General features: G+C 46.2%; 8 protein-coding genes across 13 annotated transcripts in view; 6 read left to right on the top strand and 2 right to left on the bottom strand.

Moving 5' to 3' along the window:
* Window positions 1-6,248: 6,248 nt before the first annotated feature.
* On the top strand, window positions 6,249-11,705 carry SLAMF8 (SLAM family member 8). The gene is made up of 4 exons (XM_025172887.2): window positions 6,249-6,570; window positions 7,323-7,631; window positions 9,077-9,193; window positions 10,934-11,705. The coding sequence occupies exons 1-4, from the start codon at window positions 6,255-6,257 to the stop codon at window positions 10,981-10,983; spliced, it is 792 nt and encodes a 263-aa protein (XP_025028655.2). The 5' UTR covers window positions 6,249-6,254; the 3' UTR covers window positions 10,984-11,705.
* Window positions 11,706-11,717: 12 nt separating this feature from the next.
* On the bottom strand, window positions 11,718-29,781 carry LOC103063756 (NACHT, LRR and PYD domains-containing protein 12-like). 2 transcript variants are annotated; one of them, XM_025172889.2, is made up of 10 exons: window positions 29,617-29,781; window positions 26,971-27,040; window positions 24,969-25,135; window positions 24,089-24,266; window positions 21,983-22,048; window positions 19,398-21,141; window positions 17,907-17,993; window positions 16,458-16,628; window positions 15,110-15,277; window positions 11,718-14,530 (listed from the first exon to the last, which is right to left on the bottom strand). In XM_025172889.2, the coding sequence occupies exons 2-10, from the start codon at window positions 27,002-27,004 to the stop codon at window positions 14,452-14,454; spliced, it is 2,694 nt and encodes an 897-aa protein (XP_025028657.1). In that variant the 5' UTR covers window positions 27,005-27,040; window positions 29,617-29,781; the 3' UTR covers window positions 11,718-14,451. The 2 variants fall into 2 exon arrangements, with proteins under 2 accessions (XP_025028657.1, XP_007437819.1); XM_007437757.4 differs by lacking the exon at window positions 29,617-29,781 and adding an exon at window positions 29,222-29,587.
* A 763-nt stretch (window positions 29,782-30,544) lies between these two features.
* Window positions 30,545-51,982, bottom strand: SYVN1 (synoviolin 1). 3 transcript variants are annotated; one of them, XM_007437752.4, is made up of 17 exons: window positions 51,832-51,982; window positions 46,586-46,742; window positions 46,025-46,117; window positions 43,915-44,067; window positions 43,599-43,647; window positions 42,301-42,404; window positions 41,020-41,146; window positions 40,725-40,824; window positions 40,513-40,578; window positions 39,719-39,835; window positions 38,990-39,153; window positions 38,489-38,641; window positions 38,295-38,414; window positions 37,075-37,261; window positions 35,584-35,720; window positions 34,362-34,520; window positions 30,545-30,998 (listed from the first exon to the last, which is right to left on the bottom strand). In XM_007437752.4, the coding sequence occupies exons 2-16, from the start codon at window positions 46,715-46,717 to the stop codon at window positions 34,369-34,371; spliced, it is 1,854 nt and encodes a 617-aa protein (XP_007437814.1). In that variant the 5' UTR covers window positions 46,718-46,742; window positions 51,832-51,982; the 3' UTR covers window positions 30,545-30,998; window positions 34,362-34,368. The 3 variants fall into 3 exon arrangements, with proteins under 3 accessions (XP_007437814.1, XP_025028654.1, XP_007437813.1); XM_025172886.2 differs by having other exon boundaries at window positions 30,545-31,046; XM_007437751.4 differs by lacking the exon at window positions 30,545-30,998 and having other exon boundaries at window positions 32,348-34,520.
* Window positions 51,983-53,298: 1,316 nt separating this feature from the next.
* On the top strand, window positions 53,299-61,606 carry SPDYC (speedy/RINGO cell cycle regulator family member C). Of its 2 annotated transcripts, XM_007437756.4 has the most exons (7): window positions 53,299-53,364; window positions 54,988-55,247; window positions 56,136-56,194; window positions 57,338-57,423; window positions 58,014-58,185; window positions 59,086-59,368; window positions 60,729-61,606. In XM_007437756.4, the coding sequence occupies exons 2-7, from the start codon at window positions 55,031-55,033 to the stop codon at window positions 60,788-60,790; spliced, it is 879 nt and encodes a 292-aa protein (XP_007437818.3). In that variant the 5' UTR covers window positions 53,299-53,364; window positions 54,988-55,030; the 3' UTR covers window positions 60,791-61,606. The 2 variants fall into 2 exon arrangements, with proteins under 2 accessions (XP_007437818.3, XP_087993537.1); XM_088137411.1 differs by lacking the exon at window positions 53,299-53,364 and having other exon boundaries at window positions 54,759-55,247.
* Window positions 61,607-63,616: 2,010 nt separating this feature from the next.
* On the top strand, window positions 63,617-95,315 carry CAPN1 (calpain 1). Of its 2 annotated transcripts, XM_015889756.3 has the most exons (23): window positions 63,621-63,904; window positions 69,554-69,628; window positions 73,251-73,547; window positions 76,821-76,890; window positions 79,116-79,234; window positions 79,758-79,891; window positions 80,091-80,259; window positions 80,568-80,651; window positions 81,073-81,158; window positions 81,877-81,951; window positions 82,286-82,446; window positions 83,733-83,908; window positions 84,008-84,019; window positions 84,904-85,115; window positions 86,616-86,655; window positions 87,671-87,736; window positions 88,471-88,528; window positions 88,807-88,871; window positions 89,834-89,902; window positions 91,245-91,323; window positions 91,916-92,032; window positions 92,591-92,649; window positions 93,407-95,315. In XM_015889756.3, exons 3-23 carry the CDS (start codon window positions 73,281-73,283, stop codon window positions 93,431-93,433), a joined length of 2,145 nt encoding a protein of 714 aa, XP_015745242.1. In that variant the 5' UTR covers window positions 63,621-63,904; window positions 69,554-69,628; window positions 73,251-73,280; the 3' UTR covers window positions 93,434-95,315. The 2 variants fall into 2 exon arrangements, with proteins under 2 accessions (XP_087993536.1, XP_015745242.1); XM_088137410.1 differs by lacking the exon at window positions 69,554-69,628 and having other exon boundaries at window positions 63,617-63,904.
* A 1,448-nt stretch (window positions 95,316-96,763) lies between these two features.
* Window positions 96,764-98,883, top strand: LOC103062162 (mucosal pentraxin-like). Its single transcript, XM_007437750.4, has 2 exons — window positions 96,764-97,918; window positions 98,076-98,883. The coding sequence occupies exons 1-2, from the start codon at window positions 97,759-97,761 to the stop codon at window positions 98,678-98,680; spliced, it is 765 nt and encodes a 254-aa protein (XP_007437812.1). The 5' UTR covers window positions 96,764-97,758; the 3' UTR covers window positions 98,681-98,883.
* Window positions 98,884-102,639: 3,756 nt separating this feature from the next.
* POLA2 (DNA polymerase alpha 2, accessory subunit) lies at window positions 102,640-124,051 on the top strand. The gene is made up of 18 exons (XM_088137412.1): window positions 102,640-102,776; window positions 103,843-103,967; window positions 105,214-105,299; window positions 105,821-105,878; window positions 106,613-106,719; window positions 107,317-107,498; window positions 108,620-108,708; window positions 110,135-110,290; window positions 111,010-111,072; window positions 111,440-111,482; window positions 112,398-112,522; window positions 113,151-113,189; window positions 114,008-114,081; window positions 114,325-114,430; window positions 119,261-119,367; window positions 121,235-121,294; window positions 122,304-122,430; window positions 123,535-124,051. The coding sequence occupies exons 1-18, from the start codon at window positions 102,680-102,682 to the stop codon at window positions 123,679-123,681; spliced, it is 1,791 nt and encodes a 596-aa protein (XP_087993538.1). The 5' UTR covers window positions 102,640-102,679; the 3' UTR covers window positions 123,682-124,051.
* An 8,337-nt stretch (window positions 124,052-132,388) lies between these two features.
* Window positions 132,389-138,244, top strand: part of CDC42EP2 (CDC42 effector protein 2) — an 11,298-nt gene continuing 5,442 nt past the window's right edge. Inside the window, exon 1 of the mRNA XM_088137413.1 lies at window positions 132,389-132,476. The gene's annotated coding sequence lies outside the window, so the exon portion shown is untranslated. The remainder of the gene's footprint in view (window positions 132,477-138,244) is intronic.

The raw sequence follows: 138,244 nt of genomic DNA on the forward strand, positions 1-138,244 counted from the left end.
AGCACCACCCTTCAATACAAGAAGATCACCCCCCGATTTAAACTCAACCCCCTTCTGATTTTTGTTTCCCCATCGCCCTGCTCGCAGCCTGCCCTTTTGAGCCTCTCTGGGCGGCACATGAGGACTAGAAACTTGGCTGAACCCCGCTTTTCAAGGGTGCTAGGGGAGGAGCACCACCATTTCCCACCGCCGGTCTCTCCAAACTTCCCTCAAGCCAGGGGAAGCAACTGCCACCCACGTGCCCTTGGAGGAAGCCACCTGGGGTGGGCACAGTGTTTCTCAACCTTGGCAACTTGAAGATAGGTGGACTTCAGCTCCCAGAATTCCCCAGCCAGCTGAAGTCCACCCATCTTCAGGTTGCCAAGGTTGAGAAACTCTGCTTTAGCAGCTCGCCAAGTCCACCCATCTTCAGGTTGCCAAGGTTGAGAAACTCTGCTTTAGCAGCTCGCCAAGAATGAAACATGCCAGCCTTACCCGGTGCCAGGCACAGAAGGAAGAACCGCAGGGCCCAGGTTCCACTCATGTTGCACGCCAGTCTTGGCAGGGTCAGAAGTGGAGTGGGGAGAGCCCGGGGCAGCCGAGCTTTTCATCCCACGGGCCTGGCCCCGCCCTCCCCTTTTGGATGCCTGTGGGGTGAATAGAAAAGCCGCCCCGCCACAAAAGCGGGTGAATTGGCACGGCCGCCGCCCGCCCGGTTTCCCTTCCACTCACGTTCTTACTCAGCCAAGTGACAAGCAAGCGGGTGTCCTTTCACCATGGGTGCCCCGGGGCACAGAGGGTGCCGCATGGAAAGGGAATGGTTTCATTTCGGCTTTGCTTTTGTCTCCAAAGAACGGGACAGTCAGGGCAGAAGAGATCTTAGAGGTCATCCAGACTGTCCCCGGTCAATACACTGGGCTGAAACCTCTGGAAGGAGAATGCGTCTCCCGCTCTTCCTCAACTTGGCACAGGGGACCCCAGTTCCCCTGGTCTCCAGCCAGCCTCGTTGCCTCCTACCTCCCCCAGGCAAGGCTACCTCTAGTCAACCACACCTATTGGGTGGCCCCTTTGCTTGGGTGGTGGGGCCCTTGCAGGGGGAGCAGGAGGAGGGGGAGTGCGGTGTGCTGGTCAAGGGGCAAGATGTGGGCCAGGGAGACCCTGGTTGTAGTCTCCCCTCAGCCATGGAGGCTCGGTGAGGGACTTGGGGCCAGTCCCTCTCTCTCTGGCTAGCCTACCTCATTGGGATGGTGTGTATAGATAAAATGAAGGACGGCCCCACTAAGATGACTTGAACTTGAGGAGAAGGAGAAGGAGAGGATGAGGAGAAGGAGAAGGAGAAGGAGAAGGAGAGGAAGAGGAGGGGGAGAAGGGGAAGGGGAAGGAGAAGGGGAGAAGAAAGAAAAGAACACAAAGAAGTGAAAGCAGAAGAAGAGGTGGATGAGGGAGAAGGGGCAGGAGAAGAAGAGGAGAGGAAGAGGAAAAGGAAAAGAGAAGAGGTGGGGACCACTGTGGGCACCTGCTTGGGGGCTGGCTGGTGGGCTTAACCATGGACCTTCTCCTTCCCAAACTCCCCAGAGCCACATTTCAGCCTCAGCAGAGAGAGGATATGACTGTTTTTGTGTCAAAAACGGGCAGGAAATGATCTTTGCCACCCGCCGTAGAACCAGCAATTAATTCCCTGGCTTGTCACAACCCGGTGAGGATGACGATTCCCCACGGAGGGGTGGGGAGGGCTGAGATGCCAGCAGAAAAAGAAACCGTTTCTCCCGGAGGAGACCTGTCTAACCATTTTCTTCTTCATCACCTCTCCCCGAAGGCCACCCTTTTTCCCGGCGCAGAAATTTGCCGGAAACGTCTCGGTTGCAGCCTGGGTGGCAGCTTTTCGTGGGGCTGCAAAAATCTTTCTAAATGACCGTTCTCTGGTGTCTCCTTTTCTTTTTTTCAATTTCATTTTAAAATCTGACGACATTTTACCATTGCTCATCTTAAAAGTTAACCAGACTCCAAGCCACTCACATTTGGAACATACAGCACAGAGGACCCAGAAGAAAAAAAAATAAAATAAAATGATGTCTTTTTGGGGGGAGGGAAGAAGGATTCCCCAGAAAGTTGAAGGAAGGAACCAGAGGCACATGGGTTGATAGATTGACCAGAGATGTGCCAATGTCATTGTTGACTCTTAGTGACCACCTAGATGGATTTTCTCCATGATGATCTGACCCCCACCTGGTCCTTCAGGTCTTCCAATGGTGCCCCCATCGCCCCTAACTGAGTCCATCCCCCTTCCTGTTGGTTCTCTTCTTCTCTTTCCGTCCACCTTTCCCAGCATCAGAGCCTTCTCCAGAGATCTGGGTCTTCACATCATGTGTCCAAAGTAGGATCATTCGAACCTGGCCATTTCTCAAGTGTTTCTCAACCTTGGCAGCTTGAAGATGTGTGGACTTCAACTCCCAGAATTCCCCAGAGTTCTGGTTGCCGGTCCTCCTCTTCTTCTCTTTCCTTCCACCTTTCCCAGCATCAGAGCCTTCTCCCCAGAGCTGGGTCTTCTCATCATGCGTCCGAAGTAGGAACATTTGGGCCTGGTTGTTCAAGCCTGGGATGAGAACTCTGGGTTGATTTCCAATATTCATCTGTTTTCTTGGCTGTTCCTGGTGTTCTCAGGAGTTTTATCCAACACCAAACTTCAAGCCCATCAATACTCTTATTTATTTTATTTATTTAATCCACGTGTAAAGCCACCCACCTCAGCAAAAGGGACTTTGGGCAGCGGACAATAAAAAACAGAATGAAAACAATCCTAAACCCAAAAGTGAAAATACAGAGCAGCACAGTCAGCAGCGCTCATCCAGCCGGGAGACAGGTCCTTTTTCCTTATCCTGCTACGTCCGAGTCCGCAATCAGTTTGGAGAAATAAACTAAAAATAAAAGAAATAGAAATAGAAATAGAAATAAAGCCTTGGAGAGACACCATGACAAGGAAGCAGCTTTTGAGAAAAGAAAAGATGGTACTTTTGATGACTGATAGATGATAGAGATAGACAGACAGACAGACAGAATATATATAAATGGGACACAAATCAAATGTACAACACAGAAATTTGTGTGTTAGTTGTTTCTTTCAATTTGGGTTAGTTGTTGTACTTACTGTGGTGTTGGTTTTGGCTCAGTTGTGACCTATTATTATATTCATCACTACCTTTTATTATCTTTATTAAAGTCACTGGCCTAAATCTCCAGGCTGTTTAGCTGGCTTTAGCAGAATGGCTGTATTCTTTATTTCTCAAGGGGAGGTGATGATGGTCTGTGGATTTAGCTTAACATGGAACCTTATACAGGTAGTCCACGACTTACAACCATTCATTTCGCATCCGTTCAAAGTTACAGTGCTGGAAAAAGTGACTTACGACCGCTCCTTGCACTTACGACCGTTGCAGCATCCCCGCGGTCGCATGATTGTGATTCAGGCGCTTGGCAACCATCGTGCATTTATGATGGTTGCAGCATCCTGGGGTCACGTGATCATCATTTGCGACCTTCCCAGCCAGCTTCTAACAAGCAAAATCAATGGGGAACCGCGTGATTCGCTTAACGACCACGTGATTTGCTTAACTGTGTGACTCATTCAATGACCACCTCAAAAATGTTGTAAAATCAGGTGTGGTCATGTGATGCCTCGCTTAACAACTGCACTGCTTAATTATGAATTTTCCGGTCCCTATTTTGGTCGTAAGTCGAGGACTACCTGTACCTTCAATTAATCATTAAAACAGAAACATGGGGAGGGGGTTTCTTAACTTCAGCTTTCAGCTCAAAATGTGTTGGTATACAAACAATCTGATGAAATACATTCAATGCAGCCCCTTGTGCCTTTCTCTAACACAAGCTTTCTTCCGGTGCAATATTGTTATGAACCAGCCTGCAGAAAAACAGGTATTTTATTCAGTTTCTACTTGTCTTTCACATGTGTGAATGCAGGTACCCTGCGCTTGGGTGGAATACAGGGGTGAAAAGATTTAAAAGAAGAAGCTGGGGGGGGAGGAAAGGGAGGTTAACACCTTCTTCCCCCTCCTCCAAGATCCAACGTTCTCTTTCCCATAGATGCCTTTGTGCAGCTAAGATAGACTGCTCCTGACCAAGGCAGTTCCACAAAGAATTCCCACTGAGCACCAACCCCCTCCTCTGAATACAAACAGTTTTTACTGGACCCTCCTGCCGCCCTCTTTCTGTTTTCTCCTTCCTTGCCGGCCGTACGCGACGGATTCACATGGGGTAAACTGTATTACACAGCAGGCACCCCGCCAAAAGGAAGTGACTTAGCAAACTGCAGAAAGCTGGTGGTGGTGCTAGATTTTCCTGTTCCAACCTGACCGTGCTCCCTAGCCAGGGTGAAGATCTGAATTCGGTTTCAAGTTAACCGTTAAGAGTGGCCGAAATTTGGCACAAGGGGAGCTTTGGATGAGAATCGTCCAAGTGATATTCAGATGTAAAAGACCTAAGAAGATTTTGACCTTCACAAAGCCCAAATCGGGGGGGGGGGGCGGGGGGCTTTGAAGTTTACACAATTTGCACATTTGCAGGTCTGTTTACACGTGTGCAGGTACCTGGAGAACCATCGCTCTAAACCTGTCCGAGCAGATCAGAACAGATTTATTGACTGTCATCGATCAAAATGGCATACAGTAGAACAAACACCCAAACTCATAAAATATTACCAGGTAAAATCGATGACTAATTGGACAGTCTTTCAAATCTAATTGACCCCCCCCCCCCGGCTTCCGTTCCGCTCTTACCGTTGAACAAAATTTTGCAAGCTTCTTTCCTGGTTTTTTGGAGATGTACGTGCTCCGGAGAAGAATGCATTCTGTTCCTTAGGACAGCCAGCGTAATTACCCACCGCGTTAAGATATTTTGGAGGTAAACCTTGGGAAAGTAGTAGAGAAAGATGGGGCATACGCCAGAATTTGGTACCTCCCATCCACCATGTGGTTTTCTTTTTCTCTCTCTTTTTTTTTTTCCAGCAGACAATTTCGTTCTGAGCCGGTTGAAAGCATGAGATCCACAACATTGCGGAAGGAATCACCAGCCCAGTGTTAGAATATACCCATTTTTTCTCCTTTCTTGTTTTCCCCACCCTTGTCGAACCCTCAACCATTTATATTTTCTCCCGACAGAATTCCAGACCCTTTTAACTTTGTTTGCTGTAATTTGGGCTGATTTCCTTTTTTTTTTTAACCCAGGGTCCTAATCCTGCTAGATTGCTCTTTCCTACCAGGCAAGAATCTTTCTGATCTTTAAATCTCAGTATTCTTGGTGCAGAAAAAGGGTGCTTTCCTGGAACTGCTGGATTCCCCTTTCCTCAAATTACCATGCTGGCCAAAACAATGATCAGAATTAGAGTGTTTCTTTGCAGCTCTGCCTCTGTCGTTTTGGCTGTTCTTCAGTTCTGCTTTCACCAGCAGGCGTCAGAGACATTGTGAGAGTCCCTAATCCTTCCTTGAACTATAAAAGGGGATTTCCTGTGGAATAGTCAGGCGCAACCCATCCATCATGGGTTTTACTTTCTCCTTTGCTAATTTCTTTTCTGCTCCTGCTGCCTTCCCGAACAGGGCTGGGATGGCTTGGATCCTCCTTGTTTGGATGATAGCTTCAGGTAGGAGGAATCTTTGCTTCTTTAAAAATCACCAAAACAGTGGGGAGAGGAGGAAGGTGGAATGGCCTGCCCCACGACTTATGGGTATGTTTTAGGGATTCCAGCGGACTGCGCCTTGATTGACTCCAGGGAGGATCTGTAGCTCTTCCAAGCTCTGTTGTCCATCTTACCTGTAGTCTTCCCCTTTAACCTTGACAAGCTTACTTTTTTCCAGACCATAGTCTATCAAGATCATTCTGAAACGGTACCCCGTATTTATGGAATATGGCTTTATAGAAATGAGAGCTAGATAGTGCTAGAAAGCTATGTCCACACGTTTGAATTAAAGCATCCCTGTCAGATGGATGTCTGGCAATGCTTCCAACGAGGGGGGAGCCCACTGTCGGTGTGACCCATCTTCACCTACTTAAAAAATCTCTACGTGGTCACCTTTTTTCATGGTGGAACCTACTCACCTCCTTCAATCTCTCTTTATTTCTTCCTACCTTTCTCTGCACTCCTTCTACTTCGCTGGACTTGTCTGAGCCCAGAGTTCCCACCAAGCAGAACAGAACAGAATAGAATTACACGTACCTTGACGTGAATATATATTTTTTCTGTTTCTCTTGTAGCACTACTCTTGTCTATGGCCTACACACCAGAGCAGGTCGTAGGAGTTGCAGGGAGCTCTGTTTTCTTGAAAGCAACCCCCCCTCCCAACTTTCACGTCCGGGAAACCATCTGGCGTTCCCTGATGCCTTCAGAAGAGTTGGTGGCCACCTTGTACAAGGGAAGAGCGGAGATCCAGTATCAGTCCCGCTTCTACGGAAGGACTCGACTCCACGATAACTTCACCTTAGAGATCCATCCCGTGGATTTGGAAGATGCCGGGGTCTTCTCCGTTCTCCTGGTGGACACCACAGGAAAGATGAAGCAACAGGCGTTTGGCCTGAAGGTTTACGGTACGGTGAGCTGTCCAAAAAAAGCACATGTCGGATCACCTGTTTACGCATCTATTTTTATTTCTGGTTTTAAACAAGGGTCTGCTTTTTCTCTTCTCCCCCTTCTCAAATCTACAGCCGGGGTTAATCCCATTGCTGTTAATATTATGTAGATGATTTACTCCATTCTTCATTGATCTAACAATTACAGTTCTCTGGACTGATCGGAAGCTTGAAGCTTCTTAAAAGGTCTCCGCTTTCTTAACTAGTGGGAAAATGTAAGAGCTGCATTCATATCCTATGCAAAGGTTGCTTGAAGTTAACCTTGGTTAGTTTTTGAGGAGGTCTGTGTGTGAAATAACAGCCTGTGCTTGGTGAGTTTCGACTTGGGGTGTCAAATCAAGCCTAAAGACTTCCAAACAGAGGTCACAGATGCCTTTTCCTGACAGCCAGGCTGCTTGGCATCAAATCAGATCACCAAAATGATGAAAATATCTGGAAGAAGGGGGCATCTTTTCCTGGCATCAAAAAGACATTAATACAGAGTCAGGGGTGAATCATGTCATCCTTCAAGTCTTTTTCTGTGGATTAACAGAGTCAGGAATTTCTGCCCCTTGCATTGCACTGCATTTTTTAATTTTATTTTTTAATTTAATGTTATTACTTTAGATTTCTAGGACAAACGCCACCTAGAAATGGGAGCCGGTGATGGAAATAAACATTATCCCCTCCCCAGGTTGCCACCTTCCCTGATTTCTCCTCTCTTCTCCCAGATACGGTTTCTACGCCAGTTATCCGGGTGTTTACCGAAGAAAGGGACGTCAATAGCTCCTCCGAATCCTGTACGCTGTTTCTGACCTGCTTTGCGGCGAGCAGGACTAACGTCACTTACGACTGGGCCGGGCTGGGGGGCCAGAGCGGGCCAAGGCCGAAGCACTGGCTGATGGAGGAGGGCCGAGTGCTACGGATCAAGCTGGACCCCGAGCGAGACCTTCAGGCAAGCTACACCTGCACGGCTTTTAACGCAGTTAGCCGTAAATCAGCGGCCATCGACCTCCGGGACACCTGCCAACGAGGTTCAGGTACGTGTCGGATACGGGGGGCACCCTGAAGCATCGTTCCTCAGCGGGCACCTTCACAAGGTCCTGGGGCTGCTCCTTCTCCATGCCCTAGAAGACCCCGCTCTCAGCCACGCACAGGGACCCCCCGCGCTTCCCCGAATCTCAGCGATTGCAGAAGAGTTTTTCTTTCAATCCCTGTGGATTTGTTTCTTGCAAGCACACGCCTTGAGCATTTTAGGTGCTCTCAGAGGGAGAGAAGGGGAAGAATGCCTTTTGGAAAGAGTTCCTCTGAGCACATGCAAAGGGCCTCTCCTGGCCTTCCCAGCAAGGCGTCCGGCCTCTTAAGCAAGGAGCGATGGGTGGCAACCCACCTTTGCAGATCTGTGGTGTAACCTTGCAAACCCATCCCTCTTTTTTAAAGTTTTAATCCTTTGCACACCTCAACAGGGATAAATCCCTTGCTGAACGTGGTGGGGTTCATGTCCACGCCCAAGCGTGCAAAAGCATGCCCGAAGGCAGTGCACCAAACTTTTCCAGCAGTTCTTATTCAACTGATGTCTGGAATTTCTTTCACAGCAGGAGGAATTTGGGGTGAAATTCTCCAGGGCTTTCACGACACAAATTTTGCTCCTATGGATACAGTGACCGACAGCCGTTTATTTCAAGAAAGCGGGCCTTTTGATTTATTTTTCCAAACCTCGCATTCGTCCTTTATTTTGGTCATTTTGCTTTTACCGTACAAAGAGTACGGCTTAATCCACAGTCGGGTTGCAAAAATTCTTTTTAACACTTGCTTCTTATACTGTAACTTTGTAGCTTGTTACGCTTTTTAGATATTTTTATTAGACTGGGTGTTTTTGTAAAGTTTTTCCTGGTTTGGCTCTTGAATTTCCCTTTGTAAAGCAAAGTTAAAAACATAAACAATTACATTTTTTTATCCTTATGAACCTCTTTCAGATATTTACCCCTTTTTTGGGTTGGTCCTCTATTTTTCCCAAGAAAATATGGTCACCGTAGCCATGGAGCTTTTTCGGATTGGGAAATCCGAAATATGACCAAATATGGTCAAAAGGTCATGGAACTTTTTCGGATTGGGAAGTGTAGGAAGGCTGTGGAGGGATGGAAAAGGAGGTCCAAGAAAACAACAGTGTTTGGAATCAACCGTCTCTGCCTTATAGTCCGCTCAGAGAAATTGGAGAAATTCAAAAGAAATTCTCAAGCTCCCCGAGCGTGAAGCAGAAAAACAGAAGCCTCCTTTCCCAGGTGCGAATGCGAGGTTTGGAAAAATAAATCGAAAGGCCCGCTTTCTTGAAATAAATGGCTGTCGGTCACTGTATCCATAGGAGCAAAATTTGTGCCGTGAAAGCCTCCAAGGCCTGAGAAACTGCAAGAAAAAAAATTGGACCCACCCAAAACAGTCATTCCAAGCTGAGCTTCCTTAACTGTTCATGTTCTGTTTCTTCCAGAAGGTAAGACAGAGACGGGACTGAGGTTCAGGGATGTCCTCTTGATCGTAATCCCGGTGGCCTCCTTCTTCTTCTTGCTGGCAGCCCTTTTGTGCGTGTGCTACAAACAGCGCTCCGGTAGGTTGCTTTCTATGACGAGATTCCCCTTGTGACAATCCTAGGTTTCTTTTAACCATGGTTTGTTGAAAGAAGCATGACCACAAACCAAACGAATAAGGGCTCAGCTTAAAGCAGGGAGTAAAGCAGGATTGCTTCAAAAGTTGGGTCGGAATGGGTGTCTACCTCAGTTGGGCATCTCCAGAGGACTACAAATCCCATCCAGCAGCCTGTCTAGTATCCAGAACATGGAAGGGCTGGCCTAATTTTAGAAATTTTTCAGAACCCAAACTCCTACTTCTTCATTCATTCATTCATTCATTCACTCACTCATCACAGCTTTATCGCAACTTATTTATTGATCATATATGTATAAGCCGCCCATCTCACACAGTGACTCTTATTTACAACCCTTTAACTTTGTCGTTATTGCTGCTCTATCAGTTTTATTTATTTATTATCAGTTCTATTTATTAATAGGATTTTTTATAGGGTTTTTCCCCCACAAATTTGTTCTATGCATCTCCCGTCGCGTTTAACCTTTATCTTATTAATATTATATCATGGATGTTTTAAAGTTTTGGAAGATCTTGTAAGCCGTATTGCTTGCAACAGCTTTCAAATTTAGTAAATCGATACATCTCTGGTTATGACGAATTGTAAAAATGCGCACGCATGCATCTTTGTCCACATTTTAAAAAAATAAATAAATACAGAAATGGGCCAAACATCAAGCTAACATTGGAAGGGCACTAAAAAATTGAAGCCTGTTCTTATTCAGTAGCGAGAGAAGAAACTCATTATTTTAGTTTTTAATGTGTTCAAATAAATTCTACCAACCAACTTCCTGGAAGGATTCTACAAAAATGTATAATTAATGTATAAATGTTTAATGCTCCTGTATGTTAATATCTTTTCTACCTTGGAAGATATTATTATTTATGCATGCATTTGGTTCTTATTGTATTTTTATACCATTTTTATTGTACTTTAATTAATATTTATTTGCTGCTGTTATTGGAAACCTCCCAGAGTCACTTCCTCGTGAGTTGGGTGGTGACCAAATTTGAAATATAAATAAATAACAGAAAAAGAAAAACAAAATGAAACTTTTGGCTAAAGCCTCAGTGGGAAGAGAAAGAGAGCAAGAAAATAAATATGAAACTCAGGAAACTAAAATTAAAACTCAGAGAGAGAAACTTCAGCTTCACAGCTTAGGGAATAAGAAATATATTATTCAGACATGGAAAAGATACTATCTGGGATGGGGAGAGCCCCCGAAAAGAGAAAAGCCTCTGAAAGGGACTTCAATCCTCCCCATTTCACATGAGAGAATTGTTTAAACCAGGGTTTCTCAACCTTGGCAACTTGAAGATGTGTGGACTTCAACTCCCAGAATTCCCCAGCCAGCCCTGCTGGCTGGGGAATTCTGGGAGTTGAAGTCCACACATCTCCAAGTTGCCAAGGTTGAGAAACCCTGGTTTCAGTTGCCTCCATAAAGCAGAATACAATGTGCATAGATTAAAGACATCCATAAAACCAGTAATTTAAATCTTTAATCCCATATCTATTGACATTTTCAGCTGATATCACTCTTCCTAGATGAAAGGGTGGGGTTGAACCAGCATCCTAAAATTTAAAGGGGGGAGTCCAATTGGATTTTGGGGGGCCAGCTATTCCAAATTTGGGGAGAAAGCCCCAATTCCGTGCCCTCTGAAAGGGCATCCTTAAATTTAATCTAAATGTGATGTGTCTTTACAGGAAAGAAAATGTCGTACGCGGTTCCGGGAAATGAACCGATCCCTCTTTAGCTAATGGGAAACGTTGACCTTGGATCTGTGGCTCCGGCGGAGAACGTGGAGGGGGTTTTGTGGGAACGTGCAACGTGTAAAACTGGGAAGAAGTTGCGTTTTGAGGAAGGAATGTCCCTTCTACTCACCCTTGGGGCATTTTGAAGAACGTTACGGATGACGATGATGATGAAGATGAAGATGATTTGCTTGGAATTCTGCTGAGAAGGACTTTCTGAAAGTTGAAAGTCACTGTCCAGCTGTGTGAACTACAATTCCCAGAGTTCCCCAGCCAGCACAGCCACTGCCAAGAATTCTGGGAGCTGGAGAGTGCCCTCCAGGTCTGCGAACTACAAATCCCAGAGTTCCCCAGCCAGCACAGCCGTTGTTGCGAATTCTGGGAGTTGGAGATTGCCCTCCAGGTTTCTGTGGTACAACTCCCAGAGTCCCCCAGCCAGCACGGCCACAGCTGAGAATTCTGGGAGTTGAAGTCCAGTGTCTGAAGAACTTCCCAGGCTGTGCTTAAGCATAAACCTCGTTTACAAACTACAACAGCTGGATTCAACACACACACTAAGCCCAAGCAGATCCAAGCTAGCAGGTTGAGTGAAACCAGCTTGGATGTGCAAAGGAAACCAAGATGAATGTGAAGAAAGGAGTTTGCTTCGGGAACAAATCATGTTCTTCAAAATCTAGAACAGTGCTTCTCAACCTTGGGAACTTTAAGATGTGTGGACTTCAACTCCCAGAATTCCCCAGCCAGCCTGGCTGGCTGGGGAATTCTGGGAGTTGAAGTCCACACATCTTAAAGTTCCCAAGGTTGAGAAACACTGATCTAGAACCTCTTTTATCTGCTCCCCTTGTACAGAAGCAAATGAAATATTCCTCTCCCCAAAACGAAATGCCTTGGCATGCAATCCTTTCGAGGCAGCTGATTCGCTAAAGATTGTTCCCCTGAAAGTACAGACCACACAACAATTTAATTTCTGGGCAAAAACTCTAGCAATTCCCATTTTGTTTGAATCAGTGGCAAGGCGAACGCATTGCTATTTTTAAAGGGAATAAAAATGGAAGCTACCCTCTTTCTAGCAAATTGGGGAAATTACTTTAAAGTCCCCGGCCTCGGGACTTTTACAGGAGGAAACTGAGGGATGTCGTATCACCAGCATATGTTCAGTTTCACTTTTGGGTTCTGCAATATTAATGTTTCTCTCCAAAGGTAGAAGAAAACTGTTTTTTTACAAAAGCCTCATTTTCTTGTGCAAAATAGCACCATCTCCTGGCTTTAATTAAGGGATCCTTGGTTATGTTTTGTGAACAAATGCTTAAAAAAAAAAAAAAAAAACGAGAGAGAGAAAGTGTCCTTATCTTTAGGTACCCCTGATTATCTGACCACAAAATAGGAGTTGAAACAGGATGCTTCTAACATTCTCTTTTCAGCATCTTTGCTAGCAAAGCTATTTAACAAAAACCATCTTCTGGCTGGTAGCTCTCGATACAGGTAGTCCTCACTTAATGACTGTTGTTTAGCAACTGTTCAAAGTTACGACGGTGCTAAAAAAAGTGACATATGACCGGTGCCAGAAGTTATGACCATTGCAGTGCCCCCATGTTCACACGATCACATCCAGGTGCTTGGCAGCCAGCTCACACTTATGACGGTTGCAGCGTCCCAGGGTCACGTGATTGCCATCTGTGACCTTCCCTGCCGGCTTCCACCAAGCAAAGTCAATGGGGAACCATGTGATTCGCTTTACAACCGTATGGTTCATTAAAGACCACATGATTCGTTTAACAGCTGCGGCAAAATAAGTTGTAAAATCGGGTCCGGTCACATGATGAATCACTTTACGACCGCACCGCTTAGCAACCTAAATTCCGGTCCCAATTGTGGTTGTTAAGTGAGGACTACCTGTATACAAATCGGGCTGAGAAGAGGGTGAGGATTGGGAGAGGAGCGGGACCAAGGATTGAACATGATCCTGGAGATTATAAAGACTCTAGAAAGAGTTCTGGAACTGTACTTTATTGATGGAGGGTATAATAACTGGAATTCCTGGTGCGGTTTTGCTATTGTGATGGTTGTTTTAGCCTGGGGTGTCTGTGTTGCTCAAGGTTTTTAACTGTTTTTATTGCTTTGGGCTTTGTCTACTGCAGTGGGTGGCTATAACAAATTTCAACAAAATAATAACAGTAGCAAGAACAACAACTCCATTTCATTGTTACAGAGTAAAATAACAATTTTGAGAAGCTGATCAAGTTTCTCTCTTCCTCGCCTTATGCCAAAGAGAATCAAAGTGGGGCAATCTTGAGTTTCTTCCTCACCCTCTTCTGTTTTTCAGGGCTAGGCTGATATTTAAAAAACCGCTCTTGCATTTCTTCTTCAAATTATCTTTGCACTCCTCTACGGTACAGAAAGCTAAGTCCCCAAAGAACTAACCCAGGGCCGTATTGTGCAAATTCAGCTACGATTTCTTCTTTCGTTGACCTGGGTCAACATATTGTGTGAATGCAACTAGCCAGGAAAACAGGTGCTCCCTGCATCTCACGTATACAAGACCAAAACTGAAAGGCTGGAAGGAAAGTGAAATTCTGTCTCACCGTGGGAATTGGCGCCGATTCTCTGATCAGCAAACCAACTTGCATTCAGAATGGTGTTCCTATTTCTATTATTGATTACGGTTTATCATTTCTTACCAAGATTTCTACACTGCCCCATTCTAGAGTCTCTTGGAAGCGGTTGAGGAAAAAAGGCAAGGCATTAAAAACAAACCAAAAACCATTTAGATATAAGAGGCAAAAATATCCTACCATGAAAGTGACATTCATAGGGGCAGGCCCCAACTAACCCCCCCTCCCAATACCTTATCAAATAGCCATGTTTTAATCACCCTGAGAAAACCCAACAAGGAGGAACGGGTCCAGAGGTGTGAAGGTGAGCTATTCCATAAAAGCGGGGCCACCACAGAGAAGGTCCTATTATGGAGTCCCCTTGACAGTGAGATCCTCCACAGCTTCTTCTTTCTGATCTCACTGGATGGACAGAGTGATTTTGGAGCAGGGGGACATGAAGATATCCAGGGCCTAAACCACGTCAGTCTTTCAAGGTGATAACCAGTACTTCAAATTTTACTCAGAAGGTGATTGGTGGCCAACGTGGTCCCCCTAAAGAGAGGTGTTATATGGGCAAAATTTAGAGGCACCCATAACTATCCAGGTAGCCAGGCAATTGTACCAGCTTTAGCATCTGGATGGGTCCCCAAAAGTCAAGATGGCAGGTGGGATCAAACCCCTGACCCATTTTTATCTGAGTGTGACGTGCAATGCATAAGATGGAGCAGAGCTTCCACACACAGTTGCACCCCCTTCTTGAACTTTTGGACCCCCTCCTGCAGATGCCCTTCTTCAAAGGCAGGTAGGACAAGTTCAAGATGTTCCTTCAAAAGAAGAAATACAGTAAGGAGCTGAAAACAGGGACTGGAGAGGACTTCAGGACCTTAAATCTCGCTGGCTTGCCATGTTTTTCAGCTGTTCCTCCATCTGCGGGCTGATATCAGTCAAGTTCAACCTAGGAAGAGAACCGGAAGAGGAAATACAACATGCGATGAAGCTGATGGGCAGGTCTTTAGAGAAAGAGAAGAGGAGAAATAGAAAATAGCGGCTCGGAGGTTTGGAGGTTTAGGCCAGGGTTTCTCAACCTTGGCAATTTTAAGACGTGTGGACTTCAACTCCCAGAATTCCCCAGCCAGCCAGGCAAAGGTTGGCCTGCTACTTATATTTTTTTCTTCCTTTTTTGCTATATCTTTTCCAACTCAACAACTCAAAAAGCCTCCACAGCCCCATGGATTTCAGATCACTCCAGCAATACTATTTAAGTGCCCAAAGAATTATGACAGAAATACAGACAGAAAAGTGACAATCCTTCACCCCAGATGTTCTTGGCCACTCACTCACCCACATTTCTGAAACGCCAAGAATGGCTTCCTTCCTTGAAGACTGCTCCATTTTATTTTCTACACCGTACCTGATGTCTTCAGCAACACACAAGTCAAGACCCCATCAGCCCCACCTCCCAGGCCCAGGAATCTTGAGGACTAGCGCCTTGGGAGACCTTTATCGGTAGGTGGACTTTTTCCCACGCTCCTACCTGATCTCTTGAAGAGAATGACGCTCTTGGATGAGCTGACGAAGCTCGGGAACACATCTATCCGTGAGTGGATTGCTACTCAGATTTAGGCTGACCAGGCTGGTGTTTCCAGCGAGAGCAGAACGCAACAGCTTGCAAGAAGCCTCTGATAAGCCATTTTCCTGGATCCTGCAGAAGAGGAATCACAGATCAAGTTCTTGCTAAACTTTCGCAGCGTGAAAAGAGTCTTATTCAAGCCCAGGCCTCCTTGGAAAACTTCCCAGCAGGGCCTTTTCATCACTGGCACCACCATTTTGGATTTGTTTCTCCATAAAATCCCAACTAACATAGTTTTAGGACTGTGCAGCCCCAGGAAACACAAGCCTATGCTTCTCATTTTTTAAAATCCCCAAATAATTGTCCGCTTCCCTTTTTTCCCCACGTCACATCCCTGAACGTCCATTGACAAAATCGGGGCATTCTTTTTCACTCTATAATGCTGGAATGTATATATGATTTTCTTTATCAAATACTGTTTTCCTGGGAAGAAAGAATCTTTGTATTTAGGATCTCAGAATAAGGAAAAGTCAAGCTCCTTGTGACTGTGGAATGCAATACATAGAATGCAATTCATACATTTTGAAAATAAAGACAGGGCTTCATCAAATCAAAATCTTTTTAAGATCGTAGATCGGAAAAAGGGAAATTAAAATATAAATGACAGAACATAATTAAAATTAGTGGCTTCTTATTCACCTGGGGACTATCCCAAATGCACTGGAATGTGCGTGATATCATTAAAGCTTAATTAAATTCTAGTTTCATTAAAAGCTCTGAGTTCTATTAAGAGGAAAATCTCTGTTCTTCAGTCTTTTCTCCTGACTTCTATTTTTGTTAACATGGATACTTTATGCTCAGAAATTCTCTGGTTTTAAAGTTTTTTAAACCCTCTGTACTTTGTTATTTTAACATGAAAGTTTTTGATTCAGGAATCCTCTGATTTTAATGATTTTAGAGACATCTGATTTATTTTTAGTCTTTCAATTGTACTTCCTTTATGGAAGAGTTCAATGTCGTAATTATTTGCTCATTGTCTCACCTTTGTGGGCTTAATTTGCCAATTAATAGAAACATTTCGAAAAGACGAAGACCTGATAAATCACACACTCAAAAAAACAGTTTAGAATTTTTTTAAAAAAATGAACATTTAGAGACATCCAAGTTACTTAGAAACTAGAATCTGCTAGGTTTCAGGTGAGAGATGACTGAATGAAGGAAATAAGGAATGTGCTGAATAAATAAATAAAAAAATAAGCTTGTCTGAACATTCAGGGCAAACCCAAAGCAGTGTGATTTGATTGATACTTACATTAATTTCTGAATCTTGCAGTCTGGATTTTGGAACACCTTTAGTAACACTGACAAACCGTCATCTCTTAACTTGGTTTTGCTCAGATCAAGATTTAAGACGCTCTTATTTTCTGAGAGGGCTGAACAGAGAACTTCACAGCAGTTTCTCGTGAGCCTGTTCCATGCCAAGCTGAAGAAAATACGGAATTAATTACGTACAATAATATTTATGCACTTTATGAATCTCGCCTTCTTTTCTAAAAAGGAAGTTTCTAGTCCACATGTCCCATACAGCACAAATATATCTAAGCACCTGAGCATGGAATGTATTTAGTTTCGCCTGATGTTCCTAACCATGATTTATTATAATGCTTCCAGCAGCTTTCCAGATATGTTGCTATATTCTAGATCTGTGCCAATGGGATCATAGTAAGCCTGCACCATTTATCTGTCTGCTTTAGGGAAAAATGCTTGCTTTGATGTATTTTTCTAAGGTTATTTAAAGATAAACTCTTGGCAGAAATAGTGACTGGATTAGACCTATATTGGGTGGCCAAACTATCTTTTTAACTGCCTTTTAATTTTTAGAGAGTTCCGCACACTTATGGCTGGACTGGGCTATTTTTTAAAGCAGAAAATCCTTTCTTTCTTTGGCACTTCTTGGAATGACATGTGACCGTGAACCACTATAGAATTGCTTGGCCATTCCAGGAAGTGCCAAGGACAAAGTGTCTAGCCCAAAAGGAGCCTAACAATCTAGCACACTGGATTTTCGAAAAGTTAAAGGAAGGTGGAAGAATGCTCTGAGTTCCCACATAACATTTTGAAAAGTACAATTCAACCCACACAGTGGATTTTTTATTCCCTACAGAGGAATGGACGCCAGCCAACCTTCAACCAGCTAGCACGCATTCTGCCATGGATCTATCCGGAGCAAAATATCCATCAGGCATTTTTTAAGGTTTCCAATTCCCAGACAGCATATCCAAGAATTAGATCCAATGTTTTTCAGTTCACCATTTAACCAAACAAACAAAAACGTAAAATACAGCAGGCCGAAGTCAATTTCATTTCTATTATTATTACCGTTGGTTGCCCAGTCAGCCAGATGTTTAGACTGGATCTGGCATTTTTATCCATCGATCGAGTCCTTCCCAAGGACTAGGGATAGGCAGATGTTGTTTGATGGTATTAAAGGTATTGTGGCAGGATATAAGCTGTTCCCAGTAAAGCTGTCTTTTGCAATTGACTGGTGGTGATTTTGTCAATATATTATTATTATTATTATTATTATTATTATTATTATTATTATTATTTACACAGTCAGCCAGATGTTCAGACTGGATTTAGCATTTTTATCCACCTATTGAGTCATTGTCATCATCATTGCTACTACTACTACTAGTATTAAATATGCTGTTACACCAACTCCGAACACACATTTCTGAGGAGCAGACCATTACATTACCTAAGGCTCTTGAGCTGACATTGAGGATGCTTTAATGCAGAAACGAGATGTTTCACCGCTGAGTCTTTCAGGTAATTATCTTGAAGGCTGCGAGGAAAAAGCAGAGAAATTATCCAGACAAGAAACGAAAAGGGGCCCATCGAGCTTTTTGAAGATGTAATATCTCAATTTCTGATTCCTTTCTGATAGGCCCTGGATATCTAGGAGAGAAATTCTCCGAGAAGGGACACCCTTGAAGTCAATTATTTTTTTTCCTTTGATCCCCCTGCACATTGCCGCAGTCATTTCACCGAAACTTCATCATAGCTTTTATATGTTGCTTTTCCATGAAAAAAGATCAATCAAACCAGTATCTGCAGGGAGGTCAAAAAAGTCAAGATGGCACCCATGGCCACATGATTAAAAGGGGTGGGACTTTGATTGTGATTGCCAGCTTGACTGCCTTGGCCCCCTCCCTGAAGACACACCTGGAAACCAGATTTACTATAAAAAGGAGGAAAAATAAATATATAAGATAGAGAGAAAAGGGGATTTTCATGTTCTCGGACCCAGATACATTCAGCTTAGGTATCTCTGAACAGGGCCTGGTGTTGATTTATTTGTTTTGGCCCAGAGAATCCCCAACTTGAAAACTGGCGTGAAATTTCGCAGAACTGTCCGTTTTTAAAACGAAAAATACACATTAGGCAGCTGAACCAATCAGGGCCTGCCTCTGAGGGTGCAAAGCCAATGACGGCGCTGGGGCAGTACTGAGCCCGCCCCCTCGCCATTCCAGAGCACCCATTGGCTGCGTGGCCCCAAAGGAAGCATCTGATTGGATCCGATGCTTCTTGTTTATATTTTAGGGAATCTTTTTCTATAAAACCACAATGTTCCTATTACATCTGCCTGGCTAGCTAATGCAAGTGAAGGAGGAAAAGATAGAAAAGTGGGGGGTTTTCCCCCACTAAAAGCGGGTGAGAGGTAGAAAATTCCTTTCCTGCATCCCCGCTAAAAGTGTGAATTCTCCGGATGACAATTTTAGACGATTTGGTTAAAACAATACAACTTCTACAGGTGTGCAAAAGTATTGAAATGTTTCATCCAGCAAACTTTTAATTTTAATTTCCTTTTTGTTCCCTTTGTTTTTCTTCTTCGTTTGTTTTCGTTCCCTTTTATGTTGTCCTTTCCTTTTCCCTTCCTTTCTCAAAAACGTGTTTATAAACTTAAAAAACGTTTCATTTGAAAAGGACATCTTTGGATTCAGGCTTAGATAATTGCCCTGGGTGCAGGGACCGGGCTGACCCCCGACTGGGGGATCGCCTACCCCCATTGAGTCTCCATTTCAACTTTGAAGGTTGAGTTTAAGTTTCTGAGTGCCAGAAATATATTGGAGCAAAATGGAGAACGTTAGTGGAGAGCATTTCCCTTTCATCTGGAAAAGTGGGAATGCTTAAGGCAAGTTGGAGAAGGCTGCTAGGTCTTCCTACGTTGACATCATCCCGCAATTACCTCAAGTCTTGTATGACGTGCAAGTGTGGGGACAACTTCTCCAATCCCTCGTTCTGGATGTAGCAGGAATTGAGGTTCAGAAGCTCCACGGTTTGACAGTGGCTTAGGACATAGGCGAGGATGGTGCAATCAACGGACATGAGGTAGAGATCAGAGAAGTCCACGCGAGCCGAATCGCCCATGAGTTGCTGCACAAGTTGGCCATTCTGTGCCTCGAAAAGGATATTGAAAAAATTCATGGCTTTTCTCTTCCCGCTCTGAGTCGTATCCCTCAAGAGCGCTTTCCAATTCTTCTTTTTGAGCCAACCGATGACTCTTTCACTAGCCACGGCTGAGAATTTCCCCAGAATTTCTTCCAAGGGTGCCCTGGTGTTCTGATGGGACAGTCCGGACAAGAAGCGAAAGAAAATGTCATAATCGCCAGTTCGGTTGCTTTGGGCTAACCCGATGGTGTTTGAAAAATGACTGTCTTTGAAATCCAAGTAATGAAAGAGGGCAGCAAAAAACTCTTGAATGGTGAGGTGAAGAAAGGAATAGGTGACCTGGAGAGAAGAGATGCCAGCTTGGACGTCTTCCACCACAAAGGCTGTGAAGAGCGAAGGCCACGTTCTTGGCGCCACTTGGAAGGCCTCCAGGTCATGTTCATCGAAGACAAGCATGCCAGTTCTCAAACAATGATCAGCCAAAAAGCCAAGCTGAACCAGCAACTCCTCAACGGAAGGACCTCCAGTGAAGTCTCCACTATGATGGTCCATCATGTGCTTCATGTAACTTACAAAGAGTTGAGTTACGGTTTGAGGGAGAGGATGGCGTTGACCGGAATTGGAGGTAAAATAAGCTTGAAGGGCCGTGCAAGTAATCCAGCAGTAGGAAGGGTTGTAGCAAAGGGTGTAAAGAACTTGGCTATCCCTCACGTGGGTCAAGGCCTTTTGGGCGATCTTCACATCCCCAAAGAAGTTGTGGAAATATTGTTCTCGGTCTTGAGCAAGGAAGCCCACAATGCTGGCTACCCTGTGGAAGACCGCCATCTCTAAATGGGCGAGTTTGGTCGGACGGCTGGTCAGGAGGATTGAACATCCCTTCAGAAGTGTTTCCTTGAGCAAGCTTGCCACAATGACATTGACTGGTTTCACATCTCCTGGAAGGACGCAGAATTCTGGAGATTGGTCATTGCAGAGATCTAAAACGCTCTTGCTCTCATCCAGACCATCAAAAATGAAGAGGAGTTTCTCGGGGTCCTGAAGAATTGCCCCAAGGTGGCTGTGTAATTGGGGATACTCCGTTTGGAGTAGGGCTTCCAGGCTGGTCTGCTTCAGAGAATTGAGGTCTCGGAATTTGAAGAAGAAAACAAAGGTGAATTTTTGGTAGTGTTTCCCTGTGGCCCAGTCATACACAAATTTTTGAACAAAGGTGGTCTTCCCCACTCCAGCTACTCCGCTCACCATCACGGAGTGGGGCGTACGGTGTGACCGACTGCACCAACGGAAAAGCCGGTCGGGGGTGATCCGTTCCAGGTCGGCCTGGACTTTGTGGCGTAGGCGATATTCATTCACTTCTCCAACAGCCGCTAAGGCTTCATGTTCACACATTTTCTTTCTCCTGAAGTGGGCATCTGAGACCACCTTTAGCTCCACGTAGTAGTTTTGGATGGGGAAACGTCGTCCCTCAAACTGAGCTCCTCTGGTACTTCTGCTCAGGGTTTCTGTCTGGGCATGGAGGCTCTCTTTGAGTTTTTCCTGAGAACCTGATCAGAGCAAAGCAAAAGAAAACGAGGTTTTAGGAGAGACATCCATGGGGCATTTTAAATTCTGGATGAAATAAAGTGGAGATGGGGGTTTAGCCTGTCAAAGAGATGGGGAACTTTTTTTGGTCTAGCACATGGGAATTCTACCGAAATCCACACCAAGCTGTTGCTAATTAACTCTGATCATTTCCATCCTGTTCACTTTGCCTGGGCAAAGGTGGGAAGAGATGGGGAATTGATTGGTCTGAAGTTCATTTTATACTGGATTCAGACAGGCTGAGAGTCAGCAGACCGGTTTGGAAACGGTCAGTATTCGAGGCAACCCAGGTGGACATTTTGGGTTTTAGCTTACTTCTGCTCCACGTAGCATAGCCCAGTGTTTCTCAAACTTGGCAACTTTAAGGCTCTGTGGACTTCAACTCCCAGAATTCCCCAGCCAGCATGCTGGCAGGAGAATTCTGGGCGTTGAAGTCCACAGATCTTAAAGCTGCCAAGGTTGAGAAACACTGACATAGGTGGCCACAGATTATGGGAGATGTTCAAAGCATCTGAAAGGAGCAGGTGGCCTATGTCATGGCCTATCCCTGTGACATGATCAGATAAATCTTAAATGCTGCATCTTTCAGGAAAACAGAAGGAGTTGGGTACATTACAGATGTACCTCCTCTTCCCATGGGAACCCTTTCATAAGCCATGAGGACCATAATGCAGAATGAGGAGCTGTTCTATGCAGAAAACTCTATGGTAACTTCTTTTATTTTCTGATTTTCACCACCTTCGGTGTTCAGCTGGAATTTGGAAGCGAATTATCTGTCTTTTGCCTTTAATCTTCCTCTAGTACCTTTTAGTTCTTGATCAAGAAGGTGTCCATCCCTGTTCAGAAGAACCTCCTCTAAAAGTTCTTGACCTTTGAAGGAGAAAAAAACAACAACAGTTGAGAATGAAACTCAGCAGAATTTCACCCATCCACTCCCTTTCTGGGATCCTGTATTTTGTTCTACTTTATTGAATTTTCAGGGATTAGCTCTCACCCTTCAGAGGTATTCAGAACAGTTCGCATAAGAATAATTATAGAGGAGTGTTGTCCAAACTTGGCCACTTTAAGATGAGCGGACTTCAACTCCCAGAATTCTTGGGTGGCTGGGGAATTCTGGGAGTTGAAGTCCACTCATCTTAAAGTGGCCAAGTTTGAACAACACTGCTATAGAGTATATGAAAGAAAAAGTAACACATTATATAGGATTCTTTTTAAATTAAAAAAAAATGAAATGTTTACTATTTTGTATTTTTCCCCCTTTTTTTATCGAGCTATGATTACAAACATTATCAGGTAACTGAATGAACATAAATCCAAGATGCACAGAGAAAAAAGCTATAGAAAATACCAAAAAAGGAAAAAACCAACCCACTAAAAAGTAAATAAAGAGTAAATAAAGGCTGGCTGGGGAATTCTGGGAGTTGTCCACTCATCTTAAAATGGCCAAGTTTGGACAACACTGGTCTATTGCTATTGAAATAAACCATAAAACCCTTCCAAATTTGATAATGAGACCTCAGAGGCAGGGAGCCTATTTTTTTTCCTTTTTTAATTGATTTCAATTTGCTTTATTTATTTATTTTAATTTTATTTATATCTCAAATTTGCCACCACCCATCTCGTTAAAAAACGACTCTGAGCGGTTTACAGAAAAGACAGTAATCATTCAACAGCATAGGGGGGCTCAAAATCAAATTCAATTACGTCTAGGCTACTGCAATGCCCTCTGCATGGGGCTGCCCTGGAAGACCATTTGGACCCTTTATTGGGTCCAGAACACAGTGGCGTGGACAAGGGTGGGCAGGTCATGATAGGCCAACATCACCCCTCTGCTTTGTGAACTGCAGAGGTTCACAGTAGGCATCTGAGTGCAATTCAACATGTTGGTTACCACCCTTGATGGCATATTGGAGAGACCGCCTCTCTTCTGTGGTTTCTGGCCAACCTACTCCAACTCCCATCAATTACACAATGTCACCTGGGGGAGACCTTCTCTGTCAATCTGCCCTCCCCCCACCCCAAAATTTCAACAGCTCCCATCCTATGTAAGCCCTTGAAACCTGGCTGTTCCCCCAGGCCTTGGGTCGGAGTGGGTGACGGACCCCTTGTGTGATGTTTGGGATCTATTAGACCAGGGTGGGTGGTTTCTCCTCTAGACTTTTAGGCCATGTCTATCGTGGCTTTTTTCCTGTTGTATTTTGTAAGCTACCCAGAGTCAGACTGGGTTGGCCTTTTAATTAAACAATTAAATCATCTCAGCAGAATATACTCAATGGAGGCCTGCAAGGAGATGGTGATAGAAGACTGGCTGGGCTTGAATCCAAGTGTGTTTTGTAGGTACACCTACAAATCTGACCTTCAAGGAGTTTTCCCTTAGATTTAAACAAAATTGAGACAACTATAATTTCTACCCCTTATCTCTGGTTTTTACTTCTATGGTCTTCATTTCTTTCCTGCCCATCTGTCCTAGGGCACCCCTTTATGTACCCAAACATGGCTATCAACTCTTTGTTCCAGAGTCGAATATCCTAAATGCCTTCAGCCTGTCCTTGTAGGACACAGCGTCAAGTCCCTGTATCATTTTTGGTGCCTTTCTCTGGACCTTTTCTAACCTCCCAGTCTGGTCTCCAGCATTAGACGCAACATTCCTGGCACGGTCTTACCCGGGCTGAGCGGAGAGGAATAATTCAAGGCCTCCTCCTTTTTCTCTTAGCCAAAACCCAGAACAATCCAGATGTTCCATGTTCCACTTTGGCTGGAACTTCTGCCAGACCTCCAAGCTACAAAGGATTCGTTTTGTGCCCGTTCCCGGTAGATAGGTTCTTTGATCCAGGGATGCCAAAGCCCTGGGGAATGCCTTGCCAGTTTCATCTGCCTAAGGGTAGCCGGAGCAAAGAAACAGTGTCTCACCATGGCATGAGAGTTCTTCCACCATCCTGTTGAGGTTGGGATGGGACCATTTGCTCCTTAGGCTATAGAGACACTTCCAGAATCCAACTGCTACCTCTTTGGTCTTTCTAAACAAGTCCTCAACCATCTTTTTGGCACCCTTGGTTGAATCTGTAGACTTCTCCAGCTGGGCATACATCTATGGTGCCAATGAAAAAAAAGGGGGGGGGATTCAAAGTTTAAGCATGATCCGATGCCACAGATCCCAGATGAGCGAGCTGTCTCTGAGACAGGAGCCCATTTCTAAAACGTTCTTCTTGAGGCTCCCCAAAACACCCAGCAACTCATTTCAAGTCATACAGCAGCTAAAAATGGAGGTTCTCGGACCTTCCTACGGCTCCTAACCGTTTATAGCAAAGGGTTTGCCCTTTTCAGGTCTAAGTCCATATTTCGACTTGGCCTCAACATTTAGGTAGGGCCAGGATGAAAATGTTAGACTTAATTAAATGTACAGTGAAAACTAAGTAACATTCAATGAAAAAATATGCTTATTTGCCTGTCCCATTAAAAGATACAGTTTGGCAGCAACTTCAAAAGGGGTGCTGGGGCGGGCAACGTTTTTGCCCATCTTTGGAACGGTGCAATATGCAAACAAGCCAACAGAGGGCACACCTTCTGCTGCTCTTCCCATTCCTGTCCTTTGCAATGGCTAATCAGGGCCAACAGAGGGCAGAATTTTTGTGTCATTTGCAAGACAAGGATTCAGGCGGATCCAGTGGAGGCAGGAGGATCAACCCCAACCCCCAAAATTAAGAACAGTTCTCCTATTCTGCATTGCCCACCCCCTAAATCCTCAGGATGTTCACCCTTCACTTTCTGATGAATGGCGAACCATTGGCACCTGAGCTTCTTGTGATGTGATGACCCTCCCTGTGATCAGCTCCTGGAGCACCAAGGTGATATCGTTTTCAATGACGTAGATCAAGTCTTGGGAAAAGTACTGAGTTAGGGTCATGAGCTGGCCTGAGGCAAAGGCGTCCAGCTGTTCACCAAAGGCTTGGACTGCACCTGGGAAAAGCAAAGAAGGCTGTGACACAGGAAGATCGGCAAGATGCGGTCTGGAGGTGGGGGACATTTGACTCATGACGTCACTGCAGATCCACTGGGTCTCTTAAGGGGGAGAAAGAGGTGGTGGACCAGAAGGAAACAGGTGGATCCTGGTGGAGGAGGAGGATAAGCAGACAGGGAAGAAGGAGCAAGAGTTGTGAACAGGAAGGAGGAGAAGAAGAAGAGGAGGAAGAAGAAGAAGAAGAAGAAGAGGAAGGGGATGGGGAAGAAGAAGAGGAGGAGGAGGACATAGTGAGGAAGAGGACAAATCTATTTGGGAAAATACAGCAGCTAAAGCAGCTGCAGAAACCAGGGCTGTTGTTTCTCTTGTAGCCAGAACAACTTTATAGAGCCGGCACATCGCTCAGCCATCAGAAGGGCAGGAGGAGGGATTCTCGCAACAGACCTGCCTTGCCAACCCAGACTGGATCATCCCAAGGTTCCTCCTCCACCATGCATCCTAGATTGTCTACCTGGGAGGTCTTGTGCAGGAATAAGAAGGAAAATTTAATGATATGTGGGAAGGACCTCGGGAGACAGGGCGAAGAGATGCTGCCAAGGGAACGGTCAGATAAGAGAGGACATAGCCCTCAGCTGCATAACGGATGGAGAAAGAGGCTCAGAAGGGGCCCTCCCTAGTTTCTTGGGCTGTAAAAAAGACAGGGGGAGAAGTGTACTTTCAGATTTCTGAGATTCTGTTAATGTAGCTTTCCAATAAAGCAGAATTAGCTCATCTGGTTGCGATTCCTCTCTGGTTAACCCCGTGCGGCCGACAGAAAACACCACTTTTATTCTGAAACACCAAAAGTTGACTTCGGCCAGCTCATCCACAGGCTAGCAATAGGAGGAAAATGAGGTTGTGAACTCATCCCAGGGAAATATTTAGTAGGATATCCTTGGATTGGGTCACGTGGGTGAGCCAAGGACCACTTGCCACCGCAAAGACCTGGAGCTTTTTGAAGGGAGGAGGATGAAGAATCCCAAGACCCTTCAGATACTTTTTCTCTTGCTCATTGTCCACCCCAAGCCACGTGAGTAGAGATATCCATTCCACCACTTGGAGAAAAGTTTAAAAACACCCTGCTGGGAATCGATGTCTAATCCAGCAGACGTTACAACAGCAATCTAAAAACAACCCCCCTCCTGTGGTTTTTCATGAGCTTTCATCTATCTTCAATTCTTTGATCCCCAGAGTAGAGTCAGAGAAGTTAATCAGTCCGTTTTTGCTAGTGAACTCTTTCATATATTTTTTATATATTTTATAAATTATATATTTTATCTGTAACTTTTATATTGATTCGGAAAGTGCACGTACAGGGCTAGAAAGCGCAAGTGTCTTCTTATGCTCTAAGGCCTAGAAGGCAGGTGTCCCTTCAGTGCACATTGCTGGATTTATTCTGAAAAACCAGAATAAAAAAGCACCTTTTGCCTGAATCTAGACAAAGCGAGTCCAGACTAGAAATGGATGAATTTGCTGTCTCTGTTACAATCAGCTTGTCTCCTACAAATGCTGTAAGACACTTATATGCTGACTTTCTAATGGTTTACAAGATTTACCTTTAAAAAAACAATCTTCTTCTTCTTCTTCTTCTTCTTCTTCTTATTATTATTATTATTTATTGGATTTCTCCCCTGCCCATCTCCCCCACAATAGGGGACTCTGGGTGACTTACAAAAATTCTAACTAAAAACTGTTAAAATACAAATGCACTGAACAAACTTACTAATAATTAATACAGGAAGCTTTTCTCTTTTTTCCAAACTCATCTCACACGTACACACACACAGACACTTACCATCTAAATTAGTAGTTCTGCTGCTAGAAATCATTTTGGGAATGATCAGCTGAAATCACTGAGTAAAACCCTAAAAAGAGAGAGAAAATCAGAACAACTCACTGCCCGTCTTGAAAAAAACCCAAATGTAGGCTTATTAGAATGCATTACCATTTATTCAGTTTATTCGACATTTATGAGAATTTCTCAATCCCCAGCTGAAAAACTGAAAATGATTTAGAAATAGAAAACCTTACCCTCTGGATCTTTAGCAAGATTTACACACCTAATTATTTATTTGGAGATATAAATTTGGAGATATATATTCCTGGATCAGAAGGGCCTCCGCACGGTCACTCATGCCCTGGTCACCTCCGGGTTGGACTACTGTAATGTGCTCTACATGGGGCTACCCTTGAAGAGTATCTGGAAGCTACAGCTGGTACAGAATGCAGCAGCACGGACAGTTCTTAATGCCCCTAGGAGGGCACGTATAACACCCCTGTTGCGTGAGCTGCATTGGTTGCCAGTTTGTTTCCGGGCCCAATTCAAGGTGTTGGTCATCACCTTTAAAGCCCTTCATAGCATGGGACCAGGTTATCTGAGGAACCGCCTCACCCCGGTCATCTCAGCCCGCCCCACTCGGTCCAGCAGAAGGGGCAGGTCTGCTGTAGCGCCCTGTCAAGGAATTTCGATTGGTGGGGTCTAGGCAGAGGGCCTTTTCTGCTGCAGCGCCCGCCCTATGGAACATCTTGCCGCCTGAGATCCGGGGTGCCCCTCCCTCATGGCCTTCAGGAAAGGGATCAAATCCTGGCTCTGCCAGAAGGCCTGGGGGCCAGAGGGGGCCCCGCACCTGTGGAGATGGCTGGTGGGGTGAGGGGTTGTCCCCCCCCCCCAGCATCTTACAGGTTTTTTAGGGCCAAATTATAGGAGGTTTTTAGGCCATTTTTAATATATGTTTTTAAACTATTTATAGATTATGTCCATGTCTGGAGAGTCCTGTGTTTTTTCTTCTTTTTTATTATTGTGAGCCGCCCAGAGTCACCCATTGGGGGAGATGGGCGGCATACAAATTTGAAAATAAATAAATAAATAAATGGGACCTTGAAAATAAGAACCCTTGTTTCAACTCCTCCAGACAAGCAGAAGAGAATCTTGTAACATATAACTTTCAAAGTTTCATTCAAGAACAGGATATATCAATATTCATGCTTCTGTTGTTCACAGAATTTTTATTTTCCCCTCTCTAAGTTAGAGGCACATAATTCATGTCCCACCCAGGGAAATAAAATTCAAAGCTTGCTTTAAAGAAAATGTACAGGTAAACAGTTCTGTTATGGCTCTGGGCTTACAAATACCAAAAAAAGAAAAGAAAGAAAAAAATGATTTTGTGGTTATTAAAGTACAAATGTAATTTGAAACGGTACGCTAAATGGAGAGGCAAAACCGAATAGTTGAATTCACATAATATTCCAAGACAACCCTCTGAACTAGAAACTAACCCCATCTGAGCCTGTTTGAGTACCTCCCCAACTCTATAATTCTATGAAATATCTTTGCTGAGAAACAAGGCTCATACAGGTAACTATGTACACACCTTTGGACTTTTATTCTTCTTCCGCAAGAAGGAAAAATGGCCAGAACGTGATAAGACAGGTGTGGCCCTGGAAAGGCCATGCACACACAGCCATGATCATTTTGGTGGCAATCCTAGTCTAATTAAAAAAAACCTCACCAGTTTAGGACCAGACAGCCTAAATTTAAAACCCATTTACCCTAAAGCTTGCTGCATGATTCATATGTGATAGGAGAAATACACATCGGCTTCCCATCGTCTCTCTCCCTGAATTCCCTTATAACCAACTTGGTGGCCGATGTGAACTCATTTTTCCCCTCTTTTTCCTTAAACTTTAAAAACAAAACACTTTTTTTTTTAACTCTTTCCCTCTTGGGAAGATGGGAAAAGGGAACGAGATGAACTGAGGCTGACTTTCTTCTTGTAAGAAGAAAACATTAAGAAGAAAAAAAATCTTCTTTTAAGAAGAAAAAAGGTCTGAATCGCTCAAACGTAGACCTACATCATATGGTCTGAGCTGATACTATTTATTTATTTTTCTAATTTATAGGGCCGCCCATCTCATATATATGACTCTGGGTGGCTTACAGATAAAACAATGTAAAAAAAACAAACGGTACAATTTAAAACAATAACAACAATCCTCGAGCATATAAACATTGTCACAAAAATTCATAAACGTCACAAAGTAATTACCTCCACCAACAGCATTCAATACAGCATTCCGTACATTTATACAGCGTGGAAAAAGATCTTCAGCATTTCTCACGCATGTCCATGCACGCTTTTAGCACATTACGAAAAATACGTGATCCAGGCGCGACTGGATTCAAATTGTCGGTGTGGATTTGTGCTCCGTGGGAACAAGCTGCTTTCAAACCAGATCTCCCAGCTGAGCCCCTCCACTGGCTTTTTTGATGCCCCCAACCTAGTGCAAAAGTAACTTGCATGGTTCAATCGGGCACGCTCTCCCATTGCTGGCCCGTCCTTGGAGAATAGAAACAAGGAGGACTGAATGGTGCAAGCGTGCAAAGCAGTTTCTCGGTCCAAGTTCCCCGAGAAGGTGGCAAGTGATCCAGAACAATTCTTACCCCAGTTGGCTTGTCGAAAGCTGCCTCATTGGTTTCCCTGCCAGGGAAGAACCTGGACTGCTTCGTAGGGCAGAAAATCACCGCTAAAGAGATCAACTGGAACGAAGTTGCTTTTTCAGAACCAGGAACTTTCCTTTTCATTTATTTACATTAAGCGGATATGTTGCACTTCGAGCCAAAAGAGCCCTCTGCCGGCAATTGAAAGAAGACAGATCACATCTCCAAATTCCTTTAACTTCCCCTAGGAGTGCATTACACATTTCCACTCCCTGGGCACACATGGAAAACAGCCCCCTCCCCAAGACGCTCAGCTCGCGCATTTCCAGAGAAATGCATTCCCCCTCCGCTAAGAAGGTAGCGATGCTTTAAAAAGGAGCCCACGGTGGCACCGCTCTGGGGCCTGTGAAGTTAGTTAGTTGATCAGACAAACTTGGGGGAATCCAGGTTTAAGTCCAGCCTCAGGTCATGGAAACTTAGGCCAACCTAACTCACGGGGTGGTTGTGGTGGGGAAAAAGGGATGCAATGGACACATTCTAGGTGGTTCATCTAATAAACATCTGGATTGGGGGGGCAACATGCTTTTAAAAATTGTTCGTAGTGTATTAAGCACATCTACCTGCAAAACTAGCCAAGATTGGAATCATCAGCTGCTCTTCCTCTGACATCCATCTTAGTAGCCATGATGTTTTCTGTCCGTGTTTTTTTCTCTCAATGCCAAGGGGTAGCTGGCAGAATCTTGCCCTTTGCACAATGCTAGGTTGCTGTCGCTGTTATGTTGCCTCTGATATGCCCTTAATTTAGTATCGCTTGGTGGACCTAGCAAGGACTAAAGAGAATTATTGCATTGAACACATTATTTAAATTCAGATCCTTCCTTCTGTGATGTCTTGGGACGGCTCGAGAACATTACAGATTGGAGGCCATGCAAACTTTAAAGCAAGTTTTTTATTTGCAGTATTTACACAAATTCAGGCTACTAAAAATTATACAGTATTTACAATCTCTCTCTCTCTCTCCCAAAAATTAGCCTATACTTCTTTCACCTCCATGTGTAATATGGAGTTGAACAGAAACCAGAGAGGAACGATAGACGCTTTCTTCCCCAAACAATTGCATTCGCTCCTTTTGGAAAAAGAAAGCATTCTTTGAAACTTTTAGAAGAAAAAAGATCCAGGTTTGCTTTGGAACTAAAAGTGACTTCTTTATTGGGGGTGATTCTTCCCCCACCAAAATACTACTTTTCTTGGACAGATAGGAGATTCGAGCATGAAGAGATCGTTCTCAAACGGCTTCTGTGAGACTGCTTTCCGAGAAATACAGGAAGACTCGACTTGGCGTAGACACTTCGTTTTGCTTGGAGAAGGGAAGAACGTAGCTGACTCTGTTCACCGGGAACAAAGAGGGCATAAAATCATTTCCCTTCTGGGGGCTAGAGAAGGAGAAATATAAAGGTTTCTAAACAGGCAATTCTTCTCTGTACTTCTGGGGCATTTCCCCCCCAAATTTGCATCTTGCCAGTTTATGTCCAATGCACTTACATCTTGCATGGGACAATTTAGGGCAGTGCTTCTCAAACTTTTTCCTCCATTACCCAAAACCCTAATTTTGAATGGTCACTGAACGAATGTCATAACTTGAGGACTACCTGTGTTATAAAAACAGTATCATTGATCTTTATGTCATTTCAACAAATTACCATTGGTAATTTCATCCATTTTCATTGATAGAAATACTTTGGAAGATTTTCAAATCTATTTTAGTATACATGGCAATCTTTAAGTTAATTTAAATGTCCCTGTTGTGATTGGGTAATGGGTTTGTGTGTCATTACCCAAAGAAAAAGCACTTTAACCCAATTTTGGATAATTTATCCAGGTTTGGGAAGCACTGGTTTAGGGAATGGTCTCCTTTTACTCTGTTTTGAATTGCTGCCTCAGTGTTCAAAGGGGCTGGGGACACACCGGCAAGATGCAGAAATCAAGACCAGCAATCTTCTGCCTCCATCATCTCCCTCCTGAGCAATTTGGTTGGTTGTCAATCTCGGCTTAGAGGCTGCTTCTCCCAAAATGTTCTTGCTTGAATAGCCATGCCTGCACAAGGTAGCCAGCTAGACAGACGGGGTGGGAAATGGGACGTGTTGTTTGCACAGCAAAGTTTGGGCCGAGAACGGGTTTCTGCAATGACCCAAGAGCCAGCAAAGAATGGGAATCAGCAAAGCCCAGTCTTTGCAGAGGACGGAAAGAAGGGGGGGAGGCAGATGGAAGTTGTAGTCATACTGCCCGCCCCCCCCACAATGTCCCAGCACTATTAAGATGGTTCAAGGGTAATCTGGCAGTTCTTGTTCAGTTGAAACGGGGTGGGCGTCCATCTTGTGCCAAATTTCTAAGCCTCCTGGCTTTGCAGTTAACATTCAAAATGCAGAATGGATTCTTAAATATATGCTGGTTAAATACACCAAGATTTAGGTTAACCTAACACTCTCCAGTTTAGACTCCTGTTTTGGAGTAGAAAATAAAAACACACCCACCCACCGCTGAATTAACTGCTTCTTGTATTCTTCACAGTTTCTACCCTTTGCTGTTAACGTTCCTGTGTCGCCCTGAGAGAGGCGGATCAATTTCATCCCTCCTGCCCACGGTGTGAATTCGTCCCCACTCGATTCCGGTGGCAGACACAGAATGGGACTCCCAACATTTTTTGGAAACCCGGACAGATGAGTTGAACAGAAGCTTTGAGCACAGTCTTTTATTGACATCAATACTTTCAGCCAGCCCTGTTCTGCCTCCAGATCTAGCCAATAACAATACTGATCATTGACCCATCTTAAAACAATAGTGCTTCAGGAAAAAAAAATACTCCACAGCCCCAAAATGCAAATGTTTGGCTGATCTGTTGTGGGGGGGGAGGAGGGGGGGATGTCTAGCATTTCAAAAAAGTCAGTATCTTAGAAGCGATGCAGAGGAAAAGCAGGCTTTAGGAAAGCAGGCTTTAGGGAAAATGGGGGGAAATGCTAAGTCTGCTGAATGAAGGGGTTTCGCTGGGAAGGGTTAGAGCCTCATTCAGAAGTCGTTTCCCCATGATAATGGGGAACAGGACACACATCACCAAACACCTGTAGTGTGAAAATCGCCAAGTCCGGGGGAAACTGCCCTGTTCCTGGGACTCGGGGACCCCTACATATGTCACGAGGCTCAATTTGCCTGTCTAGAATTCCTACAGAGATTTCAAAGGAAAAAAAATTGTCCTGGAAGGTGGATCTCTATTCTACCCTTCCAAAAACCTTTCATGGATGAAACGCAAAGGACAGCAACTCATCAGAAGAGGGGGCCGAAGCGCGGCTGCAGGGCTCAGGGACACCCCCCCCCATGGACACCTGGTGATAGCTGTGTTCTCAAAGAGGTTTGCTTCCAGCACCTCATCAGAAAATTGGCCTCCCTGCAAAAATGGGAAGGGGCTCTTTCTGTCCAGAAACCAAAACTAAACAAAACGCAACGCCAAGACAGCGCAGGAGCCGAGAGACGCAGAAGTGCTGCAGAGAAAGAAGAGGGCTCTCAGAACAGCAAAACTGGAAACGGTGAGTAGAGCCAACTCTTTCCAACTGACGGGATGTAAACCTGCTGGAAGAACACTCTCAGCTCTCTCCAGATTTGTGTGGTTCCCCCTGGCCCTCAAACCTCTCCTTGCCAGCCAGAGTAGATATCCAGAGTTACAACGCAGGGTTACAAACCCCACCGCTACAGTCAGAAGCAGTGAAAATCTTATTCCAGACTCCCACCCTTCCTGGACCCCCAAGAGCAGCGAGGCAGCGTAAGAGTTCTTCCTCGGTCCTGTGTCTTTGGGAATCCCCCCCCCCTTTTTTAAGAGCCAAAGAAAGAAGCAGAGAAAAAGATTTAAGTCACGGGTTTACTGTGAAGCCTCCAAGAGAGGCTTCGATCTGCCAGAACATTAATTCGTTCATTCAAACGCCCCCACTCCCACCCGCCCCATCCCAGGCTGGCTGCACAGGAAGGGGAGAGTGGAAAGCATCTCCGGAGGGAAGAGAACAGGACTAAGGCTTGGCAGGACAAAAGTGATCGAGAGATGTCCACTGGGCTGTTTCCCCTACAAAAATAGAAGCTCTTCTTTCAGCTCGTTATCCCTGCAAAATGACACGGTTGCTTTCCGTAGGACGGACTAGCAAAAACTTTACACGTGCGCACCCACACGCACACGCACGTCCTGCCTAGGAAAGGAGACCAAAGCGTTGTGTGGGAGAAGCTACCCTCTGCCTAATTGACAGGGGAGCTCTCAAAACTAGGAACTACCTCCACTTTTAGACCGTGCATCCCTCCCTCCCAAATGAGAGAGAGAGACTCTCCCCACCCCGGCTGTCTCTAGGCTAACGCTCCATCCAGTCGAGACACCAACGCAAGAGATTTGAAACAAGCCGCATCCCTATTCTGGTGCAACGGGGCAGGTCGGCCTGGCCTGTATTGCAGAAGACACTGCTAATTCCTCTTAATGGTAGAAGCCTAGGCAAACTCGCCCTGCCCATTGTTCCCACCGCCCCCACCACAGTCCTGTAGAACTGCAGCCCCCATCTCCCGAGGTAAGACATCCAGGTCTTCTTCCTTGTGCCCCTCTGCATTCTGCTGCCGCAGTGAGGGGGGGAGGCTTGGTTCTTCTCGTTTCCATTTGGTTTGGGGGGGAGGGAAGGGAAAGAAGTCCATTAGGCAAGTAACCCCAGGCAGGGAGCACGGCTCACCGGGGTCTCAGTGAGAGGAAGAAGGCAGTTCTAGTTTTTGAAGCCGGCGTCTGCGCAGCTCGGCTGCGTTGGGCTCTTCTGGGGAGGAGGCCTCCCCATCCTGGCTGGGGCTGGATGGCTCTGTTGGACCCTCTGCTTTGTCTGCCGCTGGAGACGTATCTGGAAACACCAAGGAAAGAACGATAATCCGACAGAGTTTTTGAAAATGGGGCTCTTCCAAAGCAGTTCCTCATTTCCATCCTCCTTCTGAGTTTGGTTGTGCTGGTTAAAATTACTTTTGGCACCACAACACTGGCCTTCTGTCATCTAATACCTGCTGTGAACTCTGCTTGAGGACATGGAAATAAAAAACAGATATATTCTCTTTGGCTTTGGCTTTTCCCACAGGGCCATCCTTCAGCCAGCGCAAGAAATTCCATGGAGGGGCCCCCGTTTTAATTACTCCCTCCAGAATCCTCGAAGGAGCTTCTGCACGAATCTGATCGATATATTATAGCATCCACAGCAGAGAGGAATGGGGCTCCAGCCCAAAGGGTGCTCAGAGAGCCTGCCTGTTGAAACAGACAAGGCCGGGCAGGAGGGAACAAAATCAAAGAAGCAACGAATCTTTGTTATACGGCAGCTTTGCGGACAGCCAGGAAACCCACTGTGAGTCTAGTCCTCAAGATGCTTTGAAGGGGCAGATTTAAAACCCTTCTGACATCCGTCAAGGCCAGGGTCATGCTTGGCCCATCCAGCATAGATAATCCATGCAACGCGCAGGAAAGATTTAGCTTCAGATGACAGATGGCAGCGTCTGGTGCACTCCTTAGCCAGAAAGGTTCCTGCAGTTCCAAGGCCGCGGAACCAACATGGAAGCCCCAGTCCTGCCTATTTCAGACCTCCATGAAATTCCTAGCAACTGCCTAGCCAAGAGAGGTAACCCATTCCTTGCCTTGGTTTTAGCTGCCCCAAATCTTTCGCTCAATTGTGAGGCTGAAAGAGAGAATGAAAGACCCAAGCAGAATGTCTACTGCAGTGTTTCTCAACCTTGGCAACTTTGAGATGTGTGGACTTCAACTCCCAGAATTCTGGGAGTTGAAGTCCACACTTCTTCAAGTTGCCAAGGTTGAGAAACACTGGTCTACTGGGTGCAACGTTTGAGGCCTCTAAGATGCTACTCCAGACACATCCCTCTCCAAGTCACCCCTCTTGCCACCTGCCTGAGTCGAGGTGATGTTACCTGGCGAAGAGGTGCTGTCAGCAGGCTGGAAAGTCGTGGGGGTGAGTTCAGTGGAATTCGACTCAGGGCTAGGGGTCTCGGGAGAGGGCGCCGAAGTGGCTGGAGCACTGGGGGGTGTTGGGGCGGCTCGCGGCGTCCTGCACAAGAGAGACAGCGATCCAGTGGGAAGAACACAAGAACCGGCTAAAGAATTCCTTCTCCCTCACAAACGGCCTGGGCACCATACCGGCTTGTCAGGGCTCCCTGGGTGGCCAACAACAATGAACAGACAGACATATATAATAAAGAGAGCTAGTCTGGCGTAGTGGTTAAAGGCATCACGCTAGAGACCAGGAGAGTGTGAGTTCTAGTCCTGCCTTAGGCACAACACCAGCCGGGTGACTTTGGGCCAGTCTCTCTCTCTCAGCCCTAGGAAGGAGGGCACAGCCTTTCTGAAAGGAACGATGCCAAGGAAAATGCAAGGACTTCTCCAGGCAGTTGTAGGAGGGAGGGAGGGAGGGAGGGAGAATCATGAAACACAAAACATAGTTAAAAGACTGTGGAGTCCTTGGGGTTCTCTGAGCTTGGTTGTTTTCTTGCAAACGTTTCAGTGCTGCTGAAGATGTTACCTAGCTGGGTAACGAAACATTTGCAAGAAAACAACCAAGCTCAGAGAACCCCAAGGACTCCACAGTTCACCCCTGAGCTACACATATTCTCTTCTGATTGTTAAAAGAACCATAATACAAGAGCTGAGGCACCGTAACAGGCTCACAACACAGCTACACCTGTCACGGACTGAACTAACATCCTGGCTCAGGTCTTTATGGCCTTCTAGATGGCCAGGAGGGTTGGGGCCCTCAGTTCTTGGAGGCTGCTCCCTAGGGCAGATGCTACAACAGAGAAGGCACGTCTCCTAGGTCCCCCCAGATGACACTGTTTCATAGCAGAATCTGGAGCGTGCCTATCTGGTCAGATCTGGTGGAGTGGGGGATTAAAGGAATAAAGGGAATAAACCCAGTAGGCTAGCAAAGTTCAAACATGTCCCTCAATGACAAAACTCCACCCACCTCTAATTGGAATCTCAGTGGGAACCAGGGGAAAGTTTGGATATATCAACAGAACTTTGGGGATTTCTTAAAAACTGGCAGTGACAGAATGAAAAACCTCAGGAGGCAGACCCATAAGTAGAGGGGCACTGTAAATAAAGCACGTGCTCTCGTTTTGGCTAAAGTTTCTACTCTCAGAGAAGAGCCTCCATTCCAGTTCTTAAACTGTTGGCAGGCTTAGAAAGGTAAAAGGCAGATCTTCGAGGAACCGTTTAAAGCAGTGTTTCTCAACCTTGGCAACTTGAAGACGTGTGGACTACAACTCCCAGAATCCCCCACCAGCATGCCCTGATCCCAAGTTACACCCATTTAAAAAGCTCTCCCCAGACACCCTAGAACTTTTTTTCCCACATCTCATTCAGTTTTCAACTTGGGCTATGGGGGAAGGCGCCCCGGTGCTCACCCGATCGTCGCCAGCACGGTGAGGTACTGGTTGATTTGCAGCATCGCCGCATCGAGGAGGGTGTGAATGTTTTGGAGGCACTGCAGTCGGGCTTCCAAGTGTTGCCGTTCGTGGCCTTCCATGGCCCGCAGCTCCTCCTCCGTCAGCCCTGCAAACCCTGAAGGTGGAACTGGCATTGGAGGGAACCCTACAGCAGAGAGAGGAGAGGAAGGGGAACGTGGGAGAGGAAGACTCACTCGAAAAGGAACCTGAGAACAGGAAAGGCACCCCACGGCCCCATTAGCTGTCTTTCCCTCCAAACCACAAAGGGGCTATTTCCGGACACCTTCCTCCCACCATGCTTCCCAGGCTTTTCTTAGTTTTTTCCCCTCTGTATGCAGTTTAGGGGGTTCACACAGCTCCCTAATCCTTCTCTTGACCCTGTTAAGCATTTTGAGAGAGAGGCGGTTCGGTGCCAAAGTTAAGGTCCTACAAACTGGGAGACTGGGAGTTCCAGGCCTTCCTTGGGCACAAAAGTGAGTCGGGTGACTTTGGGTCACTCTCTCTCTCAGCCCAACCCCCGTCGCAGAGCTGCTGTGGTGGGAAAAGGAGGAGGCAGAAACTTGGGGCATGCCTGCTGCCTTGAGCGAATCGAAAGAAAGGCAGGATAAAAACCTATTAAATAAACACATACCTACATATTAAGGAAGCAGCAATTGTCCCTGTTGCATTTCAAAGGCGTGCCCATCACTGAGACCCACAAGGCCCCACGCCTAGTGAGCAAAAGCTAAAAGTTTCTCAGAGCTGCAGAAAACCTGCTTGTCTTCCTCCCCCGAACCTACATACTATTCCATCTGCTACCAGAGGCTCCGAACTGCAAATACAGGTAGTCCCCCGGTTAAGGATGCCAACCCCTAGTTAAGAACGGAGCCTACTGTAGCAAAATTCGAGTTAAATACCCAATGGTTTGAGTTCATTACACAATACTACTTAGGCAGTATTATACAATAATATTGTTCTGGCTTACATACAAATTTGACTTAGGGAAAGGAACTTGCTCTTAAACTGGGGACTCCCTGTATCAGCTGCGTACTTTTTAGCCCCTCCACCGGGAACCACAGAGTTGGAAGTGCCCATCAAGGCCATCACGGAAGATACAAATCACTGGAAAACATCCACTGATCCCTCAGCCCATTGTGGGAAAACACCCGTGGAGGACACACAGGTACTCTTGAACATACCAAAGAGAGGGGGGAACGGCATGCCCATCCAAGGGGGAGGGAAGGGGAAACCCGGCACGGTCCCTGCGGAGGCTTCGGTGTCTGACGTAGATGCGGAATCCCCGCTGGGCCTTGTGGCGCCTGTTGGGAAACAGAGCCCAGTTAAGACCCCTTGGTGGCTAACTAGCGGAACAGCCGGCTGTGGGGTGTCTCACCTGCCAGTTGGGCTCCTGGTGGGGAGGAAGCAGCAGCGGAGGCACCGTCGGTATTGTTGGGGGGCTGGACCCCTGGCACTGGAGGGAAGGGAGCCATGGGAGGCCAAAGTGGGAACATCCCGGGAGGAAATGGAGGCAGGAGGCCTTGGGGGACTGCAGAAAGAAAAGAGGGTCATCAGCACTGCTTCCAAGAGTACCAGACTACGCCAGCCAGCAAGATTTTAAACCTGCCTTTATTTAAAGCATCTTCAGCCCGCTTTTTGTTTCAGAAAAGCCCGTCCCCATAACTCTGGCAAGACAGTAAATGTAGCTGAAAATGTGCCCAAGATTCCACGTCTTATGTCCAGCTCCACAAACAAAGGCCAGGTTGGTGGGCATCCAACTGAGCCAGCTAATTTGGGAGGGTGGCAACGGCGTGGTCTTTGGGAAGCTCCTGCTGGGAGCACAACCGAATACTTGCTCAAGACGTCCACAGCACAGTGGCTTGCAAAGCGGACTTACAGTTCGCTGGCTGGGGGATCAGCGGGGCCTGGGGCTGGGGCGGATGCTGCCCTCCCTCCTGCTGCTCGGGAGGCGGCTGGGACTGCGTGGGCAGGGAGGCGCGGAGGACATCCATCCGGCACGTGGGACAGGTCTGCTGGCGCTGGAACCAGGATCGGAGGCAGCTGAAGAAGAGGAGAGTCTTTTGCAGTTCTACTGGGTAAATCTAAGCTTCCTTCCAATTCTCTCTCTCTCACGCGCACACACACACACAGACATGTGCTTCATACACAAGGGACAGAAAAAATGTGAAAGTTTCGATTTTGGCCAAAGTGTGAACTTCTCTTCTCACCTAAGGCGACAGAACTCAGTTAACCAGAACCAGTTTGTTCCAAAGAAGCCAAATTTAAACCCAGGGGACGGGAGCAGCTTCCTTTACAACTAACCTCAATTCAAATGAAATGAAGGCCTGTGTTCGGATTTATTTATCAAACGCCTATCTACCCCACTGCAATCCAAAAAGACTCCAAAGGAATACTGCAGCTCAAACCTTCACAAGGGTGATTAGCAGAAGCCGGGGGTTTTGAACCCGTCTTCCTCCCTGACCTGAGCCAAACAGGAAAGAGAGAGGGAGGGTCTCCCTCCAACCCAAGGCGGGCTGCATCTTGCTCCTGCAGACAACTCCACGCTTTCAGATCAACCCAGATTCACCCATGCTACTGGATTAAAAAAAAAACACCTTCCCCACACCTGGTGTGGAATATGTGATTGCACGGCAGACGTTTCGCACCCATCACCATCTCCTCCCGGCAGATAATGCAAACGTTATCCATGGCCTGCAGCTCTTCTGGAGTGGCATCAGGGTACCTGAGGAAAACAACGTCAGAAGCCAAAGTTTCTTCCCTATCCCAGCCGGGTCCAAAGCTGAGATCATGAACTCAGCAGCTGTGAACAGCATAAAGCAGTGTTTTTCAACCATGGCAAATTTAAGATAGGTGGACTTCAACTCCCAGAATTCCCCAGCCAGCCATGAACATTCAGGAGGAGCCTGGTAGCCCCTTTTCAGATGAACACATTTTATTCAAAGTTTATTTTTTAAGCTTTGCTTATGCCTTTGGAAAAAAAAACATGTTGGTTTGAAAAGGGGTTATGGGACCCCTTCTAATTTTTAGGCCGAGGAACATATTCTATTTTGACTGGTCTGCTCCGAAAAGGAAAATTAATTTATAGGGAATAGGACTGCTCCCCATATACTTAAGCAGTTTTTCCTTCGGTAAGATTTAAAATTCAGGGACTTGGGGGGGCTCCATCCAAGGCTTTGGGGGAGACATAGCTTAGGAAATCTTGGCTGTTGTAAAAGGTGAGTAACATCTGGGGGGGTAGTTCCCCTTCCATCCAGCCACTTTTTCAGCTGGGCCAAACTGCCCATCTCATTCCTTTCTGTTAACCTGCTGGATGCGCTGGAGAATGATACGCCCAACATAATATATGAAAGAGCCCCCCTTCCTGCCTCTCGCGCACTCCTGGGCACGGCAAATACTCACAGTGTGTTCATGTTGCGGATCGCCCGGCGGGACATGATGGCATCCGTGACTGCTTTTTTGAACTGCCTGGAACGGAGATGTCAAGGGTCAGGGCCCAGGGGGCGGGTGGGCAAGCAATCTTGGGTGGGGTGGGGGCTAGAAACCCCCTTCACCTGCAGAGAGGTGCAGAACTGCAGGCCTGCATCTCCCCAGCTCCCCTGCACCCGCCTCACCTCATCGCCAGGTACATGGGCCGGATGGCGAAAAGCGGGAAGGTGTGCACTTTGATCATGATGGTCATGAAGGCCATGTAGAGGAGGACCTTGATGAAACCTAGGGAGGAGGGGGAGGAGGAGGAGGAGGAAGAGGCACCAATTCGGGTTTTACTTCCAGGTCATTGCCAAAAAGAAAAGGCTGCAGAAGCACACCTCCCAATCAAGGCAGAATGATGCCTCGGCAGCTGTTTCTTGGGATACGGGGACTGGATTTGTCCTGAAAAACAGGTCCTCCACCCCTGGATCTACTTACCCGTGAAGAGTTCTGTATAGAGCATGAAGACGGCCTTGTTGTCCCAGGGGTTCTCGCTCTGGAGATCTATGGAATGCAGCAGGTACTTGATGAAGACGGTCAGCACCATCGTCATGAGGATGGCATACTGAAGGAAGCAGAGGAAGAGGACAAAATGGAATTTGGTAAAATGAGACACCTACAGGCTTGGCTTCCCTCTGATTCTCCCTTCCCCTGGTGGGAAGCCCAAAGAATACCAAAGCCCGCCCAAAATCCTTTCTCTCAGGTCCCCTGGCATCAGCACCTTGAATGCCATATCTATACCACAAGAGGGGGTAAAAAATGGCACTGGAAACCACATACTCCACAGCTGGCTGCCTAAGGAAACCACGGGGTAGGATGACCCAAATGGAAAGAGAAAGGAAAGCCCACAAAAAGTCACCTTGGGGTCCTCCTTCCCCTGTTACTGAGCATCAAGTCAAAACACTTTCCCCCACCTGAAGCTCTTCTGGGGCGCTGGACTTCAACTCCCATCATCTCTACCCAGCTCAGCTTAGTTAGGGATTGTGGGAGCCGAAGTCCAACCCACCTGCAGCAGAGCGAGGCTGACCATCTTGTCTACTTTGAGAAAAAGAGGCATCACAGGGAGAAATCCAGCTCTTTTAAGGTTTTGTTTCCTCCCAGAATGCCCTAGGCTTTTATCCTTAGAATGGATCAATCCTCGTGGTTTAAGCACGGTGGATTGTCCCCCTTCCAAAAAAATTCCAGAATCAGATTTTGGGGGGGGAAAACCCAGAATGCTCCAGAGCAGGGTCGCTTCATTTTGCACGCTGCTATTTCATGGATATAAACATTTCCAAGCCCACAATGGGAAGAGAGTTAACATTTATTTATTTATATTTCAAATTTAATCACCGCCCATCTTACTCAATGAGCGATTCTGGGCAGATTACAATAAAGACAAAAATAAATACTGGTTAAAATACAATAAAACCAACGTTCAATTCATCAATAACACCCTGTTGCTTTTGCATCAATCCTAAATGCAAACATCTTCATGGCTTCTGCCTCTTCTCTGCGTAACATACCAAGAGATAGCAAATCACTCAAAGTTACCTTCTTCCTTTTTTGTTTTAAATACCTGCTTATATTTTACTTTTCAGCCTCAGTTTAAACACCTCCACTGAAGAAGAGTGTCTGTCATCTCCAAAAGGCACCGAGGGAGGAGTCTGGAGTGCTGTGTTTCTTAGGCAGCCGCCACGGGCCCGCTTCTGTGGGTATCTACAAAGGGTACCTACTCACCTCAAAGCCAAAGACCAGTTGGACAGACGCCCCCCGGGTCAGGATGCTGTGGTAGGCGTGGCTGACGAACAGGAAATCTAGGATGGCCAGAAGCACCATCAGAGCTAGGAAACAAGGGAGACCATTTTGCCACTGAGAAAGCAGCAGCGAACTCATGCAACGGCTACCTGAGATTCACAATATCCTAGAGGGTCACTGCAAAGCTCTCTGATTTATTCACGTATTAGATTTCTATCGCGCCTTTCCTTCAGGAGCCCAAGGCGGCGTACGTGGTTTCTCTCCTGTTCCTAAGAGAAGACTACGGCTAACATGGCAGAAGGAAAGCCAGAGGTCCCTCACAGCTTTGCAGCCGGCCCAAAGCAGATCATCCTGTTTCCCTTGAATATGAATGGCTGTTGTTTGGAACTGCCAAATAACTAAAAAAAAACAAAAAAAAAACCTCTGAATGTGGAGACTGTGGAGGGCTGCATCTCAGGGCTCAGTATGCAAATCGCCAAGAAAGATAATTTCGACATGCAAATAATCATCCAGCATTAGCCTTCCTGAACATCTGCCTACTTTGCAGCTGTACTTCAAACAGTGCCAACATCTGAGCTGGAATCTCCACCTGCTCTGGGTCACTTGTCCTCATCTGACCTTGGGGAAAACCACAGCAGACAGCAGGGTGGAATGGCAACTTGTCCCTCGGCCAACTAGTAGTATTTTTAACAAGGCAGCTGGCACAGCAATGTTTCTGCTGAGAAAAACATCAAAGGGCCGTTCAGTCCAACTGTTCTTCCCTTTCAGCCTCAGGATCCAGGGACTGGGATCCAGTTGGGCAATCCCTAGCTCTCTTAAATCCTCACCCACCTGAAAAGGAACCTAGCTGCTTGCTTGCTTGCTTTTCATTGGGGACCCTTTATCCACCCAGCTCAGAACTGCCTGCTTTCCTTCAACTGGATTTTTAAAACACGCAGCCCGACTTTCTTAAAAGACATCACACACTGTGAACAGTTAGCCTAACTATACACATAAAATAGGAAGCTGTTTTGAAACGAACTATATACATAAAAGAAAAGGTAAATAAAACTGGGGGGGGGGACCCTAAGATAAAAAAACAAAGCCAATCCACCCTGGGAAACTATTTTCATGAATATTTTCATGAATGAATGGCTAGATTCTCAAGAAGCTCAGTTGGGATTCTGCCTCAAGCAACAGCCTTGGGGGCAGCCATCAACTTTAGCAAAAAGAAGGTAACAGCTTTGCTCCTCCAGAAAAAGAAAGTGAGTAAAAAAAAAGGTGAGTAAAAAAGTACTTACAGACAATGCGGAAATGGAAAAGCCAAGAAATGTTGGGACTTCTCTCCATCTAGACCAGAAAAATAGCAAATTTAAGGGTCAACCCCTCGATCCCTTTTCCCACTAACAAAACACAATTCGCTTCAGGCTTTGTCAAGTGGATGAGTCCACTTATGCCCAGGATGGTTAGAACTGAGTTCTCAGGTTGGGGAATGAGATGCCTTCTTCGACAGATTCTAAGGCCTTCAAGCAGAAGAAGAAAAAAAGACCCACTTCTACCCTGACCTGGTACAGCCTCGGGTTTGCACGCACACAGCCTCTGCGGGACCGTACTCACAAAGTCCACCCGGTCCTCAGCCAGCCAGTGGAAGCACTTGAGGAAGAGGAGGAGGGTGAAGAGAGCCACAAAGCGAGGACTGAAGTCATCCCTGAAGACAGTGAAGGCCAGGCAGGTCTCTGTCACGGCGTACCACGACCGCTCGAGCAGATGCTGTGTGTGAAAGATGGATTTCAGGCACTCCCTCTGATCCCAAATCCCACTTGCTGCTGGTACCATTCCTCCAAATTTACATGCCCATTAGTGTGTTAGCACCCCCCACTCTGGCATCGCCAGAGGAGGTAGGAACTTTCAGAAATCCCAGCCAACATGGTGGCAAGTCCTGGGCTTTGGAGTCCCAGTGCTTCTGGGGGGGTCCAGATTGTGAGAGGCTCTCTTGAAGGACACCTTCTCCAGCCATCATTATTATTCTTTTTCATCCAAGAGAAATGGGATGAAAAAGAATAACAGGAATTTACTACTTCCCAAGGGGAAAGAAATGATGCTAAAAGGGCTCAGGACTTGTCTGCCTATCCATCAACAGCAAAACAAAATTTGGGGTTGGGGGAGAGCCCAGTAAAAGAAAGAGCAGGTTTTAAAATACAGGGAGTCCACAGGTTAAGAACACTCGGTTTCAGGACGACCCATAATTAAGAACGGAGCCTACTGTAGCACAATTCGAGTTAAATGCACAACGATTCGTGTTAGAGACACAATGGTTTGAGTTCATTACACGATATTACTTAGACAGTATTACACAATAAGGCTGCTCCGGCTTACATACAAATTCAACTTAAGGACAGACCTTGGGAACGGAACTCGTTCTTAAACGGGTACTCCCTGAATATTAGATCTGGCCAAAGGCGAAAAGAATCTCTCCTTGCAACCCCAGAGCAGAGACAGATGGGCTTAGAAGGTTGCTGATGGCTCCATTCTGAGGCCCCCATGTGCTCCTGGTCATGTGATCCAGAGGCCTACAGCCCACCCCATGCTTCCCAGCACACAGACACATAACAGGAGGGGAGGTGGGCACATAGACAGGCAACTCCTATGCACCCACACCAATTAGAACCTCACACACCCATACAGGCCACAACTATGCACACACCTTGATTCAGCCCTGGGGAGAAAGTGTCTGGGTGAGCACAGAGCTATGGAACACGTTGTTTTGTTACACAGAAGAAAATACAGCGGTCTCGTCTGGACACAACTGGGAAAGCAGTGGAAATCATTCCAGAAGCCAATCTTGCAGGCTTTCCTGACCTTGTTCTCACTTGAACATCCTTTCTCCTTATAGGCTAAACGGGTGCCAAAGTTGGCTACTGTGTGGCCCAGAATGCTGGACTCTTATTAGCCAGCAGCTGGATCAAACAGGATTCTTCTTACATCCCTAAATACCTACTAAACCCCCCCCCCCCTTCTTTGCCCACCTCCTCCTTACACTGATTGTCTATGGATATATGGCTATGTTCTTTCTTTCTTTCTTTTTTTTACTGCTGCTGTAAACATAAATGTTAAATACTTTTAATGACTTCTTTGTTCGCTTTATCACATTATCCTTCCAGATGTCTGTTGAGAAGGGAAGTGAAACACAAATTGGTTAAACAAACAGCTAAATAAGTGATTTGGCGAAGGAAATCTAGCCAGCTAAGGGACAAGCCATATGCTGGAGCAGTGACCTCCCTGTTTTTCTGTGATTAAAAGGGTGTTCTTTGCCATCCTGGCTCCAACGTGAACAGGTAAGCTTAAAAACTGGACACCAGAAGTCCTGAATATTCCATAATCATGCAACTGGATTTCTTTCTTCTCTGCTAGGTGCCATCACATCCCTTTTTTCCACATTGCCCCAGCCAAAACTCTCTCTAAATTATGTGTGGGGGTGGGGGGAGTGTTAATTACACCACACATAAATTTAGCCAAAGAGAATTAAGACTAACGTTTTACAATTGGGGCTTTTGAAGGTTCATAAGCAAAGATCCATTATTATGGGGAACAGAGAAGTGGGATTCTAACAATTGGAGATCAAGGATTCAAGAAGATGCTTCTTCGCAAAGGAGAGCAAAGTTTGCCAAAGCCCACTGAACACGTCCTCTCACCAAGGCTAACATTTGCATGCCCGGGCAACACTCACCTCCATTTCTGCCGCTCGGAGTTGTCCGAAGAACACTTTCCCCATGAATTTGCCTAGCAGGAACACCAGGACGAAAGCCTGAATGTACAGCACCTGGCATCACAAGAGAGCAAAACGAATAACGTTGCTTGGACAACATTCCAAAGAGGGAAATAGGATTTGCAAGGATCTCTGTATTTTTATCTTGCTCTCCTCCCTGGTCACAAAAACATCCTTTTCTCTAGTTAGTCAGATGATATTTTTAGCAGGATATATTTGATCTACAATGGGGGGGAATATGAGTTGCAATTACACAAATCCGAAGGGTCGAAGGCTGGGACAGATCACCCTAAAATGTAGCAATTCCTTCCTTTCAGACTGGATATTCAAGAGCCCTAAGCCAACCTACCCCAACCCAACACCTTCCAAATGGGCTGGAACTACAACTCCACTGCCTATATTGACTAGAAATCTTGGTTTAGGAGTCATAGCACATCTGAAGGACGAGGAACTGGGGGAAAGCCACACTTAAAAGCCATATTCAGGCTATTCCTGGGACTGACTGGAGAGGTGCAGACTCACCGCCATGCTGGGACTGGACTTGGTAAGGTACACCACGGTGGGGTAGAACTGGTGCTTCAGGTAATAGGCGTGAGCCACCACGGCGGAGGTTAAGGCCAGGCTGGCAGCCATCATGATGGCGGTCCGGAACATCTCTCCAGCCCCGACGTCCGGCAGACTGTGGAAGGAAGAGACAGCAGCATGAACTCAGTTACAGACACGCCTGAATTGGCACTCGCCTCAGCAAATGAAAAATGAAAACAGACTCAGCTGCTTGATTTGCATTGCCATGGCCCAGTGCACCCCTGTTGCTATTCTCAACCTCTGACGGACAGCACCGTTATTGTACAAGCACATCTCGCTGGCACATGCGCATGCTCCAGTGTTGCTCACCTATGGAATGTGAGGGTCTCTCATGGCAACCAACCAATAACCCGCTTCTCCTCTTATCCTATCAACTGCAGGGGTGGGAAAGGCTCTCAAAACTTTTTTTCTGGGCAAGCCACTTCTGTGGCCATTATTGTAAGACTGGAATATACTAAAACTCCTGCAATAAGAAAAGTGTATTCTGAGAAACAAGCAGGGTTAAAGAAAGCAGCCTCTTTGTTTAATCGATAAGACCGATCCCACTTCCCACAGCCATGGGGGAAAACGCTGCTGTTCAAAGCCTTGAATCCTAAATCTTTCTCGTAAAAGTTCAGTAAATATTACCTACATATTGCCAGAATTTATCTTAAAGACTACAGAAACTTAAGTAAAGCAATAATATAAGGTAAAAATAGCAACACAGTTTTAAATGTTTAATTCAGTTCTCCCTAACACAACATAACTCACAGAGAGACATGTAACTCTGCTAATTGGGATTACAGCTGTAGTGCTAATTGGGAAACTGCAATGGGCTGTGAGAATGACCTTGGGAGACAGACAGGAAGGAAAAGAGCCACAGCCTAGACAACCGTCATGGAAAAGGTATCTCAGCCCACAGAAGGAAAAGGGGCATGGGAAGCATCTCAGAAGGGACCCTCTCTAGTTTTCTGGAAAGTAAAAGGGAGGAGAGAAGGGCTTTCAGACTTGCAAGATTCTGTTACTGTACCTTTACAATAAAGGTAGTGTTAGTACTCATGGTTGGCACTTGTCTGGACTACCCCAAAAGGCTGACAAACTCAGCAGCTGAAATATATCTGGGCCAAAGACAGAACCTGCTGTATCCCCTCTTTCAGAAGCTTGGTAGGAGTGACAAGGGAGAGGTAAGCTAGAGGTAAGATTATTTAGGCAGAAGTTCCACAGCAACCTTCCTTTAGGAGCTCCCCAAAACACAACTAGGTCACCAAGTACTGCTCAAAAACGTTCCCAGCAAACATGCAATAGAGATTACAGTATGTGTTTAATGCAAGTTAGCCAACTTGTACACAGCAGTTAAAATCTACAGTTGATGCAACATATTCCAGCAGCCAAGAATGACATTCCAGTGATAAGATGGGGCACACCTGTTAAGAAGTTTTCCTACACAAGAGCTCAGAAACTCATATTATTGGAGATTGTGCAGGTCATCTGGGGTCCTGTCTCCCACCAGTACAATCTCCTAAAATTTGCTATCAAACACAGGAGAAATATCTAGGAAGGACAATCTTTCTCTACCAAGACCTCTTATCAGTTCAGTGCAGGGAGAAATCTTCTATAAACAGCCAGCACAGGGAACGTAGTGTGAGCTCAAACTGAATTTGTTTTTAAACTCATGGGCAATTCCACTCCTGAAAAATACCCTAGCACTCAGACCCTTGTTATCAGTGTAAAAGCTGTCCATAGAAACAAGTAAACTCTGAGAATCATCTTAAGGGAGTAAGTTATTTTGCTCCACTCAAGTACAATTTTGCCAGTGGGGAACAAAATTCTTGATGCGCAAGAATGCCAAACTGCAAGCCTACTTTTTTCAACCCATGATCCCAAATAGCAATTGCACCCTATACACCAGTGTTTCTCAACCTTGGCAGCTTTAAAATGGGTGGACTTCAACTCCCAGAATTCCTCAGTCAGCCATGCTGGCTGGGGAATTTTGGGAGTTGAAGTCCACCCATCTTAAAGCTGCCAAGGTTGAGAAACACTGCAGTGGACTCAGTGGGACATCCTGTTTTGCTACTTTCCAACAGGCCAAGGAGTCATAAAACAGATACACTAGCTTCACAGATCTCTGCAGCAAGAGATAAGGATCGGTGAGTTGTGTTGACCCATGCCCAGGAAGAAAAAGATAAATACAAGCTGCCCTTCCAGTCAAAGAAACAGACAAGGATAATGAGTTGTAACGTGAAACTAAAAAAATCAGGCATTCACATTAGCTGCTGGAAGCAGAAATAACAATGTCTATGCACGTTATTCTTGAAATAGATAAGTGTAATGCTGTGGAATGTGCTTGAGCTGCGCATACAGGACCCCTATTAATAAGCATAACCAGTTGCATTCTGAGATTAACGATACTGTCTATTTTTAAGAGGAACTGTTACCATCCCTTTAAAATGGAGAAGAGCAACTAGCACAAACTGCGACGGCTGAGTGAGGAAAGAGAATTTCAAAGCACAGAAAAATGCATAAAGGGGGTCACATAGAAAAGAGGATAGGGAATAACAGAAAGTTAGAGAAAGACTGAATCTAGATCATGCCCACCATTCTCATCCTTATTTTTAAAACCCTGCCCTTACATCCTGACCCAACTTTCTGGTATCACTCTCATTCCTCCTGCTCCACTTTTAGCAAACTGAAGGGCTCCTGTCCCTTCAAAAGGACTTCACCCACTTTACTTTGCTACCCTTATACACTGGGATTCTGCTGAAGACACCTATGGGAGAAACCTTCTGGACCTTTTCCTCAAAACCCACGTTTCCCACCAAGCTCTGAAACATCACATCCATACTCCCCCTCCTGCTGTGATTCAGCTGAAGAATTTATCACTAAACACAAGATTCTTTCCCATGTACCAGCCGGTCTTTGGCTTTCTCTACTTCCTCCACTGTTCCCCTTTGTATCTTTTTTTTCAATATTAGGGGGTTCAAAGGAAAGCATCATAGGTACACAGATCATACTCTAAAAAGAAGCAGTGATAAATACTCATATTTACCATAATTCCTATAAATCTGGATACAACATGTAGTGATGTGACTTTCTGGTAACTTACCATTTTTATATTTATTTCCTTAAAATCATTTGATAGCATATTGTAAGTTACAGTGAATGTTTGGAAAGACAGACTCAATTAAATCTCTAATTTGTGGGCATAAAACCAAATCTCTATGTATCAAGGAAGCACAATATGGCAATTTTAAACTCCTGTTACTGTTTTTACATCTTGTTCTTGATGTATTTGATGCATAAGACAGATCCATAATATGTTCTATTAGTAACATATGGCAATCTTAACCTGCTTCTTCCATTGCTACATTTTTACTCTTACATGATGTAAGAATTTGCATCAATACTAATCACTGTCAGTTTAGAACTGGTGTAGCACACCAGCTGAGACTAACCTGTTCTCACACCCTCCAACATCACTTTGATTTATTTATTTAACAAATGTCTACATTGCCCACTCTGGACATGTGACTTACAGGATCATATAGTTACAAGACACACGGGATTGATGAAAGTGATCTAAAAACCATTGTGTTATATGCTGAATCTGTAAACCAAGTGTGTGTAAACACAGATAGAAGAATATATTGCAACAGTGTTATACTGTCAGTTGTTCAGGCACTTATCTTTAACATTTCTAGTCAGTTTTTCCACTATTAAAAAAAATGGGTACACTCAAAAGCAAGAATAAAGCAACACAGACCTCCACCACAACCCAGAAATGATTAATACATCATCTGAAATGTTTCTGCCCTACCTTTCTATATCATCACCCATTTCTCATGATTTACTATGTGCAACCCAGTAACATATTCCATCAGTTGCTGCTTATAGCAGCCTCAGCTGGGTGTCTATCAGTGTAGCCAAAACACAAGTCTCTAGGAAATAAGACATCATTTCCCCCAAAACAATACTCAGATTTGCAGGACACAACACTTCTGCAGAGAAGAGAACTTTATATTAACACTGAAAAGTCAGATTACTATTGAACAGGTGGGCAGGGAAAATGAATGGGATCTCTTGAGAAAGGACGAGGTGAGATGGCACACTTATTAGGCAAGAAAGCAGCACTACAACATCTGGTCAAGTAACACCGAAGAACTTTTCTGTGCCTGCTTTCCCTGACACATACCTTAGCACACATGTGCCTCTGTATGAACAAACCATGTAGAGAGTGCGGCTGAAGCCAGGAAAAAAAGATCAGAGAAAGAAGGGAAACCTACAGATGTAATATTGTAATTCTCAGATTGATAAAGGAGAGCTATATATAAATACCCAGCTTCAAAATTCTATGTTATCAGTGACAAAACATGCCACTTCACAGTAACACTGCAAGGAAGGGTCCATTGGTATTGGCCAGCTAATAAATTCAAATTAATAATAATATTTTTAAAAGTCCCTGGCTTAAAGTACTAGGGCATATTGCCTTCTAGCTGGGAAAGAGTTTGGTTGCCAAAATTCTTAAAGGCTCTGTGAGAAGAAACACTTTTGGATTTGGGCAGATGACAACCCTTCAGAAAGAGAGATGAGTGTTCCCAGAAGATTCAGAGAATTACAGGGAAGTGGGGGGTAAGGAATGGGGTATCTGGGAGAGGGGTCACACTGGGCTGGCTCTTCCTACCTTTAGAAATGGGGTTCCGGAGAGGGGGCACACCTGGCTGGCTGGCTCTTCCTAGCTGTAGAAATGGGGTACCTGGGAGAGGGGGCACACCTGGCTGGCTGGCTCTTCCTAGCTGTAGAAATGGGGTACCTGGGAGAGGGGGCACACCTGGCTTGCACCTCCTAGCTTTAGAAATGGGTACCTGGGGGAGAGGGCACACCTGGCTGACTGGCTCTTCCTACCTGTAGAAATAGGGTACCTGGGAATGGGGCACACCTGGCTGGCTCTTCCTAGCTGAAAAATAAAAAGGCTGCTCATAACAGAAGTTATTAATAACTAACAATTTATAACGTAAGGACCGCTTGCCTAATACACAGCTTCACATACTCATAGGTCTGGGGGATTCGGGAGGGAAGACAGCTGAAACCTCGCACCCCACAGCCATGACAGCTGCTGGGGGGGTTCTCAGTCGCGGCGAGAGCTAGGCCAGCCTCCCCCTTCCCCGCCAACAGCCACCCTCCGCGTCCGGACCCGGCTCATCACTCACCCAGCCCCGGAAGACGCTTCGCCCCCTCACCCTGAACCAACAACTCTTCTCTTCTATCCCAACCGGAAGTCCTGACGCTCAGAAGACACCTCACTTCCGCCCGGGACGTACCAAACGCGTCCCTCGACGCCTTTGTTCTTTTTCTCTCTCCCCTGCTTCTTTTCCCTCTCTTTCTCCTCAGCAAACGGTGGTTCCAGAAGCGTCTCGGAAGGGTGGTTTTTAACCAGTCCTTTTGAACTGTTCCCATGTCCTTTGCTTTCTCCTCGGCTTCCCCCCTCTAGAATTTGATTATGGTACGGCCCAAACAGGCCCCGCAGTGTTGTCCTCCAAGGCTGGACAGGCAAAAGAGGGTCCCGTGGCTCCCGCTGATTGGCCCAAAGTCTGCCGTCTCCTCCAATGGAAAAATCGTTGCCGAGTTAGGGCGATTGGGACGGAATAGCCGTTGCTAGGCGAAGAAGGCGGGCGGGGAAGGTGGCGGGGAAGGTTCGGGTCCTGGGTTCGAATGCGGACAGCCGTGCGCGCGTGCGCAGACGCGTCGTTCTGGCTGCAGCTTGGCGCCAGCTCAGCGTGTAAACGGACCGAGGAGCCCCGACGTTACTCCGGAATAAAGCAAGCTCAGTCACAAAAATGCAACCCTGTGCATTAGTCGCATCTTCCACCTTTATCCCAGTATGATATACATTTGCACTGCATTCTTACCCGATGCATTTAGCAAATAAACCACGGAGTTCTTGGTGCTCTCTGAGCTTGGTTGCTCGCTTGCAGACGTTTCGTTACCCAACTAGAGAACATCATCAGTGCACTAACAACTCCACAGTTCAACCCTGAGCTGCAGATACGCCCTTCTCAATAAACCATGCTTAAAAGGATCCCATCACCCCAACCGACACGATTACCGGCTGGGCTGGGTGAGCGAAGGGACTTTTAACAGCCACGCTGGACGAGAACGGTGCAAATAACTTGCCATCTAAAAAGCCACGCTTACGGCCCAGCTCCATCGGACAGAGGGTAATGGGGCTTGCAGTCTAACGGCCATGCTGGTTGAGGAGGATGGGATTTGCAACTTATTACGGATGCTGGCTAGGGACCATAAGGGTTGCAATCTAACGGGCACGCTGGTTAAGGATGATAGGTTTGCAATCTGATGGCTGGGATGCCTGGAGATAAAAGGCGCTGCAGCCCAAAGCATATGAAGAGCGCCACACGAGGAAAAACTTCAAATTCTCTCCCCACTTTGCAGCAAACATATCTCCACGTAGCACTATTCGGCCCTTTTTAAAAGTCCCATTAAAGGAGCAGCTGCGTCAGCAACCCTTGATTGACAGCTCGCCCGAAACCCCGGGGACGGGGGACAAGTTCCAGAGGGATAGTTTATCCCCGCCTTCCCTTAGCGGTGATTGGTGCAGCCGGAGCGGCGGCCGAACCTATAAAGAGTGGCGCTGAGGGAGTGGGCGAGGCTAGCGGTGCTCTTGGAGCCGCCCCGCCCACCTTCAGCTCCAGTTCTGTGGGGGCGGGGGTTGTTGCTCTGCTCAGGTCCGGGGGCGTCAAGAGGGGGTAAAAGGGCGGGAAAAATTTGGCGGGAAGGGCTTGCTGGGGAAGGAAGAGGCGCTGCCATTTTCTCTCCCCTGTTGGCGCTTCCCAACCCTCCCCAGAAACTACAATTAATCATTGTTCCTTTTGTATTAAAACACCCTGATTGAATAGTCTCACTAACATTTGAGGGTGTGTGCACGCAATTGAAGCTCACCTTAAACCAGAAATAGAGCAAAATAAGGAAGGGATCCCTTTTTGGTCTTGTCAGGATGACAACAAAACTAGGAAATTTACTTGTTGGTGGCTCATTAGAAGAGGGAAAGAGGGAGAGGTGCAAGGCAAGGGAAATTTTTAGCTAAGAGGAATTCAAGTGTTGCAAAACAGTTTTTTTTGCATTTGTGGACTTTTTAAGGGGCTGAGTGCTCAGCAAAGAAAGGAGAGGAGAGAAAATGGCAGTGATGTAATTTGGGGCAGGTTTGAGGAGATAATTGCACAGCCATGACAGGCTTTGAGTGTTTGGAAATACTATTAAAATGTACCTTTAAAATTACTATATCCATGCCATACTTACTTGCTTCTGCTGGTGTGTTAGAAATGACATGTTAAGTAAATGTAAATCTTAATTGAAAATAACTTCAGATGTATCCTGCTTGAGCGCCTTTAAATCCCAAGCATTCAGTAACATCTCTGTTGTATTTTTGTTAGGTAGCTTGATGTTTGATGGGGTCCCTTCCATTATGCCCCCATTCTTGTATTATAATTTGCATGACCAAAACATCTCATTGAGCTCCAGGCAAAGTTTTGAATCTCTTCCACTTATTTCCAGGAGAGCATGTTAAGGGCAGCAATCAGATGAGATTTTAAAGCTGTAATTCTAAGCAGGCTCAATGGGAGTTGTTTCTGAGTACTGTAGATGTGCGTTGAGTTATGCTATAGAAATAGTCGTCCTGTCACCTAGGTATCTATAATATGATTAGTTTGGGCTTTGTTGTCTGTACAGGTAGCCATTGTGGTTAAATCCTGGTTTGTAACCTAGAGTGTTTGGTCAAGCCAGCTGAATAATTTATGCAACAATTGGGGCAAATCCTTGCTTAGCGCAGTGTACGTCCCATCGTATATGTACAACGTGCAAGGCTATAATGGACTTGTCCACTTGTGTGCAAAGTAGGACGGTAGGATTAATTCAGGAAACTATTATTAAACCACGGTTGTACAAACCCAGAATAGCCACAAGGTTGCTTCTGAGTCTTGTAGTCTCCTTAGATCAAGCTGCCTTTTTAAATAAAGCATCGCTTTGATTGCATCTCAGGATAGAGTTCTGTTTTGCCCCACCCAGTGCTTAGTTTACTTACGCCTTGTGTCTTTTCAGCTCTAGAAATATATGCATCTTGTGTTAAGCAAATAATGGGCGAGGTGTATGGGGCTGTTTTGAGACTTTGCCATTTCTCCCCTTCTGGTTGGGGCGTGGTGTGTGGAGAAACAAAATAGGTAAAGCTGATGTTAGAAATGTAATTTAACTATGAGTCTCAAAGGAGTTCAATGTGTTGGGAAGAAGAGTTGTAAAAAGCTAATATTTAGCGTGGCTGCTTTTAAATTGGATGTATGCGTTTTTTTCCCTCCCAGGAAGGCCATTTTGGGGCCTCGGCTATCACCCCTTCAGAGAAAAATGCGAGACAATCATAATGCTTGTGTTCCTCCTGTGGTCACTGGTATAGTGAGGCCAGGGAACACACAACGACGGCGACAACGCAGCACGCAGGGTGTTTTGGTTTCTGGCGGTGCTACGCTTGAGAGGGAACTTTCCACTGCAGCCTTGAAAATTTCGCAGCAGCCATTCTTCCTTCTCCGTAGGGAAGAGCAAGAGGCCTTCTTCAACCTCCTAGGTCTGGTAGTTGTATCTACCTGTGCCCTCCTTGGTACAGAGATGGGCAGCATTCAAAGTGCAGCTAGCCTGCCAAACAGACCCTTTGGCTTAATTGACACCAAAGTTTAGCCATTGTGTCATTTGCCCAGTTTTGGCTTAGCAGCTGGCGGCTTGTCAACTCTGCTTTATGGCAGCACGGTGCCTGATAGAGCTCAAATCTCCCTCCCCTCCAAATTAAAAAAAAATTGCAATCACACTGTTGTATCTCACTGAAATCTCATGAGATTTAAAGGTTGGATCATTTGCTAAGTTCACACAGTGATTTCTGGGATCCCAAATGATTGCTGTCCGACCTCTGGTTTATGGCTGTGTGTGGTGCGTGTTTTTTTAGCAAACCATGATTAAGTGATTTTAAGACACCCTTTGCACTGGATGACAAAGTGTTCGATTTTAAGTCAGGGAAAGATAAAAGCTTCTTAAAATAGGCATATTTTGAGATGGGCTTTGGATGGTGTTGCTAAAAGCTGCACTCTAGGAAAGTATGTGTAATCAACAAAAATGAAGGTTAATTATATTTATCTAAAAATGTGTCCAGAAAAATGTTTGACATCCTCTTTCCCGCTCAAATTTGGGGTGATATGTTTTTGGGGGGCCTATTATATCAAATCTCTTTAATGATTTCATCGTTTTTTTCTGTTTTTCTTGTTCTAAATATGTAAAAATGGCAAATTCCATAGTATAAGCATGTCATGTTCTTTCTCATTGCTGGGCTTATTTAATATTTTTCACATGCTATAAAATGGCATAAAATATTATGAGGCAGTTTGTGTTACCTGAACTTAAACCATTGTCTACAACAAATAATGAATTGTATAGCTTTAAATCAGATCCCTTTATTTCTCATCAGAGGATGGCTTGATACAAGACTTCCTATCAATGGACACATGTTACAGAATCTCAGACAAGGTATGTTTTCTGCTATGTTCATTTATTAACACTTCTAGTATTAGAGCAATCTTAGTTTTACAGCTCAATTTTAATTGACAATATTGCAAGCTTGCTTTTCGCACAAATAGACAGGATTTTCCAGAATAGGGTTTTGCTTATTTGTTATCATAGAGACTTAACAGCTCTTGTTAAAAAATACAAGAGTTTTTTAGCTGGCAGTGGGTGAAATGACTTTTGCCTCAATTTTCCAGAGTATATTATTCCAGTTTCCAGAAAAATAGGTTATATTGGTTATCTCTTTTCTTTCATATTCTGTCTCCCCAAATGCCTCACCACCTAAAGCCAACTATATTAAGGAAGGGGGGTTATTATGTTCTATTTTGTTTTTTTACTGTAGAAGCTCCTTTTTTTATATTATGATGTTAGGGCTAATTGTAATATATTGCATCAGTTGTTCTATATCTGTACTGACCATAGTTATAAGCACATAAGAAATAAAGCTATTGCAGCTGCTCTTGAATGTGACACTGGTAACCCAAAACTAGAGCCAGTTTGGTGTAGTAGTTAAGGCTAGAACCCAGGAGACCGTGAGCTCTAGTCCTGCCTTAGGCACGAAGCCAGCTGGCAATATTGCTAGTGTGGACTTAAACAAATATACAATGGACAGCTCTTCCTTGTTTTACGTAAGAGCTCCTGTTGGCAACAGGAGGCAGCGTGGACCAGCATGCTTGATTGTTCACATTACATCTGTACTAAGCTATAGCGATAACCTTATTTCAGCAAACCAAACTCAACAATTCAACAGAAGATAGTGTTTCCAAACAGAGGGCTCCTGACGCTATAACTCAAAATTCCACCTTTCTGTTCTTAGTGGATTTCCTTTGGTAAAAGGTAGTTAAAGAATAGCCTGGTAGGAAGGACCTAGCTGGAAAGCTGCCACTTACCTCTCCCTTTTGATAACATTGTGTGATAACAGGGTATATTTGACAATTAAAGCCTCATCTCAAATTCCACAGACCAATAAGAGTTTTCCTAATAAAAGCAAGTGGTATTTTGACTCTTCACTTCTGTTTCTATGAATGTACTTTGGATGATTTCTTCTTCCCTGCCCCTGTTACAATTATGATCTTTAAAAATATTAAAGCTAGTCTTCTCATTCAGTATCTTATAGCCATGACTATGATGTACTTTAAACGTGCCGGCCTACATACAAGAGAATATACACGGATCAATCTCTTCATAGCTCTGTAAGTTGTCTGTGCAGTTGTCTTTTGAGCTACGTGGTTGTCCTGTGGTTGTTAATTTGTTTTGCTTTAAGACTTCAAGAATTGTCTAGTGCTCAGGCCGTCTAAAGATATTAACGTATCTGGATAGTACTTAGGGTTGGAGAAGGCTAGTTTATACCTTTATCTAGGAAGAATCCCACTGAAATCAGAATTGACTTCACATTCCTGTTCAGAAGTAATTCATATATACAACCAATCTTTGGATGATGTAGAGTAAAGGATGTACAGTAGAAATGGAAAGGAAAAAAAATGTCTCTAATATATTGACATTCAGGTCATTTGGTACTCTTTCCTTGCTTTCCACTGCTCCTAGTGGAAGATGGGTGATCTTCCTGTACTTATTCTAATGCTCCAAGCTATCCTTGGGTATACATTTGCTGTGGACAGCATCAGACTTTGTACTATGACTACTGTAACTAGGTTATAAGAAGTGATATATTTCAAACTGGGAAAGTAATCCAGCTTTCCTTGACAAATCATGCAGTATTATGTCACTGAAGGAATCCCAGTGGCTTTTCCCTGCTTCCAACATCTCTTTGTCCTGCTTATAGGTACTTAGCAAATGACATGGAAGAAGACACAGAAGACTATAAATATGAAATCTTCCCCTGGGCACTTGGTGACAACTGGAGGAAGCTATTTCCACAATTCTTAAAAATGCGAGATGGCTTTTGGGCTAAAATGAAGTACAGAGCGTTTGTTAGCCGGCGATGTTGTGAAGAGGTCAGCTGCATTACCAGTTTGATCTGTTAAATAAGTCTGGTGGCTTGATGGAGGAAAGTGTAGAATAATTTCCCATCCTACGAAGGGAAATCCTACAGTAGATCTTGGCAGCAGGGTGGGGGAGTGATGTAGGATGACTGAGGGAAAACAATAAATAATGGAAAGAATTTTAATGTTATGTATAGTATGCTTATTGTATGCCCGAAGTTATGGACGTTGGGCTTATGCATGCTCAAAGTCATTCTCTTTGAGCTAGGAAAAAAGACACCTTCCTGATGTTCTAGAAAAACGATGCCCCAATATTCTGATTACATATAAGGCAGCTTCCTTTTCTCTGCAAGGTCTACGCTAGTTATTAGGTGCTTTTGTAGTTGCCTAACAATGAAAATTATTTTTTTCACAAATGATTTGTAGCAGAGCCAGTTTGGTGTAGCAGTTAAGGCACCAGGCTAGAAGTCAGGAGGCTGCAAGTTCTAGTCCTGCCTTAGGCACAAAGTCACCTGGGTGACCTTGGGCCAGTCACCCTCCCTCAGCCCTAGAAAGAAGGAGACAAGGGCAAAGCACTTATGAAAAACCTTGCCAGGAAAACTGCAGGGGCATGTCCAGGGGTCAACACTGACTCAAAGGCACAAAAAAACCCAACACCACCCAATTTAGCAAGATTTATTGAGAAAAAGGGATGGGATTACACAAGAATTCCTGCAACCTGAACTGTTAACCGTGTAGGACCAGTAAATCCCAGTGTATGTGAAACCAGAAAACTGGTTTTCTTTCTAACGGCTGTCTTGTAATGCAGCAAGGTGGCAGGACTCTTCCCCTGAAAATGGAGACATTTGCTTCTATTAACATAACGGTCTCCTGAAACCAACTTTTATAACTGTCAGGCTTCCTGTTATCTAGATAATGCTGAGAGAGCCCTCTCACTGGGCCTGGTCCCGTGAACGAGCAATGCACCACAGTGGGGCACTGAGGAGTTACTCGAAGAATGAAAATGACTCGTTCCCTAGGGGGCCTGGCGTTACGCCCCCGGTGTGCCTTCTCTGTGTTTTTGATATGGAAGAAGACGAGGCTCAGATCACTCCCCCTGCCAATGATCGGTTACCCTCTGAAGTACTGAACCAAGATTTGGAAAGCTGTCCTTTGCTAATGCTGGATTCAGAGACAGACTACAGCATGATGCAAAGTAAGTACCAACCATGCTCATTTCATCTTCATGAGCGCTTTGAATTAAAAGAAATACTCTCCTGTTTAATATACCTTCTTTTGAAATCAATCTCTTACATTCTCCCCATTTGGTTTAAACAAGGCAGGGCTTAAAGTTGGAAATAGGCCTATCAAAGAATAAGCATGTTTTTGGTCTGATTTCCAGTGACAGAAAGATAGATCTGTTTATATTTGTGGATCTGATAACTGTTCTAGATACCTTGCACATAACTGTTTTACACCCAGAGGTTACTCATTTCACGGCTATCCTCATTTTGTGTTCATCCACTCTAGCGTGTATCTAGAGCAGATTGAACTTACACCTTTATCACTGTCTGGAAGAAGTTAACGTTTAGTGTTGGGGCATTCACTGACTGATAAGCCTGTGCCAGTTTCTTGATAAACTTCAGAGTGGTGAAATGAAGCATACCATTTCTCCAGCTTCCCAGGGTTCTTGATGTAAGCGTAGCAGAAGCTCCTTCCAGCTCATAGTCAATTGGCTTCTAGCCTTCTGTTAAGGTTAACATGAAATTACAGGGGTGAAAGAAATCCACAGTTGGACTTTATTAGCACCAGCTACAGGTAGTCCTTGCTTAACCATTTGTTGAGTGACTGTTTGAAGTTACAACAGCGCAAAAAAAGTCTCCCTGCAATCCTCTGATTGTGATCCAGGCGCTTGGCAACCAGCTCGCACTTACAACGGTTGCAGCATCCTGGGGTTACACGATCGCCATTTGCGACCTTCCCAGCTGGCCTCCGGCAAGCATAATCAATGGGGAACCATGTGATTCACTTAACAACTGCCACAAAAAAGGTCGTAAAATTGAGTCCGATTGACTTACCAACTGCCCCGCTTAACCAATTTCCCAGTCCCTATTGTTGTCTTTAAGCGAGGGTTACCTGTAAAATGGCATCAAGGAGTGAGCCAACTTTTGAATTTTCCTGAATTCTTAATCATGTTTAAGGAGTTTGGCATTCTCTTGCCCCACCCAATACAAGGAATTCATAAGTTATCCTTTGATTATTATTTCAAGCCAAATGTATAGCTATGCCAACTGCCCCCCCCAGTATAGTTTCAACTATTGTGCAGGGCTTTGGATTCCATTTGGGAGCGTTGGAACGCTTAGAAGCGTGAATGCAGGGCTTGTCTAAAGTTCGTTAAAACGTCACGTCTCAAGGGTCGCGTGGCCGTAGCAGAAGCCTCTCTGCTAGAGCCGAACGATGTTGGAAAAGGACACGGCCGTTTTAATGAATCACAGAGAGCTGCTGCATTCAAGTGCCACTTCCCACTGGAAGCTGAAGCATAGCACAGCCTCGGTCTCAACGTAAACCTTTGGCAGTCTTGCAGGAACCTACCATGGAGACCGATGGGACAGAAAAAGATTGGCAGTTCTTGGGATAGCGTCTGATGGCTGGAGATCTCCTCTGCATACGATACTTTCTCCATTGGAGTAGCATTAATGGATGTCCTTACTCTTCCATCTACATCTGTGGTGATCTATTTATAAGCACTTTATCTTCCTGTTCGTAGAGAGGACTCACAGCAATGCTTGTATTTGTATATATTTAAAAAAAAAGCTATTAAGTGTGACTTGTACAATGCCAAATGTGCCAGTTGGACAGACTCTTAATAAAGACGTCTAGGAGAACAGGCTACAGGCATATATTTTCAGACTTTTTATGACATCTTACTCCAGTTCTTTGGTAGCACGTTTATTTATAGGTTACAATATTTTAAAGCTGCTTTTTAGCCCAAAGGCATCTGGAATGATTTGCAGGCCAATAAAAAAAGCGGCACTCCCTGTCCTCAGGTTTGCCAGACACAATTGGCAAAGAGGGAGGAAGAGAAAATTTGGGCAGTTCTTGCAATTGCCATCTATGATGGACATTTTTGGACAGCCTGCTGGAATGGGAAGTGAGAAGAGGGGGTAGGATTCAAAGCTGTTTTTCTCCTCTTTAGCTGTGTTCTAGTGCAATTTCTTGCTGTTTCTTGGATTTCTAACTCACTTTTGTACTTCATTTGGCCCTTCCGTTGGCTAACAAAATATTAGAAACAGAAAATCAAATAAATGTAAAGGCATCAATACAAATGAAGCGGTAATTAGCACCTTCTAGTTAATATACCGACACGTGGACATGAAGTCGGAATGAGAACATTTCGGCTTGCTGCTGCCCCCGCCCCTCGGTAGGACGTTTCAGAAGCCGCTTTGCTTTTCTTCTTCTGTCCCTTACAAATATACTTTGATTGGGGCAAAACAGAAAGGTCTCTCCAAAAACCTGAACATTCAGGGGAAGGAAAAGTTACCTCCTGAAGAACATGGTCCTCGGTCATCTGGGCCATAGCAGCACTTTTCGATTTAGTTGGGGATGAACTGCAGCTGGCATAATAGGATACAGCAGGGTTTCTCAGCCTTGGCCACTTTAAGATGGGTGGACTTCAACTCCCAGAATTCCCCAGAGTTACACAGCGCAAACCCAACCCGTTAGTTCATAGATCAGGCAACGGGGTTAATCCAGCTGAGCAAAGGCAGCCGCTGAGCCATAAACCTATCCCACCGGGTTTGGGCTATCGTACATGGAATTAAAATAGGAGTGGCTTGTTTGTAGTTCCACATGGTGTGCAGCCACAACAATTGAGAACAAGTGTCATTACGAAGACCGATAGTATCTTCTTACTGGAAGCTTCATCAGTTGATCTAAAGATACATGCTGGGTTTCTGGTGGGTGTTCCGACAACATACCAGAACTGCTTGCTTGGTGCAGGGGCTGCAAAGGCTAATTGTCCAGTGAAGGATTTGCAAGATAAGAGTGCAGGAGAGTTGGTAAAAATGTAGTCCCTTCATGATTTAGCATCTTTATCTAAAACCAGCTAGAAAAGAATTACGATCTTGTGGCACCACTACGGACTAATCGCGTTGCGTCTATCTCAGTCTCCGCTAGCCACCTCAGAAAAATGGGTTTTCAGAATGATTCAACAGTACGTTCTTGGGAGGAGGAAGTTTCACAAGGGCCTATTTTTACAACCTACCAGTCTAGTGGATCTTAGAGGGACCCACAAGTAGGCCTCTGAGATTTATCTCAGAAGCTGGCCAGTTTCCTACAATTCCCTTTGTTGATCACAGCACTTTAAATGAGTCTGGAAGTCTACCTGGAGTAATTATAGCAGGATGGGTTTTGCACAACCGGGTCGACTAGATACGTTCAGCGTATCACTGCGGGCATCACTTACTATGTGAACTGAACTATTTTGTGAACCTGTGTGTTGTGAGAATCCGGCTTATGGGTGCAACTTGCTCCACCCGCTCCATAAAATACCGGGCCATATCCTGCCCACGCTGAAAGTTTTGAACACTCAAAAGGCCGTCCGTGTGCAGAGTACCTTACAGAAATCCAGCCTGGTCCTTGCTGGGAGTTACAACTGAAATGAAATTAGGATGCCTCTGAATTTTTTTTCAGTGGCAAATGCCGTTGAAAAAGGGCCTTCTTTCTCCCCAAAACCCATCCAAAGGAGGGGCCGCCGTCAAGAGTCATACAGAGGGTGGCTCAGACTGGGTGCTGATGAAAGGGACTTGGAGATCCCCCTTTCTTGGAGGTGACCATCCGAAGAGGGGGGCCGTGATTGGAAAACCTCGGACCGGGACAATCGAGTGCCTTTGCGACAGAACTCGCTAAGCCAGGCCGGGGTACACCTAACTGACCAATTTGCTGGGAGAGAGTGATGGGAGCTGTAGTCGGACGCCGCTGGATAGAGCCCAGTTGGGGAGAGCCGCTACGCCCAGGCTGGGTTCCCACAACAGACAGGCTGACAGTTGGTACAGCTCCCCGGCTCTATTCGCGTTTGCGAGGCTAAGTTCCGACGGAGTTGGGGAGCTTGGCTTCTCGCGGGTTGCGCCGCTCCAGAATCCGGCCGCTTTGGGGATCGCGCGTTGGGGCTCACGCGGCCAGTGCGCTTGGTCCGTCTCCGGTTCAGAGGCGGCGCAAAGAAAGGAAAAGCCACTTCGGCGCTCCGGAGCGAGCCGGCCAACCCGAGGACGCCCGGCAGCGCCAGCTCTCCCGGGCGCGCCTCTCCCTGCTGTTGCAATGCAGGCAGAATGCGGGCGCGGAGAAGGAAGCGGAGTTTGGCGGCTTGCGAGCGGGGTTGGTGCAAGAGCGGGAGGGGGGCAGGCCGTCAAACTTCCTTCCCCGCAGCGCAGCCCCGCTCCGCTCCTCCCTTCTCCCCTAGTAAATCGGGGAGCAGCGAGCGAGACCCCTGGTTGCACCCCCTCCTTCTCCAACTTGCTTCCGCGGGCCGTGCGTTTTTGCGCAAGGCGTCCCCGCCGCGCCCTGCTCCGGCTTCTTCCTCTTGGCGAACGCCCAGCAGGGGAGGAGCCGCTCTTCTACGGACGGGCGGAGACGGGTGGCGGGGCGGGGGGTGCTCCAGCGACGCTCCTGCACCGAAATCTTTCTTTGCCCTCCTCCGGTAAAGATTGCGGGCCTTTTTTGCGCCGTCCTAGGCCGAGCCACGCGCCGGGTGCAGGTAAATACTTCGGGATGGCCTTGGGGAGGTGGGCTTGGCGAGGGAGAAGCCCTGGATCTCGGGACCCGGCTGGGATTGGCCTTTTAGAAAAAAATATTATTAGCATCTGCCTATTACACAACCAGCTCTTCCTGGAGTGCGCCTGCCTGAGAGATTCGCCGCCTCCCTCGCTCTGTTATTTTGGGAAAGCCGAGCGTCTCGACGGAACGGAGGAGCCGCAAAAGTGGAACCCGTCCCGTTGCGAGATCAGCTTCAGGACGCTCTTCCCTCACCCGCTGGCTTGCAGCCCTGACCATACTGTACCTACGTGGCTTTAACGCAGGAGAAAGGGCGTTTCTGAGCATGGGCAGAGAGGCTTTGGGTTCTCTTAGGGGGTTACTGTACAACTCTACCCAACTGGGTGGAAGCAGCGGACCAGCCTGGTTATTTGTGCTGCGGCAGAACGTAGTTGTGCCAAGCGTTGGTGAGTTCCTCCCAGGCTGTTTGCCCCGCACCGGTGCTGGACTACAGTTCCATCAACCTCTCCCCTGGATGGGATGGGTGTTGTAGTCATTTGAGGAAGCTGGTGGGGAATAGCGGTGTTTTCTTGCCACTGTCCTGTTGGATTTCGTCGTTGTTACGGGCGAGTTGTAAAAAAACAACAACTGTATGCTGAGTGCATATTTTATAGGCAAAAAAAGGGGTAGGAACATAAACTATCTGCTGACTGAGTCACCACGTTGGGCATCCCAACCAGGTTTTTGACTGTCAGAATGTTGGCAGGATGTTTCTAGTCCTATCTGGAAGTTCTGGAATTTAACTTTAGACCTTCTGGAGGCAAACCCGGGTCTGTACAGTACTAGTGGTCTGCCTTCTAAATAATAATCCGACAAAGATTCTAGTCCTCATGGTGCTGATGATTGAACTCAGAACACGCTTTAGTTGATCCTGCTACAGTAGTTGAGTGTGGTCCACAGGACTGCTCCCTGTTCTCCAGACTTTTAAGCAGGAATTTTTTACAGCTGTTTCTGGAACTACCGGGGTAGGAATCCTGGTCCTGCTGCTGGGTTCTCGGCCTCCCCTCACCGCTTCCGTTGATTTATTCATTTCTCAAGAGAAGGATAATCTTCTGATCTGAAAAGCTCCAGAATGTTTCAACGGGTAGCAATGAGTTGCCCCATCCTGGATCTTCCAGGGAGGGAGACCCACCTGGACGTTTTGAGCCTCCAGCCATGCTCAGAGTAGAGAAACCTTCAAGGAAGTTGAAAAGCCTCGGTGCATTTCAAAACCCAAAGCAGCCATTTGCCAAGGGCATCACGAAACACCTCCAGGTGGGGAACTTTGTGGAATGCAAACTGGGTGTGTGGCATTTGCGGAAAATGCAAATTTCATGCCCGGCCTTGTGAAGGAATAAAACAGGAACTGAATAGCGCATCTTTGGAATACATTCTTCACTCCCTGCAAAACAGCGGTTGCAGAGCGGGATGGGGGATCTGCAGCCTTTCAGATGTTTTTGGACCCCCAGTCCAATCCTCTACAACTAGCATGGCCAATGAAGTGATGGGCATTGTAGTCCCAGGAGATCAGGAACCCTTGTTTATGAGGCTAAAGAAATAATGTGGCCAGATGTTCAAGGAATTGGAATTTCTTTTCTACAACCAAGGTGAAATTTAATCTAGGTGTCTTTTCCCCTCTTTTGGGACAGGGGAAGAAATTCACCATAGGAAAAAAAAAATCTATAAAATATGGTAAGGGTATTAATAGTTAACCATCTTCTGCTTTTCTCAGTAACAAAAAATGGATCTGTTCCAATCAAATGAAGAGGCTGTGAATTTGGGGCTTGCAAAAGAAATTATTTTGGATGGTGTTGGCTGTTAACTTATGGAACTCCCTGCCACAAGATATGGTCTCAGCCACCAGCTGGGCTGGTTAAAAAAAATGCATAGAGAATATGTTCATTGTGCTGCTTGTTTGAACAATTTAGTCTTCTCCATTCTTAAACGCTAGATTGCACCGTGATCTTTTACTCAGTAGAACCGCCTTGGGTGAATCTTAGACCTGTGGAGCGTCTCTTCTTTAACTAAACAAACTAGATCCTCAAAATAAACTAGTTGGAGCCAGGAACAGAAAAGAGGAGTGATTAATCCGTCAAATTCAGTTTGCTCATTTTTCTTTGACAGTTTGCCTTGCTTCCTTTTAAAAAAAATACCAAAATGAGTGCATCATTTTAGACATTCAATTCTTTAAATACTACATTCTATAAGCATCACTGTGTGCACCGTTTTGAACACACTAAACACCCTATCGCCAGCAGGGATCCTCGGTATAAAATGCATTTGTGTTTTACTCTCAAGTAGCTTTGCATCTCCGTATGTGCTTTTTTCTCCCTGTGTATCTTTCTTTCCATCGGAGGGTTTATTCTTGTATGTGTGCCCCAGTGACAATATTTGGGAAAGTACAAATCTCAAAGATAATTATTTCAGTTTTGGAAGGAGAAACAAGGGGAAGGTTTAGCCGAACACACTTCTAGCTCTCTCTTATATAAAATGTTAACTTGCTTTATCTGTTACACCTAGTAAGTCAGCCTTGTCACTCCCACTATGTTGGGAATTGACAAGCAGCATCCACATTGGACTTCCAGCTCCCCTAATTCTCCCCTGCGTGAACTGAGCAAATGATTTTTGCCCCATTTTGGAGCCATGGATTCTATCATTTGGCACAGTGCTTACAAACACCCTGAACAAATTACCGATTAAATTCATGGCTCCCCCTCGGCTAAGGTGTTAACACAATCTTTAGAAATTCTCTGAAGTTTGCAACTCAGAATTGTGTGAATAAAAAAAAGTTTCAGACTTGCTTGGAAATGGCAATGAAATCAGTTGATCCATAGCCCCCCAAGCCAATATTTCCAATTAAGTAGAAAAGCATTAGGGATGGTGTGAAAAAGAGCCTTGGCTAGGTTGGTTGGGAATGATGGGAGCGGTAGTCCAAACACACTTTGTACCAAGTTGGAGAAGGCTCATCTATAAAATTCCCAGCCTGGTTTCTATGAATGCAAACACTGTACTTTCCAGACCTCATTCATTATTTTTTCAGTTTCACTTTTGGCTACTGAGTAGAGGTCACTTTTTAACTTTCATGAGGCATCTTTCTACACGTGGTTGTGTTTTTAACGCTGTTTGGAGGATTTTATTTCAGGCAACGATGGAGACAAAGTTGTTTTTCACGTGTCGGTGAGGAAAATATACCTTTGGGTGAAAGAAGGAAGTTTTTAGAGGCCTCAGATGAATGGGATCGCCTTAATAAAATTGAAATGTAAAGGGATGTGCAGCCCCCTTGAAGCTGGTGGGAACTAGGCTGGTTGTAAAAAGCCTCATGACAAACATCCCTGTATACCAAGGCATCTGTCTTGAAGGAAGACGCGTTCTTCCTGGCATTTGGCACCCTGAAGGTCTTTGTTTCTTCCTGGCATTTGGCCCCTTGAAGGACTTGGTTTCTTCCTCTCTGTGACACTGTGGTCTTCCTTGCAGATAGTAGCTAACGGGGGGCAGAAAGTAACTTGAGAAGTATTGCTTATTTAGGTACGGCTGTGTCATCATAGGGATATGCATACGTATGCCTTCTTTTTCTCTTCCCCTTCTTGTAGAACTGCATAAATATCAGGGTGTCCATTTTGCCTGCAGAGGAGGGTCTCCCACTAACCCTTGGTGGGTCCCCTCCAGTGCGCAGTCTCATAAACGCTGCAGGAAAGCCTGGATTATTTTGCATTTGAGTCCTGCGTTTTGATTCCACGTGTTTCCAAAAACATGCTTATTCGGAAAAGCAGCTTATAGAATCTTAACCAGTGCTTCTCAACCTTGGCAGCTTGAAGATGGGGGGACTTCAACTCCCAGAATTCCCCAGCCAGCCATGCTGGCTGGGGAATTCTGGGAGTTGAAGTCCCCCCATCTTCAAACTGTCAAGGTTGAGAAACACTGATCTTAACTATAACTGAATGTTCCTACTTTTAATTCTAGCACCTCTAGTTAAAAGGATCAGATAATGTACAGTGTTGCTTTACGCTTTGTAACAGTTGCTTTTGATGGTTGCAAAGCAAATTCTCCGCTTCCCGGTCACGTTTAAACTGGAAATGCTGAATTCAGTCAACGCTCTTCTTCCTGCCTCGCAGGTGTGCTGCAATGGAAGCGCAAAGGATTGTGGGTTTCCTGGTGCGTTCTAGGCCATGAATGCCAACTGAGCCGTAACATAATTAAACAAATCCATTTATTCTGCTTCATCTCTTGCTGGAGGTGTTTCAGCAGAGAGAGAAAGCAAAGCCATCAAGGTCAAATTCGGGAAGGTTAGTCTGGGTTAGCCCTGTTTTCAACCCCTTTCCCCCCTTAGGGAAAGGGAAAAAAAAAAGCAGATAAGCTCGTTGAAAGAAAGACTCCAGATCGGAGCGAATTAAAAAATAAAAAGTATATTCCACATTGGCAGTTTCAACTTTTTTAATTACAGGTGCCTCTGACTCTTTGGTTCAAGTTTTCAGGACAAGTTGGATGGCTTTAGAGCCACAGCTCGCCTGGATCAAACTTTCCCTGTTTTTGCAACAACAGGAAACGCTTTGTAAATACTGTGAGATTTGATTTGGTTAGGCCAAAGCTGAGTCAGGGGTTTAAATGTTGGTTTCCTTTGCAGCAATGCCCACCTAGGTCCCCACGAAGTGTTGATTAGTTTCTTGCATTTTTCTCGCCTTTTTCTGCTCCCACTCGAGCAAGTCTCAACCTATTCCTGAAGTGGGCGAGTCTGCCAGCTGTTTCTGGAGTGCCGAAGTTTGGGTTGATGGTATGATGAATCATCTTGTAAGACTTTGTCAGAGGCCTTCCCTGGAGGCATTCGTCATTGTTGTGGTGCAAAGGGAGAGGAAAAAGACTGGCCAGTCCTGTAGTTTGCAAATACGTACCTTTTTGCTCTAGTATGAAAATGATATCTTCTGTGCCGTCAGCAACTAAGCCCGTCTTTGCAAAGGTGTTTGCTTTAATTCCAGGTTTTGTTTGTTTTTTAAAAAGAAAGCTCTAACAACCTACAGGACTAGTAACTTTAAATTTCCACTGGGACAGAGATGGAGCTAATACTGCTATGCTGAGCTACAAGAAGTATCACTTCTTGAAGACCCCAAAGGACACCTACATTAGGACTGATTTTTTTAAAAAATCCTTGCTACGCATTTTTCCCCCCTCTCTTTCACCTTAATGTTGACCGCTGAAGATTCCTTGAAGTTCCCAAGATAGCAGGTAGATCGTAGCTGGAGGGGATGCAAAATAGAGCATTGTGATGCTCACCTGGCGTTTTCCTTTTGGGACTTCTGCCCACCCCATGAAAATTTACGCAGAGCTGCAAGGACATTTCCCTCGATGCCGTAAAGTTGGGCAAGTAACTTTTCATTGGCTGGGGTTTCATGTTTGATTCTTCTCCTTTGCACAGGGGGTGGCCAAGGACCATGATGATAGACAGGGGAAAGAGTGACATCACCAAAGGGGGCAATGATGAGATTTTCAGGTGTATTTCTCCCCATGGTCAAAAGTAAAATCTCCTTCCCGTTTGAGTTGACTCCGAATTACTTAGAGACGCATCCTTGTCATTCTCTTGGCAAGAGTAAGAAAGGTTTGCATTGTTTTCTTGTCTTCCTAGCTCAGCCTGGAGCCCTGGAATTTCCTGGTGGTGTTTAGCCAGCCCAACCTGCCTTAACTTTCTAGCTCAGCCAAGGTGAGTGTTAACCAAGTTTAACGCCTTGTTTCTTCTTCCGCTTTCACACCCATGCGCGATGTTAAAGTAGATGGGAAGGTACACAGCTGCTTCTCAGTGGTTTAGTGCCAACATTTGATGGGACCATTTCGGAGGCTTCTGAGAGCTTCTCCAAAGGGGTTTGTGTAATATCTCATGTAATTTGCCCACCCTTGCCAATCTTCCACACAGCTTCATCAATCATCAGCCCCTCTTTCTGATCTGACTGCTCCAGAACGTTGAATCTGATCTGATTGCGTTCAAAGAAAAATGGATTTGGATTCAATGTTCCAAAGAACTTCCTGGGAGTATGATATTCTTGATAGATGTGATGGAGGACTTGGATGAGGAGGTTCGAGGTCATGGGGAGAAGCATCTCCTCAGCCCACAGCCTGAGCGTGCGAAAGCAAAGAGGATGAGACTGGCACCACCCTAAGGAAGTGTTTAGTTGCAGACTTTGGGAGTTAGAGTTAGTCTGGCGAGATTCTGTCTAGCAGGTGCAAGCTAATAAAGTAACTGAACAATTCCAGAACCGTCCCGTGGGGTTTCTTGGGCTGAACCTGACGATAGCAGATCAGGCAAATACCTCTGTATTTCTTAGAAGGTGTTAGGTTAGATGGCCTTTGGAGAGCCCTTCCAGTGTTAGGATTTTGTAGGAGTAAATGCAAATAAAATCCTTTTTTAACATGTACTTATTTATTCATCATATTGACATTGCCGCCCATCTCCCAAAATGTGACTCTCAAAAAATGGCACAGCTCGGCCTGTATTTTGAGGGGGACAGTTTGTGTTGATATTCTCCTTTTTTAAAAATCTTTCTGCTGTCTTCCTATTTATTCTTGTTCTAATGTCAATTGCCAAGGTCTCTCAACAATTAATAGTTAAATGTGTTCCGAGGCACCTGAGCGGAGGCACCCACAATTTTCCAGACTTTTCCCAGTAGCCAAGAGGCCTAGTGATTTTATTTAAAATAGCTTGTTCTTCCAGGCCATTCCAGATCTGCCATCTGGGGTCTTTCCCCGGCCAAACGATGGAGGGATCCCGTTCAGTGCTGCAGAAGCAGGAATCCTCTGAGCATCTACAGAGAATGCTTTCTTCTCCTCCTGAACATACGCTACAAGGGTTCTGGATGCACGCAAAAGCTTCTCAGCCAGATTAAGAACTGGCAGGAAAATGATCTGCCTTGGCTTCCATTCAACAGGGGTGGCCATACAGGCCAGAATACAGAGAAAGAGAGTATCCCTGTGCTACCCTTTTGGGCTTCTGACGCCTGGGGACTGGAATGCCAAGGGTACAGCAGGTGGCATTCAACAAGTATTGAGAGAAACAAGAGCCAGCACGTTCCACCCTTGGCTTGAAAGACCGCTGGATCTGGGCTGTCCTAGTTCTGCTTCTTAAAAATTATAAATGCCTCAGCCTGGACCCAACTTCTTGTTTTTTGCATTTCAAAGCTGTGCCCTTATTTCTCTCTCCTCGGGTTTTCCCAGCCATTGTCCGTTCTTTGTAATCATGAGGGCCAGAAACTTGAAAGAAAGGAAGGAAATTCATTTCTTTGCCCAGTACTGCAAGACTGTTTTTTTTTCCCTTCCTCCATTCCTGTGGCATCTGCTTATTTCTTCACGGTCAGGACAATGGAGAAAGAGAGAAACTCCTTGGAAGGGCTTAAATCCAGCAAGCAAAATCCATTAGGCCTCTGATTTACTTGTGCAAGACTATCTTGCTGAATTTCAAGGTTTCTGACTTCCAGGGAAGTTCCAGGATCTTGAACGGAGGGCGTTCCTTATCCAAAACAGATGCTCCCTTCACTAATCTCTTCCAGACAAGCAGGCGCATTTAATACAGCAGCAGTGGCCATTCCGACACCCTAGTCCAATAGTTTTATCTTCACGCTGATGGATTATTTTCATCTGGTGGGTGGCTTTGCTGCACACTCAGCTAAGCAATTCTCTATCTGGTAATCCACATTTTTTTAATCCAATATTTCTGATTCCACTATCAGATTTCTTTCATGTCTGTCATTCCTTCATTAACATCCTTTAAACATAGTCTATTCCTAGAAGCAGACATTGTTCCTGATATTGTTGATAATGTGGCTACTAATTTCTGGCCCCATTCTTTGAAGATATCCTTTAATATTTCAAATGATATAGTATATTGTATTATTATTATTATTATTATTTATTTTATTTTTTTTGTCTGGAATTTGTAGTCCTCTCTAGTGTCCAATTTAAATCATAAGGTCTCTAATCTCCGTTACGACTTACAGCAGGCAAAATAATTCTGGTTCCCACGAAAAGCTGTTTATTTTATACAGCGAGTTCCAAAATCTTCTCGTAAAAGTTTCAATATTCCACATTTGGCTGGACCCTTAATTCATTTATAACTTGCTTGATTCAAAATCTTACTTAGCTTTTGGCCATTTATTTCAAATTCTTTTAAGTTCTTAAACTTATAGTTAATTTTTCTTTTGTTCAGACATGAAGACACTCACTCACCAGGCGGCTTTTCAAACATGTCTTTCCAAAGATCTCTGACAGCTTTAAGATAGTTGAAGAGGCAATTTCAAAAAGTGATTAGAAGTGAGCTTAGCAAACTTAGTGTCCTTTAAAACACTGATAATCGATCCCTTTGTCTCCTGGCATTTGGGGGACCACGAGGAGCAGCCATCCGGAGCATGTGTAGGTGATCTTCCACCTACTCCTTATCTGGAGAGGTTCTGAAGAACTGGTCTACTCACCGGTTCTTTGGTCTTTGCCATAGTCATTGTCTCCGCTCTCTACGGAGACATGTTCAGCTCACCATGCCTCCACTGGATTCTCCAAATTCTGAAGAGCACTAACTTTGGCATGCTCCAGTGCTCTCCCATGATGGTTTTGGAGGGCCGATATAAAAAAGTTCCTTAGAAGATAAGGCCGTGCCTCTGTGGACAAGGAGCTATTGAAACTATTGCTCATGCCCTGTTATACTGTACCCTCTATAACAGTGTTTCTCAACCTTGGCAGCTTTAAGATGTGTGGACTCAACTCCCAGAATTCCCCAGCCAGGCTGGCTGGGGAATTCTGGGAGTTGAAGTCCACACATCTTAAAATTGCCAAGGTTGAGAAACACTGCTCTATAAGGATCCTAGGAGCCACCTCATAACTCCTTCCCTGTAAAAACACCCAGGAAATACTGATTTTTGTTTATATACAGTTGTTATCAGATTAATACAGTTTAGTTCCTTGAACATAGCCACATCCTGTTACACTGCCTGTAAAACACCCTTGACTGTCCGCCGATGAACCCGCAATCAATCCTAACATTCTTATCCTGTTTTGGGTTTTTATTCTTATTTTTATGTTTTATTTTCAACTCTGGTCTGTGACCATAATAAAGTCTATCATTTTTTTGTGCCTTATTTGTCTGGGACCTAATAAAACTGTCTTTGTTTTGGATACTCTGTGCAACTGCTGCTTTCCTTTTCTTTCCAGTAACCACGAGGACTAGAGGCTTGACATTATGTTTATAGATACCATACTGTACTGAACAATAGACAGTTTTCCTAGCTAGCTAGGAATAATAGCTAGTGTCTGGTTTAAGCCCTCTCCTCTCATATCTGTTTCAGGGAATTTGCTAACTTTGGTAATTGACCAACATGTCAGAAGAGGTCATCGTCCCGGTTTACTGCACCGGAGTGTCGGCTCAAGTCCAGAAGCAGCGGGCAAAAGATCTGGGTCTGGGGAAACATGAGAATGCAGTCAAGTATTTGGGTCAAGATTTTGAGAGGCTTCGGAACGAATGCATGCAGAGTGGGGCTCTCTTCAGGGACGAAACCTTCCCCGCCACAGCCTCTTCGCTGGGTTTCAAAGAACTGGGGCCAAATTCCTCCAAGACGTATGGCGTCAAGTGGAAACGGCCAACGGTGAGTCACAAGGGGCAAAACAAGACCTGCCGAAGGAGGATTTTCAGGGCAGACAGAAATTCATCGGGAGAATCTGAGTCTTTTTCTTCCTAATCAAATTCCTCATCCTCGATAACACTGTAAAGTGGGTGGTCAGTCCTGGTTTTTGCCTGTTTAGGGCTGCATTAACTCATACAGTGGGGCAAAAAAGTATTTAGTCAGCCACCAATTGTGCCAGTTCTCCCACTTAAAAAGATGAGAGAGGCCTGTAATTTTCATCATAGGTATACCTCAACTATGAGAGACAAAATGGGGGGGGAAATCCAGAAAATCACATTGTCTGATTTTTAAAGAATTTATTTGCAAATCATGGTGGAAAATAAGTATTTGGTCACCTACAAACAAGCAAGATGTCTGGCTCTCACAGACCTGTAACTACTTCTTTAAGAGGCTCCTCTGTCCTCCACTCGTTACCTGTAGTAATGGCACCTGTTTGACCTTGCTATCAGTATAAAAGACCCCTGTCCACAACCTCAGTCACACTCCAAACTCCATGATGGCCAAGACCAAAGAGCTGTCGAAGGACACCAGAAACAAAATTGTAGACCTGCACCAGGCTGGGAAGACTGAATCTGCAATAGGCAAGCAGCTTGGTGTGAAGAAATCAACTGTGGGAGCAATAATTAGAAAATGGAAGACATATAAGACCACTGATAATCTCCCTCGATCTGGGGCTCCACGCAAGATCTCACCCTGTGGGGTCAAAATGATCACAAGAATGATGAGCAAAAATCCCAGAACCACACGGGGGGACCTAGCGAATGACCTGCAGAGAGCTGGGACCAAAGTAACAAAGGGTAATACACTACGCCGCCAGGGACTCAAATCCCGCAGTGCCAGACGTGTCCCCCTGCTTAAGCCAGTACATGTCCGGGCCCGTCTGAAGTTTGCTAGAGAGCATTTGGATGATCCAGAAGAGGATTGGGAGAATGTCATATGGTCAGATGAAACCAAAGTAGAACGTTTTGGTCTAAACTCAACTCGTCGTGTTTGGAGGAGAGAGAATGCTGAGTTGCATCCAAAGAACACCATACCTACTGTGAAGCATGGGGGTGGAAACATCATGCTTTGGGGCTGTTTTTCTGCAAAGGGACCAGGACGACTGATCCGTGTAAAGGAAAGAATGAATGGAGCCATGTATCGTGAGATTTTGAGTGAACACCTCCTTCCATCAGCAAGGGCATTGAACATGAAACGTGGCTGGGTCTTTCAGCATGACAATGATCCCAAACACACCGCCCGGGCAACGAAGGAGTGGCTTTGTAAGAAGCATTTCAAGGTCCTGGAGTGGCCTAGCCCGTCTCCAGATCTCAACCCCATGGAAAACCTTTGGAGGGAGTTGAAAGTCCGTGTTGCCCAGCGACAGCCCCAAAACATCACTGCTCTAGAGGAGATCTGCATGGAGGAATGGGCCAAAATACCAGCAACAGTGTGTGAAAACCTTGTGAAGACTTACAGAAAACGTTTGACCTCTGTCATTGCCAACAAAGGATATATAACAAAGTATTGAGATGAACTTTTGATATTGACCAAATACTTCTTTTCCACCATGATTTGCAAATAAATTCTTTAAAAATCAGACAATGTGATTTTCTGGATTTTTTTCCCCATTTTGTCTCTCATAGTTGAGGTATACCTATGATGAAAATTACAGGCCTCTCTCATCTTTTTAAGTGGGAGAACGTGCACAATTGGTGGCTGACTAAATACTTTTTTGCCCCACTGTATGTAACCTTTGGGGAGAATTGCATGTCACTTGTGGGTGGGGCTTAAGGGGTGCGGTGGGCAGGGATCTGCCAAAAGTGGGTGTGGCCACCTATTCTCTTCCTGGGACCCCCTTTCACTTCCATCTTTCTCATTCCAGACCCTCTAAATCTCTCCTTGCACTACAGAATAAGATAGGATATCCTCAGAAATTTGGCCCACTTGCAGATTAAGGGCTGCTCATTGCCAACACCTCCTCCTCAAAATGTACAGACAGTGGTTGAAATTTCCCTAACCGGTGTGCCTGTTTGAAGACCCCAGAAAACCCAATATTTCCTTGATGCAAAATTTTACATTCTTAAAGGTAGAAGGTCTGATGCAAAAGATCTCCCTTGCAGGGTTGTTGTGTGAAGAGTGAATCAGCTCATTTGCTTTATCTGGTCTGTCTTCACCACCATCCCTGTATTCTCTGTTGTGTCTGGCAGAATTCTTCTAGATTTCAGGCCAAATGGTCTCCCCATTTTTCGTCCTGTTGGGAGGGGCTGGGAATTGAACCTAGAACCTCTCAGCATCCTGGGCAACTGTGGAATTGCAGTCAGTTCTGATCATCACAAGTTTAAAAGATACTCTAGAAGCTTGAGAAAGATAGCCCAAATGATCACAGGGCTGGAGCAATTTTCTTTCAGGGAAGGATGATAGCAGCTGGGTCTCTCGAGATGGGGACAAGGGTAAGGAGAACCATGCTAGACATCTGAAAAATCAAGCATGGCATTAGGTCACAGAGAGAGAGAAGGAAGTCCCCCCCCCACCTTGTTTCACAGTGTTAAAACTCCAAACCTATTAAAGCTAAACTCTGAGATTCAGGACCAACTGAAACAAATAACTTTTTACCCAGTGCATCGTTACATAGTTGTGATCAGGACTACCAGGTTGGATACAGGTGGTCCTCGCTTAATGACCGTTCGTTTAACACTGGTGGTTATGGTTCAGTTCAATGGTTCAAAGTTATGGCGGCCTTGGAAAAAGTTACTTATGATCTGTGCTTACGACCATCGCACCCCCCCTCCGTGGTCATGTGATCGTGATTTGCAACTTTTTTATGACAGTCGTTAAGCAAATCATGTGGTGGTTAAGCGAATTCCGACAAAAAACATCCATTGGGGACACTGGATTTGCTTAATGACCATCATAAAAATGGTCATAACATTGGGTCCACTCATGTACTGACTCGCTTAACAACCAATTTTATGGTGCCTATTGTGGTTGTTATGAGAGGATTACCTATAGTTTGAAAAGGTTCAGGGAGGATAAGCCTATCTGAAAGCTATAAATACTGATGGCTGTTGATGAACTCTTGAATCATGGATAGGAGATCAACTGCTGGGGTGGGTTCGGGAGCTCCTTCCGTGCATCCAGTTGACCCCTGTGGGAGGGGGCGAAGATGGGTCAGCTTTAGGCTCTGCCGATGTTCTTAGGTGCTTCCGCCATTTACCAGCATGAGACACCCCCTTGTCTATTTGGATCTTTCAGGAAATGTGCCACAACCCACTTTTCATCATAGATGGAGCCACACGTACCGACGTCTGCCAAGGTGCTCTGGGTGAGTGATGAGGTCTGCAGCCATGTGGGTTTTCCCATCCCTGGTTCCCTTTTCATCTTTTTCCAGCCTGTTGGGAGCTGAACAGATATTGGAGGAATAGTCCAGCAGGAGGAATCATGTTCATCCCCTGGAGCAAAGAAAGGGAGTCTTTTAAACCAGGGAGAGCCATCAGGGGCCCCTGGACCTTGGGGGCCCTTGCCAAGGCCTTGCGTATGGCCCCCTTCCAAAAGCATACCTGAATTTGAATATTGAACCTGATCGAAAGGGAATGGATTAAACCCATCCTGATTCAGCATCAAGTTAAATTTATTTTTTTTTAAAGTTGATTTTTAAAAAAAATACAGGTCTCCCCTATAGCTTTGCCTTGTTTTGCCCCTTTGGGGTAGGGTACCCTCTTCCTTCACAAGCCCCAGCTGGAAATATTTGGGGCACCCCTGTTTTAAACTGTAAAGGAGTTGAATTTCTTTTCCAGTCTATAGCACAGTGTGTTCTCAACCTTGGCCACTTGAAGATGGGTGGACTTCAACTCCCAGAATTCCCCAGCCAGCATGGAAGAGGGAGAATCGAGTATTCTTTAGTGGTTCCAGGCTATCGTTCCCACCCTGGCTGGGAGTGAGAAAAAGCTTTGCTCCGGCGGAGAATGAAGGCCTTAGAACATGTTTTCCTTTGGGGATACTGCGGGTGGATGATGAAATGCATTGAAGCTCCCTGGCGCTGCACTCCACTTCCTTTCTCTGCCGCGCGTCCACTGTGGTCAGTCTCAGAGTTTGGACACGTGCTCAGGAGAGAGATTCCCAACAGCTGCAGGAAATGCTCCTGACCTCCTGTTCTTGCTGCTTCCCCTGCTCTGGAAATGATCTGCTCAGCGCCTGCATGTAGCTGTCACCCCTCCCTGTGGCTGAAAGCCAACTTTGGGGCTAAGAAACAGGTTGGGGCTTGTGGTAATTCCAGTTTCGGAAACTATCACCCAGTTTAGCCTTCCGTTGTCACTCCTGACCGATTGCGGCCCTGCGAGATTGCACGCAAGGTGAAGGTTGCCTCTCGCCCCAACCCCGGGCTGCCTTAAGCCTAGTTTATCCAATAAGCCACGGCTGGCTGGGTTTATGCAGTTCGCAGAGTTGCCGGCACCGCCTTTCATAACGTCAGGATTGACGCTGGTGCAACAGGTTGTGCCAACAACAACAGATCAAATTTTTGCAGCCCAGAATTCGTAATGCAGATCAGCAGAAGCCCTCTGGGGTTTGGAGTTGATCCAGCCCTGCCTGGAAATGCCAGGAATTCGTGCTTCGGTGTACAAAAATTATGCCTTTTTATCTGATGGAGTCTTCTCTTAAAAAGAAGACTAAGAGGCCATTCCTGGTAGTCTGAAGAAGGCCTGGTTTAAACAAAAACTAGATTCATTCTGTTCTGGCATCGTCGAATATGTGAACTTCCTGGGTCTGGAGTAAGGGATTTTCCCAGCCTTACCTGCAAGGGCTGGCATGTAAAAGAGGTGGTTGACTAAGTAAGCTGTAGTGCTTCATCTCAAAACAAATCAAGATTCTAGTCTTCATGGTGTAAATAAGGATGTATGCCTTGGATGGTCAAACTGCTGCTCTGTATTGCCTACACCAGTGTTTCTCAACCTTGGCGACTTGAAGATGTGTGGACTTCAACGCCCAGAATTCCCCAGGCAGCATGTTGAAGTCCACACATCTTCAAGTTGCCAAGGTTGAGAAACACTGGCCTACACCAAGGATGGATCATTTTTTTCAGCCTGGGGGGATGCTTTGCACTCTGCCTGGGGGCTGCAGGAAGCATGGTTGACAACATAACCTCAGTGGGGTGAATGGGTCTGACACCTTTTTTTGCCAAATTTTGCCACTTCGAGGGGAGACTCTGTGGGCAAAAGCATTGACTTCAGCTTGAAACGAAAGCCACCCAGTTCAGTCCTGGATCCATCTTGAAAACAGGAAAAAGCCCAATTTGAGAAAGCGTAAGAGGTGTTCTAGGAGTTGTAGGTTTAAGATGCCCATCAACAGTCTAGAAATTTCAGCCCTGGGTCACCCCAGAGGGAGTTAATGATCATTTTTCAGAATTTCCCTGAGCCTCAGGCCTCATGATAGGTATCTAAGAAAGAAGATAAAAAAAAGAAGAAACTGTTTCTGCTATTTCATTTTTATGGACAGGAGGATGGATTTCTGTACAGCTGACTGAATGTTCTGGTGTTGTTTTCTCACTCCTAGGGGACTGTTGGCTTTTAGCTGCTATTGCCTCGCTCACACTGAACGACCCCCTCCTCCATCGCGTGGTCCCCCACGGGCAGAGCTTTCAGAACGGGTACGCTGGCATCTTCCACTTCCAGGTGAATAACCGTCCTGCCGTGGGATCCTTGGTCCAGGGGCCGCAGATTCATTTCCTCTCTCTTTTCGAAATGCAAGCGAGGGTGTGAGGTCGTCCAGGTCGGAAGCACACCCAGAAGTCCTAGCTCTATCTTTATTGTAAGGTTACATTAACAGAATCGTGCAAGTCTGGAAGTCTTTCTCCCCCCCTCCTCTTACTCTCTGGAAAACTAGGGAGGATCCCTTCTGATGCTTTCCACATCCCTTTTCCTTCAGTGGGCTGAGCTACCTTTTAGTTCTGTCTTGGGAGATCTTCTGTCTCCCAAGGCCATTCCCATATACCACTGAAAATTATCATTTGGAGGCTGCGGGAATCCATATTTACTATTGAGCGGAAGATGCTTAAAAAGACCAAGATAGTTTGTTTGGCATGGTTGCATAATGGTGGTTTCTTATCTCAGCCTTCCTTAACACAGCACTAGCTGTGTAAGTTTGACCATAAATTTAGGATTCTTGACTTCCTTTTGTCTTTTGTCCCGGGAATAGATTTGGCAGTTCGGGGAATGGATAGATGTGGTGGTGGACGATTTGCTCCCGACAAAAGATGGCAAGCTGGTGTTTGTACATTCAGCCGAAGGCAATGAGTTTTGGAGTGCCCTGCTTGAAAAAGCTTATGCTAAGTAAGTATCTTTTGTTTGATTTTTTTTTCAAGGGGAAAGCGTTTAAAAGTTGTCTTGGTTGTCAGAAGGCTTGGCTTTCCCCCACCTCTCCCAAGAATTGGCTTTTGGAGAACCGCTCAGTTTTCCCATCTGTGAAATGGGCAGAAACACTCTGCCGGATGGCCTGAAATTCAAACGACCCTGTGCTACCTCTCCCTAGGGTGAATGGCTGCTATGAAGCCCTGTCTGGAGGAAGCACTTCGGAAGGTTTTGAGGACTTTACAGGCGGTGTGACCGAGTGGTACGATCTCCGGAAGCCTCCCAACGATCTCTTTCAGATCATTTTGAAAGCCCTGGAGAGAGGATCTCTCTTGGGATGCTCCATTGACGTGAGTATATCTGGGATGTTATCCAGCCCTTGGTTACAGATGGGGAAGCTGTGGGTTGACTCCTGAGCCATTGGATCAGTGTTTCTCAACCTTGGCAGCTTGAAGATGTGTGGACTTCAACTCCCAGAACTCCCCAGCTGGGAGTTCTGGGAGTTGAAATCCACACATCTTCAAGTTGCCAAGGTTGAGAAACACTGCATTGGACACTTGCAAGATTATATAGCTCCATCCCGCCCCTTTATGGGCATTTAGAACCTGTAATGTAGGTTTTTTTCTTCTTCCCTTTTCCTTCCCACTTGGAATTCCAGATCACGAGTGCTTTTGACATGGAAGCTGTCACTTTCAAGAAGCTGGTGAAGGGCCATGCTTATTCAGTCACTGGAGCTGAGCAGGTGAGTTGTGGAACCTCCGTGTCAAATGCAAGGGGCTTTGCTGCCCAGGGCTTACACTCACAGCTCATGTGGGCGAAATCAAAGTGAGAAGTGAAGAATGCTGTGTCTTCCCCTTAAAGAAGGGATTGTTAACCGTTAAGAGAAAGAAAGACTTCCTCGGCACGCTGCGCAATGTCTTTCATGTGATCCCATCCCGCGTAGTACATTTTCTCAGCCATCACGTTGAGTTTATTCTTTGGCCCGGGGGACCACACCAGTGGGTTTTAGGGGTTGCATTCTGCACTCTGCACATTGCTGGTCTCTGGTTCGTGCATTGCGCGAATCTGGTTGGCGGTGGCGTGTTACACGAAACCACAATGAAGCCGGCTTAACGTAAACTCCTTGGAACTGGGGTCTGACGACAATCTCTGCGTTCCAACAGATCAGCTACCGAGGACAGCGGGTCAGCCTGATACGGGTACGAAACCCGTGGGGAGAGGTGGAATGGACAGGAGCTTGGAGTGACAGGTAAAATGGTGATGCTGGAGTTGCTGGACTACAACACCCAGCGTTCCTCATCATGTCGCTTATGGAAAGCCTGCAGTAGAGAGAGAAAAAATCACCAGGATGAAGAAGGCCTTATGCATGGTTGCCCCTGCGAGCCATGTGCTTCATTCATTTCCATAGGGCGATGTTCCTCAACCTTAGCAACTTTAAGATATGTGGACTTCAACTCCCAGAATTCCCCATGCTGGCTGGGGAATTCTGGGAATTGAAGTCCACATATCTTAAAGTTGCTAAGGTTGAAGAACATTGCCGTAGAGGTCCTCCAGTCTCAGCATTGATGGGAGAAAGGATAGACCAACTGACCACGTTTCAGTCAACAGCCTAAGTGGTTCTGTGTGGTCTCCCTACCTTTTCTCACAACAACCCTGGGCGTCACACCTAATGAATATTTTAATTAAGCTAGAATTTGAACCCAGCTCTCGGCAGTCTTAACAGTCTTCCCATTTAATCCCTATATCTAAACCCTTAAAAAAACAGATGAAATTTTGGTTCAGGGCTTGCTTCTTGAATGCCTGTTGGCTTACACAGTTCAAATTTTAGAAGCTTCGTTACGTAGATGAATGCACGCTCTGACCCCTCGCCATGGTCATTAACGAATGGGAGCCTGTGTAAAATCTCGTTTATTTCCTGATTGATTTAGCGTGCCTTTTAACAACTCCTCTTTTTTATTTTTTAACAGTTCTGGAGAGTGGAACGTGGTGGACCCAGCTGTCGGGCAGCAACTGAGAGTCAAAATGGAGGATGGGGAATTTTGGTAGGCCTGTCTTACCTGAGTCACAGCAGAAGGAAGCCCTTTTATTTCAATTAGGAGGGTTAATGACACCAGGGCTGAGGTGTTTGGCCTTGGGTGGTGGGTGGGGAAGTTCTACGTTTCTTGAAAAAAATAAAATAGATGCAGGAAGAATCTGAGAAAAAAATCCTGAGTTTTGTGGGGTTTTTTTGCCATTTTTATGCGTCACTCTCAGGGGAAGCTCTCAAGTTCCGCCTCCCCCCGACAAAAATCTGGAGGCTACAGGCTCTCCTCTCTGGCTGTAAGTTTGCACGCTTCAAAACACCGCTCTGAATTTGCTTCTCGTCTTCCCCTGTAGGATGTCCTTCCAAGACTTCCTCCGTGAGTTCTCTCGCCTTGAGATCTGCAACCTTACGCCAGATGCCCTGAAGTCCCGCAGATTCCGAAAATGGAACACCACGCTGTACGATGGCACTTGGCGACGAGGGAGCACAGCTGGTGGCTGTAGAAATTACCCAGGTAGCTCCTGTTGGAGAGGATGGGGTTCTTAAAAAAGAAGACTTCTGTGGAACCCTTCATCCTGGGAGAGCAGCCCACGTCCCTTTGCAGCCCTACAAAAATCATGCTGCTGAAATGCATGGCAAAGTACCCAGGTTTGAGGGGCCTGTGCATGTTGGAAATAGGGGTGTGAAGCTATTGGGTTCACACCCTTTTTGCATTACAGGTAGTCCTTGACTTACGTCCATTCATTCAGCGACCGTTCAAAGGTACGGCGGCACTGAAAAAATGGACTTACGACTGGTCCTCAAAGTTGCGGCCCTCACAGCATCCCCCCCATTCACGCGATTTGGGCACTTGGCAACCAGCTTGCACTTACAACGGTTGCTGTGTCCTGCAGTCACGTGATCACCATTTGCAACCTTCCCTGCCAGCTTCCCACTCACAAAGTCAGTGGGGAAGCCAGCAGGAGGTCGCAAGTCACTCCTGTAAGTTGCTCCCACTCCCACCACTTTTTCTCCCAAGGAACCCTTAAATGGCAAGGTGAGTATGGGCCCCTCACACTTGCACTGGGTCGCAGCACCCCCTCACCTGCCTGCACCGTGCCACAGCACCCACCCCCTGCCTGCCCACACTCTATAACACCTGCTTGCTGGTCTGCTTGCGAGCCACCTAAGGAAAGGCTTGCTGCTGACTTCCCCATTGACTTTGCTTGTCGGAAGCCAGCAGGAAGTCACAAGTCGCGGTCACATGAGGTCCTCACTTAATAACCCTTGTTCCTTGTTTAACGATGTCAATGGGGACTGCCAGGATTGCCATCGCTAAGTGATGCGGTCACGTGACGTTGCGCTTTATGACCCCATTGCTTAGCGACGGAAATTCCAGTCCCAATTGCCATCGTAACTGAGGGACTACCTATAAATGTAATGAAAAGGGTGGAAAATGTTAGCCACAGCGTGTAAGCCTGGCTGCTGTTTTCCCTTGCAAATTTCAGAGGTCAGGTAAGTAAAGGATGGTTTTAATAAGGACTGTTCCACTTGCAGAAATAAAGACTTTGCCCCCACTATCCTTGGGCAAACCAGCCCACCCCGCTGTGTTTAGAAGGAGGCAGCAGGTGAGGCTGGCGGTCTTGGCACTTTCTTCCCAATCCAGTTTCAACTCCCTTGTTTGAACGAGGGGATTAACCAAGATAACCAGAAAGAAAACAGGCACTTCCAAGATTAAGGGATCCTGGCAGATGTCTGGCAATATCCGTCTTTTCTGCTGGCCTTCTTCCATCTTTTTCTCACTCTGATCTCCTCCCCCAGCCACCTTCTGGATTAACCCGCAGTTTAAAATTCGCCTTGATGAGGTTGATCACGAGGGTGAAGACGGGCGAAGAGAGCCGGGGTGCAGCTTCGTTTTGGCCCTGATGCAGAAACACCGTCGCCGAGAGAGGCGGTTCGGCAAGGACATGGAGACCATCGGCTTTGCCGTCTACGAGGTAGCACCTGAGCAGGCTTTCCCCCTCCCAGGATGCCCTTTGGGTTGGGATGATTTGTCTTTGGAAATGCTCTGATTCTTTTTTTATGTTTTCTCCCAGGTGCCCCCAGAGGTACGTTTGCCAAAGCCAGTTCGGCAGTTCGGTGATGATCATGGCAGTAAAGATTTTCCAGGACTCCAGGCCAAGAGGTCTTTTCCCCAGCTTAGAGATTGTCCCGAACAAATCTGGGATTCTGAGATTCCAGGACTCTGCTTTAAGTAAAGAGCAGTGGCAGAGTTAGACCTAGTTCAGTCTTTGCTATATTGGATATAGGTAGACTCCTGCCCTCCAAATAATGTTGGGCTGTGGTCTGTGGCTTAAGAAAAGAACTACAGGTAGTCCTCGCTTAGCGACCATTCATTTAGCAACCGTCTGAAGTTACAACGGCACTGAAAAAAGTTACAACTGGTCCTCGCATTTACAACCATCACAGCATCCCCGCAGTCATGTGATCTCAATCCAGGCGCTTGGCAACCAGCTCACACTTATGGTTGCAGCGTCCTGGGGTCACATGATCTCCATTTGTGGCCTTCCCAGCTGGCTTCCAACAAGCAAATCAATGGGGAACCGTGTGAGTTGCTTAACCACTGCATGATTCGCTTAACGACTGCAGTGATTTGCTTAACCACTACCATAGACAAGGTCATAAAATTGGGTGTGGTCATGTGATACTTTGCTTAACAACCGCCCTGCTTAACGATGAATTTTCTGGTCCCTATTGTCATTAAGTGAGGACTACCTGTAAGATGCTAGTCCTCATGGTTCTGAATAAAGACTGGATTTAGGAATGTCCAGTCAGATCCATCTCATTCAGCCCCCTCTGCTGGGTGAAAGCACCTAGTCGTTCAAGGCAAGTCTTGAATTCTGGACCGTTTTCTTCTCCTGGGGGATCTCGTTGGGAGGGAAGCGCTGGGCAAATGCAATTTTTCAGTCTTGATCCCCTTTTTTCTTGGCAGTGCAAGGGGCAGCCTTCGGTCCACCTGAAGCGCGACTTCTTTCTCTCCAATTCTTCCCGGGCCCGGTCGGAGCAGTTCATCAACCTGCGTGAAGTCAGTACTCGTTTCCGGCTGCCCCCAGGAGAATATATCGTGGTCCCTTCGACTTTTGAACCCAACAAGGAAGGGGACTTTGTACTCCGAGTCTTCTCAGAGAACAAAGCCGGGACAGTGTAAGTGATCCTTTCCCAGGGCTTTCTCAGGGGTGGGGTTTGCCTGTGTTACATCAAACTGTGGTTGGTTTAAATCGTGCTTTCTTGGGCAAACCATAACGGCTTGGCTTATAAAGTTTCCTTAGCTATAAGTCAACCCTTAATGTCAGTGTTTCTCAACCTTGGCAGCTTTCAGACGGGTGGACTTCAGCTCCCAGAAGTCCACCCATTCCCATTCCCCTTGCTGGCTGGGGAATTCTGGGAGTTGAAGTCCACCCATCTGAAAGTTGCCACGGTTGAGAAACTCTGCTTAATGTTTTAAAAATTAATTATTTTAATTTTTAAATATGGGTATTTTTTGAAAGCGTGAGAGATGCAGTGGGCAAAACATTGGTGCACAGACTGTAGGGTCACATCATGTAGCTTGGATTCCTAAGGTGGGGTTCTTGGCTTGGGGTGTTCTTTTGTTTTACCAGGATTAACCCTGTTTTGTGGCTTTCCCTAAAGTTTGCTTGTGTTTTTCCCATCTCAAAACGGGACAGTAAGCCATGCCCTCTGTGTTTTAGCCCTTGAGGCTGCCAAGAAAGAGTGGGAAAGCCTCACTCCCTCACTCTGGCTGGGTTAAACCATGATTGAAGCAAATCCTGGCTTAGCATTCTGCACTAAGTCAGAGCCCAACAAAGTCCTATTATTCACACAAGGGCAAAGAGCTCAGCTTTTCAGAATCAGAGATGGAAATACGTACTTTGTGCTGAAGAGATAGGCTAAAGTTAGAAACCACTGAAACCAGGGTGGGGGACAGTGAAGGCAGGATGTTCTCTGACTTGAACCCTTTGTGCATTTTTTGAAGAATTCTAATGCAGCTGAAACTCAAAAAGGAAATTTCACAAGGGGGTCAAACTCTAGCTGGATATACGAGTAGTCCTTGCTTAACGACCACAATAGGGACTGGCAAATTTGTCGTTAAATGGGGCAGTTGTTAAGCAAAGCATCACATGACCGCTCCCAATTTCACAACCCTTTTTGCAGCGGTCGTTAAGCAAATCACCATGGTTATTAAGTGAAAAACATGGTCATTAAGCAATTCACATGGTTCCCCATTGACTTTGCTTGCCAGAAGTCAGCTGGGAAGGTCGCAAATGGCGATCATGTGATCCCGGGACACTGCAACTGTTGTTAAGTGTGAGCTGGTTGCCAAGCACCTGGATCATGATCACATGACTACGGGGGCACTGTGATGGCCATAAGCACGAGGACCATAAGCCACTTTTTTCAGTGCTGTGGTAACTTTGGATGGTTGCTAAACAAATGGTTGTTAAGCAAGGACTACCTGTAGAGGTTTCTTTTTTCTGCCAAGGTGGCTCAAGAAACGATGGTTAAAATAAACTGTGATGTGTAATAATGTTCTTCAGTTTTTAACTTTCCCTGTTCCTTTTCATTGCCTGTTCTGTAGCTTGTGCTGTGTTTTTCCAGGGGACTATTTTTGAGTATAATTTTTTCTTTGTTTTGATCCTTCTGCAGGGAGATGGATGATCAGATCCAAGCCAAACTTCCAGATGAGGTAGAAGCTTCCAGTGACAAATCTCTCTCCCCATTTTTGGGGGTTCAGGAGCAGAAATGTAGATTTCCCTTCTCCATTTGTAGTTGAGAGGAAAAATATATGTCTTCCTTCATCAGGGAGACATACCTTCAAAACTATCTGCTTAAAACTAGAGTTAAGCTAGTTAATAAAATTTCTCTGGAGTCCAGCTCAGCTGCTGGTGACCTAAATAGATAGTTGGTGACAATCCAGAGAGGGGGGCCTCCTTTTTGGGGAATGATTTGGGGGTTTCTCAATCTAGTTTACAGCTCTGGACTTTCCTAGAAGGTGAAGCGAAAAGGTGTTCTTGTTCGAGTCTTATTATCCCCATGCAAGAAACTACCATTTTGGCCAAAAAGGCAATGTTGTTCATCTGCAATTTGTTGTGGATGTAGATTTGCAAATGTATTTATTTGCACACTTTATTTTATTTATTGATGGTGTTTGTTTATAAGGTGGCTCAACGCTGGGTGGCTTCCATTAATCCAAAAACAGGATAAACCTTTGCAGTTAACGTCAGTACACAACGTTTAATGGGCAGTCAGGAATGCACGATCATTAACCTCCGCCAACAGGAACTGCAATCATTCTGACCCCAGGAAAAGACCCGAGTTTTAAGTGCCTTTCTAAAGATCAAGGGGGTTGGAGACAATTGTATGTTGGGGGGATCATTCCAGAGGGATGGCACCCTATTAGAAGGTGTGGGACAGGCAGATATCATAAAGGTGAAGCAATCCTGCAAATAGCCTGGCTAGGTACCATCTAGGGCTGAATAATTCCCGGCTTGTTTTAGCCACGGCTCCTGATTTGTTTTTTCTGCTCTGTCTGTCCAAAACAACCGCTTGGCGAATGAAGCTGCCAGGCGGAGTCTGTGAGCATTCAGCAAATGGTGATTAAACCAAATTGTGGTTTAGAATCCTGTGCGAAAGCAACTCTGTGGAATCTGGAGGTTCGGCCCTCCTTTGCTGATACCATCTTCTTTTTCCTGCTTCCCTAGCAAGTGCTTTCGGAAGGTGAGATCGATGAAGGCTTTAAGCAGCTGTTTAAGCAGTTGGCAGGGTCGGTGAGTACGCCAAGAGGAGAGCGAGGCACAAATAGAAAATAAAAATTGAGCTGGTAGTAAAAGGAGAGAGAAGGAGGTGGGGGAACCTTCCCACTGATCATTTTGCCTCTGTTCGGATTTGCGCGTTGTTTAATCGTCTAGTTCAAGCGAGAGAAATTCTAACGTCATGGTAAGTGAAAGAGGCTTCTGTTTTTCTGCCTCATGCTCAGGATGCTTTAGAATTTCATTTGAATTTCCTTGGCTGTTTTTGAGCATATGCCTGATTGGAGAGGATGCCATTTTTGTTTTATTTTTTTCTTTCGTCTTTGAGCCTGTCTCCTCCTAAGATGCCTTGTTCTCTCAGAGGCCAGCCGGAAAAACCAGAGAGGAAATAAATTTCTGCCAGCATAAAAGCATTACTTGCTCCTACAGTGAAGGGCCAGAGTAATGAATTACAAGTGTAGTTTTAATTCTTTTCCATTTACTGTAATCTTTGAATATGTTCCCCACCTTGGAGCATGCTTTTAATGATAGTTTTACAAAGCAATATACCAGTGATGTGTTTAGATGCAAATTAATGAATTCAGCGTTATAAATAGTAGGGGGGAAAAAAGGGCTGGCTGACGGGAGCTGTTTCATTTCAAAGATATAAATCAGGCTGATGACCAGTTTGAACAGTTAAGACTCAGGCTTTCAAATAATGTTTTTCAAACATCACACATGATAAGGATAATCTAATTTGTTTCTCCTTTCAGGATATGGAGATTAGTGCAAGAGAACTGCAAACCATCCTCAACAGGATAATTGGAAAACGTAAGTGCCAAGATAAATCCCCACTCTATCGCTGGCCTTCCTTTTTTTACAAACAATGCAGGGACAAAGGAGGAAAACATCTGCTCTGCTGCAAATCAAGGAACTTTGGGAGGGGGAGAAGGCTGCTCTTAGCCCAACCCACCTCACAGGGTTGTTGTGGGCAAAATAGGAGGCCAGGAGTATTAGGTACATTTTCCACCTGGAGTTGAACAATATATATAAAAAAGGCAGGATAAAATCGTCGTCATCATCTTTCCTCTCTTTATTGTAAATTGCAGATAAAGACCTGCGCACGAAAGGATTCAGCTTGGAGTCCTGCCGAAGTATGGTGAATCTCATGGATGTATCTTTTTTCTATCAGCGTGAGAAAGGGAGGCCTGTTTGACGTTTCTTTAAATTTTTTCCCCCTGGCAAAAAAAGTCTTCTGTCTTTCTATGTCCTCCTCGGGCGGCTTGAGAATTCCTTTCAGATTTCTCTGAAAACTCTTCTTGAACGTAGACATTATTTTATTTTATTTATTTATTTATTAAACGTGTCCCCGCCCATCTCCCCCCCAGTGGGGGACTCTGGGTGGCTCACAACATGTTAAAACAATAAATAAATATACAATTAAAATTTATAACAAGACACATTTACAAAAATGAAAGGAAAAAAATTCATGATCCCTGAAAGATGGTGGAATATGCCCTTCCCGAGTTATTTTCTCTTCTCTGTCTTGCGGTGGTTCTGCAGTCCTCCTGGCTGTTCTCCCATCACTGTCTGAAAACACTCCTGAGAGTGGGAATTAGGAGAAGTCAGCGTGGTTGCAAACAACTGGAGAGAGAGAATTGTGCACGGATAGGATATTCACACACATACTGTACTGCTTGGCCTCACTATTACTAAGCGTAAGAACCCCACTGGGGATTTGTTTAATCTTTTCCAAGAAATTCAGGGGAAAAAATCTGTTTCATCAATTGAACGAGAGCTAGCATAGGAGAATTTATCAGGCCCAGCACATTTTGTATCTATTTCCATGACGGCAGAACAAACGGGGCAGTACGTTGTTCTCCGCAGTCTTTCCCTCCAAGCACGAATTCTGCCAATCGTTGGCTACCTAACCTTGGTTTTTAGGATCTTCAGTGAGTTCTAAACCATCTTCAAACCATGAATGGAGGCTCCTTTCTCTGATAAGAACAGATGCTACCTTGATTCAGCTGAAAGGCCACAAAGGGATTTTTTTCTGTGGGTTTGTAAGTGAATGGTTGGAAAGGGAGGGGTGAATTTTCTCAGACGTGTCTCCTTAACGGCTCCCTCCTCCATCAGAGAGATGGAAATGGGAAACTCGGTTTGGTGGAGTTCAATGTCCTTTGGACTAAGATTAAAAACTATCTGGTAAGTTTCCATCCATCCAGTTTGGGTTAAAAGAGCAAACGGGACCATCTTAACCATGTTTGCATTTAATATGCTCCTAAAATAATATGCCTCTCAGAATATGGCTTTTTCAGCAAAACATTTGTATTCAGTATCAGCACTTTTGTTTACAGGATTTGTTTTCTCTTATGTCATCAACAATGGATTTTTCACATGTAACAATAAGCCACAATTCTTGGGCTCTCCTGATTTATTCTGGGCAAAGTAGCATTCTAGCGTGTGAAGCCGCTCACACAAATGAGTGAAATAACACAAAGTGTATTCGGATGTCTGAATTGAGGATTCTCATTTGTTGCTTCCAAACAAGCCGAAATTTTATCTTGGCGAATGGAGTCTGGCTAGTTTGGGAGCAACAGATCAAGATCCGAAGGATGGACGTAATCAAAGTAGGTCATTTCTGCTTCTCACTTGAGAAGGAGGAACCAAATAGTGTGGAATCAAGCTTACAAACATGCGGATTGTTCACCAGCAATCTTGTCATTCTCTTAGTTGTAAATACTTGCAAAACTCATGGGAAGATGGACAGTAGCAACCTGGGTGGGCAATTGTGGATGTTTCTATGATCTGGAGGGAGAGAACTAAATTCCTTGGTTCAATAAATCAGACAGTCTTACTGACCAAGGGATCTGAAGAGCCCAAACAATCAGCCTTTGAAATTTGCCATTGAGTTTTGATTCTGAAAAGGGAACACTGATGTCCAGCTTCAGGATCCAAGCTTTGAATCTTGTTTCAGACCTTCACTGGATTCCCTAATGGGGCTGTGGTCTAGAGAAGGGGACTAGTTAAGACTAGGCTCCCTTCTCTTTTGTAATTTCCTAGTTTGTTCCAAGCTCTCTCTAGCAGTTGGAACTGGGAATCACTTGAGGTTGCTGCACTTAATTTCCCCCATCAAGAAAGGCTGACATTGGCAAAGTGGAACGCACTGGTTCTTAACTCAGACATAGCTGTTATGTAAATATGGAGTAGGTGTCTTGCATGCCCAGAGCCAGGCCAACAACAGCCAAATGTTTGTTGACTCAGAAGGGTGGGAGGAAGAGACTTAGGATTTAAGCTATGGGGCTGACAACGATTTTGGATTTGATTCTTGTAGGTGGGTTTTCAGCATATATATGACCTCTTTCTTCTCTGTAACAAACCCCCTTATTTCTGTTGAGTTTCTGGAAAATTAAGATTTATTGCTTTGCCTGGTGTGAAGTCTCTCATCTTCCTATCGTACATGCTTTGATATCAGTCACCAGCTTTGCTGTTCTTCTGGCTGGACGTCCCGGCTCTCTCATTTTTCTTCCCTTTTAAAACTTTTCAGGCAATCTTCAGGAAATTTGATTTGGACAAATCAGGAAGTATGAGTGCCTATGAAATGAGAATGGCTCTGGAGTCTGCAGGTAACATGCCCGTTTCTTGGAACATTTGGCTTTTTTGTTCCATTTCTTGGCTGCCTGTCCAGCAGGCTAGTCCTCAAGGTGTGATAAAAACCAGTGATAATGAAAGCCCTGCCCAGTTTTCAACTGGAAGACATTTAATTTGATTTGATTTGATTTGATTTAATCCATTGCATTTATATCCCATCTCTTTTGTGAGAGCTCCAGAAAACTCCACAGGTGTCTCCCCTAATTTTATCCCAACAATTACAGTCCTGTGATGTTGGTTGTTACGAGAAAGTCTGTCTGGCCCCAGATCACCTAATCGAGTGGGGACTTGAACTGGGCCTCCCCACTGTGTTTCTGAACCTTGACCACTTTAAGAGGTGAGGACTTCAACTCCCAGGCTGGCTGGGGAATTCTGGGAGTTGAAGTCCACACCTCTTAAAGTGGCTAAGGTTGAGAAACACTGTCTTAACTGCTATATCCTGCTGGTGCCTGATTGGAAAAAAATGCACCTTGCACTCCGCGCATGCCTTGATTTTTCTTTTTATTTCTCTTTGTCCATAGCTTTTCCCTAAATGGGAAATTAACATTGCTCTTTGCATCACCGCAGGTTTCAAGCTGAACAAGAGACTCTACGAGTTGATTATCACCCGCTACGCGGAGCCCGACCTGGCCCTTGACTTTGACAACTTTGTCTGCTGTTTAGTGCGGCTCGAAACTATGTTCCGTGAGTTCTCCTCCTCCTCCTCCTCCTCCTGGTGTTTGGGGAGGGCAGGGCACGGCTGGATGGTCCGAAGATCCCGTATTAAGCCAGCTTATTGTATTCCCAGAAGCCTCCCAGTTTTCTGTTATTCCAGGATTCCAGCCTGTTTTGCTCAGCAACTGAAGAAGCTGGGATGAAGCCAGAGATCTGACTTGGGTCCTCCTGCTTTTTTTCTTTAAATACGTTGTGATGGGTTGAAACTAGTGAGGCAGGATTCTCTGATCCTCACCCCAGAAAAAGCAGTTTTCCAAACAAGGCGTCCCAAGGTTCGAAGCTGGGTTTTTGCAATTGCAAAGACCCAGCCTTTGAACCTTGGGAGCCCGTCTTTAAATAGGGCAGGATTCCTGGACCTGGAGCTGGAAACGGACTCGCGCGTATGGCTTCCCCATCCTCTGCAGTAAACCTGCCAATCTAACCTCGTTGAGTCTGCTTTGGAGCAGGGAAAGAGTCCAGGGATGAACCCTTGCAGAAATCAATAACCATCTAGCCATCGATTTAATCCTCCCCCTCTTCCCTTCCTAGGATTTTTCCAAGCCCTGGACACGGACAAGGACGGGATCGTCACGTTCGATTTGATTAAGGTAATTCCATCAGGGCATCCTGCCAGGTTGGAGTGCAAGGCCTGTGATTCTCCAGCTCTCCTGGGAAATCCAGGAATTCTCCCAGCGGTTTTGGAGGTCTGCCCCGTTGGGGGAAGGCCAGCTTCGGCCTTCTGGTGCCAGAGACAAAATTGAAAACAGTCCTGGGGGAAAGTTAATTTGAGGGCTTCTTCAAATTTCATGGACTTCTTCATTTCATAGGAAGTGTTAATAAATTAGAATCACTGCCTGCCCCCTGCCATTCTTCCATCCTGTGCAAAATTGAGGCTAGCTTCTCCTAGAAGCAGATAACTCTGTTTAGTGCAAAGAGAGTAGATTTGGGGGGAATACACACTCACACTTGCACGTACCTTGCAGCCTTGGAGGACATTTGCAGGCAGGGCACACTTGCTTCTTGTTTGTTCCTCCCTTCCTACCCTCTGTCACCTCTGCTAAGATATTAATAGCCTTTCAGCTTCTTTCCCTTGACAGCTGAGCTTTCATCCTTGAAGTGCTTCAGCTATTGTTTGTTTTCCTCTTCCCTCCTCAGCCCTTTTCCTCACGTGTTGTGTCTCTTCATTTGTAATCCCAAAGGCTTGGATATTTATAACCTCTTTGAGGAACCTTTTGGGCCAAAGAGTGAAGCCCAGAATGTTCTAAAGGACCGTTCTGGAAAGGAGGAACCGTCTTTATCTTTTCTGGCGTAGAACAAACACTGATGGTAAAAAATTGCGTTTGTTTCTCTGTGTCTTCTCCATAGTGGATACAACTGACCATGTTTGCCTGAAAAAGATACGGAGCACATCCCATGCAATTCTTTGGACTTTCCTTCTCCCTGGACATTTTGTTTTGAGGGTTGAGGACATTCTTACCTGCAAGTGCCTCATGTTCTGCTTTTCGCCGCTTCCGTTCCAAAATAGAGGAAACACACGTGCAAGGTTGCAGCTTGACATCGCTCTACTTCCTACACGGGCTCCTGCCAGACCTGGGAACCTTTTATGACTCCAGCTTCATTTCAGACTTGCGTCTCGAATAACCCGCGGCGCGATGCTGCTGAGGAATCACGCTGCGCTCTGCCAAAGACACAAAGCGGCCTTGCCACTCCACTAACATCCTGATCCACTGTAACATGGAGTTTATGTTAACGTTCCCCGGGCTAACAACGTCTTTTGGATCACTTCTGGATTACCCCTGCCTTGGCAGGGTACAAATGCCTGGGAAACTCTGTCTTTGGGGAGCCGGGATTCGGCCTTTCTGAATCCGTGTTGTGGATCTGTCGGCTTGAGGGGAATACTTTAAAGCATGCTGCAGTGTGTCAAAGGTGCATTTGAAGCGAGGACAGAAACTTACTGTGTGGTATATACATTTGAAGCAAACCGCTAATTCCACATTTTTGAGCCAATACATGAAACAGAGCTTACTCTCCCTTCAGAATTCGCACTTCTGGAAATCTTGCCACGCAGTTTGATGAGAATATACAGGTAGTCCTCAGTTAACGACGGCAACTGGGACCAAAATTTCTGTCGCTAAGCATGCGGTCATACAGTGCAATGTCACGTGACCACGATGCTTAGCGACAGCAGTTCCGGCACTTCCGGTAGCTGTCATTAAGCGAATCCTGTGACATCATGTGGTTGCCATTTGCGACCTCCTGCCAGCTTCCCCATTGACTTTGCTTGTTGGAAGCTGGCAGTGAAGGTCACAAATGGTGATCCCATGACTGTCGGGATGCTGCAATGGCCAGAACTTCAAGGACTGGTTGTAAGTACCGTTCATTCAGCACCGTCGTAAGTTCGAACAGTCGCTGAACGAGTGGTCATAACCCGAGGACCACCTGTATATTTTTCAGCATATTAGGAAAGGGCTTATGCAAAAGATGCATGTATTTCTAAAAATAGTCCACAAATTGAATTCTGTTAGTTGTCTCCGGTTTGCAGAAACTGGATACATCATTGCAGACAAAAATGGGTATAATAAATCTTGCAGCTGATGTTAAATGACGGGGAATCAAGCATCTTTCTCGATTTATAGCTGAGCACTTCTTTCTGTGGGTTGTGTTTTTTTTTTTTAAAATACAGATTTCTGTTACGGGCCACCCCTTCCCCTTTGGTGCCATCATTTTGAGGGGTGCTAACCACCGGGAATTATACTCCTCCTTCGTGCCCCAGTGGCGCAAGCAATATTTAACGCCTTTTCTTACGCACCTGTGTGTTTATATATAAATATATATATATATATAAATAAAAATACAAAAAAATTGTTTTCCTGGAAGCTTCTGTAAGCATTCCAGTGCCTAATCAACCTCCCTTCCAGGCCCACGTGGGAGACTTTGCTTCCTGCAGAGGTCAGTTTGGGAATTCTGGTGCCTAAAGACTGCAGCTGTTATACACGCCTTGCCCGTCTCACGCGCTTGCTGCCAAATATTTTTAAGGAGAGCCGAGTTGAGCGAAACCCCCATCCAGGATTGCCAGATGCATCCCCTTCTGGGAGAGCTTTCAAGGCCACCGAGTCACTCTGTGTCGAGATGTCCTGTGTCGGGGACCTGATTTTATGCTCTCGTAACGCAACCGGGTACTATCATTTACGTCCTTCTGCGTGTTTTTTGTATTGTAGAAAACGGATTTTAGTTCCGTGCCAAAATAAAACAAACTGTGGTATGCTTAACGCCAGTAACTGGGGTCGTGCTTTGTCTTGTTGTGATTGTCGCCGTCCTTGCCACCAAGAACTGTTGGTTGCATCTCAGAAAAGGCAGGTTTCTTGTAGAATTGTCAATTTGGATAGAAATCTGGAAGGTTTTGTCTCTCTGCTCAGGGCAGGAGGTAACTTCTGGGTTGTTGGGAATGCTCTTGTTCCAGGAAATTGGTGGTTCAGATGTTATAAATGGAAGACAAACTGTTTATGTGATTGATTTATATCTCACTTTATTTCGTACAACTCCAAGCGGCATAGGTAATGCTCCCGCCTCCTCTTTTCCCCACAACAACAACCCTGTGAGGTGGGCCGGACTGAGAGAGAGAGCACAGTTGGCCCAAAGTCACCCCACCAGCTTCCGTGCCCAAGGGAGGACTAGAACTCGCGGTCCCCCCCGTCTAGTCCGGCACCTTCCCCACAACACCCAACTGTCTCTTAATACACATAAATAGAATCTGCGCTGTTTGGTTTATCTTGTGTTTTTTCCTACCCTTTTCGCATAAATAAGGGCAACTTCCAAGAAGCTTGCCCTTGACCTTGCCTGTTACCCCGCATTTTTATTTTTACGTTTATGGTGGAAATCCAAAATGTTCACACGGGGCGTCGCTGAAGTTCCTTTTTTTCTGCTCCCCCGTCTTAATTTTTTTCCTGTTTGAGAGGGGTTGGCTCGAAGCAAGATTCCCCATCGTTTCCCACGATGGCTGCTTGCTTTAAATCACGCCATTGATTTGCATTCACCGCGGGAGCCCTGAGCCCCCTGTAATTTTCTTTTAATTAGTGGTTTCCATTCTAGTAAGAGCCACCCAATGAAAGGTTTTCCCACGGTCGCTCGGCACCTGCTGCTTTCCTCGTTCTCTGCAATCGGTGCGACTGGAGGGTGGAAAAGAGCAGGACCTTGGCACAAATCCCAGCGGAGGAGCCCCCCAAAAAGGAGGAAGATGGGTGCAGTTCCCCAAGGTGGCGAGAAATCAGAACTTAAGGCAAACAATTGGAGTCATCCTCGCTTGCTGCCATTTTTACATCCCAGTTGATTTTTTTAAAAAGTTACCTATTGCAGATGTGGGGGTCTTTCTTTTTCTCCGAGGGCTGCAATTTTAATTTTGTTATTTTGCGGTTTTGGCCTCCCTGGTCACCCTGGGTGGCTCATGACAGCCAGCCGCTAAACTAGGCAGAAGCAAAGGTTTCATTCTTTGGGGAATTGGAGGGGGGGCAGCTTTACACCAGACCATGCCCAGCCTATGGATTTTACTGCTTCGATTGTTTAAAAAGTAGTTTAAAAGCTGTACCACTCTAATCCACCATGTTGTTGCCAAAATTCAGCATGGGGGGGGCGTCAGAGGTTGTAAAAAGGGCTGAGCAGGGATACGATTAAATGTGATTAATTCTGGGACGAATTATGGCAGACATCCTCAATTCTGGATATGTTGGACTATATATCTCCCATCTTTGCTGATCTTCAAATCACATCTAGTTTCTTTTCCCCTGCCTGTCCTGTTTTTACTTGACAAATCTGAGTTTCTGAAAAGGAAAATGGGCAGTCCTATCTGAGAAGGATCTCTTCTGTGTCCACTGCCAGCAGTAATCAGAAGCTAAGTGGTCAGAAATTCTTTAATGGGGTTGGGGAACGAGCTGATCGCTTTTGCTATGCACAAGGAAACCCTTCTTCTGACACCGGAGACCCTACTTGCCTTCAAACACGAGGTAGAAGGAAATGTGGATGGTCTTGGCCTATTTGTGCCAATATTGTATTTTTAGCCCATTTTATTTATCCCACTGTGTCCTTTACAACTGTTGTGGCATTTACAAAACTCAGGTCAGTGCCCATACTAAATCTTTCCAAACTTTCTGCCAAATTGTAATGTTTAAGATCACCACAGTGGAAAAGTATTAAGTACAGGTAGTCCTCGTTTAACAACTGCCTTGTTTAGCGACTGTTTGACATTACGACAGTGGGGAAGAAGTACCTTTGCGACCAATCCTCTTATTTACGACCTTCGCAGGTCTGTAAAGCAAAGGACAGCTGAAGGAAGATCATAAGCATAGTCACAGTTTCACTTAGTGACTGCTTTGCTTAACAAATTGCTGGTCCCAACTGGGGTTGCTAAATGAGGACTACCTATATACAATGCAATCATTGTTGCCATAGTTATAAACATAAATGCAATTAAACTGAGATGTAACTTAAAGTCGATGAAATTGGGTTCTTTGCATTTTAGAGAACAACCAGCTTGACGGTTCATTTCGAAGCTCGCTGCAAACCCGTATCTGCAAAAACACACAGCTGCTGCAAACATTATCTCATGCTCCAGGCTATGGTATCTCACAGCTGCTTCTCCATCTGTCTTCCTCCTTTGGCATGTCCTTGCCATCTTTGGAAACAGGCCTCAGAGGCGGAACCTTCTGCCCCGTTGAGAATGTCTCATGAACTCAACTGAGAAAGCCAAGCTCCCTGGTGGCCCTCCAAGCAGCGGGCTTCAGAAACTGGTGGCTAAGTTGGGTGACACCATGGAGAAGGAGAGCCCATTGCTTCGTACAGTCCTTCTCATGATCTTCTGCATCCCAGGGATCTTGACTGGCACAGGTAAGGGGTGGGGGAAACAGGGTCCCCTTTTGTAAGTCTTTATTCCATGGTGGAACCTTCACCTTCAATGGATCCAGCTTCAATACACCGTGGATCCATGCGAGGGGCGCATGAAGCTAACCCCTTGATGGTCTTCTCTCCCTGCTTGCTTCCTCAGTTTTGGAAGGAAAGGTCTTCGTGTTCCCCAAGGCTTCTAGTGACTCCTACGTTCTCCTGAAGCCCAACTTGCAACAAGAGCTCCAGCGCTTCACCGTCTCTCTCCAATTCTACACCGACTTGACCCGCACCTTCGTCCTCTTCTCGGCTGCTTCCCCGCAACACGACAACGAGATCCTCATCATCCGGCACCCCCAAGAATACCACACTTGCGTGGGTGGCGAATGCATCACCTTCCAAGCCTCCAGTCTTGCAAGCAGGACTACCGTCCGCTGGGAAGCTGTTTGCATGACTTGGGATTCGGCTACCGGGATCATCCAGTTGTGGTTGGACGGGCATCGTTTGCCAAGGAAAGGGGCAGCGAAGGGCTATCAGGTCAAGAGGGATATGGTGGTGATCCTGGGGCAGGAACAAGATTCCTACGGGGGCTCCTTTGAAGTGGGGCAGTCCTTTGTGGGAGAAATGGCTGAAGTCTACCTGTGGGACACCGTCTTATCTGCGGAACAGATAAGCGGTGCCCACAATCGTATGACATCGACCCCTTTAGTGGGCTGGAACTCGCTAAACTTTGAAATCAAAGGCTACGTGCTGATAGAGCCATTGTGAAGCCTTCCGTCAAAGATGGGAAGGAGAAACTGCCTCAAGAAGTCCTCACCGCAGGCCTGAACCTCTTTGTCTCTCTTAACAAAGAGAGTTTTGATTGTGTTTTGATTGTATTTTCATTCATATTTATTTTTGTGTTTACTGTAAACCCCCCAGAGTCACTTCCTAGTGAGATGGGCGGTGACCAAATTTGAAATATAAATAAATAAATATTTAAAAAACCAAAGCTTTGCAGGATCCAAGGGGGTCTATCTAAGTAGCCCTATCTATTTGAACCTACCACTTGCCAAACAGGGTGTGTGATTGGCCATGCTTGCTTTCATTCCTGGTGCTTTTATTTTTTTAGTTGGGATTTAAACCACCAGCCATTTAAGCCAGTCGTTTTCAAAGGTGTGGTCTTGGGTCCCCGGGGGTCCCCCAAGATCCTTTTAGGGGGGCCGTGAGGTCACACCAATAAATATTTTAAAATCTGTTTTAATTTCTAATACGGCAAATATTGATAGATATAACCCACCCCAAGAAAAACTCTATGGGGTCCTCAATCGTTTTTACGAACATAAAGGGGTCTTCAGACCAAACACTTTAAGAAGCACTGACTTAAAGCATCAACATAGTAAGGAACAAAACCAGATTAAAGTATATAACAGCAAACTTGGCAGGGGAAAAGAGATGGTTTGAAGTGTTCAAGCACTTATGTGCAAGAATGCATACTTTTTTTTATAATATTTTATTGAGGTTTTAAAGATACATATTTAAAAGTTGGAAATGAAAAGGGAAATTTGAAATACAAAATATAAAGAAAAGGAAAAGCAAAAGTGAGGCAAAGTAAAAAAAAACGATGTGAAACATAGATAATTTCCAATCTATCTTTGGTCTTAGAAATAATAAGGCTATCATAAGTGCTCGTTTTTAATACGTTAAATAGGAATAATTATTTCTCTAAACATATCCCATTACATTTATAATCTAATCTTCAAATCCCCATGTAAGCTTCACCCCACCTGCATTTTGCAAATAGCCCATCAATGTGCAAATAGTCCATCAATGAAGAATGCATACTTATTGAGTTTTTTTTCCTATTAAAAACAAGTTAATCCTCATCATCAGTGTAGTGCATAAAATCCCTTGTTATATCCCCCCCCCACTTCCTTCCTCTTCAATGCAATAGGACAAAATATGTTAACACTTCATTATTAGAAAATTATGAATTTTTAACTCTTACCTGGAACTATGAGGTTGGGTGATTTTTGTTGAGCTTGGATGTGTGATGTGCATATACGGTCGGTTTTCTGTTACAGGATAGGGATCTTTTTTCAGTTGTTGTTGTTGTTCAGTCGTTAAGTCGTGTCCGACTCTTCGTGACCCCATGAACCATATTGCGCCAGGCCTTCCTGTCCTTCACTGCCTCCCTGAGTTTGTGCAGTTTCATGCTCATTGCTTCAGGGATGCTCTCTAACCATCTCATCCTCTGCCGTCCTCTTCTCCTTTTGCCTTCAATCTTTCCCAGCATCAGGGTCTTCTCCAAAGAGATCTCTCTTCGCATTAGGTGACCAAAGTATCTGAGCTTGAGCTTCATTATCGATCCTTCCAATGAGCAATCAGGGTTGATTTCCTTTAAGACTGACTGGTTTGACCTCCTAGCAGTCCAGGGAACTCTTAAGAGTCTTCTCCAGCACCACAGTTCAAAGGCATCAATTCTTCGGCGCTCGGCCTTCTTTATGGTCCAGCTCTCACAGCCATACATTCCTACTGGAAAAACCATAGCTTTGACTATGCGGATCTTTGTCGGCAAGGTGACGTCTCTGCTTTTTAACTTTTTTTAAAACTTTTAAAAACTTTTTTTTTTTTTAAACCTCTTTTCAGTAGAGATCTACAATCATCACGACTTCCCACATCACGTTTCAGTTCACAGGAAGGTGTCTGAATTGTGTGTGTTTTAAGTCTTGCCTACTTGATCGGTGGCATAGTCATCCAGGTGGGAAGGTAGAGAGAGTTTAGTATTAATAGTACTGTATTTCGGTTGAAAGGACAGAGAATCACTCCTTTAACAATTTCTGGCTTCTTTCTAATGAAGTCTCAATTCTTTCCGTCCACTGAGGAATTCTGTAAGAAAGAAATTATATCTTTTTTCAACATTTGCTGTTTGGTGGGTGGGCATTCGGACACTCTTTAGGTAACTCCCCGTTACTGAATGTTCTCAGCTTACGGAAACGAATGACGGAACAAACCGACCACACTGGGGAATAAATGCAGAGTCTGTCCTACAGGATATTCTGTAATAAAACTTGGCAGTGTCATGTTCATGATTTTTCTGGTTGTGTTCTCATTGTGCTTGCATCCACGTGTATCTCGGAAATAAGGTATTATTAGAAAGATTCTCGTGACCCCTCGCCATGGGCCCCTGGAGGGGGAGTGACGTGAGTTTGCCTCGTTTCAAAGCAATTTAGAGTAATATCTAAAGTATCCCTCTGCTGTACTTTTCTTTTTGTGAATTGTGTTGCTGATGTTTCGTCTGCGGGTGTGAAACAAGCGCCACAAATCTCTCTGGGTTAGTCAGAAGTCAAGTTTATTGGAAGCGTTTGCAAAGGCCGGCGGGCTTCGTTGCAAATAAGAAGCCCCGCCCACATACACACTCCGGCCTGATTATATAGCTTCCCCATCGCAAGTCCCTCCCCTTTTCCCCATTGGCTAAGGTACTCAGGGTGTACACTCTTTCCGGCCGCTCTATGATTTCTTCCTGGTCCCTCCCACCTCACCCATTGGGAGTCTATGGTAATTTGCTCAAGGTTTCAGCTAATGGCATTATACTGATAAAGACTGCCCCAGGTTAAATTAGTTTTTATTTACATTGTCCCACACAAGGAGACAACTTCCTCTCCATCTGCCACTATTTGATAACCATAACACTTAACACTACTTCCTTATCTCTCACCCAGCTGCACTCTTAGCATGCTCAAGCTACTATTTCTTTGTCGATGATAACATATTTTATCCATCTCTCACATGGGGTATGGCCGGAGCGCGCAGGATGTTTGCAGGGAATTTGGTAGTTCATGCACAGGGGAGAGCAGGGAATCGAAGGGTTTCCCCACCTCCCCATCACAGGCATGGCGGGTTCCCTTCGCTTACTCGTTTTATTAGAGGCCACCAACTCCAAACAGTTGTAGGCGGCTTACACTTTAAAAAGTAATTAAAAGAAACACAAGACACACGTCACCCCTAAAACCAACAGGCTCAACAACTACCCTACCCCAAGGCTTGAGAAAGGAAGTTGCCTCTCATTCACAACCAGCCTATAAAAAAGCCAGCTGGGCATCAGCCTTACGAGGTAGACCAGACAGGAAACACGACCAGAGGGGCTAATTCTACTTTATTGTAAGGCTGCATTGGTGGAATCCTGCAAGTCTGAAAGTGCAATTCTCCCGCCGTCTCCTTTACAGCCCGAGAAACTGGGGAGGGTCCCTTCTGAGCCTCTTGCCCCACCCACGTTCCTGCTGCAGGCTCAGCTGCCTTTCCTCTGACTGTATTAAAAGCATTAGGTTCATTCACCACCTGGAGTTATACATAAAAAGGTGGGAATCATAATAATTCCCTGGATATTTTCATTGTTTCTATGGGTAGGTATCCTGTAAAGAGGGTTTTTCTTTCCCCCGAAGAGGAAGCTCAGCCACACTTCCCCCCCCCTCTTTTGCTGACATCTGCCTAGCGAAGAGTTCTGCAGAACCCCAAGGCTGGCGCGCTTTGGAAAGGCCTTGTTACGGATTCTAGCCGCTCTAGGAAGGAAAGCTCTCTCCCCCGTTGGGTCTCCCATTCAGGCGCGGCCGCCACGCCCCTCCGGCGCGCGCCCATTCACAAGCTGGAGCCGCACTTCCTGCCTGTCTCTGTTTGGTAGCGGAGCGCGAGGCGGTGCCGTAAATAGCCGAAGGGAGGCGCGGGCTTTTTTTCTCCCCGCCCCTTTTTCTGTTTGGACTTTCTCCGTAGTGGCGCGAAAAGGAGCCGGAGATGGGGCCGGGGATTATGGATGCCGTGGTGGCCGACCTCAAGGTCTTCGGGCTGGACTTCGCGGAGGGGGAAGACAAGGACGCGATTGCCGAGAAATGTACGAGATCGGCCAGAGGGAGCGGGTGGGGGAGAAGGCGATGAAGAGCAGGTGGGGGAAACCGGGCGCTAGTCCTCATGAAAAAATGGGATGGGGACGTGGTTTAAACCTATAGCTTGCCTATTTTTACGGTAGCCTTCCGTCACTTCTAATAAGCAACCGGGGGGGGGGGCAGCCAGCCAATCCATGAGAAACCTGCTGGAATTCCGGGTGTTGATATTCCAAGGTAGACTGCCACTGAACGCGGAGGCTTCATGACGGCCCCAAGGACTGGGTGAGATCAGAGGTCTGCCTTGATGGAGAAAGCTTGCTTCGTTCAGTTTGTTGTAAAGGGGGGCACCCCAAACCACCTCTCTTTGAAGACCCCAGTGGCGGGATCCCAAAATCCGAGCCTGGGTTTCCCACGCCCGGCTAAACTCTGAATTAACTCCCCACTTCTGGGTTTTGCACAAAAGATGGGGTTGCAACCTGGCAAGGCTGGCATGCTCCGCCTGGTTAACCTGGTTAACCCCAGCTAGAAATATTGTATTTATTAGGGATTTATGAGGCTTGTATACTCTGCCAGTCTCTGAGGATTTGGGGCAGTGAATAAAACAGACCTACAACAATGAAATGAAAACAGCCAGTCGAAATATAAATGGTGTGAAACCGTGAGCCCAAAACGGAGAAAACAACCCCAAATCCAGATAGTACAGCTCCGTTAAGGAAATCCTTAACGAATCCTTAAAATCCTCAAGGCAGGATTAGAACTTGGGTCTTCCAGCTTCTAATCCAGCACCTTTAATCCTTGCGTCACCCTCTTTCTCAGAATTAACCACAGTGCCAATAGCCATCTTTGGGCAAACTTTCTCTCTCAAGGAAAAAAGGAGGACCGGAGGAAATGGCCCGGAGAAAAATTGCAGGCGGGGAAACCAGTGCGAATGGCGCAAGACCCATCGCACCCCGGCACTAGAAGTTGCGGGATGGAGCAAAACCATCTTGGCGCCGATGGGGCTGGCGCAGGGGGGGCGACCTCTCTTTCCCACGCTGCCAGCTAAAGAAAAACTCCCTTTTTGCTCTCTTGCAGTGGAAGAATTCTGCATGGCGGGATGGGTGACCGAGCCGGAATTAGGCAACGAGCTGATCGCTTTTGCCATGCGCAAGGAAACCCTGCTTCTGACGCTGGAGAATTTGCATGCCTTCGAACACGAGGTAGAAGGCAAGGGAGACGGGCTTGACTTCGCTTCTAGCAATTGTCGATGACTCTGGTGTTAGCATTGCCTCCTGTCACTGCCCTGAGACAGGAGCCTTTCTCTCAAATGAAACAAAGGTCCTAGTCCTCGTGGTTCACGTGATATAAAGAGGGACGTATTTTTTGGACTGAGTCCGAGAGAGGTTCTGCCTAGCTGAATATAGGCGATATTGATGGCAGTTGCAGCCGCTTTTCGGGTTTTACAAGTAGGGATTTGTGCCGCTCTGCTTAGAAAATCTGGGCGCAGTAATTTAGTTTTGAAGCATTTTCGGGGGGGTTTCCCTAGGGTGTTATTATTTCCACCTATATTATTTATTTATTCATCACATTTGTCACCGCCCATCTCGTGAAACGACTCTGGGCGGTTTGTGACAAGATCAAAATCCATTACAATATAACATAAAAACATTGTATTTTAGCCCGTTTTATTTATTGTTTTTCCCAGTCTCTCTCTTGATGTGAAGTTGACAAAATTCTAGTCGGTGATTGTAATAAAAAATATTGTTGAACTGATCTTTTCCCCTTATAATAAGGCCAAACCCAGTAAGGCTAATCATTAATGCAGTGTTTCTCAACCCCAGCAACTTTAAGATGCGCAGACTTCAACTCCCAGAATTCCCCATGCTGACTGGGGAATTCTGGGAGTTGAAGTCCGCGCATCTTAAAGTTGCTGGGGTTGAGAAACACTGCATTAAGATATAATCAGGGACGTGAGAGAGATGGGCTCAACTCATTCAATTGTAGCATGACTGTGGACTGATTAGATAATGGCTCGACTTAGCCCACCTCGCAGGATTGTTGTGAAGCTAAAATCAGGAGAATCCCCTGCACCCCTGTCCTTAAGCTCAGAGAAAAAAAGACAACGTCTTGGTGTTAGAATAAAGGAAATAAATGGTTAGGATAAAATTAGGAAGGCGACCCACTTGGAAGGAGAATAACCCAAATGCGTAACTTGAGCAAGTTAACATTGTTCACTGTGATCCCAACTAATTACAATTTATGTAGCAAACTAGGGTTAAGCAATTCAGGCTTGGTCCAATGTGTGGTTCTCAGGACTCACTGCCTACAATATGGGGGGAGCTGTGTGGAAGTCCCACCCCGCAGGGGTGTTTCCCAACATCAATTGCACAATCCTGGGCTTGTTTTATTCGAGGAAACAACCGGCTGACGCCTTTGCAATTTTTTGCAATTCTCTTTTCCTTTTAGGGGCTGAACAAGAGAGTCACGAGGCCCCCCAAGAGGAAGGAGGGCCGCTGGTCCGGCGTGGGGGACGTCAGCTCCGTTCAAGAGCCGTATCCTCTCTGGAGTCGGGAGAACATGGCAGTGGTCCCTAGCGGTCAGACCCCTTTGGCCCAAACCAGCTGCTTAAGTGCAACCATGTGGTCTCTTTTCCTCGGGGCCTTTTCAAGCGGAAATGGAACGATTGGAGGAATTCCGAACGTTTAAACCTGCTCCGTGGGAACAGCAAATCGAGGAGGGGTCTGCAAGAGAGAAGAAAAAGGAGGGATCCAAGAACTAAAAGGCGGAGTGTTGTGGATCTCATCTTTTTCTCGCTGGGGATCAGTCCAGTGTGGCCCCCAAAACTTGAAGAGGACAGCCCCTTCCAAAGTTCACCAAATTGTCCTTTTTGATGTCCCCGGAGAGGAAAATTATTCAGTATATGGGGGACAAATGGGAATTAATTTAATTCTGATGTCATGGAAATGTCAGTTCTGTCCAGCCACGCTGGCCTGATTTGTGGAGGAAAGCTTGGGGCTTTGTGTGATTGTATAGAGGCGCCTATATTTTGTGGTTGAGCCTTAACTCTTTGCAGTCTGGATGTCGACGAGGAAGAGGAGGACTTGCTGGGTGCATACGCGTCGCCCTCCAAAGTAAGCGGGGGAAGCTTGAGTCACGGATCTCCTTCGCGGTGGCTTGTAGAAGGAGATCCTGTGGGATTTTATTTCGGCCTGTAGCGAAGGATGACGCAAAAGCTGCTTTTGCTGCCCAGCCACTGAAATCTTGAGATAGACTGCCTCTCAGACTGGAGGTTCTGGTCCTAACGATTGCAGCTAAGAGAAGCCCTGCTGGAAAAGGCCTGGATCTGCGGAGCTTGATCTGGCAGGACCTCCCTCTCACGGCCATTCCCAGCAACTAAGATTCAGTGGCATTTCACTGGCGTGGGAAAAAGGGTAGCTTGATCAGCGCTGCTGAAAAACCAGCTCTTTTGTGCTGCTGATGATTTATATTTAGTGTTTTTTTAGGAATTGATAGCTGGGCCTCTTCCTTTCCTTTCCTGCCCCTCCCTCCCTCCCTCCTTCCTTCCTCTCTCTTTCTCTTTCTCTTTCTCTTCTCTCCCTCCCTTTTTCTTTTTTTCTTTTCTTTCTTTTTCCCCTCTTTTCTCTCCCTTTTTCCGTTTTGTGTCACTGTCTATGTAGATGGTGAGCTAGGAAGGAAGGAAATGAATTTGCGTGAGAAAGAAGAGAGGGAAGGAAGGAAGAAAAATGAAAGGAGGGAAAGAAAGGAACAAAGGGAAAGAAGGATGTTTGCGTGAGTGAGAAAACAAAGGCAAGGAAGGGGGAGAGGGAGAGAGAGAGAGACAGAAAAGAGCCCCCTTGTCTTGCAGCCTGCTCAGAAACGTGCCATCACCACGCCGGAGAACCCCCATTCCAAGCGGACCCTCTCCGGCCGCAGCCCCCGCCTGAACTTCTCGCCCAACAGCTTCTCGCCCAGGTAGGCACCGCCGAGCCGTTTCAAAGCATCCTCGCTTGTTTTCCGCCCCCTCACTTTGGGGAGGCAAGATTCACACAACCATTTGTCAGGCTTGGGCGTGTTGTGGGGACCTGGTTATTTAGCAAATCGGTTGTCTAAGAAAAGAAAAATGGAATTAGGGTGGTGGTCTCCTAGCTCCCGCCTGTTGCTGTCAGTCTGTTTGCAGATCATTCAAATTAAACCTCTAGTCTATAAAGTGTAATAAAGAAGGGAGGAAGGGAGACCATAAGGAAATCTCTAGGTTGGACTGGAAACCCAAAAACCTGCTGGAAATTGCATGGTTTTGCCATGAAGTTACCAGAAGTTGATCTCAATTTGACCGACGTTTTACTTTTAGTTTTGAATAAAGTGAAGTCAATAATAAAATGAAGCTAACGTGGCGTGGGGGTTAGGTGTTTGACTGGGGAGACCCAGATTCAAGTCTGCCCTTAACTGTGGAGGCTCTTGGGGTGGCTGGGACCAGTCAGGGATCTCATGCCAGCCTACCTCGCAAGGTTGTTGTAAAGAGAGACCTCCAACTGCCTTTTTCCTTCCTGTTTTCCTTCTTCCCTCCGCAAGTGTGACCCCTTCCCAGAAGTACAGCTCCCGGAAGAATCGTGGCGAAGTTGTCGCCTCTTTTGGGTCGGCACCGAGTGCCAGAAGCGCCGGATCTTCCCTCTCGGTTCGAGTCTACAACGCCCCCCATTCGCTCACCAAACCGTACAAATTCATGTTCCAGGATCTGATGGAGAACCGTGATGGTAAGGGGCTTTTCGGGGAGGGGGGGGGACACCTATTTTAAAACCTATTTGCACCAACTTTTCTTGGCTTCGACAGGGAGCTCGTATCACCCTGGTCGATCCTCTGCACGTAATAAATAGCTTTTGCTGGGATCCGAAGCAACGGCGAGATTTTGGGCTGAACGTTTCTGCCGTTCCGATAAGTTGGGAGGAGGCAGGAATTGGCTTGAATTAATCTGGAATTCTACCCCGGTTTGGTTGGCCCGGTGGGCTAACTGCTAGGGATTGACTTGGGCTAAGTGCTGGTTTAAATCCCACCATGGTGGTTTTTGTGTGCAGGGTAGCAGAAGGGGTCAACCTAGCCATTTGGGGCTTGGCCATGAACCGTGGTTAAGCAAAGAATGATAAAACACGTTATTTATTCTTTTATGCTATGTCTACGCTGCTCCCCCCGAGGGCTCTGAGTAGCTAACAAACAGAAACGCGGTAAAAGAAAACCCCTTAATAAAAAGAAATGCCCTGAAATAATAGTAAATTATAGAGAGTCCCCAGTTTAAGAGCAAGTTCTGTCCCCAAGATCTGTCCTTAAGTCAAATTTGTATGTAAACTGGAACAGTCTGATTGTATAATACTGTCTAAGTCAGTGTTTCTCAACTTTAAGATGGGTGGACTTCAACTCCCAGCATTCCCCAGCCAGCTTGGCTGGCTGGGGAATCCTGGGAGTTGAAGTCCAGACATCTTAAAGTTGCCAAGGTTGAGAAACACTGGTGTAGGTAGTAGTGTGTAATGAACCATTGTGTATTCAAGACAAATTTTGCTACATTCTTTGTGCATACTTTGCATTCTTAACCCGGGGACTACCTACATAGTAAATAATAGTATGTGTGTTTTCCTTGATTTTAAATATTTTAAATGTTTTTACCAATTTGTAAACTGCCCAGAGTTCCAGGAGTCGGCTGGCATATACGTACAATGCACACACACAGAGACACACGCATGCCTTCCTCTTGAGCTGAGTGGAGAAGCCAGGTCTCCTAAAACCCTGGGGAAAACAGCCAGATCTTTTAATTTGCAAGTTATGAGAATACTTTTAGTTTTTTTTTATTATGTTACTCTTCTGTTATTATTTTTTTTCCTACAAGCGCTCTCCTATAAGATAGAAGAACTCGGCGAAGCCCTAAAGGCGCATTACAAAATAGAAGAATTTTCCTCCGTGAATGTGCCTCTGCAGGTAAGTTGCGTGGCTGCGATTTGATAGCACAGGCATCAGTGGGGTTAAGGATTGGGGCAGCCCCATAGTTCCATGCCTGTGGGCTTTCTGGTGGGTGGGGAAGCATTTTGCACATGCTCAGAGGTTACTTCCGATGGGCTGGACTGTCATATTTTCAGAGCAGGGTGAAAAGTGGAAGGATCAATCTGCGTCTTGGTCCAAGTCAGTTTCACTGGCCCAGTTTCTGTGCCCATCCAGTGGTGCTGAGAATAGGTAAAACTTAGATTTAATGAAACTAATGACCATAAAAGGTCAGCTGGAGGGGAAGCTTCGAAAAACATTCTTCTCTTGAATTCTCCCAGTGCCCTAATTTGTGATCTATTATTTTTGCAAAGCTGGGACATTTGAATGTTCTTAGAACTAGGCAGGGAAGGGGGGACATTTAGCCTCAGCTCCAGTGCGTCATCTCCAAGCTCCAGGTGAGGGAAAGGTTCCCGTTTTTAAACGTTTGTGACATTGATGAATCAAAATTCAGATTTCTTTTTCCTGATTTTTTCCCCCCTCTTTCCATGTGCGACCGGCACTTGGGGACTACAATACCCAGCATCCAGGGGGTGGCTGGGGTGGGAAAGGTCCAGCTGTTGCATTGTTTTAGAACACCTGTATCAACGGGGTTAAAATGAATTCCACCCTAAAAAGAAGGGCACTCAGAACTGTAAATCAGGTCTCCTTTGCGTTGAGCTTCATTTCGTAGACACGTTCCTGTTGTTTTCTTGGCAACAACATGGAAGTGGTTTCCTTTCCCTTTTTCTGGCATGTTTTCTTGACTTCTGAATATAACCTATTGCTGCGGGGTTTCCTTGTGGTCTCCCATCCAAGCCCTAACCAGTCTGACCTTGTTCAGCATTTTGAGATCAGCTACACTCAATTAAGTGCTGCCCTCTAGAGGGCATAAGTCTCGTTTGCATCCAACTGTGGTTCCTGGTGTCTTCCTGGACTTATCCGGGTTGTTTTCTCCACAACAGTATAGGAGTGGCGTGACCCTGCCTCCTTTTGTGTCTGCTTAACCTGCTTCCATAGATTTCCTGGTGGTCTCTCATCCAAAGACAAGCCAATCTTTTTTCAGGCTCATCCAAGGGTTATGAGAGTCTGATTTAAACCTCCTTTCAATTCAGCCTGACTCCTGTTGACTTTATGGATGCATTCGTATCATATCACAGAGATTTACATTTAGATGCCACCCAACTCCAACATAACCCTGGGTGGCTTAAATTTTCTTAGTAATAGGACGCTGGTTTGCCCCGGCCTTTTCCAACCTAGCCACAATTGCTTTGGGATTTCTTAGTGGTCTCCCATCCATCTCCTCACTGGGTCCAGACAAGGCCAGCCAGATAGCCAGAGTGCGTCTCTGACTGGGCATTTCTGTGTTTTCCATGCCCGCGGGAAGGAGCCTGTGACCGTCTTAGGCCAGATTGGTTGCGATTCGAACGGGAAGCTGAACCCCCAGTCGGTCATCCTCGAAGGGGACCGTGAACACTCGTCAGGGGCCCTAATCCCAGTTGACGTGTCCGAGCTCTCGAACTATTCGCTGTTCCCAGGACAGGTGAGAGCTTGAACGGAGAACCATTTCCAAGCCTGGCTTTTAAAGCTTGGCTTTTGGGTTGGAAAGTTGCTGGGGGCCGACCGGAGCACCCATGGGTGCCGAGCAGGGTGTGGTTGTCCCCTTGTGGCTTTGTGCCATGCGCCGACTCGGGCATTGGGGTTAGTAAATGGGGGCTCTAGGTTTCCAGGAGGTGCCATCCCAGCCAGTCGTGGCTTATTCATAAGCTGTGGCTTGTTGCAACCTGAATAGCTAAGCCTGCTGTCTCCTTAAATCAGTGTTTCTCAAGCTTCGCAGCTTTAAGATAAGTGGACTTCAACTCCCAGAATACCCCAGCCAGCCGTGCTGGCTGGGGAATTCTGGGAGTTGAAGTCCACCTATCTTAAAGCTGCGAAGCTTGAGAAACACTGCCTTAAAGATTTATATTTTATCGGTGAGTAAAAATAACAAGCAGAACACACAGAGGCCAAACAATCTCAGATCTTAAGCCACGCTTGGAACAAGCCAGCTTCCCCTTTCATTATTTTGAATTAAAAACGAAGAATAAAGACGAAAGGAGGAAGCCAATTAATTCTGGCTGCCACCACGTTACTTATCCCCGCGCCAAAGTCGTAGGAGAATCCTAATTTATTTCGGATTTTTTTCCCCCGTGTTTTAATTAATTCCCAAGTTGGGTCTCCGGACCGTTGATCATCTTTTTTCCTGTTTTTTTAATTCCCCAGGTTGTGATCATGGAAGGGATGAACAGCACCGGCAAGAGGCTGGTCGCGACCAAACTGTACGAGGTGATTAAAAAACACCTTTTAATTTCAGAAGTCGCCTGGTTTTTACTGTAAGCAGCAAGGATTGATTAAAAATAGAGTCCCAGCATCACCCCAGGCCAGCTGGAGGCACGTTGGGACTTTTGAGACCCCGATGTGGGTGCACTCTCAAAATGGCTGCCAGGGGGCGGAGCCATTGGGCAGCCATATTGGAAAAACCAAATTAAATTGGTGAATGTATGATTTCTCTTCTCGCCTCTTAAGGTTTTCTTGGTCTTTCTGAGCTTATTTCTTTCCTAAGCAGGACTGGCAAACTAGAGCAGGCAGATGAGTTTAATTTATCTCTGTGTGAATAAATAAATGTAAAAATATACATTTCTTTTCTCTTCAGGGGGTACCACTTCCCTTCCACAAGCCAACAGAAGCAGCCACAGGTGGGGTATCCTTTTGCCAACTTGGTTCAGCCGGCATGTGACCTTGAATACGATTCTGGCTTGTTGCTGGGTTTCTCCCTATTAAGCCATGGTTTGTTTAAACATGGTTAGTGGAGCAACTCCCAGTTGGCCAGGTTCACACAGCGTGCTGAGACAGTCCTCTGGGAGCAATATTAAGGAATTATTAATATGGGGTTTTATGAATTGCTTTTCTTGTCTCCCTTTTTAACCCACATATGTGGGCATTTAATTTTATTGCACTGTTTACAGTTATTGTATTTTTTTAGAAATAAAAATGCATCAATAATAATAATACTAATATAATAATATATTAATAATATATTATTAATGCATTTTTATTTCTAATAATGCTAATATAATAATATATTAATAATAACATTAATGCATTTTTATTTCTAACAAAATTACAAGAATTAAACAGTGTAATAGTTTGCTTGCACTAACAAATTATTAACTAATGATGAATAGTGCATGATTATTATTAATGATTTTTATTTCTAAAAATTACTGTAACTACACACAGTCCAATGGTTTACTTGCACTATCATCAAATTATTAATAATAATGCTTTTTATTTCTAAAATATTGCAATAACTAAGTGCAATGGCTTGCTTGCACTATCATCAAATTATTAATAATAATGAATAATATATGATTATTCATGATTTTTATTTCTAAAAATTACAGCAACCATAAACGGTGCAATGGCTTGCTCGCACTATCATCAAATTATTAATAATGTAATCATGATGAGGATGATTAATCATCAAATTATTATTAACAATAATTATTATTATTAACAATAATTTGACGGTAAGGCAAGCAAACACCCGCGGGGGTTTCTCCGGGTCAGAATCCGGCTGGTTGGAAAACTGAATCTTGCCACCCTTCCAGATTCGGAGCCACGGATGGTCTTGGTCGCCTGCGGTCCCTACACCACTTCAGACAGCGTCGCCTATGAGCCCATGGTGGATCTGATCGAGGTCATCAAGAAGGACAAGCCGGACGTTTGCATTTTGGTAACGGAGGCGCTCCCGAAACCGGTTTCCAGGGGGATTCGATGCCCAGCTGGTGCCTTTGCTCCGAGCTGATGTGGCGCGTTCCTCGCTCGGTCTGATGACTAGGAAGAAGTTGATAGGCATTAAATTAGCCAAGATCAGGGTAAGAGAGTTGAAACTCAGCCTGTGCGGGGGAGGAACCCCTGGACCCATATTGCTAATCTGCAATCTGGGCCGCCCATCAGCACTGCTGGGAATCAAGGATGCTGGGAATTGTAGCGTTAAATTAGCCAAGATCGGGGTAAGAGAGTTGAAACTCAGCCTGAGCAGAGGAGGAACCCCTGGGCCCATATTGCTAATCCACAATCCCCATCAGCACTGCTGGGAGTCAAGGATGCTGGGAATTGTAGTTGAACAATAAAACAGCCATCAGATTCCCTACCTTTGGATCCAGGTAACTTTTCATGGCGTTGGGGCGGGGTTTGTCTTTTGCAAACACTTCCCTTTGGGGCCTCAACTTTTCATTTTTATTCTTTTTTCCGGCTGGCCTCATTTCTTGGAAATGGTGGCCACGGTTAATCAAGACCGGGGCTGTTTTTCCCTCCTGCCTCCCTGCTCCTTAACCTTGGCTTCCTTTCATTGTTTGTAGCTTGGACCGTTCCTGGATGCGAAACACAAGCAAGTCGAGGTGAGTGGAGAAGAGAAACAGATGGACTTGGGGGGTTTGGAAGTTGTCTGCGCGTGTGCGAGTTCAGACGGTTGCTTTGGGCAAACTAGGACACCGGGGCCTAGAAGCTTCAGGGAACCTTTCCAGTGAATGAAAACGTCATTTTTCAGTGGAAAACTGTAAAAAAAAAACACCCTCAGGCAAATTCTTCCTGAATTTTGCAGCTGCAGTAAGTCAAAATTTCAACAAGCTGTTTCTTCTGGCAGAGAGAAACTCAGAAAGCAAAAGAGGTCCGTTTTCCCCAAAACTGGTGCTCTCCAAATGGACTGTCCCCAGCTAGTAAAAAGCCATTTTCATGCTGGTGGGGAATTGTAGTTCCCCAAAGCTGGAGGGCATTAAATTGAGGGAGGTGGATGCTTGGCCGAGTCTTCAGTCCAAACCCAGACTTCAAATGAGCTTCTCAACAGCCTGATTTAAATCAGGGAAAATCCCTTTAAATCAGGCTGAAGCGTTGCTAAGTACTTCTAAATCTCTCTGGTGCCTCCAGGACTAACCCTGGAGACACCAAGGATTAAGCCTGCAAAAAAAAGTTTTTTTCAAGCAAGTGATGAGTCTTCCTGCAGAAAGAAACTAAGGTTCCAGTCCTCATGGTTCTCATAATTTAAACATCGGCCACGTTTCCTCTTATATTGGACGGTATTGGCCCCTCTAGCGTGACGGCCTTCTTGCAGGAAATCCGTCTTTCCCTGCCCTGAATGTGGTGGGATTTGAACTCGGGCCCCCAGCCTACAAAACGGGGGTTCTCCTCTTGCTCTCCAACCGAGCTGATTTGCTTCTAGGAAGGGCAGTTCATCCTTTCGTACGACGAGGTCTTCAGGAGGTGCTTGAAAACGATTATCGAAGGAACGAGGAGGTAAGGAACCCACTGGAAAAGCCAGGGATTGAACCGGGAGGTGGGGTGGAGATTCCCCGGGGCTGAAAAAGTCAAGAAAAATCAGTGGCTTTAAAGTTGCTGGTTTTCAGTGCGTGCACAAATGTTTGCACAAAATTTGCCCCAATTTAAAAAGGGCAGCGTTTGTCATCCCAGGTTCTCCTGGCCTCAATGCAACCTTCGTATTCCCGGTTCTCACAACCGTGTATCTCTGCTTGATCCCAGCGCCGGCTCCCACCTGGTTGTAGTTCCTTCCTTGAGAGACGTGCATCACCTTTGCGTTTATCCCCAGCCACCTTTTGCCTACGAACTCCCCAAAGAGGACCAACAGGTATTTATTCCCCCCCCCCTCCAGCTGTTGCGTGCAATTGAGAGGTTCCTAGCTTTCCCTGAAGGTTGACGGGGCCAGGAATCTTGGCTTGGGCTAAATCCTGAAAGGAAACGTTGGATAAACCTTGGATAGATTCAAGGCGATGCCTTTCCTTGGCCTTCCTCCTGTTTCCTTTGCAAAGCCCCTTTTTGCAGAAGTTTGACTTCGCGGTTTGCAAAGCGTCCGCCAGAACCGTGACGCTCTGCAAAAAATTCGAAGCAAAAATAAAGGCGCGTGCCCACATTGGGCTGTTTTGAAAAGCATTGGGGCCTGTCCCACATCACTGGATTTGGGGTGAGGACAGACTATTTGCTCCCATTTTCATTGCTTCATGTTTGGGGTGTTTTTCTTGATTGATGATTGCAGTTTACATGGCTGCCCGTCTCAAGTTTATTTATTTATATTCCAAATTTCGTCAGGTTCCTGACTCGGGGGGGCTAACGGGTGGATTGTTCTGTCTTTAAGTAAAATGTGTCTGTGTCTATGTTAAGAATACTGGTAGCTTCACCCAATAGTTTCAGGACTTTTCCTTTACGTCAGTGTTGTCCAAACTTGGCCACTTTTAGATGAGTGGACTTCAACTCCCAGAATTCCCCAGCCAGCATGGCTGGCTGGGGAATTCTGGGAGTTGAAGTCCACTCATCTAAAAGTGGCCAAGTTTGGACAACACTGCTTTACGTTGTAATGCGTTATAAAATCGGCTGATTTGTTTGGAGTGGCCCAGGAATTAGCAAATAACACTGAGGAGGGTCTGCAAGTTGCCCATCTTGTTTCTAAAACATAGACAGAAGGCAAGATCGTGGTGGACGGGTAGGTGAGTGGAGAATTTGCCCTTGTTTCTATTTGGCATCCTTGAATTTAGTTAAAAGCAAGCAGTCTTTTCAAAAGGACACCCCCCACTCCAGATATATAGGGTGTAGAGATGTTCGGGGACGGGGTGCAGAAAGTTTGAGGAAAAAGACTTGTTAAGATACACACAAACACACACACACATGGTTGTTTTTACTCAGGTTTTTTTCATCTCTCTAGTTCAGTGTTTCTCAACCTTGGGAACTTTAAGATGGGTGGACCTCAACTCCCAGAATTCCCCAGACAGCATGCTTTAAGATGGGTGGACTTCCACTCCCAGAATTCCCCAGACAGCATGCTTTAACATGGGTGGACTTCCGCTCCCAGAATTCCCCAGACAGCATGCTTTAAGATGGGTGGACTTTGACTCCCAGAGTTCCCCAGCTGGCTGGGGAATTCTGGGAGTCGAAGTCCACCCATCTTAAAGTTCCCAAGCTTGAGAAACACTGCTCTACTTGGATTGAAATGCCATAATGCCTGGCTTTGGGGCTGCCAAAGGTATATCTTGCATCTTTACTCAGGAAATTTGGGGGTGTTTAAATGGCCCCCCCGCCCCCATCTGATCCTGAAAAGAGCTGGTTGGCTTGTTCCTTTGAAAAACCATCTGCTGGTTTTGTTCCAATTCAGTTCGATAAGACATGATTCACTCGGACCAGGCCAGAATCTAGATTCAAAGGCCAAATATTGGGTTGCTGCTGTGGCTTTTCCTGGAAAAGGGAATTTGGTTTCAGGCTTTCCAACAGGTGCTGCGTAGCCCCCCCCCAGGTTCAGGATGGTCGGAGAGGGCTCAGCCCCCAGCAGGGGGCGATACTGGTTCAAGCAAACTTTTTGGCTTTGAAGTTGCATTTTTTCCAAGAAAAGCGAGCAATTTCCTGCTTCTTCTGATGGGAAATCAGAGATGTTTCTCCAGAGAAACCCAGTTGGGTCAGGGACAGGAGGGCGATTCAGGCCTGAGCTGTGGAGCGTAATATTTAGGAAGGGAGGATTTATTTTTTTCCCATCAAGCTGAATCTTACGTCGTCAGCCTCCAGGCTCACTGGATCCCACGTTTACAAACTCTGCTACTGCCTTTATCCTACGTTATAAGCACAGGTGGACATACACAGGGCATTTTGCTTTTTGCAAAAAGATGCTAGGAGACCCAGCTTTTCTTTTGGGAGCGCTTAAAGAGTTCTTTCGCTCAGCTGGAAAGGGACTCCCGGGGAGACCTGGAAGAATCGGTCATAAGGGAGCTCCTTGCCCTGGCGTGTATAGTCCAAACGACATGTCATGAAAGGAAAGCGGCTTGGGGAGGGAGGAGGAAAAAAGCAGAGCTGGGCATTTTATTTAGTTATTTATTTATTTGTGCAATTCCTGTAGCCGCCCATCTCAGTCTAAGCGTTGCTGTTTCTGTTTGCTTGACTTTGCCTGGAAGGGGGTGATACACATTCCCCTATGGCTAGGAGTGTCCCCCAAATTGCTTTTGGCTATAACTTCTGCCAGTCCTGCCCAGCGCATCGGGGATGCTGGCAGGGATAAACTAAAGCATCTGGAGAGCCAGTAAGATACAGCTTTGAAGGACACCTGAATTGGCAGGAACTACTATATTACGAGAGCTCATTGGGCGGAAGAGAGCCAGGCTGGTGGCGTGGCTAAAGGCACCAGGCTAGAAACCGGGAGGCCCTGAGTTCGAGTCCTGCCTTAGGCAGAAAGCCAGCCGGGTGCCCTTGGGCCGGTCCCTCTCTCTCAGCCCTAGGAAGGAGGCAAGGGGAAACCATTCTGAAACCTTGCCAAAAGACTGCAGGGACTTATCCAGGCAGTCGCCAGGAGTCAAGGCTGACTTGAAGGCACCCCCCTCCCCGAAAAAACTGTATTATTATTTATTTACATTTATTTAATAGTCCAGTGGACTCTATAGAACAGTGTTTCTCACCCTTGGCTGCTTGAAGCTGGGTGGACTTCAACTCCCAGAATTCCCCAGCCAGCATTGCTGGCTGGGGAATTCTGGGAGTTGAAGTCCACCCAGCTTCAAGCAGCCAAGGGTGAGAAACACTGCTGTAGAAACTCAGCTGTTCTCAAAAGGGGAAACTGGCCACTTTCATTCTGTGAAATCTTCTTTGTGCATCCAGTTTTCTCCTTTTTCTGCAATCAGAAACACACACACACACCCATCAGAAAGGCCGCACCATTTCTCAAGGGCAGGGGATTCCCTTCTGGGGAAGATCCAGAGAAAGCCGGAAGGCCAGGCATTCTCAAGCCTCTGGTGCGTCCTTGGCTGGCTGGTTTTCGTCTTGCTTAAGGAACCCCCTGGGAAAAAAATCACCAGACCGTCCTTGCTCAAGCGTGGAATTCCCCAGCAGAATTCACCATGTCCCGTGGCTGTTTAATTTGCAATTAAAGTCGGTCTGGGGTGGTTGGAACGCCATCAGGGTGGATTGGAACTCCATCTCCCAGAATTCCATGCCAGTTGAGGAATCCTGGGAGTTGCGGTTCCAGCACGTTGGGACAAGGTTGGCTTGGAGAAAGCCACCGGGAGGGGGGGTCAAGGTTTAGACGATCTTAGCTTGCATCCCTGAGCCATGCTTGACAGTCCTTTTCATTTTCATTTTAAAATATGTACTTATTTAAAGCATTCATAGCTGTCTCACGGCAGTGACTCTGAGTGGCAGACCGAGATTAAAACCACCATTAAGACCATCATGTGAGAGCCACCTCAGTTTCGTGGTCAAGGTGCTGGCCTAGAACCCAGGAGACTGTGAGTTCGAGTCCCACCATAGGCAGGAAAGACAGCTGAGTGACTTTGGGCCAGTCCCTCTCTCTCAGCCCAGCCCACCTCACAGGGTTGTTGTTGCGGGGAAAACAGGAGGCAGGAAAACTAGGCATGTTCATCCCCTTGAGTTATAATTAAACAAGGCAGGATAAAAGTAATCATAATAGCAAGAACAACGATATAGCCCCCTGACACCCCAATTAAACAGTAACCCCCCAAATCAATAACTGCCTGGCCCAAATGCCTGGAGGAACAGCCAGGTCTTGAGGTCTTACGAAAGGCTTGATCGGAACCCCAAATTCCTACATCCGCCTCCCGTGGGAGAGATTGTGAAGCGCTGAGAATGGGAGGAACTTTTTTTTTTAATAATATTTTTATTAAAGTTTATATACATAAAAACTAATACAACACTGAAAGGCCTACAAGCAAAAAGAAAGAAAAAAAGAAAAGAGAGAGAAATAAATATCAAAGTTGACTTCCCCCTCCCTCCAAACAAGTATATGCATTAATAGTTATTTAACGCCTTCTCTAATATTCCTTAAAAAAAAAGCCCTCTTCGTCCCTTTTCTCATCCCCAAACGATGAAAAATACTCAAAACTCAACCTAATCATCAAAAGCCTTAAGAGCACCAGTGATAATAAACGATCTATTTTAAACAAATCGATCTATTTGGCGTTTTAACTTCTACATGTAACCCTAAGGACTGGAGGAACGTTGGCCGTCCGTGCCGTTTGTTGGTAGCTTATCCCAAACCGCAGCTCAGTCTGGACTGCAGACAGCCCCGGAAGAAGAAAAAAATCAGAAGGGTCATCGAGATTCCCCTTTAAGGATCTTGCGAACAAAAGAGGGCTTATCTTATCACGATTCCCGAGATTCTGTAATAATCTTTGCATGAAAATTTGCAAGCATGAGTCCCTTGCAAGGCGGGGTGAGTCCCACTTCCGGGATAGGGCCCCGAGGTAGGAGTGGTTGAATTCAGTCAGTCTGGACTTTTAAAGAGGAGAAAAGGGAATTCTATACAAGCACCTACCTTTTCTGTTTCTTTTCCACCTTTGCAATGAAAATAAAAAACCAACATTCACGGGCTTGGATAGCTTCTCCCCTGGTTTGGGGACTGGCCTACGAAGGGTTGCCCAATGTCCCCACCTCCCTATTTTTATTTCCTTTTTCCCTTTTTCTTTGCAAACTCCAGAGAGTGCTGTTCGTCTCGGATCCCTGCACCTTAGAGATCAACGGGGTGGTTTTCGGCTTAACCTCGTCGGATTTGCTTTTTCACATGGGAGCCGAAGAGATCAGCAGGTACGATCCACAGATGCAGACCTCCGCCCTGCAAAAGACGTTCAGTGGCACCCACGGGAGTCAGGAGGGGGGAGGTTTTTTCCCCCCTGCCGTGCAGACACGCTGGCTGATGACCCTGTCCCCCTTGGGGGGAGTCAAGTGATTCAGGGACCAGCGTCACTCTTTGTGGACCGGAGTCTTGCGCAATCCCGGTGGCTTAAGGGAAAGAAAACACTTTGCTTATCTGCAGACGGCAATGAGTGTACGAGAAACACACCCCCTGGCTGATGGACGAGGTGGGATAAGAAATGAGTCAGAAGTGGGTCACAGTCATAGGAGGAAGAGAAATAAACCCTACAGATTGGGGTCAGCGGCGGCTGCTCCAGGGTGTCAGAATTTGCCTTGTTTTCAGAAACATTGCTTTCCTTTATGCTGTTGGTGCCTCGTTGGGCAGAGAGTTCCAAAAAAATTAAAATTTGCAGGGCCCTGGGGCCACAGGAGCCCAGATTCCCCAGCCTTGGTATATCAGGACATTATTTTGGGTGCTGAAAGCCTCTCTTGATTAAAATTTGCAGGGCCCTGGGGCCACAGGTGCCCAGATTCTCAGCTTTGGTTTATCAGGACATTATTTTGGGTGCTGAAAGCCTGCACTGGGTAAGAAATTGGAAGGAGCTGGGGGAAATGCTTTAAGGTGGTACAGCCACACGGGAATTTTATTTAGCTGTTCCTTGGCTACTAAGACGTTCCTCCAGCTTTATCCAAAGGATGCCTTCCAATGTACCAGCCGTGGGTCCCATGTCACTCTCCAAATATCGGATAACTCGGATCCCATCCGCCGTACAGCAAGGCCCGTGACGAAAGAATGGAATTACGTTTCAACTAACTTTAATTAACTATAAGTTGCCCACCTTTGCTGGACTGCCTTAAGGACTAGAATCTTGGGAGGCGTTTTATTTAAGGAGGTGAATCCTTTCATCCAGAGGGAATGTGTTAGGGTTTTGGTTTTTTTTGAGGTAAAATTCTGATTAGCCATGACTAACCCATGGGTGTCTGCAAGAAAATGACTGTGACTAACGCACGGGGGGTTTGCAAAAAAAAACATACTTACGGTCTCACGCAAGGCGGGCGTCTTTTTGTGATTGGCAGACTTGCGTTACGGACCGACGCAAAAGCAGAGTTTTTCCTGATTTGGAGATTCAAGATCGCGAGATTGGTGCGTTTCCCACGTCGGCAGCTGAGTTGAGGGTTTGGCCCGTCATTTCCTGCCTCCGGTGTAAATCACCGTGAGGATTCAGGGGCTTAAACGGATCAGGTTTAAACCATCACATGAAATCAAGGGTTTGTTTAGAGCCAGATTTAATCCTTTGGATAAATTCAGGGAGTCCCCAGTTGAAGAGCGAGTTCTCTTCCCAAGGTCTGTCCTTAAGTCAAATTTGTATGTAAGCTGGAATAGTATTATTGTATTATAGTGTATAAGTCAGTGTTTCTCAACCTTGGCAACTTGAAGAGATGTGGACTTCAACTCCCAGGATTCCCCAGCCAGCTATGCTGGCTGGGGAATCCTGGGAGTTGAAGTCCACACCTCTTCAAGGTTGAGAAACACTGATATAAGTAGTATCGTGTAATGAACTTGAACCATTGTGTATTTAACTCGAATTTTGCTACAGTAGGCTCCGTTCTTAACTATGGGCCGTCCATAAGCCAGGTGTTCTTAACCTGGGGACTCTTCTCTAAGCCATCAGATCTTCCCGCCCCTTCCTGCATTTTTATCCTCAACACAACCCTATAAGGTAGACCAGCCCAGAAGTCTATTCAGCTATCAAACTCTATTAATTTTTTCCTCTGTTCTTTCTCGCTGTCTTTTTTTTTTTTTTTTCCTCCTGCCCAGTTCTTCCAACCTCCAGGACCGTTTTTCTCGAATTTTGAGACACATCCTGACTCAGCGGAGGTGAGCCTCAGGACCCCCGTCAGAACACAGCTTGCATTGTGTCCCCTCCCTGCCACTAATACACAAAAACAGAGATGTGAAAAGTGCAATTTGTGTCCGTTCTGGGCCGAGGGAAGGACTGGGATTTGATGCGAGGCTTCCTGCGTTCCCTACCAATCATGGGACAAAGAGAAGTTCTAGTCCTCATGGTTATGAATAAAGCATTAGTGAAGGGAGGGAGGAGAGAAAGGGAAGGAAGGAGGGAGGGAAAGGGAAGGAAGGGAGGGAGGGAGGAGAGAAAGGGAAGGAAGGAGGGAGGGAAAGGGAAGGAAGGAGAGGAAGGGAAGGAGGGAGGGAGGGAGGGAGGGAGGGAGGGATCAGTGAGCCTATAGTGGCCAGTGGATTGGAAACAGCCAGGATGTGATCCCTGTGAACCCCTAAAAGATGACCAGGGCCTTACATCTTGGTTTACTTCTTGGGCCCAACTTCAAATGTACTTTGATTTTGGCTTAGCATAGCTTGCAAACCCAGCCGTTGCGGTTTGTAAACCATGATTTGGTGGCTTCGCCTGATCTATAATCGCAACCCATTGCGGCTGGTCCGCAAACCGCCATTCAATAAGCCATGGTTTGCTGGGTTGAATCATTCCAGTCCCCCTCTCGCTCTCGTTTTGAATTAGTTCCGGCGTGGGCAAACGGGTGCCCTCCGGGTATTTCGAATTACAGCTCCCCTTGAGTAGAGCAGAAGAGAAATGGAGCCTCTTTTCCTCTGTGGAAACGTGCCGCGGGCCGGCCTTGGGAACACGCGGCCTTTTTTTGGCCCTGACGTTTGAGACTGCGGACCCTCCCGGGAGGGGACCCTGGAATTAGCCGCAGCAGCGTTACAAAGACCAGCTTGGCATCACGTTGGTACTAGAGGGGTAGAGGAGAAGAAACAGCTGTCGGGCGCGCCCTTGAATATGAGCAAGAGGTCTGACAAAGTATTGGGGAGTAACTCAATCTCTTTTCTCCCCCCCTTAAATTCTGAACAGCTACTATCCTCTCTACCCACCCCCTGAGGAGATGAATGTGGATTATGAGAATTTCTACCCACACGCCTCTCTGCCCGTCACGCCGGATTTATTGATCACTCCCTCCGACCTGAAATACTTCATTAAGGTGGGGAGAAGCAAAGTATGAGCTGAACGGAAAAAAAAAGCAGGCCCACCCTTGGGGGCTTCCTGCTTGGATACCCAAGCTGTTGGGGCTCGCTCCTAAAAATAACACAAGATTACAGTCCTCATGATCCCGTTGAAAGACGGGCTCAGAGAGAGGCAGAAGAAGTTCACTGCTACCAAGGGCGACAGTTTATCTAATTCCATGTTGGGGGTGGTAGTACATGGGGGGTGGGCGGGGGGCAGGCCGAGAGAAATCTCCCAACATTCCCTGGAGGATCAAATTTGGAATTGTTTCTGTGCAAAATACGTGCCTCGCTGAGTTATAGCCCTTCCCTGATTCCAGGGTTAGGATTCTCGCCCTCACTCATCGGCGGTGAATGTGGGGGTTGACAGAGGCATCTCTTAAGCTGCTGAACGTGCCATGGAGCTTCCATGTTTAGAGGCTGTCTATCTTAGAAGACAAGGTGCCCGCCAGTTTTGGGAAGGGGGTAGCTAGCCGTAACTGCGTGCTGGTGGTCCGCAACACTGGACTGTCCTCCGCTGGAGACAGAATGCTGGGGGGCCATAAAGATGGTTGAACCTACCTGACAAACCAGTTCTTACCCTTATATTTGGCAACTTGCCTGGGCACTAAATCATAATTTGTTTGGTTTGGGTTTAATGTATATCGTTAAGGTTGCAGCTCGTTAAACTATATGGCTTCACAGGAAGAGAGGAATGAGTTGGTGTGGTTTGCTTAACAAACCATAAAATACCATGATATGAGAAGATAACCAGTGCTTAGCTCCAAGCATCACACTAAGCTACAACGTGGCTTGTTTGTCCCTTAGTGGATTATGGTTTAATCAGGAAATCCTAGTTAAATAACAGAGGCTTAGTGCATTACTTAAACCCAGAACGGCTCGTCCATCTATGTATAACTGAATTTTCGGTGTCCAGAAAATTACTATAAAATAACAGGACGGGTTGGCTTTGCACAAACACTAGGCTAAATTGTAGTTTGCGTGGCTAAGCCGTCACGATCTGATTGCAGCTGATCCGACACGTGTTCCTAGAACAATCTTGATTTTAAACCAAGATTGGTGTGTTTTGTGTTCTCCCGTAGGACGTCCTGGGGTGTGTCTGCATGAACCCCAGCCGGCTGACGAAAGGACAAGTGGGGGGATGTTATGGACAGGTGTGGGTCCAGCCACAGGCCTGTGGGGCCGAGCGGAAGAGCCCGTGCATCGCTGCGCAAGTGATCAAGATCTGACCAGGTCCTGCCACCCTTCCTGTGAACTTCACCCTTTTGCTGAAGCTGGGCCAAAACACGTTTAGCCGTCAATGGGATGAGTTTAGAGCAGTGTTTCTCAACCTTGGGAACTTTAAGATGGGTGGACTTCAACTCCCAGAATTCTGTGCTGGCTGGGGAATTCTGGGAGTTGAAGTCCACCCATCTTAAAGTTCCCAAAGTTGAGAAACACTGGTTTAGAGACTTTTCTTCTCCAGCAATGTGGTTTTTTTAGATCCCAAAATCTATCTGACTCAAACATCCGGACAGAATCTCCTTAAGTCTGTGTTTATTTGCTGGTTCTTTGCAGTTGGATGGTGTCTCCTGGATAAATATATTCTCCGTGCTGCTTTCTGTTATCTCTCTATGTGAATCCGCTGATTTGGGTTAGGTTCAAATCCTTTTTCTCGGCATGACATACGGAGTTCCTCCAAAATGCCCTGCAAAGTGAACTTCCTGCTTTTTGTACGATGGAACGCTGGCTCCTCTGATTTTTCGCGGCAACAACCTCCCTGTGAGGTTGGTTGGGCTCCGAGTCCCTGGCTTTGAATCTTCTGGTGCATTTTCATGGTTGAGGACTCACCTGACTCGAATCTTCCCATCTAAGCCCTTTAACTTTAATCCACTGTTTCTCAACCTTGGCAGCTTTAAGACATCTGAATTACATCTAATTCTGCCCTATAAAAATGTCTAATTTGGAGACAACTTTTGGAAGTTCTCTGGCCACATCCATGGAGATTTAGGTTCTGTATTTCATAGTGAATGTTTTTCTTCTTTGCTTTTTTAAAATGTGCTTGAGAATGGTTGGATCAGTGTTTTTCAACCTTGGCAACTCTAAAAGGTGTGGACTTCAACTCCCAGAATTCCCCAGCCAGCATGGCTGGCTGGGGAATTCTGGGAGTTGAAGTCCACACAGCTTAACGTGGCCAAGGTTGAGAAACACGGCTTTATTCATTGCACTGCAGTGAATTTCATAACTTAGGAAATTCATTGGCACCAAAAATGCATTGATGCTGTCCATGTGATGCAAGAAAGTTCATTTTAAAGTGCAGAAGTAGGGCAATTGTTTGGGGGTTCTGTCCCCCTGCACCCCACAATGCCAGAATAGCAAGGCAGTTGCCTTCAGTAGGCAAAAAAAATAGGTGCAGAATTTGGTGATGAGCCAAAACACATTTTCTGTCTGCCGTCTCAAACTTCCTGCAATCGGGCCCCCAGAATTACCTAGTTAAACGCCAGTTTTGGGAAGTGTTTTTCAGTAAATAAAATCACAGTTCTGGGTTTCTGCATGGTTTCTCATCCTGTCCCTTTTTAAAACCCTTGTAAAAATCCAGTGTGGGTCCCGGGCTACCCTCTCCCAAAAAGTAACCCCCAATTTAAATAATGATTAACAAATTGGATAGCTTTTGAAAGTGAGTCTTAACTTCAGGATTGGATCTGAGATCTTTGCAAAATTCAGGCACCTTTATAAAATGGGGATTGCCCGTAAAAACAATCCAATTTAGGTTTGTCCTAGTGTTGTTCGCTTGTTGGCCCTCACCCCATATTTTATATTTTATTTTTTGGAGCACGGCCCAGTAATCTTACAGATATATGGCCCTCAGCCTGTCAGATGTTGGGTGCTCCTATTTTAAACGAGGGTGTTTTATTTTTCAAAAGGAAAAGTTGATCAGATCAAAGTTCTCTAGGAGCAATTAAAAAGCGTCTTGGCATCAGGCTGGGGGTTTATTTATTTCCTGCCTGTTGTGAATACGTTCACTCCCTTTGGCACACGTGAGAGCAAAGTGCCAATCCTTGTGTTGCATTTTGCAATGTTTGGCAAGATGGCACCGAAAGTTGGGCGAGGAGGTTTTTCAAGTCAGGGTAGAAAATGATTTTTTCCCCCTTTGTTATTTAATTTGATCTGTGATTTCTCCCCAAGGCAGCGTCTTCCTCTCTCCGATTCCACCTCCGTCCCAACCCTGTTAAGAGACAGACGGCTGGGCCCGTGACAAAGTGCTGCCAATTATTTGGCTCTGTTTTAGTGCAGCGTGCGAATTGGGCAAGTTGTGGTTCCTTTACCATATGGCATTGGGCCAAACGGGCGTTGTGGGATGTGGGAAGCCAGCCGGAGGCGGCTCCAAAAAACTGAGTGAGGGTGTCTGCGAGGAGGTCAAAAAGGTCAAGATGGCAGCCACAGCCATGCAATTGGGGCCCCACCCATTTTTACGTCCGTTGCGATGTGCGTAAAAAAGGGATGGGGCTTGGGATGCATGATGGTGGCTGCCCACTTTGGAGAGACCCCTGACACCAAGAGTTGTGTATAGCGCCAAGCTATGAATTGTGGCTTATAAACCATGGTGGCTGCCGTTGCACAACACCTCTGTTCTGGCCTGGCAGAATGGACGGGCCCTTTGAAAAAGCCCCTTGGCATCTTTGAACCCCATGCAATTTTGGAGGAGTGGGTTGGTTTTTAGCTGGCATTGCTCCCTCCCATAGAGGTAGAAATTAGGGAGGGAAGGAGGAAGGAGAGAAAGGGAAGGAAGGAAAGAAAAGAGAAAGAGGGAAAGGAGAAAGGGAAGGAAGGGAGACAAAGAGGGAAGGAAGGAATTGAAGGGGAAGGAAGGAAGGAGAAAGAAGAAGGAAGGAAGAGGGAAAGGAGAGAAAGGGAAGGAAGGAAAGGAAAGAGGGAAAGGAGAAAGGGAAGGAAGGAAAGAAAAGAGAAAGGGAAAGGAGAAAGGGAAGGGAGAGAAAGGGAAGGAAGGAAGGAGAAAGAAGGAAGGAAGAGGGAAAGGAGAGAAAGGGAAGGAAGGAAAGAAAAGAGAAAGGGAAAGGAGAAAGGGAAGGAAGGGAGAGAAAGGGAAGGAAGGAAGGAGAAAGAAAAAGGAAGGAAGAGGGAAAGGAGAGAAAGGGAAGGAAGGAAAGGAAAGAGGGAAAGGAGAAAGGGAAGGGAGAGAAAGAAGGAAGAAAGGAAGAGGAAGGAAGAAATTGAAGGGGAAAGAAGAAGGAAGGAAGAGGGAAAGGAAAGAAAGGGAAGGGAGGGAGGGGAAGGAAGGAAGGAAAATTGAAGGGGAGAGGAAGGAAGGAAGGGAAAGTTGGAGCAGGAACAATGTTGTGCTCAGCTTTCTGGTATTTCCAAGAAAACGCGTCAGTTCCTCCTTCCTTGGCAAGACTCGCTACGCCCGATTCCCTGACGTTTCCCCCGGGGCTTCAGTGCTGGGGGGTGCATGTGAAATCTGGGTCTTCCGACATCTGCGTAGAGCCAGTGGCCTCAGCGGCCGCTGCCTCGCCAGGAGGAGCTCCTCCGCGTCCGTGCCTCTCTCGCCCTCAAATTCCTTTCGGGCCGAGTCATCCTTCCTTCTCAAGCCTGGGACTGCTTCGCATTAATGCATTTACGGCTGCTCTCGATTTCTAAGCAAAGCCGAAGCGGGAGAGCAGCGACGTCTGCCAAGGCAGCTGCATTCTTGCCCCGTGCTAAGCTAAGCTAAGCTAAACTTGGCTTGGAGGCATTGGGGTTAGCTCTCGCCCTTCCCTTTATGCAAACACAGCCTGCGTTTAGAAGATCGCGCCAGCCTAGGAGGATTCGGCAAACCGACCCACGGCTTGGTTCATGCAGCCCATAAAGCCACAAACGGCTTCTTCGCTTCTGGTGTGACTCCAGTCAACCCTGGTTAACCCAATCGTGGCTTAGGGATGAAGCCAGCTTGGGACACCAGAACCATCCCCCCCAGCTCTCGACACCAACTTTGTGATTTCTGGAAGACCAGAGACCTGCCTTCTGCACATGTTCTGATAAACTCTTTAGAGCAGAGTTTCCCAACCTTGGCGACTTGAAGAGGGGTGGACTTCAACTCCCAGAATTGGGATTGGGATTCTGGGAGTTGAAGTCCACCCCTCTTCAAGTCGCCAAGGTTGAGAAACACTGGTATAGCTCAAGGAGAGAGAAAAAAGAAAAGAAATATGTAAAGAAGTGACTTCTGATCTTCTTTACAACAATTAACACTTTCCACCCTCCCAAATTATCATTCCCTTCTTCCCATAAACAGTACATCCCTTGTTAATAAATCCAGAAATCACCAGGTCCTTTTCATCTCTTCAGCAAAACAAAGTCCCTAAAGGGTACCACCAGGAAAATCTAGACCACCTTGAGCAATTGGGATGGAAGATGGGATCCAGTCACCTAGGTAACTGGTATAGTCCTCTCAGAGAACCGCACCAAGCCACCACATTGTGGTATAGTCCCCTTGGAAAAGTTTGCAAAGAATGCAGAGAAAACTGGCTACTTTAGCATAAATTCACAGGAGGAGGGGTTGATCGATCTGTCTGTCCCTGTTTTGGCCTGCCTATAATTTAAAGGGGGGAAATGCATTTTAGAAGCTTTTTAGAAACTCTCGAAAATAGACAGTCCCTTAAGGGAAGCTATTTTGAGAGCAACGCTCTCCCAAAAGTCAGCAAGCTCCCTATCGTGGGTTAGCAAAGCCGGCTCCCTGCAACGTGCAAAAGATCGTCCAGAAATTCAACCTCGAGTTTTTTCTGGCCTTCACATCTTGCACAAACCCGGCTCGTTGGATTAGTTGACCGTCAGTGGACGGTGCAAACTCAGATTCAATGATCCAGCCCCGGGAGCTATCTCCGAAACTTAAAAAAGGGGGATTTCCATTGCAAAATATGGGTGTGAAACGTTTCCCATGAAAATACCAGGAAAAGCAGGAGAGGAATGGGGGGAAATGTGTGAGTTTTTTGCTGCTTTAAAAAACCCACTTTTCCCCAGAACCTCTCCAAAACTTTCTGGATTTTTCCCTACAGTTGCCACATCGCTCTTTTCTGCAGTGACATACGGGCCCCTCTGGCCGGCCGAGGCTTTTACTTTTACTCCCCAAAGGGCTGTTTTTCCCGGCTGCAAATGCCGAAAACATGGAGTCACGGCGGAGACGTCAGAAGCCAGGCAGCTAGCTATAATCAGTGGAGTTGAGAACGGAGGTCAGCCCAGCCTGAATATTTCTCCCACCAGCCCAGCCCAGCCCAGCCCACCGGGGACGCTTCCCAGTCGGAAGAGAAAGCGAAACGTTTTTCCTTGCCAAGGCCTTCTCGATAAATTGCATTTCTGCAGAAAGTTTGTAGGCGGAGGAAACGGGTCTTCGGTTAAAGTCTGTGTGTGTACGTGTGCGTGTTTGGATTTCACAGTGGAGAAAACACCTGGAAAAAACCAGCCGGTTTCCGTCTTTGGGCCCCCGTTGGGTTTCTGCATCACCCTAAACCATGGTTTGTCCCAACCAGGGGTTGCGGAATCAACACACGACGCTTTGCACCATAAACCATGGTTTCTGGCCTAGGGGGTCGTGAATGGAGCCAGGCGAAAGAAGGACCGTGTGTTCATCTGGGATTCGTTTCGCGCATGGGATTTCTAGATGGATTGTAGCATTAAATATTCGTCCACAGAGCTTGTTCAGTAAACTTTGATTGAAACAAACCAGGGCTTAGCTTGAACGGCTGGACCCAAGGATTGTTTTAACAATGGCTAGTGAGATTTGCTTTGGTGCATTTGACATGTCTGCTGAGTCACGCTGTGACTGGTTTGGGTTTGGCTCCGTGGGTGAGCCGGACAATGGTAGATTGGCCAGTAAACCATGGTTGAATAAACCATGGCTTGGGATGAAACACAAACCCAGCGATAGTTAGCTGAACCATTCTTGTTGAAGAAAACAAGATTGGCTGCTATATTTTAGGGCAGTGTTGTCCAAACTTGGCCACTTTAAGATGAGTGGACTTCAACTCCCAGAATTCCCCAGCCAGCATGGGTCCACTCATCTTAAAGTGGCCAAGTTTGGACAACACTGTTTTAGGGGGTCCCCTGCTCCTTCTGGGATGGCAGCCTTCTGGGATGTCCTTCCAACTTCCACAGTGGGCGGTATGATTCCCTGGTGGTCTCCCATCCAAGCCTTGAAACTCTGTCTCAGAAGGAACTATCTTAGTGCCAAGGACATCTGCTAACCGAGAATATGAACAAAAGGGCTTCTGTTAAGAATTCCTGCCATAATCTTCAGGACCCACAATGTTTTTACTTTCTAAGATGGCCCTGCGGTGATTTTCCCATCCTCTCTTGATTTTAAAGGCTTCCTCTAATTTTCTGGATTTGTTCTCATCTCCGGCCTGTCAGATGGTCTGCAAAATCCAGAATTTGGACAGCATTCAAAGGAAGATTTCTCTCTCTCACACACACACTCACACACTGCTTCTTCAAATAGATCGCTTAGTCTGACATGCTCAAAAATAAGGAAAGCTCCAGGCCACAACTGTGCAAGCAGTGTGTTGGTGTGAGCAAGCAGACACGCATTCCCAAGATTTATTCTGTAGAAATTCCAAGCTTTTCATCTGGACAGTGATGCAGAAAACGGGCAGGGGAATTGGGGACAAAGATTGGAAAGCCGGGAGTGTGATTTTGCAGAAATGTTAACCAGAAGTTCATGCTTGCAAAATTCTCGGGGAGGGGGGAGCGTGTCCTTGCAGTTCTTGAGTGATGAAGCGACTAAAAGATGTGTGTGCGTTTGTGTGAAATCACCCTCCTGTTCTTTAGACAGCTCTAAGGAGAGACTTTGGATAGGAATTCTTCCCAGGACCCCTTTTAAATTTGAAAATATCAGCCGCCAGGTTGGATCCTGCAATGCTTAAATCTGGGCAGCGCACCTCCCTGAGATCCTCCAGCATCCAGAGGACGAGGCAGAAAACCAGAAGCCTCTCTTGCAAGGGAAGGAAATGCCTGGGGAAAAAAAAAACCCAGCAAACCAGGGTTAATCCAGCGTACACGATTCCTCCAGCCCTCCTAGCTGGGTTTGACCTCGCGCCAGGGACACGGTTGGTAAGCTCAGAAGTTTAATTTTCCTTGCTGGGCAGGGTAAGGTTCAGTTCTTCACTAAACAACTGTTGCTATGGGAAATAAAAATGTTGAAATACAGAAAGAAAGGGCCGTGTCTAGGAGAATAAGGATAGGGAGGGGGAAGAGCGCCCATGGGGTGTGGACGTTGGTTGCAAAGTGCAGCTTGCCAAGAGGCATGTGCCGACTTTCTCTGAACGATGAATGTTTAGGATTCATCCCTCTAAACCAGCATTTTTCAACCTTAGACACTTTAAAATGGGTGGACTTCAACTCCCAGAATTCCCCAGCCAGCATGAAGTCCACCCATTTTAAAGTGGCTGAGGTTGAGAGACTCTACTCGAAACTTTGCATGATGCTGCTAGAAATCCAGATCGGTTTTTCCAGGGAGAAAATGTTCTCTGCACGATGCAAAATTGGAGGCCGGCATCCTGGACTGAAAGGTTGAGGGTGCCAAGGAGTCATCACCATCAGCCAAGGAGGAATTCAATTTTGCAACCCCGGGCATTTTAATTGAATCTTTTCCCCCCCCCCCCCACGCGATTCAGACGCTCTAAAAGCTGCCTGATTCCATCGCTGCCTTGCCAAAACCCAGCCTGTAATTTTAAAATTCCCCTTTATTTAGGTAAACGCGTGGGAAAAGGGCAAGGCGAAGGGCCCCATCCTGCACAATCATTTCCCCCGCTTGGTTTATTTCCAACCATGCCCTCCTGCAAGCTGGCTTAGAATAGGACTCCAACACCCATCCCGTCTTTGAAACCTCGGCACTGTAGATTTTTAGCTGAGCAAAGGCATTTCCCTAAAACGGATCTTGGATTTATTTTCTCTTTGGTGTCTCTGGAGACGTTGCTTTTGTGTTTTCTTCCAAAGTTGCAACTGCTGACACATGGAAATGTGATGAAGGAAGGAATCTTCCACCGTGAAAACGCCCAGAGATCCCTTAATGGCATTTTAATGGTTACAACAACCCTGCGAGGGTGGTCCGAGCAAAATTAAGGACTCGTTCTCCCCGGCCACCCAAAGCGCAGCTTAACTTGGGAGATCTCTCACTTTTGAACCCCACACTTTATTTGTTCCATAGCATTTAGGCGCTTAAAAGGATAATAACAGAGTGCCGTTTCTCAAAGCTCTTTGAATGCTTGCACAGACACCTGCGAAAGAGGAAAATGCACATTTTACGGGTTTCGTTTAACCCTAAAATCCATTGTGGAATCAGGGGCAGGAACACCTTTTTAAAAAGAGCGATTCGTTTTTAAACCTGCAAGGGTTTGGAATGCAGGTTCATACAGCCACTTTTGAGAACCATCATGTGCTCTTTCCGGCTTAACCAAGAATGAATGCCTGGGGTGGAATATCAGACCAGGATTAACCCTGTTTGGTCTTAAAGGAACATTTTTTGCTCTCCTAGCACACTAAACCCTGGAAGGGAAACACTGTAGGCACTCACTCGGGTTTGCACAAAGACAGTAGGCCCGAAAAACGGCTGGAAAATTTTAGGCTCAACGTCTTATGCAAGTCAGGGTTAAATCACAAACCATGGTTTAGTTCACTACCAATGGAAATGGTCAGCTTCGCTCCCTGTGCAAAGCAAAGCTATCATGTGGGGTGGTTTGGATTTAGCCACAGTCTTTGGTTTGCAGGCTGGGGGGGCTGACCCAACGCAGGCGGGAGACCCTTGAATAAACCACGATTGAGCAAGCCTCTGGAGCGCCTTGCTGAAGAAAGTTGCAAGGTGAAAAGCGCCGGGGCGGGGCCAGAAGGAGGGCGGGGCTTGGAGAGGCGGCCAGCTCGGATTGGCTGGGGCGCGCGGGGGCGGGGCGCGGGGGTTGGCGAGCGCTGGCCAGCGAAGCTTTTAATCTTTCTGCTCCGAGTTGGTCGTGGGAAGGCAGCTCGTCCCGCGTCCGCCGCCTGCCGGGACCCTCGGCGCTGAGTAAGTGTTGGCAAGGGAAGAAAGGGAAGGCTCCCAACGGTGCTTTTCCCCCGCATCCTCCGCTCTGTATTTCTGGCAGCCCCTTTCTTGCTTTAATCCTCTTTTTCGGCATCGGCTCACCCCTCGAGGGGTTCCGGGGCCCCGATTTTCCGATCTTGGGTTGGGCTTCCCGGTTCGGGTTGGGAGCCGGAGGGACGCGCTTTGCCCATGCTCAGAGGCTCCGAGGGTCTCCTGTTGGCCTCCCTGCCACGATCGACGCGGCGGGTTTCTCTCGCTTCTCCGCCGCTCCTGTTTCTCCACGTGTTCGAGCCCGGGCGCTGCGGCGGCTCTTCCCGCGGGGCGAAACGTGTGAACGCGGAGGAGGGGAGACGCGGGTTCCTCGCCTGCGTGTCGGGAAGGGAGTGGCGGGGGTGAAATCCGAATTCCCCTGCTTCCGGGGCGCTTCCAGATGGGGCGAGGCGGACTTTTCCCAGCTTCGGGGAAACGATCTGCGCCGCTCGGGCTTCCCGGTTTCTCTCGGGGGGGACAAACCTGGGAGTCACCGGTGCTGACGATGATTCAAGGTTTGCTTTGGGGGCTGCTTTTTCGCTTTTTTCTCCCCCCCCCCCCCTCGCCCGGCTGGCGCTCTTCCCTTTCATTCTGCGTTGTAACATTGATTCGCGATTGTTTCCGCGACTGTTTCTCTCTTTCAAAACCGTTCAAAAAGCTGCTGGATGTTTTGCTCCCCAAATGCAAACAAACGAGCCTTCAGACAATCCGGCCAGCCTCTGTCCCGCCCAGCTCCCCACCCCTGGGCCCACACCGAACCGATCTAGGCTGGATTAACCTTGGTTCATGGGCTAACTGGGTTAATGGCTGTCCTGCTGATTGGGGTCTGCAGGACTGGCCCGGGACCTCCGCCATAAAACACAGGTAAAGTTAAGCGGAGAAGCTGAGTTGGCTGGGGAAACGGAGCTGCTGCGGGTTCGCTTTTGGGATCCTGGCTTAGAGGGTCGTGTGAACCCAGCCAGTGTGTTGTAAATGGGTCTGGGGTGTCTCACAAACGCAACCTGGGTTTCATCTCCCTGCCCGACAGCAGCTTCAGAGTTGAAGCAGGCAGTTGGGGGTCACAGCTGGGGCTGCACATTCAATGCTCCCAAATACGGGGGGGGGAGGAGCACTGTGGAAGCTGCTAAGATTTCAGTTTTAACATTGCAGGAAAGCTTCCATTCAGAGTAGCCCACCTCAACGGCCCTCCTTCTCGCAGCTCTTGGTGTTTACTTTTCCGGGATAGATTGCTCCCGGGCCTGGAGGCTCCCTTTGGCGAACTAGCCATTGGTAGGCTTCTCCTGTTCCTCTGTCTCCCTCCCCAAATGTCTCAACCTGGCCTCTTTTTCAAAGCCATGGGTATGGGGGGGGGGGGGCACGTGGTGGCTGTGAGCCCCAAAGGATGCAAAAGTGAAGGGAAGATGGAGAAAAAATTGCTGGGGGATATGCATGTGTTTTAAATCAGTTTTGTCCAATCTGGGGCCTTTCAAACCCCCGCCTGCCCCCAAATCTTGGTGATTCTGGGAGTTGTAGTCCAGCACTCATGGAGGATATGAGTTTGGGGGAAATGCTGTAAATTAAAAGTCCAAATTTTTTCCCCCCCTTTTCTCACACATTGCATGCTGCAAAACCCTTGCAGGTGGGTATTAAAAGAGCAGAAGAGCAGGCCGGGCCGGGCTTTGACCCTGCCGTTGGCAACCCCCGGCCCTTTCGGCCTCGAAACGAGCTCTCGGGGAGCCGTTTTTCTTCCTTTTTCGGGGCAGGAAGACTCTGGAACGACGTCAGGCGCAACCGTTTGCAGAGCAACAATGGCTGTGCAGAGCGGCAGAAAACAAGCTGAGCGCCGTGAAAAGCAGGCATCTCGCGTCACGCTGCATTTCGCACCCCTTGCTATATTTGGGACGTGCCGCCGAGCGACCTGACAGCCTTTTGGGGGGGGGGGGTGTTTTGCCGATGTTGAAACGTTGAGCCTTTCGCAACAGGGTGGAGCATCCTGACTTTGCCTCTGATCTCCAAACTCAGCCAAGTAATGTAACACTCTAGCGTGTGAGCGGACTGACTCACATCCCAAGAGCACGACGTCAAACCATGTTGGGGGAAACCCCCCCAGTTCTGCCCTTCCAACTTGCACCCCTCGGTGGTCAGCGATTAATTGCCATGGGTGCCCCCCTCCCCTTGCAAACGCCCCGGCTACATTTCTTGCAGCGTGCAAAATCCGTGCCTCGTAATACCTGCCCCGGGAGCGGCTTTGTAACTGAAACGCCCCGTCGACTTGGCCCCATCCTAGTTGAAGCTATCTTGGGTTGCAGTTTAGCCAGGCTGGGGGGGTGGGGGGGTAGATGAATTCTTCTTAAAATGGCTACGGGAATGTTGGCGATGGAATAATTGGGCCTTTTACATAGTTGGCGGATCCGAGGAACAGATGGTCTGACGGGCGCTTACGCCTTAATCGCGACCAGATCTTAAAAGGAGTTTGCTGGATTACATGGAGGCAATGCTCCAAAATGCTGCAGTTTAAAGCATTAACCCGGTTTAGTGTGTTGACCTCGCCGTGCAGCGAGAGGGTGAGGATCTTGGAATACGGTCACCGAGATTGACGCATTTTGGCTTAGTGGAACGCGGCGACGCCGATCCTTGCGATGATTTGACTTCTGTCCCTTGCACAATATTTTGATGATGGTTTGCCAAGCCCGGTTTATGGCTTAGCACCAGGGATCTCGATTCCAGGCTGTAATTCTGAATGCAAACATTGCGGGAAGTTGCCAAAACAGTGATTAGAAAGTCTATGTTTCATGTTACGGAACTGTAACTAAAACCACGTTTAAGCGTTTGTCCTGGCCACGCTCACTCCCCCCCAAAAGTCAGGTATGAAGTGTTTTTCTGTGGCTTTTCTGATTTTGCCGTGAACCACCTAGCATGATTATTTAAGACACAAGGCTGTGTACATCTTACGAATAAATAAATGCTTCCTGGCTTAGCTCAGAGCACTCTATAAATCTGTCAGTTTGGGATTATCGTGAAATGTGGTCTGCATGTTTGCGGAATGAGGTTTTTAACAGCGTGACTTTCCAAAGCCGCTTCGTACGTTCAGACCAGAAAGCTCCTGATCTGAAGCTTAGTTTCTCTACTTTGGGGTCCGGCCTTTCATTCACATGTTCCTGTGCTGGCTGACGGCCGTGGAAAATTACCATCTCTCAGGTCAGCTCGGCCACACCACGTTGGTTTTGCACGGCCGCTGCTGCAAAAACTTTGGGTGTGTCTCCAAATCACGCGGAAACGGCTGGAAGAATTAACCTGGCAGATCGGTTGGAGGCCGCCCTAGCTGGTTCCAGTTGGCCCTGGATTATTTTATAATGCTATTTTGAACCAGATCTTTTGCTGCATGGGCGAGAAAAGAGTGTTCTTTGCCCTCAAGCAAACAGTTTGCAGCCTGAACGCTTGCTGTGGGGAGAGGTCACAGAGAAGGAAGGAAGGAAGGAAGGAAGGAAGGATGGGAGAGAAAGCTATATATAGGCAAAGATCTGGATCTATAAAAAAACAGATGTAGCAAGGGGGAAGTTATATGGCAGAGACCAAACGGGTTGAACAGGGGATTGCAGAGATGAAGTTGGAAGCACCCCTCTTTCTTTCAGTGCCGTTCCAGGCTAAACTACCTCGCAGGGTTGTTGTGAGAGCACGCCCTCTCGGAAGAAGGCAGGGATGTGCGGCTGTAGGATGAAAATAGGGGAATCATGCTGAGCATTGCCGGCGTTCTGTCTGCAGTGCCGGAAATGTCATTAACAATACGTCTGTCGGGGCAGTTGTGGTTACATCGAAGGTGCCAACCAGCCCTCTTTCAGCTAGGTGGCATGACAGGGCCCCTCATCAGATGGATGTTGTAGTCGGCGTTCGGGAGGGGGCTGTGCCACAGAAGGCTGCAGTAGGACAACCAGGAGCCGGAGAAATTTGACCGTGGTTGATTCTGCAACCGGTGTATCCTGGCTGAAATTGAGTGGGGTCCCGCCGTAGGGTGGCATGGCTCCCCGTTGAGTCCAGGGCATTGTGCAAAATCAAGGCATCGTTTTGTGGCTGAGTGGCAGGACCCAGACGTCAAATCAGTCTTGAAGGTGGGGGGGGACTTTTTGGAGAGAAAATGCAAGGCTGGACGTCCACTGCCTTCTGCTGGGTTCAGGCCCTTCCCCTCATTCCCACTTAAAACAAAATGGCTATCTCATGCATGAGATCATCTCTCTTTTTGATGGTTTTGGGTGGTTTTTAAAGTTTGGGGTTTCATTGTTCTTTTTCATCGGACACCGGCCAGAGATGGGGGCTGCGTCGATCGGAGAAATACACCGATCCATTTGCAAAGGGAGAATTTGCAGGACCGCGTTGGAAAATGCACAGTGTGGCCCTTGAAAGGAAGATGTGATCCTCTGCTGGCGTGGTGGAACGAGCAACCGTGGTCCACGCAGTGCGGTGGCCGTGGATTCTTTCAGCCCCGGGTGGTGGTCTTTGGACAGGCCTGCTCAGCTTTGTAAGAGAAAAAGCCAGCCTGGGCGGGTGGATGAGTGAGTAAGCTAGTTCCCGACCTGTCTTCTAGGCTTTTCCCTTTCCATCCTGTGAACAACAGCTTAGGACAGTGTTTCTCAACCTCTGTAACTTTAAGATGAGTGGACTTCAACTCCCAGAATTCCCCAGCCAGCATGGCTGGCTGGGGAATTCTGGGAGTTGAAGTCCACCCATCTTAAAGTTACAGAGGTTGAGAAACACTGGCTTCAGATATGGACTCTCTTAGCAAATTTGAAGTAAGAGCTGTGTGTTTGTGTGTCCATGTGTGAGAAAGACCAGAACCAGCATCCGCCAGACACCGCACACAAAGCTGGTTTCACCCCTCCGTTCTCGTCTCGGGGACCACCGGTGGGGAATTGGCGTGTGCAACGCATCCGGATTCTGCAAAATGGCGTTGCTGTTGCTCCCAAAGGCGAGACAGTTTGGCACCGGGGAGGGGGAAATGCGCTTGGGCATCTGGCTCAGCCCCTCCCTGTGGCGTGGTGGGCAAAGGAGACGCGGTCGCACCTTTGGTTGGCTGTTTAGAAAGGGTGTTGGAGCAGGGAGGGGAAATAGGACCGCAGAGGTGAGCACCTGGACCCCAAGCCGGGGTGCGGCCCTCGCCAGGTGCCCAATAAATCCAGCCCTTGGCACCAGCTTCAGTGGAACCCTCTCCAAAATAGAAGCACGTTCTCTTGGCACCGAGCAACGCATTATAATTCCAGCCCTCGCGGCTTTCGACCGTGTGCTTTATTAGGTGAGCAGAAGGTCCCTTGTCTAGAAAGGAACAGACATCATAGAAGGCTTTAATTACCTTTAATTAAAAGATTTAATTAAAGAAGGGTTTCAGCTCGCCGTCATCAAGCACAGAGGTCACCTTTCTGTGCCAATTATAGCTGGCTTTTCTTTTTCGTTTAATCTGTCGCTTTATTAAAGGTTTTAAGAAGGAAGGATGAAAACGAATGCAAGCTTGTATAAAGCAAGGAAGAGAAAGAGGTCAAAAAGACAGCTCAACGTGCAAGGGAAGGGGGGAAAAGGAAAAGAAAAATAGAAAAGAAAGAAAAAAGATACGAAGACGTGGCTTCCAATCTTCTTTACAGCAGTTATAAGTACCATTTTAAGTTTACCTCTTACTCTGTGGTCTCTTCTTTCTATAATCTATCCGGTCTAATCCTCAAAACCATAAATCATAAGTGTATTTTTTTCTGTTTCAT

This window comes from Python bivittatus, unplaced genomic scaffold (genome assembly GCF_059951505.1).
Source record: "Python bivittatus isolate LINGU-HERP-01145 unplaced genomic scaffold, Pbiv_v1 ctg000180_np1212, whole genome shotgun sequence".
In the NCBI taxonomy this organism is placed as follows: Eukaryota; Metazoa; Chordata; class Lepidosauria; order Squamata; family Pythonidae; genus Python; species Python bivittatus.

Excerpts from the sequence above, each read along its gene's own strand:
- SLAMF8 (XM_025172887.2), top strand. The coding sequence starts at position 6,255 with ATGGCCTACACACCAGAGCAGGTCGTAGGAGTTGCAGGGAGCTCTGTT. Across the intron at positions 7,632-9,076 it reads CACCTGCCAACGAGGTTCAG|AAGGTAAGACAGAGACGGGA; the intron begins GTACGTGTCGGA and ends TGTTTCTTCCAG. Across the intron at positions 9,194-10,933 it reads GTGCTACAAACAGCGCTCCG|GAAAGAAAATGTCGTACGCG; the intron begins GTAGGTTGCTTT and ends GTGTCTTTACAG.
- SYVN1 (XM_007437752.4), bottom strand. The coding sequence starts at position 46,717 with ATGTTCCGGACCGCCATCATGATGGCTGCCAGCCTGGCCTTAACCTCC. Across the intron at positions 38,642-38,989 it reads GATCCCCCAGCCAGCGAACT|TCCCCCAAGGCCTCCTGCCT; the intron begins GTAAGTCCGCTT and ends TTCTTTCTGCAG. Across the intron at positions 35,721-37,074 it reads ACCGTGCTGGCGACGATCGG|GACGCCGCGAGCCGCCCCAA; the intron begins GTGAGCACCGGG and ends TCTCTTGTGCAG.
- POLA2 (XM_088137412.1), top strand. The coding sequence starts at position 102,680 with ATGGGGCCGGGGATTATGGATGCCGTGGTGGCCGACCTCAAGGTCTTC. Across the intron at positions 119,368-121,234 it reads GGAGCCGAAGAGATCAGCAG|TTCTTCCAACCTCCAGGACC; the intron begins GTACGATCCACA and ends CCTCCTGCCCAG. Across the intron at positions 122,431-123,534 it reads ACCTGAAATACTTCATTAAG|GACGTCCTGGGGTGTGTCTG; the intron begins GTGGGGAGAAGC and ends GTTCTCCCGTAG.
- SPDYC (XM_088137411.1), top strand. The coding sequence starts at position 54,884 with ATGAGTCTCAAAGGAGTTCAATGTGTTGGGAAGAAGAGTTGTAAAAAG. Across the intron at positions 55,248-56,135 it reads GGCCTTCTTCAACCTCCTAG|AGGATGGCTTGATACAAGAC; the intron begins GTCTGGTAGTTG and ends ATTTCTCATCAG. Across the intron at positions 59,369-60,728 it reads AGACTACAGCATGATGCAAA|TCTTGCAGGAACCTACCATG; the intron begins GTAAGTACCAAC and ends AACCTTTGGCAG.
- LOC103062162 (XM_007437750.4), top strand. The coding sequence starts at position 97,759 with ATGAACTCAACTGAGAAAGCCAAGCTCCCTGGTGGCCCTCCAAGCAGC. Across the intron at positions 97,919-98,075 it reads AGGGATCTTGACTGGCACAG|TTTTGGAAGGAAAGGTCTTC; the intron begins GTAAGGGGTGGG and ends TTGCTTCCTCAG.
- CAPN1 (XM_088137410.1), top strand. The coding sequence starts at position 73,281 with ATGTCAGAAGAGGTCATCGTCCCGGTTTACTGCACCGGAGTGTCGGCT. Across the intron at positions 80,260-80,567 it reads TCTTGGGATGCTCCATTGAC|ATCACGAGTGCTTTTGACAT; the intron begins GTGAGTATATCT and ends TTGGAATTCCAG. Across the intron at positions 88,872-89,833 it reads GTATGGTGAATCTCATGGAT|AGAGATGGAAATGGGAAACT; the intron begins GTATCTTTTTTC and ends CTCCTCCATCAG.
- LOC103063756 (XM_025172889.2), bottom strand. The coding sequence starts at position 27,004 with ATGATTTCTAGCAGCAGAACTACTAATTTAGATG. Across the intron at positions 22,049-24,088 it reads GGAAGAACTCTCATGCCATG|GTCAAGAACTTTTAGAGGAG; the intron begins GTGAGACACTGT and ends TCTCCTTCAAAG. Across the intron at positions 14,531-15,109 it reads CATTCTCTTCAAGAGATCAG|GTTGAACTTGACTGATATCA; the intron begins GTAGGAGCGTGG and ends TTCTCTTCCTAG.